Below are 108,208 nucleotides of genomic sequence, written 5' to 3'. Positions count from 1 at the left end.
GTAAACAGAGGACAAATGTACAGGAAGTGATACTCTGATTCAACCGCATTGGTTCTACTTATCTAACATATTCTGTTTCCTCCAACAATGCTGTTTTATGTTCCTGTTTCGATTTCTACTGGATGTGTACTCAGTCTAAGTCTTGACAAAGTAGTTTGAAGATATTTTTATCAATGATTTCATTATAGTGTTCAAATTAAAATTCTTTTTTATTAATTAACTGACTGAACATAAATTTCTTACTTACTCTGTTAATTAACAATATTAACAATGTCAGAACATACTGATCGCAATGCCTTAAATTTAGCATGGGGAAATAGTTGCATTTTTGTGATTTAACAAAATATTACTAAAACCTAGCCAATCAAATAGATTTTAAAAGCTTTGTTTAGTTCTTTTTAACATTAACGTTAACAAAGGAGCTCTGACAAGTATAAGTTGTTGCTTCACCAAACACATATATACCAAAACAATAAAACAAATACATCAAACCACGAAGCAACGGCAGCAAGAGTGCCAGAACGTTTTGTAATAGCATTAAGTACAAACTCTGAAAGATACCTTATAATCCGATTGTTAGAACTAAACATAATGGATACAATTTTGTGCATTGTATTAAAAGATCGATTTAGGTCATATGTTATCTTACAACAGCGGTGTTAATACTGATCGGATTCCGATGAAATCTCGTGTATTAAATTAGTACATGTAGTTCTGCGTTATACTCACTGCATTTTTATTTATCTTACATTTTGCGAACGCCAAAGTAATAGTCTATGTATTTTTTGAAAGGCCCTCGTACTTATAGAAAGGTCAGTAAACAGAGGACAAATGTACAGGAAGTGATACTCTGATTCAACCGAATTGGTTTGTTTCCTCCAACAATGCTGTTTTATGTTCCTGTTTCGATTTCTACCGGATATGTACTCAATATGAGTCTTGACAAAGTAGTTTGAAGATATTTTTATCAATGATTTCATTATAGTGTTCAAAAAATCCTTTTATTAATTAACTGACTGAACATAAATTTCTTAATTATGCTATAAATTAACAATATTAACAATGTTTGAACATACTGATCGCAATGCCTTAAATTGAGCATGGGGAAATAGTTGCATTGTTATGATTTAACACGATATCATTAAAACCTAGCCTATCAATATATTTCAAAAGCTTGTTTAGTTTTCTTTAACATTTACGTTTACAACGGAGCTCTCTGTTACAGTATTATCGAATAGAGATGAAATAAAACAGTCCGGGGGATTTGTAACTTTCCGCCAACACGAAAGAAATCTCTCGTTCTCTTTAGATAGAAGAGGTGATGGCAAAAAAACATGTTTACCAAGAACAACCGCATTCGAGATCTGCTGAGAAACACCTTATAAAAAATTTCAAATTTTATAAAGTAACATGTCGTCCTATTTTACACGCTCAATTCCCAGGTCTTCAGATACATAAAAATATGCAGAAATAGGTTCAACTAAAGAGTCAATTGTTAACAGTAACAGTTTTACTGTGCTAGTATATATACGAGAGTGTTAAAACCTTTTAAGGCTTCTTCTTCAAGTGTTTTACAGCATCATTGAAAGTACCATTGTAGTTAAAGTTGATTCCCAAGTGCGTATAACAGTACACTTCCTTCTATTTTATCATCAATCAACGACCATACACACTTTACTCTTATCTTTTTCTTCTGAAAACTTCATTATTATTTTCTATTAGCATCGATGTTTAAACCCCATTTACTTATATAAATGTGTTTTATTACAATTGAGCTTAGATTAAAGCATTTGGGGGATTGTTATCATAAGGGCTTTGTAATCAGCATGAGGTAACATATATGAGTATTATAGTGTTTATAGTGTTGCAAAATCTAAACCATCCATCATATCGTTGATGAAAAAATAAACAAAACCCCGTTTGTTCTTAACATCTGGTTATGCAAAAATGGAAAACATATGTTAGATGCGTTGCAGTTAGCATCTCTATTGGGCACGTTTTACCAACTCCGTTTAGCACGGCTTGAAGATAAGAACGTATACCCACTCCAGTGAGCACCAGTATCAATTTAAGGGCGCAAATTTTCCCACTCCAGCGAGGACATTTACACACTTCAGGGAAGCACGTTTACCCACTCCAGTGAGCACATGTCTCACTCCAGGGAACACGTTTAACCTACCCCAACTAATCAAGTTAACGCAAGTAAATACGTTTACCCATTCGAGAGAGCACGTTTATCCATTCCAGAAAGCACGTTTACCTACTCCAGTGGTTCAGGATTTCCTAAATTAATCTCGTTAATTTCAAAACTTGTGACTACAAAATAAGCCTTTTTTGATAGGGTCCGTCTACAGATATATAAACCATTTGCATGGAGAAGTCGACGGCTAAACAGTAGCATATTATTAATCAACTATCACATATTAGATGCGATATCGGGACTATCGTAGTACTTATACTCGACAATTGACCACAGTATATGCTAAAACTCGCCCAATATCGACCAAAGTCGGCCATTATGTTATTCCGCCGGTTTTTGGTCAGTAAACTCGCCAAATACGGAACTCGAAGCACAGACCACTGTCATTGGTTGTCGAAACTCACCCAAATTCTGTAAATCACTTTAAGAGGCAACATGTCTTAAATTATGTTTTCGTTTTACCAACTGTTTTGAAAATTGAGTGCCTTGTTTGATTTTTTTTTTTGGAATTACTACACTATAAACTACTTCAACCACTTTGTACGGATTGATATTTCAGTTGTATGTAACCTAATGATGGATTTTATGATAATTTTTTTTTTTTTTTGGAACCTGACAAAATGGACGACGAAGGTAAAATCAATTACGAAATCAATTTTGAATTTTTCACAAACTATTTACGAAATAATCACGAAACGATATGCTTCTTAGACTGTACTGTGCAACCGGCTCTATGCATAATTCTGTGCAATGTGACTATACAGAATGCATGTCAAAGGCATCAAACTCCAATCTAGAAAACCATGATTCATGATGAGCGTCAATATTAACTTACGATCAGGAATTAGAATGGTTTTAAGTCGTAGCATACGTAATCGTAGGTAATCAACAAAATATTTATTAATCAGGTGATGAATTAGGTGATTTCATATTGGCCGAATTATTTGCCCTCGGTCAGAAGCACTGGCCTTTGCCCCTCGGGCTCAGACAAAACAAAAGCTTATATCGGACAAATAACTTGGCCAACATAAATTCACTTAATTCACAACATTATAAAATAACATTTGTAACACTTTATCGAACTTGTGCAAATCGAATACATAAACGATGACCCTAAAATACACTTTTAAAACAAAGGCAGTCCAAGGGTCAAGTTGATACAGAAAACAGAAAGAAGCTCTTAAGGTTATTAATTGTTCAATTTGTTACAATGAACACGGAAGAAAACAGATAAAGAAACTACCTCTTTTATATTTTATAACCAGGACACTATCGAGCAGTCAGTACGTTTACTTTGTTGACACCCGATGGCGTTCTTTCGTTGTCATTTTATAGAATCGTGTTGATATATTAATAATATTTTTTTTAATATTATAATAAAAAATCGATGCAAACGAGAGGAATAAATGGATACTACTGAATCCGTTTCAATAAGTGCTAGGCCTGTGTCGTCCTTTTCGAATGAAAAAAATCATACAGAAACGTTTACAGTTACAACTGAAGGTTCTCAGATGTCCTCAACAGAGTACCATTATTACGACGAAGAGTACTATGGATATTACCCGGACGAATATTACAGCTACTCGGACATATATTATACCACTGATAGCTACCATGTTGAGTTATTCGAATTTGAAGAAGTGACACTCGGATATGTTCAACCGATCTTAGTTCTGTGCACCATCCTTGCAAACATTTTTGTAGTTACCTATTTCCTGACAAGGGTCCGGCGAGGAAGGGCTTCAACTCTGCTGTTCGTGAGCATAGCTATATCTGATACGCTGACAGGAGTGGCATTTTTACCTAACTCGTTCAGTGTATATTTGTCTGGCGAACACTACCTTTCAAAGTTTGAGTGTGATACGTTTATGATTCTGAAAATGTACTTCGCCCGAGTGTTCCACACAGTTTCAATCTGGCAGACGGTTTGTCTTGGCGTTCAGAGGTACATTTGTGTGTGTCATCCCTTCATATCCGGACGGATATGTACCTTCTGGAAAACGTTCGTCGGCGTTGTGGTCATGTACGCCCTAGCATTTCTTATGCATATATACCAGCTGATCGACGAAAAGGCGAAAAATGAACAATGTAAATGGGAGACTGACAAACCATGCAAGGATGCTTGTCTGTACATGTGGATATGTATTACCTTCATGCACTTCCTTCCTGGCATTGTGCTGCTAACGTTGACGATCATTACAATCCTTGCACTGAGGAAAGCTCAGAGGCGGGCCTCTACATTTATGTCACACACAAAAAACAAAACCAGGAAATCGAAAGAGAAGATAATTACATTAACGGCGCTCCTAATTATCGTCTGCTTCTTAATACCAGAAATACCACACGGTGCATACAAACTGTACATGATGCTGTCGATCTATAACAAAAGTATCCCAACACCAATTGCGAAACTTAACCACATTATGATGTCCGTGTATGAAATCCTTCTCGTAGTCAGCTTCCATGCCAACTTCTGGATCTATTGCGTTATGATGCACGAGTTCCGACAGGCGCTTGTTGGAGTTATCACTCTCCATACATTTAAGCGTGGCATTGCAAGGCTACGCTCATACTCCGCTTCGTCAATACGCCAGAGCGACAGTTTTAGGTCCATTGCTTCGAGGTCGAGTTCAATTTCTAACCGGAACAGGGTACTCAGTAGGACGACCAGCGTTCAATCAACAACGTCAGATAATATTCACGCTGTGTATCCGAAATTGATGCTTAACTCCTCACCGACAAAAATTGCTCGACCGCCTGATTTTTCAACACGACCGTATAAGATTAATGATAATGATGAACATGATGATGACGTTTTTGTATGACAATAAACATAGGACATACTACTGGGACTAGACTAGTGTTCCTCTTGAGTCAGAGATTCTTAAAAGGAAAATTTTCAAAACGTCATCTATATAATTCCTTTTGGCAAAAAGTGCAGATAATAATTACACAAGTCATATGTAAGATATACAGCAATGTCTATAGTCAAAGCTTAGCTATCTTAGTTAAGAAGAGAATTCAGATTTTCAGTTTTGAGTCTTGACTCTAAGCGAGGGTTTATATGGGCACTGCCCAATATAATCTACATGTGTCTGAATTTTTCAACTATTCCTTAATCTGAAATCAACGATGCTTTGTTTGGATGTAGGTTCTTTGCAGCCTTATGATACAGACGATTGTTCATTTATAAAAGTTGTTTTTCAAAGGTATGAAATCAACGATGCTTTGTTTGGATGTAGGTTCTTTGCAGCCTTATGATACAGACGATTGTTCATTTATAAAAGTTGTTTTTCAAAGGTATGAAATCAACGATGCTTTGTTTGGATGTAGGTTCTTTGCAGCCTTATGATACAGACGATTGTTCATTTATAAAAGTTGTTTTTCAAAGGTATGAAATTAACGATGCTTTGTTTGGATGTAGGTTCTTTGCAGCCTTATGATACAGACGATTGTTCATTTATAAAAGTTGTTTATTATCTTTGAAAGTATGAAATGTAAAACCGTTTTTTAACATTTGTATGAAAGCATTGTTTTGAAACTCAATGTTCTTCTGCTTTTCCTATCTTCTATGAATACATGTTCTTGAAAATAAAAAAAATAAACATTTTGTTTTATTCGATACGTTTCTTTCTTTCATGCTTTTTGACAAAATACGGAGTTTTATCAGTGAAATGACAACAGAGAAATTCGATATTTTCACAACAAAATAAGGAGTGAAAATATCAACTTTTTAAACTACTTTTAAGATCCATTATAGTAACGTCCCCTTGATCAAAACAGAACACTTCACTTTGAACCAGAAAATGTTGGCAAATAAAATATCTAAAATCTAAAGAAATGTTAAGAAATTAACAACTTACCGTTTATCAGAAAAATGGTTATCCCGTTTTTCAAACGTTTTCTTCATCTTCAAGATGAATATTCGAACATTTGCTTCATACCAAACCAAATTACAGACGAAATCAATTGTTCAAACATAATTAGAAAGTTATTTCTCACACCTCAGATAAGTAGATCCAATAATTTAACCATGCTAGATATTCTTATCTTGCCCACGGGCGAAGATAAAATGCCCGTATGGAACTTCTTTTTTACGGTCATTACATTATAATTACCTCCCTTGTTGAAGACTGTCGTCAGTAGCATCAAGGAAATCTTGTCTTATAGTAATATTTAGAACGCTAATTAATTATTTCTCGCTTCAAATGTCACCATAAAACAGTTTTCACGCACCATTCAAGAAATAAAGCTTCATTTATCTTAGAACTATTTAAAAATACCGATTTGACTATTAACATTAACTGGATCAATGCGCGCGTATCCATGACAACCACGTGCTATCGCATATCCATACGCAATTATTTTCACTAAGCACAAAAGAGTTCCAGCAAAAAATACATTTTTAATTAATTTTGTTTTACTGAGGTGGGAGAAAAAGCATCTACCATAGCCGCTCGTGTAAGATAGATTCATCCCGACCCTCGCGCAGGGTGTTTTGCGGAAACTCGGTAAACCTCGTTTCCGCAAAACACCCTACGCTCGGGTCGGAATGAACCTATCTTACACTCTCGGCCATGGGAGATACTTATATTCTCCCACCTCAGATAAGTAGATCCCATAATTTTAACCATGCTAGATATTCTTATCTTGCCCACGGGCGAAGATAAAATGCCCGTATGGAACTTCTTTTACCACATTGTAATTACCTCCCTTGTTGAAGTTTTCGTCTGTAGCATTAAGGAAAGTTTGTCTTATGGTAATATTTAGAACGCTAATTAATTATTTCTCGCTTCAAATGTCACCATAAAACAGTTTTCACGCACCATTCAAGAAATAATGCTTCATTCTCCTTAGAACTATTTAAAAATACCGATTTGACTATTAACATTAACTGGATCACTGCGCGCATATCCATGACAACCACGTGCTATCGCATATCCATACGCAATTATTTTCACTAAGCAAAAAAGAGTTCCATCAAAAAATACATTTTTACTTAATTTTGTTTAACTGAGGTGGGAGAAAAAGCATCTACCATAGCCGCTCGTATAAGATAGGTTCATCCCGACCCTCGCGCAGGGTGTTTTGCGGAAACTCGGTAAACCTCGTTTCCGCAAAACACCCTACGCTCGGGTCAGAATGAACCTATCTTACACTCTCGGCCAACGAAGATACTTATAATCATCGTTAAATGTATTTTGAACAGTTTGTCGTTGTAATACGTATTAAGAACTTCCAAGAAAATTCACACGACAATTAAAAGATTAAAATATTTCTACCCCCCCCCCACCAACACCTCAAAATTTGTCAACAAACTAACGTGGTCCTCATCATTACCTTGAAATCAACCTGTCTTCAAGCAAAACAGACCGGTCTCTGAATGTCAAATGGCTGATAATTCATGTATCATTAAACACACTCTAAAACTAAAAAATAATGTTTAATATCCAACGATTATCCGCAATTGCTTTGCTAACACATTCGACCTTTCAAATTTTCATTCAATAAATGGCGGCGTAGTAGTTTGTTTATTTCAGTGTAAGATGGAATTTTATTTCACTCGTGATCATAGAAAAACTATATTTTCATGAGTGAAATAAAATACGATCTTACACTGAAATAAACAAATATCATCTATATATTATATTTGAATGGTGTGTTATGGCATAAACACTTGCGGTTAAACTGTGCATGCCATGAGAGGGAGGTACTAGCGTAAAGCTTGCGACACTTTTTAAAATTATGTCAAATTGATTTTTCCGGGTGTATTTCAGATCTGGTATATTTTTGCATGCACCGTCTCTTATTTCTCTAGTAAATACGCGTGCCGCCCAGCGTAAAACAATTATTGGTTGTATTTGCCATACATGTATATGATATTGGTGTAATTGAACTAAAGAAATTAAAGTTAGATTGTTTATCGGTATTCACAACGTCTAGCTGTCGTTAGTTGTCGTAAGATGTCGTTAGTTGTCGTTTTTTGTCGTTAGTTGTCGTTAGTTGTCGTTTTTTTGTCGTTAGTTGTCGTTAGTCGTCGTTAGCTGTCGTTAATTGTCGTTAGCTGGCGTAAGTTGTCGTTAGCTGCCGTTAGCTGTCGTTTGTTGTCGTTAGCTGTCGTTAATTGTCGTTAGCTGTCGTTAGTTGTCGTAAGCTGTCGTTAGCAGTCATTAATTGTCGTTAGCTGCCGTTAGCTGCCGTTAGCTGTCGTTAGTTGTCGTTAATTGTCGTTAGCTGTCGTTAATTGTCGTTAGCTGTCGTTAGCTGCCGTTAGCTGTCGTTAGTTGTCGTTAGCTGTCGTTAATTGTCGTTAGCTGTCGTCAGTTGTCGTTAGCTGCCGTTAGCTGTCGTTTGTTGTCGTTAGCTGTCGTTAATTGTCGTTAGCTGTCGTTAGTTGTCGTAAGCTGTCGTTAGCAGTCATTAATTGTCGTTAGCTGCCGTTAGCTGCCGTTAGCTGTCGTTAGTTGTCGTTAATTGTCGTTAGCTGTCGTTAATTGTCGTTAGCTGTCGTTAGCTGCCGTTAGCTGTCGTTAGTTGTCGTTAGCTGTCGTTAATTGTCGTTAGCTGTCGTCAGTTGTCGTTAGTTGTCGTTATCTGTCGTTAGTTCTGTGACGTTGCATATTGCGTTTGATATTTCGTTGGCCTGATTTCATATCGAATCTGTCACAGACTTTAATCCCTGTAAAACAATAACGCCCCATGGACCTGTACGCTGTAATAAAAGATATGATCATTCGAGTACTCAATCAGATCACAAGTTATTTGTAAGGATATTTACGTGTCGTTATTTATTCTATAATCAAACTATTCTAAAATCCCTTGCTAAATTTTGACAAAATAATGCAAAAACAGATGAGTGTTATAATTTGAATCTGAAATAAAAACAAACTAAAACTTCATTGGTAATAATTTGTCAGAAAACAACCTCGCGAGAATACATGTATAAATGCAAAATCTATGTTAATGCATAAAACTAAAAATAAATCAATGCATTATGATGTGTAACTTATTTGACAGACAATGCATATAAACTGTGTTCATATAAAAAAAGTACCAAGAAAACACAAGATTTAATTTATCGCAATTTATTTGTGGATATTTGGACTTAACTACTGAATAGGTACTACATAACGTTTGATAGATATAAGACCGTCCATCATATATAAAACAATGAAATCAGTCATCTAAGACATGCAGCATATTTAAGACTTGCGCAATTTGTATAGCCAACTTTCAAGCGCACTTAAGTAATTGAGGGCTAACATCCGAACACTTACGGAACACTTCTTTACAATTATATTGAAGAGTTTTTGTCGTAGCCAGGTTAAATTTCGTATGAAACATCTTTGGTTAATGTTTCGAAGATCTATCAAAGTACAGGTTCACATTTTTTGTCAAATATTGTTAATTTTATCGACAGTAAATAACCCGTCAAAGTAACGTCGTTTTATTTTTATAATCATACACCTTTTTAAAGCGCTTTGCTAAATTTTGACAAAAGCATGCAGAAACAGATGAGTGTTTTAGTTTAAACTGCAATATAAGATAAACTAAAACTTGATTGGTAATAACCTGCTAAAAGTCGACCTCGCGAGAATACATGGATATAAATGCACAACATAGGATGATGAATTATATATATTATTTTTTTAAATGTATAAATATGGACAGTATGTCTACATGTACTTTTGAATAAACTAAAACTAAACATAATACGTTATGATCATAACTAAAATTGCAAAATAATATTCGAAACATTGTTTTCGACCATCCGTTTTAAAACAAGCCCATCCTGGGACTTTTAACCAAATTCCGATATGGAATGGCCTCAAAGCCAATAATGGCGAATAGGTCGTCATTGCCGTGTATCTGTACGGTAAACTTAACTTATCTAAACATGAAAACTTCGTGCTTAAGCAAAACTAAGCTACGTTTTGTTTGCGGTAACTACATATATGGTATTTGCATTGTATTTTATTCTTTAAATTGAAGAACAAGAACCAAACCACCTTGGTTTTTGTTCACGTGGTTTAAGTCGGAGAGACACCCTCGCTACGCTCGAGTATGTATTTCATTAAAGGAATGAATTGCGGGCTTGATGTCATTATCGGGGTATGAACGTAATTGGGCTGGTCAAAGTGTGTGGAGTCCCGATAATGACATCAACCCCGAAATTCGTTACTTATATTTACGACAATAGTTCATTATTTCATTCAATAATTGTTTAAAAAATACTTTATTTCATTTTAAAAACCTTTCAGTAACCCTTTCCTACCCATTCTGTAAATAGAACGACCCGACTTAAACCGGAAGCATTTTTTTCAAATGGCGTCACAATATCGCGGGAAGAGATCAACCACTTGAAAACACTTTTAAACGTAAATTTCCAACAGTTATGGCAAATATACATTTAAAATTTAATAAATTAACACTTTCTAAAATGTTGATTTATATTTTAACGGACTTCTAACACAATACAAACAATAACAAGATAAATATTTTTCATGTATATTGTTATGCAATGAATTCCGATCCGAACATATCCGAAGATGTTGCGTTCATCGATTGATGAACGCAATTGCCGAAAGGTAGTTCATTTAAGGAATGGAATTTGAGGTGTAAATATAGATACGTTTACTCGTTCTATCCTACACATATGCAAATGAAAAAAACAACAGAACACAGCAACCGTACGACAAATACCATATTTATACCTCCTCACTCTTGATTTCCATACATCAAGGGGCTGTATTCAATAAGCAACTTAGATTGAACTTAAATTAAGATTAAAATTTATTTAGTTGACCAATAGGCTGAATGGAATCACTGAGGCTTGTCTGTGAATTAGGATAATATCAATATTGAATACTGGCCAAGGGTATTCAGTGTAAATCTTATTCTTATAATAGTTCATGCCTTAGTGATTCCATTCAGCCTATTGGTCAGCTATTTAAAAAGGCCAATCAAAATACTTAGATTCTAATCTTAAACTTAATTTCAATCGAAGTTGTTTATTGAATACAGCCCTAAATAATTGATTCTGTTTAGGAAGGTTTGAAAGTGACAAGCCATTTAGTCGACCAAGTAGATAGTTTCTGCAGATAAGCATTGATTACAGCAGCTGAAGCTTCAGGTGTCTCGACCACAATGTAGAGGCTAGTATCATCTGCAAATAAACGAACGTTAGCTTCAATATCGTATTTCACTTTGTTTTCATTAATTGTATTGGTCATACAATCTGTGGTTTTATTTTGTTAAAAAACGCGCATTCTTTTTTTTAAAATGGAATATGACAAATTTATAAATTTGACTTAAGATAAGAAAAAACTTAAGTTGCTTTTATTAAAACCAGTATATAGCGACAGATATATTGAGCGTGATATTAGAAATTAACGTGTAATGCAAAAAGTTCAAATTAGGTTCGCTTGTAAAAATTTGTTTTTAAAAAATCACCCTAATCTTTAGTCGCCTAAGCGTCAGAGAGTGTAATTATATGTTTCAAATATCAACTTGCTAAACACTGAAGTGAATAATTGCCTAAAATAACATTTTAGCGCCGTAACTCAAAACAAAGTCAGTAAATAAATTATGTCCACCACATCGGTGGCTCACGGGACAAAACTATCGATATTTCCTCATCATTGTCGGCGAAACAGCGCGTCACGCACGTTGCATAATAACTCATGTTTTTCCCCTCAAATCGTTATTTCATTGATTTCCGTTACTGGCAATGCACTAGTGACGAGCTATGTTCGCTCAGGCCTGCTACGCTGTTCAAGCCTATTCAGTCCTGTTTTACTCTCTGTTACACAAAAGGAATATACATTGATGTTGTCCTTCTCAGGTATGTTGGAGTATATTATATATGTGTGATATTGCAATAGGAAGCGTATATCGAACGTTGTTTCCTGATTGTGTTCTCTTTATTGTAATGATGACATGCATTCAGAGATGAGTTTGGTTGACTTTCAGTTATGGGTATCCTACTAAAAGGTAAAAATTACTTCGGCTTTTGCCATTAGCCTATTTTTCCATCATTCTGATGATGCGACGCAGTCTAGTGGTAAAATATGCCGTTGAAGAAATAATAGGTGTCAGAACTATTAAGTATATTGCCAGTATGATAAAAATCTACGGAATCACAGAAACTTTGCACATATAATAATATTGTAATTTTGCTGTTAGTAAGTGTCGGAGCCATTAAGCAGTGATGAATCTCTACGTAATTACACTAGTATTGCACATACAATAGGTTCCTTATGCGATTATTTGCATAACAATGTGTGCAGCAACAGTTAGAAAAAAAAACGTTTACAAGATAAGCAGCTACTAATGATTGAAGTTTGGGGTTGAATTCTGTTGTTGGCTACATTTTGGACACCAACGATTTTATAAATCAGTTTATAGTAAGAAGACCAAATGGTGCTTGCTCTTTATGCAATACCTGTTTTAAATAACCACATTTCGAAAATGGTACATTTTAATCTGTCTTCTACATAAAAATATATGTTTCTTGTTGTTATTCGGTGGTGGCGTTGGCGGTACTCTAATGTGCTGTGTATTTATCTCAAGCATAATATTGAATAGATGGGTCTTGTTTTCTAGCTTAATTAGCTAATATAAAGCATTATTTATTTACGTTTGCGTGGGTTTTGATACCGACAGCAGTTCGAAAACTTGGTAGCACAAGGTATCCGACGTACATCATTTTATTTAACGATTGGTTGTACATTTACATTTTGATGCTTGATGTTAAACAGATGTCAGAAGTTCAGTTAGTTCTTAAGTATTTTTTTTTGTTTTATTCTAAATATAACCGGACATAACATTACCTATTTGGCAATTGTTAACGGCCATTGTTTTAGTTTTTTTGGGTTTTTATACATTCTTGGTATAAACATAAAGCCATTGTATATAGAGGATAGTTTGATTTGACGCTTTTCTGATGACCTGTATCACGTCGAGTTCGGTGTGTAAACACGTATCCGTCGATACCGCAGGTCGAGAAGGATACATGCTTACTCATCGAACGAAACGTGATGCAGGTCACCAGAAAAGTGTGTTATCGTAATATTCCATTTATTATATACCTGCAGATTTAATTATTCCTTTTTATTTTCGGTTTCAATTTGATCTTAATTTACCGCCATCTGTCAAATGCGAGTATGAATTCAAATGTGTTACGTTGTTTTGTGTAATGAAGTCAAGAGAGGCTACTACAGCGATACGAAGTCAGAAATCACTTTTTTGAGCAAAAAATAAGAACAAAATATTTTATGTTTTAGCAAAATTGCTAATACGAAAACAATAATAAAATGTCACAGCACAAAAAAAAAACAATTAAATAACGGTACTTATTCAACGAGTATACACTAACTGTCATTTCCTGTATACGTAACGCGGCCATTTTTAACAAAGTAAACATTCGTGGGATTTTTTGACGATCATAATATGCAGAATTGAGGGAAGTTCGTGAGTCAATCGCTATCTCTATCGATGACGCGAATTTGCCTTTTTCTTTGTATTGGCGAGCTGCTTATGTTTATGATAATAAACATGGATAATGCAACAATTTATGAACTTCGAAATGGCAAACGGCTAGTTGACTGAAGTAGCTGTCTAGATAGATTGGAAGTGTTCTCTGCTTCGTGCTTATCCTCATGGTTCTTCTCAAGAACATGAGAACCGTGATCCTGAATATTTACATGCTCCTGGAGTGTGAGTAAAGTTAGATAATTTAATGCATCTAAAAGATGACAGGTTTTACTAGTTGTTTTTGTCACGCTATTATTATCAACACGAAAGTATTTCCGAGATAACACACGGTACTCACATGATACGGAATCAGAAAACGACAATATCATGATACGGAGTTTTCAATACGGCGTGATGTATTTTCACGGTTGGATATTGAAAAGGAATTTGATAGGCTTATAATAAATAATAAATGATGCCAAAATGATTTTGGGTCAACACGCATCCAACTTCACATACTGTATATTAAAGTTTGATGGTTGTTTCAAGTGTATACTTTCCATAAAAATATTTTCTTATTTGTTTCGTTAAAACACTTTTTATAAAAAAAAGATCTTAAAGTGACACTCTTATTCAAAATCAATACATACACATCTATAACAAACATCAATTTTGACTGATAAACCTTTAACTACTTACTAAATAATGCATTTATGGAAAATATTAATCACTGATAACAAGATTGTAACCGTGTATTTAATAGCAGTGTTTTATGCTCATTGCTTTCAAATTTAACACGGTTTTCTTCATGCCAACATTGTATTCAGAATACAGATTCCCCTATATTTTCTCTTGACGTGTAACACTTAACAAACTTAACAATATTAAACTACATTAAAGGGTATAAAATAAATTGCCTCATTGCCGTATAGACAACAAGTGAATTACGAATGGATCTAGTATAGCATACGCATTATGAATACTTCCCTATGTATTATTTTCCTTGAGTATTTAATCTTCCTTCATTTTATTTCCATTCAATTTCCAAGGGTCTACTGAGTACTTCTTCTTCCTTTTAAATCAATGTTTAGCATCAATGGTCGGTCCGTTGAGTTTTATCCGACATATAATTGTATTGCAAGTGGTTTATGACGCATTATTCAAATTCAATTGCCATTGAATCGGTTGATATGGGAGGTAATTCATAGATGCAAGTATGAAAATATATGTTACTCACACCGACCTCGGGTTACGTTCAATGACTGTTTAAAGGACAGTTAGCACAAACGTTGCATTACCAATACGTCAAACAATGCAAACAATCAGTGGCTGGTATCAATAATGATGCTTATGTTATGTTCAATGACTGCTTAAAGGACAGTTAGCACAAACGATTCATTACAAATACGTCAAACAATGCAAACAATCAGTGGCTGGTATCAATAATGATGCTTATTTGTTAAGACCAATAGTTTTAACGTGAGAGGTATAAAAATAATTGCACTAATGCCATTACGATTATCGATGTTCGCAGAGTCCCGATCGACATGTTATGAGCCATGAAATGCCGCTTTAAGATAATACCATCCATGAATGCATTGCGTAAATTTTTAACGTAAACCAAACACGGGATTTTGAATGACGACGTCGAAGTAAAGTTAGAGTACACTTTCTTTCAATCTTTTCGATGTAAAATAGGTTTTTAACAGTGAAATAACAACAGCGAAATATCACTTCACTTTAACCAGTAAATGTTGGCACAAAATGTTTAAAAGTTAAAGAAATGTTTTATAAATTTAAATAAATATATTTTGGAAATTAACAACTTACCGTTTATTACCGGTTATCCCGTTTTTCAAACATTTTCTTGATCTTGGAGTTGAATGTTCGAACATTTGCTTTATACCAAACAAATTACAGACAAAAACAACTGTTCGAACATAAATAGAATTTTATATCATCGTTCAAATGTATTTTTTGAACTGTTTGCCGTTGTTATACGTAAAATGAGCTTCCCGGAAAATTCACACAACAATTTACAGATAATCCGATATTTTTAACCCCACCCACGCCTCAAAATTTGTCAACAAACTAGCGTGGCATTCACTCTTTACCTGGAAAACAAACATGTTTTCAAGCGAAACAGACTGGTCTCTGACAGTAAGATAACTGAATATTAATTTACACTAAAACACATGCAGTCTTAAACTAAAAGGAATGTTTAAAATCCAATGAGAATCCGCATTTGTTTTGCCAAATTTTCATTCATAAAATAGCGGCGTGGTAATTTGGTTATGTATTCATGCCCCACTTAAAATAAAAGTTTTTTCGTTGTTTTTTGGAACATGTGTGCACTTATAAACCTTCATTGATTACTGTTCATAAAAGCTTTGCACTAAAAAACGAGCGAATAATAACTTATAAGAATGAATAGCAGAGAACTATTTCTCAACAAACCGGAAATAGAAAAGTTGACAGCTATAATTTTGCGTGAGGGGCGTAAGTAGCGGCGTAAATACCACCCGCTTCGCCACTCGTGAAAATATGTTTTTCTATGACACTCGTGAAATAAAATACGATCTTACACTGAAATAAACAAATATCCTCTATATCATTGAGTTTACTACACAAAACATGTCTACCATCTGAATACGCGTTACATTAGAAATATAATTTTTTGACTTAGCCAGAGTTGGAACCCCCTGCATAAGTTGGTCGATTTTGATTAGAAAAAACATTTCATAGTTTTCTTTGATAATGGTAAATTGATAGTTCGAATACTTAGAACTACCAGTTAATTCTATATCGGGATAAATGAGTATTCTTAGTTTCCAACTGATTAAATAATCCTCTAGACCCCATATGTTCCAACAACCTTCACAATATGTTCATGATACAGTGGGCTGAAGCTCTGGTTTGGTCTTACTGGTTTGATGTGTATATCAGCTGATCTAAAGAGTCTCGTTACGAAATTCCACCTCTTTAAATATTCATCCATACGGGGTAAACTCATCCTTAATAGCATAGATACATGCATGATCTCATCGACAAAAAATGCGTTGCCTGTACACAAATGTATGTGATATCAACGGATACGGTTGGTCGCTTTGATTATGATTTAGTAACTATGTATGAGAAATTGTTTGTCAAACTATCATTGGCTAAACAACGTTGGATGCTTATAGGTAAAAACTCAAATGTATATTTCCATAACAGTCCATACTCTTTAAGATTTAGTCTTACATATGCTGAGAAAATGGAACCTTTAAGTTCTCTACGAATTCATATTGTTCAAGAATATGCTCTTCTATTTAAATGAAATCCAGTCTCGTGATTGGACAATAACAACGAGGAAATATCTTAGAAGTTTTCACTAGTGTGCTTTTTCGTGTTTTTGGCTTCTGCCATTACGTCTGTATAAATTAATATCGGACGATGTTTCAACGTCTGCTGGTAATGCAGGTTTTTAATAAAGATGACTTTGCTGTGTGTTGTATTGCATTATTGAAGTTTTAAGGCAGAAGCTGCTTCTTTTTTAAAAATATTATAGCGTCCTTTTCATATTTTTCTTGAAGTTGTTGGTGTCTTGTAAGAAGGTTGTTCTACTGATTATTGTTTGAATCAGTGACAGTATGCATATTGAATAGTCCTCCTGACAGCCTTTTTTAATACCCTTGTGGTTTCACTGATTGTACTCAGGCAGTAACCATATTGGATAATTATACAAATTCACTCTGGTTGTATTGATTTTGGGGTGATAAGATGCTCTGTATCAGTTGTATTTTTATTTCAAACCAGGTTGGAACTGAACGCGTTTTTGCCTTGCGGATGGTCTCTGAAGTACTGATTTACGATAAAAGAATCAGAATTTATTATGTGCAACCTTAATTCATCAGTGCTATTAAAATAGCGTCAGTAAACATGTGACCGAGAAATAGCTTAGATGTTATTTATCAATTGAAGGTTTTCACGCGCGTATAATTGCTGTCAAGAATCCTTATTTAAGTTAGTATTTGATAACTTGAGACATTAGCTCAATGAGCTATTTTCCGACATGAAAGACAAACATATATAACATAACAAAACATAACTATGAACTGGTGACCTGGAAATAAAAGCATACAGTTTTAAATTGCTTTCTAATTATAACATTCAAGCACACAATTGCAACAAAAAAGATGGATTAGAGCAATGAATACAATGATAACATCAACTTGTATTCCCGGCTGTATGGCCAATTCACACACACAAGGGTCCTCTAAATGACATACCACTATAATAAAATGGTTAGTTCTTACAACAGTATAAATTAAGGACTACAATAGCATACATTTTAAACAGCAAGTTGTAAGTAGCATTATGAACATGCGAAATACAGCATTATATAGTGATGTGTAGTTTGTAAAATAGGTTATATATAAAAAATACTTAGCTTGCTTGAAAAATTCTTTGGAAATAATGCTAAGATGGGGTACCTAATTTATCTTGTAATTAAAATACTTTTTAATTTTGCTATCTATCTTTCTATATATCTTCTTTGTTTCCTTCATTACTGAAGATATACAAGTTATGTACAAATTATTACAATAAACATATTATAAATGGAAGGGTTACATAATGATTAAATAAAAAACATGGTGCTGCACAATGCAGCATACATGTAGTTAACACAATATATATACAGCTTTTGCGTGTCGGTCAGGTACATGCATATATGTATATATATATATATATATATATATATATATATATATATATATATATAAACGTCAGCAGCACGTCCTGCGTGCCCTACGCATTACCTTCCCTAAAGGGGCACTTGAACACAGTCGTAGATGAACTTAAATGATCGTTTGAGGAAAACAAGGTTTTCCTCTTCATTTAACAGTGGTAAGATAGGAGCACCGAGGAGTCTTTGTAAAAAGAAAGTTCCATCTAGGTGCAACAATTCTGCAAGGAATTGCGTCCCAAAAACATGAATATCACTTATAAATGACGTGCGTAATGTCGATGTCGCAACGCATACATGTACACTATGTACTAGCACATCTGTCATTGGAATAGAACATTGATCGCAAATATTATGCTGGAGTTTGACACTTCGGCACCAATGTCTTGCAATAGTGTTCATTATATATCTGTATCCGCTGTGAAAACACACTTTGTATACTATACATGGACGGATGTTTGGGCGAAGAACCCTAAAATATTGAAAACTGTTATCACAAAGCACACGCGACTGTAATGTGGGTGTTAGCCATCCTACTAAAAATAAAACTCTCTTTTCCTTCAAGATTAAGGATCAAAGATATTCCGTGAAACACGTTATAATTTTCTTATTTTTTAAGTTATATAATATGATTTTCTCATTGAGGATTTACAAGATGGACCTGTCCAGTCCAGTTCCGGTTCAGCCTTCTAAATTCCAGATTGTTTTGAGAGCACTTTATTTCCTATGGGAGGCTGTTCCATACCTGACTGGCCTCAAAGCGGAAAAAGATATTCCCAAATTTAGATATTCTTACTGATGGCACATCTACACATTTGTCACACTAAAATGACATGTCTAAAAAGCTAGAGGGGTTTTAACGTATTCTGGTGAGAAACCGTATAGACATTTGTTAAGTTTCAAAATCGATTCATCTTACCCTGCTAAGATGTAATGTTGGCAATATATATAGCCCGGAATTAACTTAACTGGGTTTTTCCATGCCGGTACAAATAAAAGGTGAATATCGAGCTATTGAAATTCATGTAACAGTCCAATGACTCTATTGTCTCCGAAGTAACGTGTGTATATAACAACGGTTTAATTTGTACCGGAGGATTAGGCTGGGAAAACCCGAATAACTATAATTCCGGGCTTAAACTATTGAGATCTAAGAATGAGATTTGCATATGTTGAGGTTTTATCATTAAAAAATCCAAACTCTGTATTGAATATTTTCTAATTTGTCTGTGTTAGACTTGCTACACAAAAGCCAAGCATCAGGACAGTAGCTGAATTTTGATCTGATATTTAAAGATAATAAAGAAAGTGTTGATTTTCAAAACTTTGCTTAGTCTTTGAAGGAAAGTCAGTTGCCTAGCTGCATTTTTGCACGTTTTAGAAATATGTGTATCATTTTTTTTAAAAGAACTATCTACCTTAACGCCTTAAAGTTTAGTTTGCTCTTTTCAAACAATAATGTGATTAAGTATATTAAATTTATTTATATCTTAAACAGACTTGGAGCTAACTGAAATGGCTTGAAATTTGTCAAGTTTAGCCTGCATTTGATTGGACATCTACTTTATCGAAATGTTTTTTTTCTTCTTTAAGGGTGGTTTTAACAATATTAAGATTTGAATCACACACAGAATAAGTATTGTCATCTGGCCCTAATTTCTCGAAATTTTTTAAGCTTAACAGGCTTAAGTAGCTTATTTCAATTAGCCTAAATATATTATTGAATGTTGATAAATTAAAAAAAATGTTTTTTTTGTGATTATCATAAAGATAATTTCTATCTAAAGTATAAAAAGTTAACAGTACACAATTTATTGAAAACAAACACTACTGAGATTAGCTTAATTCTGTTATAAGGGACTTAAATGCCTAGTTTAAGCCTTCTTTAAGAGACCCCCCCCACACACTAAACTGTGTATAATACACAAGTTCTGTGTATTGATCTTAATATTTATTGCCTTTTGCTGTCTATCAGATCTCGGATCTGAGAATCCAGCTGGGCAGTTCAAGTTTAATTATAGAAATGTTCAACCCTTTATGGCCCTGAGCCAATAAACAAATGCACTGGAAATTGGCCCCTACTGTGACACCAGTGCATTTAACAGGGCATGCACAGCAGGGGATCATCATGTCAAACATTCCTTAAACTAGGCCTTTAAGAAGTTTCAAAAAACTGGGACCAGCATAATTGTACAGGTGTACGTTATTGATAAGGTAGATGTCATTGCAAAAAACTATGATGGAAAATGTTGAAGAGTAGAGTACAATTTATCTTTTATAATTTGTATAAGCATTGACAAACTGTCCAACGTATTACGATTTACTAAACTTTATTATCCGAAAATCGATATTAAACATCTGTACTTCTCAGATAACTGTGTCACTCTGTGTCACTGATCGCTGTTTTATTATTAAACCAATAATAGATATTGTAATGCTTGTTCCTGAAGTATTAATGGTATTTTAATACATACATCCTCCCTCTTAAGCATTGCGAACAATGTTGAAGACTAGAATATAATTTATCTGCTATAATTTTAATAATCATGGACATGGTGTTCAATGTATAATGAAATAAACTACACTATTTTATGCGAAAATCGCTATTAAACATCTGCACTTCTCAGATAACTGTGTCACTCTGTGTCACTGATCGCTGTTTTATTATTTAACCAATAATTGATATTGTAACGCCTGTTCTTGAAGTATTATATAAATGGTATCTTAATACACACATCCTCCCTCTTACGGATACATTTTGTTATTTGTCTTTATTAGTCACACTTCACACTTCAAAATTCCCTATTCAAACAAAATATGCGTTTTGACATTGCTAATTGGGTAGCCGGGAAAACGTTATCTTGGAATTTGGGGAATCTTGTGCTCATTTATACTTCATAGAGGAATGTGGAATTTATTCGCAATATAAATTCATTGTTAACTCTTAATACTGTATAAATTATTATGTTAATGGAAGAATCTGCATAAGATTTTATACACTGAAAGCATGTTATATTTTGTTTGATGCAACACTCGGAGTAAAGCAGGGTGAATCCTTATGGTTGTAATTATTCTGCTAATATTTGTTTCAAAATCAAGTTAATGCACGTTTTTCGAATTGATACTTTTATTATCTGTACTATTTTCCAAGAAAAACATAAATCTATGAGAAGGAAAAGACGTTTTCATTTAAATTTGTTTGTAAAAGTAAAAATATTTGATATCTGCCATTATATAGTTACAGTATACAAGTTCATTATATTGTTAAAATTAAAAAAAAATGCATTAAATTATCAAATATCTATTCTATAACAATAGTAATCCATTTCCAGTCGTGAAAATAGATGTAAAACCACTATTTAACTATTAAATTAACTAGTTTTTTTTTTAATTTTGAGAATCTGAAATTTGTTGAAAATATTGACCTAATGAAACGCAAAAAAATGCAATACAAATTTTGTGAATGATTATATACATGCTATTCAGAAAAGCTATTATTACCACAATATACTATACTGATGTACATGGCAAATTTCGAATATTACGGTAAATCAATTATTTGATACTTTCAAAGAAATATTGCCCAAAGGAGGTTGAACTATATACTTATATTTTTGATTTGTGTCACTTATCTTTTCGATTCATTGAAAGTCAATGCTAATTATCATTTTCGATTTTTCCCTATTTGTGTCAGTTTTATGAATGTGTAATCGATATCGAAATTATACTAAAAACCCTTTTCCGGTGCGAACGAACGATCGAGCAAAAATATTGTTATCAGACTGATAGACCACGTTTTCGAGCACAAAGAGATGACTATTTTGTTTTTCAATATGAAATTTTCTTCTTTTTTGTTTTCAAAATTAGATAAAGATAGGAGCGACCGGTCCGAATAACAAAAGAGTGTATGTATCGTATGTTAGGGAGGCTGGGGGTGGAAATATGAAACCATTTTTGCATTACTAAAAAGTATTTTTTTGTCTCTTAAGATTTGTCTTGTTAAATTTGATTTAAACTGTTACTTTTCCTCTTTGCGACCGGTCTGAGTAACAAAATATTGTACGAATCGTATGTTAGGGGGGGGGGGGGGGGGGGGGGCTGGGGTGACACTATGAAACCTTTTTTGCATTTCTAAACAGTATTGTTTTTGTTGTTTTGTCTCTTTAGATTTGTCTTGTTCGTGTTTAATTTGATTTTAACTGTTACTTTTACTCTTTGCTAGGTTGATGATCGAGAGAATCAATCGACTGCCCTGAGAGGACCAGAACATAAACAACTAAGATCGATGTCTCGTGAGGTTTTACCATCTATGCACTTAGGACCGCCACGTTCTTAATCACAAATAGTGCGAGAAACGAATTGCAGCAAATTACGGAAACTGCTATTTGAGATGCTTATTTCTGCTATTTTACTTTCCTCAAAATAGAAACTGGATTTATGTTCTTAAAGCTTTCCCAATCGCGTGTATAGGCGATATCAGCGATCGAAATTAATTTACAGAGACAAAAAAATATTCACAGATTGAAACCAACGAGAGGAGGAATTTTACTTAATTTAAGTTTCATGGAAGCACATTCAATGAAATTGATTTGCGTTATGTGTGTTTTTATATCCTGTATTTCACTTTAAATAATTACATAAGCTAAATTAATACATCCTGCACTTCACTCTACGTAATTGCATAAGCTAAATTAAGACATAAGAGCTAAGGAACCAGGTCAATGTAACATCCGAAATCCTAGGTTGGTGTAAGAATGTTTCCTTAATTGGAAGCGACATTTAAGAGCAAATATAAGACGGCAAGGAAGTGCGCGAGGAAGTGTACAAGTATATACACCACATGTAAGAGGTCGCCACGTTAAATGATAACTCAGCAAGTTTTCCTAATTTCTGCAAAAAATGCGTGCACAAATAGCTATGCTTTCTTTCAAAGCTGATAACAAGTGATAGGATCATCTGTCTTACTCGATAAACATCTAATAATGTGTTTATTAACAGTCTTTAAAACAGAGTTTTGTGGTAATTAGTTTATTGGAAAAAATAGTTGAAAATCCATGATTTTCTCATGATTTATGCATCATTTGCAGATAATTTTTGTGTTCATGTTTCCTACAAAACCTGGCATGTTTTTGGAAGCGATGGGCTTTGCGTGCAGTAAGAAATGAGAACGTTGTTTAATCGATAGAATTACTGGAAAACTGTATTCCCTCAAAGTGTTGACAGAGCGATTGCCAGCCACCGTTTCTGGATGAGATTGGGACATTGCAAAACACCGCTTCAAAATTGTTGTATTACAAATGGTGATCTTGGAGTGCTCTGGGGACTTACTGGACAAACAAGGATGTTTCATTGGGTAACCTTTTATGGATAACCCGCCGAGACATTGCCTTTCTGCGTTCTTAAACAAAGTATTCAACTGAAGATCATCGGCAATATTCTATCTGAAAAGAAACAACAATTTTAGCTAAAGTAATATACAAATAAAGTGTTTATTACTGGACTAGCCGCTTTGAGCAGCAATATAATGTTAAGGAAAATAAAGTGATCCCTTGACGCGCATACTGGAAAATAAACGAACATGTGCAACAACATAAGGAATCTTAACCGTTTTAGCAAATTATGCTCTTAAGAAGCATTTAAAGAAGACAAATGAACTTGTACAAGAAGAGCATTTTGCTACAATGCGATGTTATATATCATTCTCTATAAACTGTGATAAAAGAGTAATATAAATGGTGATATATGGTGCTACACAATGAGAGGAAATAATTTGCTCAAGTGGATTAAATGTGCTTTCCTGGCGTTAATGCTCTGTCTGCGGAATTCCTTCAGTCTTGATAACATGGTAAGTTGCATCATTTTCTACTCACGTACCCGTAGTGTTTTCTTTAGAAATGTTATAGTCTGTCTTTGCTTCATACCTGTTTGTTTAGTGTAATTATTTTGTCTAGCAAGTGAAGCATTTATTATGCAGACGATGTTTCGAATCATGTTGGTTTCTTTGGTACGTATAGATATAAAGGGTGTATGACGTATCTGTATATTCTAAATAGACCTAATTGAACTCTATATAATAGCTTAGATGATAACAATACAATACAATTTATTTAATACGACTGTAAACTAATCAAATAACGTTTATTAAGACATGCAAGCAACTATACGTTCAGATGTAGATACAACAGAGTTATAAGTACTACAATTTCATATCAGAGATTAAATTCTACTGGAGTATATTTATGCTGATTCGGATTTCAACAATCTACTAAATTTCCAAGGGTCAAATATTATCTCCTGGATTAACATTTAGCACCGAAAGCCCTATTTCTTTATACATTCCTTAGCAGGATGATGTTAAAGACACGTTATTGACATTTAAGAGTACATACTAATGGTGCATTCTTCTTGTTGTGACGTCATTTTAATAGCATCAAAGGGCAGCTAGCCCTGGCTATCCTATTGCGTAATGATACTTGTTATGATGTGACCTCAGCAGAGTGAATTAAACTAGGTAGAATACGGACTTATGTGTTTTGTGATTTATATTGCTTGCATAGCTATGATGCTTATATAATGTTATTATCGTATAGAATATATTAAGCTTGATATTCAGGAATGGAAACCCCGTCGCAGTTGATAACATTAACGACCATTTTCATTATATGTTCCTACGGGCAAAGGTAGAACAGCTCAATATTAAATGTAAGGAGCATTGAAGAATGATAATTCAGTTAATAGAAAACATACACAGCAATGTGTGCACAGAACGACTTGACCGTAGAATGATTGCATGCCAGGAGGGTTTCATTTCCTTGCTTCTAAGTATAGTTAGTGTATAATTAGCAGCATCAAACGCTCTGATTAAAAGTTTAAAATTATTTTCATATTTTATATAATAATCAAACTCGGTTTTCATTTGCACAGTTTTCCATACATTTAGCCTACCCCGATTGTGTTAGGCTAACAGTCACGTGTGCAGTTTGGTTCCCTTCTTACAATGATCGCTACGATATTACAGCAAAACAGTAAAGTTTATTAACGTGAGCGACTGTGAACCGTAATTGAACGCAGGGCTGATTGTTTAAAGCAATCCTATAATTGCGAGGTTTAAATTGATTATCATTATGAAATCCATCAAGCGTGAAGTATATCAAAAACGGATTCTTTGTATTTCCTTACTCAACAAGTGTATGAAACTAAAAATCCGTCTGTTGTCGCTTTTTTTAGATAAAAAGTGTTGTTTTTTTAAATCATTCAAAAAGGATATATTGAGTATTGCTACACATCAGACACCATTTTGCAGAAATGGTATAAGACTTAAAATGAACGATATGTACATGTGGTATAAGACATACACTGAATGATATGTACAAGTGGTATAAGACATACACTGAATGATATGTACAAGTGGTATAAGACATACACTGAATGATATGTACAAGTGGTATAAGACATACACTTAATGATATGTACAAGTGGTATAAGACATACACTGAATGATATGTACAAGTGGTATAAGACATACACGGTACGATATGTACAAGTGGTATAAGACATACACGGTACGATATGTACAAGTGGTATAAGACATACACGGTACGATATGTACAAGTGGTATAAGACATACACGGTACGATATGTACAAGTGGTATAAGACATACACGGAATGATATGTACAAGTGGTATAAGACATACACGGAATGATATGTACAAGTGGTATAAGACATACACTGAATGATATGTACAAGTGGTATAAGACATACACTTAATGATATGTACAAGTGGTATAAGACATACACTGAATGATATGTACAAGTGGTATAAGACATACACGGTACGATATGTACAAGTGGTATAAGACATACACGGTACGATATGTACAAGTGGTATAAGACATACACGGTACGATATGTACAAGTGGTATAAGACATACACGGTACGATATGTACAAGTGGTATAAGACATACACGGTACGATATGTACAAGTGGTATAAGACATACACGGAATGATATGTACAAGTGGTATAAGACATACACGGAATGATATGTACAAGTGGTATAAGACATACACGGAATGATATGTACAAGTGGTATAAGACATACACGGAATGATATGTACAAGTGGTATAAGACATACACGGAATGATATGTACAAGTGGTATAAGACATACACGGAACGATATGTACAAGCGGTATAAGACATACACGGAACGATATGTACAAGCGGTATAAGACATACACGGTACGATATGTACAAGTGGTATAAGACATACACGGTACGATATGTACAAGTGGTATAAGACATACACGGTACGATATGTACAAGTGGTATAAGACATACACGGAATGATATGTACAAGTGGTATAAGACATACACTGAACGATATGTACAAGTGGTATAAGACATACACGGAATGATATGTACAAGTGGTATAAGACATACACTGAATGATATGTACAAGTGGTATAAGACATACACGGAACGATATGTACAAGTGGTATAAGACATATACGGAACGATATGTACAAGTGGTATAAGACATACACGGAACGATATGTACAAGTGGTATAAGACATACACGGAATGATATGTACAAGTGGTATAAGACATACACGGAATGATATGTACAAGTGGTATAAGACATACACGGAACGATATGTACAAGTGGTATAAGACATACACGGAACGATATGTACAAGTGGTATAAGACATACACGGAATGATATGTACAAGTGGTATAAGACATACACGGAACGATATGTACAAGTGGTATAAGACATACACGGAATGATATGTACAAAACGGAACGATGCGTACAAGTGGTTTAAGACATACATAAACAATATATACAACAGGTATAGGACATACACGGAACGGTATGTACAACTGGTATAATACATACACCGATCGATATGCACAAGTGGTATAAGACATACATAAACAATATATACAACAGGTATAGGACATACACGGAACGGTATGTACAACTGGTATAATACATACACCGATCGATATGCACAAGTGGTATAAGACATACATGAACGATATATACAAGTGGTAAAAGACATACATTTAATGATATTAACAAGTTGTATAAGACATACATGGAATGATATTAACAAGTGGTATAAGACATACCTGGAATGATATTTGCAAGCGGTATAAGACATACATGGATAGATATGTACAAGTGGTATAAGACATACACGGAATGATATGAATAAGTGGTATAAGACATACACGAAACGAAATGTACAAGAGGTATAAGACATACACGGAACGATATATACAAGTGGTAAAAGACATACATGGAATGGTATCTACAAGCGGTATAAGACATACATGGAACTATATTTACAAGTGGTTTAAGACATACATGAACGATATTTACAAGCGGTATAAGACATTCACGGAACGATATAAACAAGTGGTATAAGACATACATGAAACGATATGTACAAGTGGTATAAGACATACACTGAATGATATGTACAAGTGGTATAAGACATACACGGTACGATATGTACAAGTGGTATAAGACATATGTACAAGTGGTATAAGACATACAGGGAACGATAGTACAAGTGGTATAGGACACACACAAATACTAATTACCTATATAAGCTTCTTTGTTAGGACGCTTTCGTTTCTTCATAGTAGAAATATTCATGGTAGGCACTTTACTCTCTGGTGATTTATTTCAGAAATATTATATGTGTTTTAAAGTTGTGTGTGTGTGTGTGTGTTTGGTTTTATTTGAATACTTGTGATTTAAAGTGTCTGTTCCTGCTAATAAGTGGTCTAATACATTGTTTATTTAAATGTGTCTACCCCATAACATTAAGAACCTCAATTTTACATATATAAGACATAAAACCACTCATACAATAATTTACCGTATGGTATTGGTAGATGTAGAACGTTGTAAGACATAACATTATCTAGCACTTGCACATCAACACGAGATGCGCATATTTAGTTTTCCGTATCGTTTGTATTAAGATAAACAGGCCATAAACAATATCATTGACCAGGAAAACATACAAAACTAAACACAAATATGTATCAATGCAATAAAATATACCTCTCTCTCTCGCTCTCTCTCTCTCTCTCTCTCTCTCTCTCTCTCTTTATATTTATATACACAAACACACATAAAGATGTAAACATGTGCGGTTGGAAATGTCATTGGTGACACTCACTTTAGAAACTGATTGTAGTAAATACACAAACAAAACGTATTTAGTAGCGCAACTAAAATTACCGCTAATTGGTCCTTATACTGAAGAGAAATGTGATCGAATGATTAAATCAAGTAGCGAAAGTACGTAGTTGCTGTTTGAGTGCATCAATATAATACTCATATGGTCGCAAGAAACAAACAAACAACACACGTAACAGACAACTTCGTTTAAAACATTGTATTCTTATATTTCATAGTCTTGGCACGTTCAAAATATTTACAAATCATATATTTGATAGCAAAGTAAGTTATTTGCTCTCGTAGCATATAAATTGTATTTGTATAATATGCAAATCCTAAGAATAGCGAGATCCAATTAAGCACTTTGATATGTCTAGTAAATAAAGTCTTATTGCACATAGATACGAGATGCAGACGACTTTTTACTTTCATTATTCTATGCCTTAAGCCTGATGTCCATAAGGAATTCCCATTAATCAAGCGATGCTATACTTGCGAAATATCAAATGGATATTATTATGTTAGGAATCAACTATGCGTAAAGAAAAACTCATATATACTTTATTTACGTAAAAGTTGTAAAACGATATATGTATTTTTGTTGTCAATTGAGCTGCTGAACCTTTTAAAGCTGCACTCTCACAGATTGATCGTTTTGACGACTTTTTTCTACTGGAACGAGCCAATTTATGCGAAAGTCCATGAAAACCAGTGATACAAGACTGCTGACGAAAAATTAGATCGCAGATTTTATATTTAAGTTCAAAAATTGATGTTTTATGCATTTTTTCTTAAACCGTTAGTAATGGTTTAAGCCATAAAACATTCATATACGGAAATAGGAAAATCTACGACCTGATTTAAGGTCAACAATCTTATATTATCGGTTTGCGGATATTTACGCAAACATTTGCTCTTTCCAAGACAAAAGTAAAAACGTTGTAAAAATGGTATATCTGTGATATGCAGTTTTAATCTACAAAGTCGCTTCAGAATCTTTCAGAAACTATATATGCAGTATGGCTGCTTATCAGTCACCGTTTAATATGTAAAATCAGAAAATATGTGGAACAATATGTATAAAAAGAATAAACGGTTTGGTACAGAGATTATACAATTGCTTATTATGTTCATTATATGTTCATTCAGGCAATTTGATGTTTTGATGTACGATCATTTGAAGGCTGATCATTCGATTAATTTATATAAAAAAGAAAACATTCAAAACACATCATGGTTCAGAACAAACTGACCTTGGCCGGCAGCTATGCCAGGAAATTTTCATTTCAATCATCTTTCAAGTGTGTGTATTTTCATGGTAGGCGTTTAATGTTTCAGAGATAGTTATGTTTGTTTCAACTCCATTCCAACGTATAAGTGGTCTAACTCACTTTAATTTAAACGTGTCTGCCCTATTACAGTTAGAATCTAAATTCAATAGAAAAATACAAAGACCTTGAACCACTCAAACATCCATTTAACGTATTGTACACGGATGCGAAACAGTGGCTCCATGGCATTTGGCTCCAGCTCAACCTAGAAAAAGGTATTATGCTTAACATGCTTATTCCGGAAAACAGGCGGTCATTTTTTTCCCGACAAAATAAAAACACTCGATAATACTGGTTTAATTTTAAATGTAAGCTTCTTGAGTGAAATTCAGCTGAAAATTGGTGAAAATGTTCTACTACCGTTTGTAAACATGCATGTATTTGATGGGTGAATCGGTCTTAAAACTCCATAAACAATATGTTTACAGAATAACCGAAATACGTGTGAAGATAAAACATATTTATATGGCACTGCTTTCCCCGATTTCTCAAATAAGCTCTGATAATTGTGATATTAGATAAAATAACGAGTCACGCTTACGTTTTATGATGATATCCGTTCTTTTGCTCTAGTTCGAAATGGTCATTGGCTCTTTTTGATATACAGCTCCTAAAAGAGCTGGAGCCACTGTTTCGCATCCGTGTTGTAGTGTTAGACGAAGCAGAATGGAAGTCAGGACATTGCCCAGAAATTGCACATCAACACGAGATGCGTCCATAATGATTTCTCTTTCATTTCGTATAAGCTTTATATCCATATAGACACGACACATAAATCAAGCGCTGATATACTTGAGTAAACCTTTATATTGTATATGATTTGTGCGAATAAAACATATAATGGGGTATTTTAAAAAAATCATCTGATCAATATTTCCGGTTGATCTGTAGTTTTGCTGAAAATTATTTTCTTAAAATGTTGTGTGTTTTTTTTTTCAAATTAGTAAAGAATAAATTAGAATTATAATATGATGTTTGCTGTCTGGGAAGTATTCTGAATAAAGTTCAATGTTATATAGGTTGGTCTGGTAATTTGGTAAACTTCTGATACTGAAAATGATTGGTCTTTTTCCCCGGAGTATATCACACCGATTCTTTATGACATGTATATGCATCGCAGCATTTAATTGCGTATGACTGACATTGTAGGTCAATAATGTTGTCTTGAGAGACAATCCTGTGCTACGTTCATTGTAATGCATGGGACCCGTGGGTGGCAATATGTGTTCACGATAGCCATGATTACTTCAAATTGAGAAAGACGTCATATCAAACAGCCATTCTGAAATTGTTTTTCATTGGTTTACCTTTTAATTGAACAAAAAGTTTCACATACTTAGTAAAAGATTATTTAAAAAAAAAAAAAACATTGTATGGTGAATTGAATACAGCAGGACAAAGTTTATTTTCATCGTTCCAAGAACATCGTAAATGGCGGTCACTTCCTAATGCACCAGTCATTTGTAACCACGGCCCCCAGGGCCGGGGAATAGCCGGGACTTTGATTTTCGGTCCAGCCAACCCGGGGACGAACTGATGGTTAAACCCCGGCCAAATGCCCCCGCACCCCAGAGACACTATATAAGGCCCAATCTCGGCTTAATTTGGCGCTATGACAAAACAGCCGCGGTCACCCGGCCATGCGGGGCCACATGGAAAGTAAAAACACAGCCCTTTTCCCCGGCTATCCCCGGTATACCCCCGGACCTGGGGGGGGGGGGCGTGGTTACAAGTGACTGGTGCATAATGAAACACACATAAACGTATCCAAGTCAAGCGACTAATGCTAATGCTTATTAACTGCATATCATTGAAAAAAAATTGTGTCTTCATGAATTGTGACTCTTATGCTCCTATGACATATTATATATGTATGAAAATATATTTAATAGTGACAATAACATTGTTCGAGGATTAACGTTCGCCTGTAATGTTTTGTACATTTGTTTGAACATTCAGCTTCAAGAGAACGTTTGGGACATAGGATTGACAGTTTTTTAAGAAACGGAAGCTTTGTTTATTATAAAAAAATATCTTTATATTTTGTTTTTCAAGTTTAGAGGAAGTAACATGTATTTAGCAAAAGCAGAATGCAAAATGAAAGATATATGCTTCCTTAGAATTTACAGTGCTGCTTTATCTATAATTACATGTATGTGCTTTGTCACTATTATGTACGTATGTCTGTCAAAACCAGCTCCCAGTGCAATTCAGAATCCAAGAATGAAAAAGCGAAATAAGTTTTAATAATCAGGTATGGTATATTTAAGAATGATTTTAGTAAGATGTTGTAACAATAGATACACACGAAATTTGTTTCCGCACACACAAAATCATATCAATATCAGTTTCAACCCGAAGTTCACAAAATAGTTGCATATCTGGCCAGAGCGAGCATGACCAAGTTATCATTCACTGATATTTTCCACTTATTCACCAACATGCTTGAAACAATGCGTTTTACTGCTGTTATATCACTGATAAAACTCAATATTTCACTGAAAAGCACAAAAGAAACACATCGAGAAGCAAAAATACCTAGGTTATATTCTATGGCAGCAAATCAATGCTTGTATAGTCGCAAGAAAAGAACAATATAAACGGTCATGTTTACAGAATGGATAGATTCGCATCAAACATCAATATGTTTTACATGTCTTGGTGAACTGATAACAGCCCAATGTCATTCATCCGAGGTTTGATAATGATAAATCAAGTTCAATATATATTTGGTAAAGGCCACCAGCCCAAGACAACAAATATGTATATAACAATTATGCAAAAGCAATGGTAATATCGGTTGAACATATACTAAATGATACAAGCACAATTACCCCCCCCCCCCCCACACACACACACCACCCTCCCACCCCCGACAAAAAAAAACAAAAAAAAAAAACACAAAAAAAAACCACACAAAGAAACGAAAACTAAAGAGTAAATAAATTAGGAAGTGCAAGTCGGAATACAAGTTTGAATGTGTAACATGCATTAAATACCTTTTAGAAACGAAATAGAAGGGAGTATACATTGTAATAAAATACTGTACACGATACTATAGCACATATAAGGTCGGAAAGACCCCTGCAATATCTTGCATTCCATCTAACCCCAAAAAAATGGAAAAATAATTTAAAAAAAAATAAAAATGCAAGTATATCAGACAGACAGACAGAGTAGTTTATTGTCGTTAACATGGAAATAACAGTTTCTTGACAAAACATATATGTCAAATAATAATCATTATGGTCACAATGATACATGGCAATATAAGAAGGAAAATAGAAAAAATAATAACAAACACAGATAAAACATAATATTGCTTATTATTTTATACAAATGGTAAATATCTGAGCTAAATGTAAATGCTTAATATATGCAATACCAGGATAATAGGGATTTGGGAGGCTAATGTCATATATTTTTATATAGGCTAGATCATATTATTGATCACAGAATTTCTTAAAAGAAATATCATATATCATAGCTCTAAATGTGCACAAGAACGACACCAGCCTTTTCCCTGTAGTTTTCATTTTCTCCATTGTATTACTTGCACGGTATAATGATATAATTGATGGCGAAGTAAGTAAATGGCACTGGTAACATATTAATTTTATTCGTATATTGCGCAACTCCTAAGCCAAACGAATTCCAATAAACGAATTAGTGTTCACAGTAGGCTGAAACCTTATTGCCCGGTTTTTGCTCGTCAACATCCCTCATTACGGACCAAAAACATATATTTTATGCATCGTTACTCGCCGTGCAGACATTTTTCTTTCACTTTTCAATACATTATTGATAAAACGAAAACTACAGTGATAAGCACAGAAGTCGAAAATTCCAAAACTAAAACCTTTTGAAAGTCACAAGGCACTGACCCATACGACAATCAACTGGATACACAAACATATAAACACATAAGCGTACATACACAAATGCAAACACTACAATCAGACCACACGCTAATCAAAATAGTTATACCGTTAAATGGTGGGATATCCTGAGGGAATACTAAAAAATCAAGCAAATGTTTGCGAAAAATAAATATTAAGTATTTAAATGCTATGAATCCACCAGGCAAAGTATATTACAGAACAACATTTTCTGTATTATTTCTCACTAAAAGTTGTATGGAAATATATAAAACACACACAAAAAAGTCCATGGGCCGTAGTTACGAACAGTCTGAAGTCAGAGTTCTGACGAAAGTCATTTTAATGTAACTTGCCTTCTAGTAAGCTTTGATGATACATTTTGGCTAAATTTAATGACTTTTTCAAATGAACAGTTATTTACATTCATTTCTGTTAAACGAATCTAATAAAGATGATTCTTTGTAATTTACTAAACTTGCTTTTATGAGTTAGAGTCTCGACATGCCCCCTCGGACAATTTTGAAAGCCATGGTGCAATCTGGTGTATTCTGGACGTTCTTAGGTGCTTATTAAGTACTGGAAAATGGACAGTATATTAGGATCATGGATTAAAGTACGGAGACATCAAATTTAACTGATTGTTTTTTTCTTGTCAGAATCATGTGGATTCAGGCGCGTACTCGGGTATAGACAGCTACGCTCCTGGTAGTGATAGATGAAGCAGATTACAAGCTATTGCCAATCAACACGAGATGTGCTCATCATGTTTTTTCTATCGTTTCTCTTAGTTTTATATCTACAAAGAATACCAATAAATCAGGCGCTGGTATGATTGGGAAGTACGCATATATTTGTTTTAAACTTATTTATTTACACCGATTGTGAAATAAGTTACTATGTAGTATATTAATCATTCTCGTTGGCACGATATGACGCGAGATTGTGGTTTTGTGTTGTGGGTGAAACAAACCAAACTCACATGCGTAGATTATAAGTATCTTCCATGGCCTAGAGTGTAAGATAGGTTCATTCCGACCCGAGCGTAGGGTGTTTCGCGGAAACGAGATTTACCCTGCGCGAGGGTCGGTATGAACCGATCTTACACGAGCGGCTATGGTAGATGCTTTTTCTCCCACCTCAGTTAAACAAAACTAAGTAAAAATGTATTTTTTGCTGGAACTCTTTTGTTCTTAGTGAAAATAATTGCGTATGGATATGCGATAATTCGTGGTTGTCATGGATATGCGCGCAGTGATTTTGATTATGTGAATAGTCAAATCGGTCTTAAAATAGTTCTAAGGAGTGTGAAACATTATTTCTTGAAAGTTGCGTGAGAAGTGTTTTATTGTGACATTTGAAGCGAGAAATAATTATTTAGCGTTGCCACAAGACAAGGTTTCCATGATGCTACAGACGACAGTCTTTAACAAGGGAAGTAATTAATATGTGATGACCATAAAAAAGGAGTTCCATATGGGCATTTTATCTTCGCCCGTGGGCAAGATAAGAATTTCTAGCACGGTTAAATTATTGGATTATAAGTATCTTCAATGGCCGAGAGTGTAAGATAGGTTCATCCCGACTCGAGCGAAGGGTGTTTTGCGGAAACGATGTTTACCGAGTCTCCGCAAAACACCCTGCGCGAGGGTCGGGATGAACCTATCTTACACGAGCGGCTATGGTAGATGCTTTTTCTCCCACCTCAGTTAAACAAAATTGTGTTAAAATGTCTTCATATAGTTCGGAGGAGAGTGGAGAATTATTTCTTGAAATATGCGTGAAATACTTTTTTTATGGTTACATTTGAAGCGAGAAGTAGTTAATTAGCATTCTAAATATTGCCACAAGACCAGGTTTCTATGATTCTACAGACGACAGTCTTCAACAAGGGAGGTAATTACAATGTGGCGACAATTAAAAAGGAGTTCGATACGGGCATTTTAACTTCGCCCGTGGGCAAGATAAGAATTTCTAGCATGGATAAATTATTGGATCTACTTATCTGAGGTGGGAGAAATACTTATCTGAGGTGGGAGAAATAGAATGTCTATACAATTTTATTTTAGCTCGATTGTGACGAAAACTGACCCTATGGAATCACTCTCGAGTCTGTTTCCTGGGCAGAAGCCAGTACTGTGTCCTTATTAAGAGGCCATTAGAATTAAAGTACCCCTGGTAGGGATCAAACCTACAACCTCTTGGGTGAGATTTGGACACCTGTACTACTAGACCACTCTCATCCACTTAATGTGCGTTTGAAACTGATAACGTGGTATTTGAAATTCATCAGAAAAACTTACTGTATATAAAGTGATGCTTGACTAATTTTTCATACGTTCTTTCAAATTCTAAAAGTATGAACTATATATATAGCATTTTTTAGTGTTTTGTTATAATTATTTTGAATTATATCAAATGTTAAAATATTTGGTCTGGTCATTAGATTGAATTCTTATAACATCAACGAGTGCCCCTTTTTCCCCAAGGGTGACTCACAGATTCTTTGACTAGATGTATACATACATAATTTCTGTATGTATTATTACTAGACTGAATATTTACACACAGTGTTCAATGATTCTTTGAAGTATCTTACATTAACAGTTATTAACTAATCTTACCTGATTGAGATCAGACTATTTCAAAAGTGAAATTTAAAGATCTAGTGATTTCCTATAGTTTCGTTTTGTATAGGTTTTCCGATATAGGCAGTTATAGATATTTGCAAACATAACTCTCATCATAGCACAACTATTGTATATATATACATGTATTCCCTTTATGTCCACTTATCTGTGATTAAACATATGACGTTATTGATATGTTAATTTAATTAATAGATTGCATTATAAAATATTTTGATAAACTGAACTTATGAAGTTGATGTATTTGCCTATTTGATATTTATGTTATTTTGGGTTGTAATTTGTATGCATGCAATCACCTGAAAACACTATATTGTATATATATTTGCCCACATGGGCTATGGCCTTCTGGATATTCTGTAAATAAATCTTGAATCTTTATGCATATCAGTATTGAATTGCGTATAACTCACATCGCAGTCAATAAAATACTGCCTTGAGTGACACTCCTACGCTTAGTTCGCTCAATATAACGGATGCCATCCATGGCTGTCAATATTTTTTATGAGATAGCATGATGACAGCTTTATCTAATACATATAAATAAATGTTGCACAAGGCACGTCAAAGAAGCATTTCGGAATTGTTAATGATTGGTTTACCGTTTCATGGAACAAAATAGTTTGATAGTTTAAAGATGCACTCTTACTCCCACATGTTTTTTTTTATTTCCTGAAAAGGATAAATACAAATCGAAAACAATGGTTCTTATGAAGGAAACGTCTTTAATTTGAAAGAAATGTGCAGATTACTCGGTATCTCTTCCTTATGAGACACTAGTTGATCACTTTAAATCATTTAGCACTCACCAATCATTTAACATTTCTGCGTTTTTAGCTATCAAATACACGGTAACAATTTAGTTATCAGTAATTGAAGTTTGACATAAATGCATTCTTTAGTAGGTAGTTAAAGGATTATCGCTCAAAAGTTATGTTTGTAGTACATATGTATGTTCTGATTATGAATAAGAGTGTCACTTTAAGTTTTATAAATTCAACTTGTATGTATTTAATACAGCGGAACAGCTTCCATATTCATTGATCTAAATAGTTCTTTGATGAAGATTTTCCCCGATAAAATAGTGCTTAACTCATCCCCAGTCGAGCGACTAATGTTAATGCTTAACTGCTTATAATTGAACGATTAGTTTTGTCTTCATGATTTATGATTTTTATGTTCCGATGGAATGTTGTATTATGTAATGAATTTAAAAGAAAACTAAAGCGACAACCAGAGTATCACAAATACTACAAATGTCTGGTCTAACGGTACTATTACAACACGGAGATACCCAAGGGGCATATGCAGCACTGCACACACATATATTTACATTCACCTAGTCAGTTGTATAGATAAAGATTGACATTTATATTGTATAACACGCACGGAGTAATGACGTCATTGTGTATTCCAATGTTGTGCTCTTATTGGATTAGCGCGACGTCATTAATTAAACCAATGATATAAGACGTTACAAATATCAGCTATTCTTTTATGCAAACGTATGTTGTCGGTTACATTTCTTTATGAACAAATACTAAATTACAGAAGACAATAAATTACTGAAGATACTTCTTATTTTCAAATTGTTATGCGCGCTTCATGGAATTTGCTCGCGTGCCCTTCTGCGTTCATACACTAAACGCAAGACAAAATGCGATCAATCCTTAATAGATGCTTTCGTGCAATAAAATATATGTACATATACAAAATATGTATAAGGATTCTGGTTTTGGTACAGTCAGTGGTGAAGGTTTAGAAATTATCTGTGGGTAATACTCTACCTCACATTTTAATAATAGTTTAATTAACACACATAGAAGTACAGTCATTTCTTTTGGAACCAAAACAATACTCATATGGTTGCAAAAGCTCACAAAACAAATGATCATGTTTACAGAAAAGATAAGTTTGCACCAAACATCAATATATTTTACATATTCTGGTAAACTGATAACATTCTTGGCAGATTCATTTAGATATTGATGAATAATATATATTTTATAGGAAAGTAAGTAAGTTTTAATAAATATGTTGAACTGGTATATTATGCAAATCGTAAGCCAAGCAAATTCCAATGGAGCAAATTAATGTGCACCGTAGATTAAGCCTGGTTGCGCATAAAAACGAGATGCAGACATTATAGTTTCTGTATTCTATACCTTAAGCCTAATATCCATGCGGAATACCCATAAATCAAGCCATGCCTTTCTTGCGAAATATAAATTGAGCATTAATATTCTAGGAATACACCATTCGCAAAGAATTTTCAAGAAGAGCATATTTGTCTATTCTTAATAGTTGTTGGGAATGCTGTACTTTTATAAGAAACAATGTCGTTCCGAAATCTTCCATAACGATGTTTTTAATGTGCTGCATTTGAGTCAAATACGGAGATAAACAGGCATTTTGTTGCAGAACATTCAGGACGATTGCTATATTACGGCTCTTTTTAGCAAGAGTTCCATCGGGCAAAGGTGGAGTAATTCGATGTTTAGTTGTACGAACTTTAAAAGTCTGATAATTAAGCTGAACTCTCACAAATTGGCCGTTTTGACAAATTATTTTTTTTGTCTTGGAATGAACCAATATTAAAGTAGATATCTGAAAAACAGTGATAAATGAATGGTGATATAATATCAGATTGCAGTATTTAATATTTACGTTCAAAAATTCCTTTTTGTGGCTTCAAGCGTTACTAACGCTTTAGACGAAATGATTCCATTGGCATAAAACATTAATTTTCGAACGTAAATATGAAAAACTGCAGTCTGATCGTTTGTCAGTAGTTTTATATCACTGAATCTCAGACATTTACGAAATAAATGGCTCATTGTAAAAAAAGTTGTCACAACGGTCCATCTGTTAGAGTGCAGATTTAAGACTTAAGACAACATAGAAAACACACATAATTACACTGACCTTGGCATGTGATGTTCATTTCCAATCTACTTTCAAGCGTTTGTATTCGAATGATAAGGAAATATTTCAAAACTATTTGATGTGTTGAAACTGTTTATGTTTAACATACAGTCAAACCTCGTTGGCTCGAACTCCCAGGAACCGGCGAAAATACTTCGAGCGTCGGAAAATTCGAGCCAAGCGGGATTATTTACCACCAGTTTAAAGAAATCGGACCTCTAAATCAAGTTCGAGCCTACGAGGAATTCGAGCCAAGCGAATTCGAGCCAACGGGTTTCGACTGTATTATAACATAATTGCACACAATTTGGTTTCATTTAAACCCTGGCAATTTATGAATTGTCTGTTGTTATTTGTGTTGCTTACTTAAACGTTTCTGCCACATAAGGGACCTTGAAGTGCTTTACCGAATAAATTGCATGAAGGGCTTTGCAAAGAATGGCCATCTAACACGAGATGTGAACATTATGGTTTACTTAGTCTGTATAACCATTAAGAAGACCCATAAATGAAGCCCTGCTATAAGAGCGCATTATACGGTTATTGGGAATATTATTTTCAATATACTAGCATCATAAATCAGCAAGCAATACATAGCGCAATATATATATATATATATTTATTATATAACCATCATTAATCCACACGCAATATATATCGCAAAATAAGGTAGTCCGTATTCCACTCAAGTGCAATACTGCCGTTTTCCACTCTTGTGACGTCACGTCATAACGAGTATCGTTGCGCGATGTAAAAAAGAAGTCATGAAACAAAGTAATGCGTCGTTGAAATGACATTTATTATGAAAACATGAGGCTTTTAAGTGATCTAACCAGAAATGTATATAATAAAAGTGTTATAACTACTGCGTTTTGATCCGGGATGTCGTATTCGACTCGTGAAATCCGAATCTTCAAAATCCACTCCAGTCGAATACAACCTCCCGGATCAAAACGCAATACTAATAACCCTATTATATTCCCCGTATCCCATCTTGTGCACGATGTAATAAGTAGTATGTTCTGAAATGATGTCCGAAAAAACAATGTTAGCGTGTCAACAATCGCAAACGTTAAGTTATTTTTTTTAGTTTAAACTTATTTATTTAACAACGATTGTGAAACAAGCTTTTGCTTTTTATTAATTTATGTAAATCACTCTCGTTGGCACGATGTTGCGCGAGATTGTGGTCTTGTGTTGTGGGGAAAACCGGAGTTCCCGGAGGAAACCGACTTGGTGAGTTCCCGGAGGAAACCGACTTGGTGACCACACACAAAAATGCGCCCAGGCCGGGAGTCGAACCAGGATCGCCTAGGTGCGAAGCCAGTGCACTAACCACTGCGCTAACCGGTCAATGTGATTTAAAGCATTGTATATAATGACGGAGTACATAGAAATGTAATTTAAGCGGGAGATCGTTAACAACTCCCGTGTTTTTTGCAGATTTTGATTTTCACTCGGCTACCGCCTGCCAAATTCCACTCGAGTCAAATACAAAACGCAGAGCTTATTATTCCTATTGTATGTGTATTAAAGTTTAGTATGTGCCAATTGAATATATCGGATTATATTCAAAATTCATTTGAGAAATATAGAGAGGATATTTGCTCATTTCAGCATTAGATTGAATTTGATTTCACCGGTATGATATTAGAAAAACAAATGTTCACGAGTGGCTAAGCCACGAGTGAAAATATGCAGCTTTTGTCGAACTGTATTCTGAATGTCTATCATGCATCCTTGGTTAAATATTGACATCCTTGGAAGATACGTCTGTTCTTCAGACAATATTTAATTGCCTGCACTGACAGTTACATATAATTAAATGCCGCGATGCTCATACAAGTAGTCAAGGCAATCTTTCTGGTTTCGGAATTTGACCAGATGTTCAGCGAGTGTTCAATATATATATCATTCTTCAAAATACTAACATAGCGTTATAACGAACCACTTTTATAGACTTCTAGAATTTGAATACACGATTGATAAATTTTCCGCAAAACGTCAAATTATTTCATTTATTTTATGCTTTTCGATAAAACATTAAGTTTCATCAGTGAAATAACAACAGTGAAAATATCAATCTAAATTGTCACTGCAAACTTAGGAGTAAAATTATTTACTTTAAGAACTACTTTTAAGATCGTTTGTAGTTACTTCCCCTTGGTTAAAACTAAACACATCACCTAATTTTAACCAGAAAATATTGGAAAGACGACCGTCTTCAAGCTAAAAAAATGGTCTCTGACAGTGAGAGACTGAAAATCAATTAATATCATAAAAAAACTCGTAAAATAAGAAACATGTTTTTAATCTACTGATAATCCGTAATTCTTTTGCTTGCACGGTCGAACTTTCAAAATTCCATTCAATAAATGGCGTCATAGTAATTTTGTCATGTATTCATGCCTTGTTCAATTTTAAAATACAACCGTGCATCAACTGTTATATTTTGGGACATAGATGCATTAATAAAAGTTCCTTAATGAATGTCATTAAAGTTTTGAACTGAAGAATATTAAACAATAGACTATAAAAAAACCTCTTACGAGAACTATGTATCCACAAACCGGAAATAGAAAATGACAGCGACATCTTCAACTATCAATTTTAATGAGGGGCCCCAGAGGTAGTGTCAAAAAGGGAAGACCTTAGAAAAATAAATAAAAATACCAATAAAACTCCGAAAATAAGCGTAAAAGAAACAGAACAGTTGTTGATTTCAGTGTTTGATCATATTTTATTTCCATCGTGGTCATAGAAAAATCACTACAATAGCAGGTCAGACCGCCATTTCGGGAGTGTTTATCACTCAACTAGTGTATTTTGTACTGCAGGAAAACAAACTTGTCCATTGTAATGTTCATGTTTGTTGTTTTCAAGTACTTTTTGATTGCGAACTTTTCCATATTAAAATAATAACAATAAAAATCACATCCGAAGTGAACAGTTATGAACCCTGATAATATCTAATTGCAAGCACCATGCTTATGCTTAATTGCACATAATTGAAAGGTTATGTAATTTTGCCTGCATCATTGTAGCGCAAATCTTTCCAGTTTCTGGTCTAATGCTATTATGGACATAGGACCATTACACTCGTTAAACCGCACACAAATAACAGTATGCTTGAATGTCCCGTAAATTCAGTAGAATACAATTAAGGTCCTATCTTATGATGTCTGTATCATACTTTTTCAAAAAACGAATATCAGAAACACAACTAAACTCAGCTTACCACATAACTCAACTCATTTCATTGCACAAAACATATTAACATGCTTATAGAAAATACAAGGTTGTAAATGCGTGTATTTAAACTGTACAGTGTCAAATATATGTGACAATAGAACAAAACACTATGATTTAAGATTAAAGGAAAATTAACTACGAGTTTCTTAAGATGTTTGCATAGCAGGTCAACCTTGACACTTTATTTTACATTTCTTTCAAGATGCCCTCGGCTGAGGGGAAAACAAGATGGATACGCAACTGGACAAAGTTCAGCGCACATTCGCATCGAACATTAATAGCTTTAAATGAATTGGTAACTTTGATTACAGCCATTCATCACCCATTGCTCCTTTAAGCTAATTATGAATCATATAATTATTCGATAGCAATGTTATGAAATTTGTTTGATAACATTTTGTTCGTAAAATATGCAAATCCTTAGCCCAGCCGATGCGAATGAAGCGCATTGATGTGTTCAGTACATTTCGCCTTGATTAAGCAGGTATCATTTGGACGGGAGAAAGCAATCTGTTTATTGCACACACACTCGAGATGCAAACATTATGCTAACTTTCTGTTGTACATAACGCCTGCTGTCCATATGGAATAGCCATAAATCAAGCCATGTAATAACTTGCGAATATAAATTGGATATTAATATTCTAGAACTCCTTTAAGTATTATAAAGAGGGTTTCTTTACCTAATGGTTTTGCAATGAACATAAACATACCTGTGTTAATATGCAAAACTATTCAAAATCATTCTTAAACAATTTATTTAATAAGGCAGTTATACATGTCTTGACATACAGGGAACGGTAGAATGTTCACCTTTTACATCAGAAGCTGGTGCATAACAAGACAAATTGTTTCCATTTAAGAGACGTTTGAATTACTCTTCAACATAGCTCATAAATGCATGAAAATCAGACATGTTTCGAAATTCCGAAACAGAAAATCCAAAAATCCATGCATTTATTTTAAATAAATCAAATTTGTTACAAAGTTCTTTTTTTGTTCGTCTATAAGAATAGCGCAAATACATAAACACATTTCTGGAATCAAAACTGATTATTTCTGTGAAAACGGAAACAAAATAAATATCACGAAAATGTTACTCAATAATTATATCATGAATAAAGCGTTCGTGTACAGAAAGTGGCATTTAAGGCAAAATACAGCTACTACTAAATACTACGAATAACGTTGACATATTCGAGAAATATGTTCGGAGATGTGTGGGTATTACTAAGTTTGAAATCGTGTTGTATGAAACCACTCAATTTGAATGTTTACACCCTCAGTCACTTCACGAATGCGAATCACTGGCTCCAGCTCTTTTATAGCTGTATATAAAAGAGCAGATTACACTTCATCATTAAAAGTAAGCATGACTCGACATCTTACCTTATATCGTGATTATGAGGAATTATTTGAGAAATCGAGGGAAGCAGTGCCATATTAATACGTTTAATCCCCACAAGCATTCGGATAGTCTGTAAGCATACTGATTATGGAGTAATAAGAAAGATTTCCCTATCAAAAACTTGCATTATTACAAGCGAAAGTAGAAAATGTTCATCAATGTTCAGCTTAAGTTCAATAAAGAAGCTGACATTCAAAAACCAGTATTATGGAGTTTTTTTATCGGGAATGGATGAGACCGTTTGTTTACGGGATTTAGCATGTTAACACAAGTAACGAATCATACTTACTTTTTTATAATGATGTCCTTTCTTTTGGTCTAGCTTGGAACTGTCATTGAATCTTTTTAATATACAGCTCCTAAAAGAGCTAGAGCCAGTGTTTCGCAGTTATGTACTGACAGTGTATTTTAAACTAACAGTACCGGTATAACGAGATACAAGTTTAATAACCAATCATTTTCATTAATAGCTCCTTCAGGCAAAGGTGTAATTTTTTGGAAACCATTCAAGTCCGATGATTTCAATTATGGCAAATATATAAAACAGACATATGACCAGAGAAAACTGACCTTGGCAGAGATTTTGCCAGGAGTTTTTGCTTTGTTTTGTATTTAGATATTAATATGTTTTGCATGTAAAACACAAACCACGCTTGTTAGGTGATTCTAAAAATGTATACCTTCAATTTTTATCTAATCGAGGTATTTTAAACCATTTTATTTCATTTGCACATTTGCGATTTTAGCTTGTTTGTCGTTATTCCGAGATGTTTTAATTTGTTTGCTTTAATTGTTTTGGTCCAGTCTGAAAAAATGATCGATACACACGTAAAACTTGGAACTAATTGCTGCACATCATGAACGAAGTGATTGATGGAACCGATTGAGAGGCAGAATATTTACAAGAAATTGCACATCAACATAAAAAGCACACATCTTTTAATATGTTTTTTGGTGTTTTATTTTAGTTTTGATTGTTTGCTCAGTGCCCACGACCATCGGCTGTGATGTGGGTGGATCCCAACACATCTCCATGAAGTGTTAAAGAATAATTTAGAATCCATTTACACGTTTAATTTGATTAGAATAAAGCCTAAACGAAATGTTTAGCGCCAAAACTTAAATGTTATGTAACAAAGATGTATGACATCTAAAACTTTTCACAGCCGAGAAGAGTAATAAAAAGGGGTCAGTACCTATAAAAGAGTGGCCGACTGGGAGCTCTCTGCGCTTCTACTTATAGCGGATTCTATGATGCAAAAATTCACCCACAAAGGAGGCTCAGAGCCTCAATTTTATTTATCGTCCTATTGTCCTTTCCGATAACTTGGTTACTTCCCCTGATTTCTAAGGGAGGCTACTCCATTTCCTACTTCCGGGGAATACATTTTGCAAGATGGCCGACGTAGACAATGAGATCACTGGGGCGTGTATGAATAACAATGAGTTGACACCATTTAAGGTCGTCGATTTGAAAAGATACCTTGCGAACCGGAAATTGAATGTATCAGGTCTTAAATGCGAATTGATTGAGAGGATAAAAGGCGCATATAGACTTTCTATAACTGACAAACGCGTGCTGGAGGAGAGAGATCGGGAAGAAAGAGAGAGAAGAGCAACCGAACGCTTTATCCTCCCATGTGGCGAGGGTCTTCCACCGCCATCAACACTGAAGGCATGGAAGTCCACTATTGATCTGTTTCCTGCTGTAGAGGAAAAGGATATATACAACTACATTGTACTGAAAAGAGACTCGAAACGTCAATTGAAGGCGAGGACTTATTATGTGGACGGACATGTACAGAAAGTTGAGGTATGTCAAATAGTGAGTTTATAATAAGTCTGAGGCTGTTTTTTCTGCCATGTTTACTTCATCTAGTTATATAATTAGCTCAAGGGGACTATTTTGACTTGGACATAAAAATAATTTGGTGTGAAAAATGTACTCAACATTTTTATGTAGGCGGGGCTAGCCACAATTAAGGGGGGTGTGGTGGATGCAAGCACATGTATGTGTCGAACCACACTGACTATATACTTATCTTAATTTTAAAAAAAATAATGTATTTTGTACAATTTTCATATGTTCTATGATGTATGTTGTTTATTTATTGTCATTTAAATTAAAATATTATTTATAATTTATTCTTCAGGTCCATCTCATAAGCGAAGAGTGCAGCCACTGTTATGTTCAAGCTTCCGTGCTGCCATCATTTCCAACTGCAGACAAAAGAAAGTCACCAGAGTACCAACCCTGGATCCTTCTGTCGAAAGTGACTGGCTGCATACACTCCGCGTTCTGCAACTGTCCAGCTGGGTAAGTTGAATTAATTTGTGATAAATCAAAGTCTCTGATCTGCATTGATGAAAGGTGTCAAACCCACACACGCTAGGCTATTTTGTCAGTATTATCAAATACTTAAACTTGGGGCATTCTTCAAACTATTTCATATCTTCTTATCAAACTTGGTACACTTGTTACAAGAGACAAAAAAGCACATGTTATAACTGTCATAATTTTGGCTTTCATGGTTAGCTGAGTTTTGCTATTTTTTTCTGAATGAAAGAACAGGCGAGCTTATGTATTGATTCAATGAACTCCCTTCACCGTGTTGGTGTTTACTTATGGCACTGTTTGTGTTTTGTATGTTCATGGCCTACCAGGAAATACTAAGTGTAAAATACTGTGTATTCACCTCCATTTTCAAACTTTAATGTTTTGGAATATACATGTAAGTATAACAAGTAAAAAGGCACACATGTAAATGAATTTTTTTATTTTCATCTAGTGAAGGTGAATGCTGCAACCATATTGGTGCCCTGCTGTATGGACTTGAAGACCTGACGCGTAAAAAAACCCTTGCTCCAACATCCAAACCCTGTGCCTGGAACAACTTCAGCATGCTGTCTGCACCACGGAAACGTAAGCTGTCGCCTAGGAAATCTGAAGATCTTATGTTCTCAAAGAAGAAACTGTACAACGTGTCAGTACGTAAAGTTTCTGTAAACAAAAACCATGAACTGAACTCTATCAATGGATGCACTGTTAACATTGACAGATTTAGGCAGAAACTGGTTGGTTCGAAGTTGAATGTAGGCTGGTTAAAAAACTTTGAAATTGAAACAACTGAAAATGAACCAGATCTCCCTGTGTTACATTCTGTGCCATTCAACTACCATGATAGTGTAAACTTGAGGGACAGTTCTAGTAAGACAGTGTTTTTGGATCATTTTGACTCTTTGAAGCAAAGCGCTGAAGAAATTCAATTAACTGAAATCTTAACAAGGGGCCAAAAAAGTGGGAAATGGCAAGAGGCCAGAAAAGAACGCCTAACAGCTTCAAACTTTGGCAGCATCTGTCGTAGGAAAGAATCAACTGAACCTGACGGACTCCTGCGGCAGATGTTGTATTCCAATTTCACAAGCAAGTACACAGAATATGGAATTAAACATGAGAAGGCTGCAAAGAGAATGTATGCGAAAGCAATGCAAACTGACCACAAAGGACTAGCAGTTAAAGACAGTGGTCTAGTTGTATGTGCCGACAGACCCTACCTTGGTGCCAGTCCAGATGGGCTTGTGTTCTGTTCACATTGTACAGAAAGTGTTGGTCTGGTTGAGATTAAGTGTCCTGCCTCTAAGAAATGGAGGATGCAAACGCCTGAGGAATGCTGTGAAGACAATGATTTTTTTTGTCAGTTAGAGAATGGCAAGGTGTTACTCAAGGAAACACACAAATATTACTACCAGGTCCAAGGGCAGATGGGAATCACCGGGAGGAAATGGTGTGATTTTGTAGTTTGGACATGTGTAGGTCTTTCTATACAGAGAATTGCATTTTGTGAATCATTTTGGCTGAAAATGTTGTGTCAACTTGACAGATTTTGCCTTGAATCATACATTCCTGAACTGTACGCACAACGTGTTAAAAGGGGAATGAGTCTGTTCAATTGATTTGTACATCGTCTAGTTATGTGTTGTTTATACATGTACATTTGAATGATCAATAATGGCAATTTATGTGAATATCTTGTTTGCTTTCAGTTATTTTCATAACTATATTCAAAATGAAACTCCAAAATGACTGTATTGTTACTATAATTTGAAACCATGAATAAAAAAGTTGTAAATCTAAATTTTGGGCAGTATTTTGAAAGTATGTGTACTTTTGTCAACATATTGTGATTATGCGATGCTGTAAATCTACTTTAATTATTTCCTTGTTTTATGTTTGACCTTTTCTACTTTTCCTTTCCATTTATCTAGTTTTCAGTGATGTATTTCTGAGCTTAATAAATGGACATATGTTTAACCTTTCAAGTGTGTTATTATTGCATTTTGTGTGCAGGATAGTGATAGCGTTTATATTGCCATTGTTTAAAGAAGTAGCTGAGTTTTACTCTAAAACAATTGAAGATGTTCAATTGAATATTGGTTTGCATGTAGCTACTGCACGGCCCATAACTCAAGACTGTCGAGTTGTTCTCCTTTTCTGACTTGCTAATTAAAAACAACAAATGAGTGTTACTTTCTTATGTTTGCAGGGTGCAAAACTTAAAGGGGCTATACACCGTGTGATGAAATATCGAAAAAAAAAAGAAACTTGTCAAAAACTGACATAAACTTGGTATCAATGTGTACAATGCATTGAAACTAACTAACTGAAGTACCACATACCGTAGTATACAATTAATTTATTTTCGCATTATTTTTTCCATATTTCTCCATTAATTTTTTTTTACTGGGTATGTATACCTAGTAGAATTCATTCTTATGCGTGATTTGCTAGTTGATGATATCATGGGATATAACCAAGTAAGGTATATTAGCTTAAGCATTCATATGGTTTCGGATAAGCCTTCGTAGCAAAGTGGATACAACACTGGACAGCTATTTTGGTGACACTAGTTCAATCCATAGCTCAATTTTCTTTTACATTTTGGTATTTCTTTACCATTATCATATCAGAAGAGTAAAACATTTTATTAAATAATTTGTCCTGAGATTTGTTACAGAAAAAAACTTTATTGGTGCCAATCTGGTGTACAGTCCCTTTAAACATTGGGACATATTTAGCATGGGGCTAGTTTTTTTAATCTAATGTATCTTAAAGTTAACATTTGTCGGGCATTTCAGTTTGATCTATGGCACTCTTGCCTATTCTTATTTCCACTTAGTTCAATTATGAAACTGATATGAAAATGGTTCATACTGAAAAATCCTTTAAGCAATTCAATACTAATGATTTGAAGTACGTGGTAGATCAATTACACATGGCAAATAAAAAAAAACTCATTTCAGAGCCAAACTTAATAAGTGATCTTTGACTTTTATTCTTAGAAATGTTACAAATAATAAAACCACAAAATACAAAGCAGATGTTTCACAAACAAAAAATTATATCAATAAATTGATCAGTTAATGCATACATGTTTCAAATCAAATCTTGAAATCCATTCACATGAGCATATTTCCTTATCCATTTTTGTCAAACCTGAATCAAATGTGTAATCTCATATGTTATCATATAACTTGCTCGAAAAAATGATTTTAAAACAAAATTGTAATTTCATTGTTCTAGTTAGAAGTGTACAAGTTTTTATCCCTAAATCTAATGCTTGATATATACAAACGCTTTCATTGACACATGAGTTATTATTGAACAAGTGGTGGCCATAGATTTGTCAAATATGTGCATATTTTGAACACTTTAGAAATTCTCCTTGACTGTGTTATAGGAATATTGCCATGCAATATTCGAAAGTTCTTGATTCTCTCCATTTGCCTTTCAACATGTATTCGTAAACTTGCAATATCTTTTGTAAGGAGAACCTCACGTTTAGAGAATTGTTTTCCTTTCTGTTTAAATGGTGGAATAATGAGATGAATGCCTCTTGGAGTAGTAAGGTCTGTAATAGTGAAACCCTTATCAACCCTTATCAAGCACTTCAGCTTCATCCTTGATTTCATCAAACAAAGCTTCAAACACAACTCGATTAGGGATTCCGGTGTAAAAACTGACCAAATCGTCATTGTATTTTACGTCATCATATGTGAGCATAGGTAGCTGACATTGTACACCAAAGTCTCTAGTAGAATGTTCTGTTTGTGAACTGAAGTCTGCTGTTTTTCCCAGGAAACTTTCTTCAGTTTGTACTTCCATCACTGCACAGTTGTTCTCAGTCTGTGTGTCACAACATCTGAAACATATACAAATTGATCATGTACCCATTTACCACATCTTACATGTACAGTCTGGTAACCCTAACCAAATGTTTGTTTTTTTGGCCTTAAACATTTACAAACACTTAAATTTTCCTATTTTTGTTAAAGAATGAAGAAAAATGATCAGAAGTAATTAACTTATCAGATCGATTTCATAGCACAAGAAGCAATATATATATATATTGAACAATACCTAAAGGACTGATTCTGTGGCTGTAGTACTGGTCCCATGCAGTAATCATGCAGGTGGACAGAGGTATCAATGGCATGCCCGGAAGGGGATACAAATGACAGTTGTGGCTGTATACTATCATCATTTGACAGTTCTAGGTCTAAATCGTCATTGACCGTATCACCATCATCATCATCACCTACGTCTTCATCAAGGAGCTGAAATTGCAAATGAAACTGTATAAGATAAATGTTTTAGTACAAAATCTGCCAGGCTATATGGTACACATTTTTCCAGGCTGTATTTGAAAACAATTCTTTAATCATTTCTTAAATTACAAAATTTACAAATAAGTGCTGTGACATTGTTTTTAAGCACCGTTGATATAACATAATTCATTTTGAGGTGCATGTAAGGAAGAACTTAAACTAATATAAGAAATAAAAAATACCGTTGGCTGGAAGGTTTTGGTAGCACCAGTCTCAGTTGGAAACATAGATGGAAGTGTATGCTGGAATGAAGGTCCTCTGAAGCCAACAAAATGCTCACTACACAATCGTCTGTGTTCATTCCACTGGAACGATCTCATGACCGTTTTACATCGCTGCACCCACACACGTTTTAAACGTTTGTTCTGAGGAAAACGGTGCAATGACACTTTTCTCCCATCAATAACCTTTCCTCTGTAAATTCCTTTACAAATACAACAGTACTTAGGGGTTTTCCTGCCCGTTTTCTTTATTAGTTTTGAATCTTTACTTTCCATTTTCACTTGTTGCTGTTTACTTCCTGGTTTGTGTAGTCCCCGGAAGTAAATTTCCGCTTTTTGCGCATGCCCACTTGAAGAGTATTCAGGGAAAGATAATCGAGTTATCGGAAAGGACAATACAATGATAATCAGAGCAGTGATGTACTTTATCTGTTGTTTCTCGCACCTTCATATCTGTCATATCCGTAACAAATTCCCATAAATATAGCACTGCTTTAATTAAAATATGCGCGTTTATGTTTGAGATTAATTATAATATTCAAACATAAAGTGGTACTTTAAAATTCATTAAACTGAGAATGTGTGGAATTATAAAACATGTTTTATGATGTGCGGGAACTTAAAATATTTAACACTATTCAATTCCTACACAAATAAGCGAAACAAGATGTCTTTGCCACGTGTGTTTTCGGTTTCCGAGGTTGTAAATTAAAAGGCTTTGAACGCTCTTAACATCATCAATACACTTTCCAAATGTATTTAAGAGTCAAATATATCATTGATTCTCATTGTTTCGAACGTTTGAATGCACTTCAAACAAAGCAAAAGTCTTGAATGTCATATTAAACTGTTTGGCTACTTTACAGATACAAACTCTGTTCTTGTTCTTGTATAAGACCTTGAACCACCTTGTTTACCTCATGGCTGTAGTGTTTAATGAAGCCCTTGCAGGACATGACATTGCCCAGTAATTGCGCATCGCCAAGAGATGCTCATGCTATGATTAACCATGAATCAACATTTAACTGATAACAGCTAATAATAGAGAGGCTATCGTTATAATAATAGGGTTGTATTGAGATTGTCGTCTGCATAATAACCAAGTATTAGTTCACCTTTTCTCAATGCGATTGGATGATCTTTTATTACCTGCTTATTTTAAACGTAGCGTGCATGCTATAGCATTTCACGCGAGCAAGACGCCTTAGAAAAATAAGCAGTTGAAGAAGAAGTAGAAGAAGTAGAAGAAAGAGAAGAAGAGCAACAATAACAGCATCAACAGCAACAACAACAAAACCCCAGGAAATATAACTTACATTACATATTTTAAATAGGCCAAAATGATCAAAGATCAAATTACAGTATAGTAGTATTTATTGACAGTTCGGGTTGGGTTTACTTGATTGAATGCTGTTTAAAAAGCTTAAATTGTAAATAAACATTGTTTTATTGTTTGTACAGTATCTTGTAGTGTAATGAACGTTGACCCATGTCTGGACATCTGGTAAATTTCTGATACCAAAAAGGGATTGGTCTTTTTTCTCAATGTATCATACCGTTTCAATACCTACATGCATCGCAGCCTTTAATTTAATTTAATATTGAAGTCAATAAAATATTATCATGGCATCAGACACTTCTGCGTTACAGTTGTTATAAAAGAAACAAAACAGTTTGAACATGAACATAATCATTCAAGTTAACCATGTTTTTAACGTCATCGGTGTTAAATTCTAAATCGTTATTGCTGTGGAATTTTAATGAATACCATTGTGATCTGCTGTTTTAACAACATTTCAGACAGTTGTTTCAGCTGTATTTGTTGATATATAAATATATGAGTACAGCCTCAAATGATTCACCTTTAAAATCAACAATGATGTCGCTAAAAACGTCGCTAACATTAACATAAATTAACTCATATATTGTAAAAGATAATTTCACAAATAAAACAAAACTAATGCAATCAAACCTTTAGAAAGCTCACAAACCGAAAATAATCGTCACATGCAGAGTAATTGTTGAACGGCACCGTGGCAACGTGGTCACCAACACATGCCACACACACGGTACAGATACAGAACAAATACATGGCATATAAACGAAACAGATACAAAATAAATACATGCCATACAAAGAAAACCGATAAAGGATATTCATATTCACATTAAACATCATTATTTTTTATATGTATTTGTGTTTGGCTCACAGCCTTGTAACGGTTTTAAATATATTAATAAATCATATACATTTGATAGCGCAATAATACAAATATATCGCTGAATGATATGCTTCACTCGTCTGAGAAACAACTCCTGAGGTCAGCTATGCCAATAAAGCACAAAACAGTATATAGTAGATGTAGCCAAGATCAAGCAGATACTAGTAAGTCGAGAAAAAAACTGGCATTTATTGCATATTAACACGGGATCCAGACATTACCGTACACCCTTCCTTTCCGCAAGCCTTTAATCCATGAGGAATTCCCATAAATTAAGCGATGTTGTAACTGCATGATATATTGGCACTTAAGTTCCTCATTTGATAAAAGCTTTAGGGTTTTCATGGGCCATCTTAAGATATTATTGCTCACTTAACTTAGATTAATTGTCTGAAGTCGAGCTACCAACTATACATTAAAGTTCTTGGTGCAAAAATGTATACAATGTTTTGTAGCATTTACATATCCTATCAGTATTATAGAATGAAGCTTACGGTAAGTGCTTGTGATATATTGTCAAGTACTGCTTAACATTTAATAAAATGTATAACAAATTGGATATCAAGTGTTTCTTAACCTTCATAAACATAGATCGATCAATCACTAAAATCAGGAATCCATCATGCAAAATTACAAATGATGTTCATTACTTCAGTTAATACCGGAAAATACAAAGTAATACGACTGCATCTTCTGTAGATTCTTATATCGACGAAAAAACATCATTTCGACATTGCCACCGTTTTAAAGGCCTGTGAGTTTTATGTTACCTTTATGATACTTGCTAGGATACTGTGAGGTTGAATATTCGATCACCGGTTTAACCTCGCCCCACCGGTCACGTGCTGAGGTTGAATATTCGATCACCGGTTTAACCTTGGCCCACCGGTCACGTGCTGAGGTTGTATATTCGATCAGCGGTTTAACCTCGCCCCACCGGTCACGTGCTGAGGTTGAATATTTGATCACCGGTTTAACCTCGGCCCACCGGTCACGTGCTGAGGTTGAATATTTGATCACCGGTTAAACCTCGGCCCACCGGTCACGTGCTGAGGTTGAATATTCGATCACCGGTTTAACCTCGGCCCACCGGTCACGTGCTGAGGTTGAATATTCGATCACCGGTTTAACCTCGGCCCACCGGTCACGTGCTGAGGTTGAATATTCGATCACCGGTTTAACCTCGGCCCACCGGTCACGTGCTGAGGTTGAATATTCGACAACCGGTTTAACCTCGGCCCACCGGTCACGTGCTGTGGTTGAATATTCGACAACCGGTTTAACCTCGGCCCACCGGTCACGTGCTGTGGTTGAATATTCGATCACCGGTTTAACCTTCGCCCACCGGTCACGTGCTGTGGTTGAATATTTGATCACCGGTTTAACCTCGCCTCACTGGTCACGTGCTGTGGTTGAATATTCGATCACCGGTTTAACCTCGCCCCACCGGTCACGTGCTGTGGTTGAATATTCGATCACCGGTTTAACCTCGCCCCACCGGTCACGTGCTGTGGTTGAATATTCGATCACCGGTTTAATCTCGGCCCACCGGTCACGTGCTGTGGTTGAATATTCGATCACCGGTTTAACCTCGGCCCACCGGTCACGTGCTGTGGTTGTATATTCGATCACCGGTTTAACCTCGGCCCACCGGTCACGTGCTGAGGTTGTATGTTCGATCACCGGTTTAACCTCGGCCCACCGGTCACATGCTGAGGTTGAATGTTCGATCACCGGTTTAACCTCGGCCCACCGGTCACATGCTGAGGTTGAATATTCGATCACCGGTTTAACCTCGGCCCACCGGTCACATGCTGAGGTTGAATATTCGATCACCGGTTTAACCATGGCCCACCGGTCACATGCTGAGGTTGAATATTCGATCACCGGTTTAACCATGGCCCACCGGTCACATGCTGAGGTTGAATATTCGATCACCGGTTTAACCATGGCCCACCGGTCACGTGCTGAGGTTGAATATTCGATCACCGGTTTAACCTTGGCCCACCGGTCACGTGCTGAGGTTGAATATTCGATCACCGGTTTAACCTTGGCCCAACGGTCACGTGCTGAGGTTGAATATTCGATCACCGGTTTAACCTTGGCCCACCGGTCACGTGCTGAGGTTGTATATTCGATCACCGGTTTAACCTTGGCCCACCGGTCACGTGCTGAGGTTGTATATTCGATCACCGGTTTTACCTCGGCCCACCGGTCACGTGCTGAGGTTGTATATTCGATCACCGGTTTTACCTCGGCCCACCGGTCACGTGCTGAGGTTGTATATTCGATCACCGGTTTAACCTCGGCCCACCGGTCACGTGCTGAGGTTGTATATTCGATCACCGGTTTAACCTCGGCCCACCGGTCACGTGCTGTGGTTGAATATTCGATCACCGGTTTAACCTCGGCCCACCGGTCACGTGCTGTGGTTGAATATTTGATCACCGGTTTAACCTCGGCCCACCGGTCACGTGCTGTGGTTGAATATTTGATCACCGGTTTAACCTCGGCCCACCGGTCACGTGCTGTGGTTGAATATTTGATCACCGGTTTAACCTCGGCCCACCGGTCACGTGCTGTGGTTGAATATTTGATCACCGGTTTAACCTCGGCCCACCGGTCACGTGCTGAGGTTGAATATTCGATCACCGGTTTAACCTCGGCCCACCGGTCACGTGCTGAGGTTGAATATTCGACAACGGTCACGTGCTGTGGTTGAATATTCGACAACCGGTTTAACCTCGGCCCACCGGTCACGTGCTGTGGTTGAATATTCGATCACCGGTTTAACCTCGCCCCACCGGTCACGTGCTGTGGTTGAATATTCGATCACCGGTTTAACCTCGCCCCACCGGTCACGTGCTGTGGTTGAATATTTGATCACCGGTTTAACCTCGCCCCACCGGTCACGTGCTGTGGTTGAATATTTGATCACCGGTTTAACCTCGCCCCACCGGTCACGTGCTGTGGTTGAATATTCGATCACCGGTTTAACCTCGCCCCACCGGTCACGTGCTGTGGTTGAATATTCGATCACCGGTTTAACCTCGCCCCACCGGTCACGTGCTGTGGTTGAATATTCGATCACCGGTTTAACCTCGGCCCACCGGTCACGTGCTGTGGTTGAATATTCGATCACCGGTTTAACCTCGGCCCACCGGTCACGTGCTGAGGTTGAATATTCGATCACCGGTTTAACCTCGGCCCACCGGTCACGTGCTGAGGTTGTATATTCGATCACCGGTTTAACCTCGGCCCACCGGTCACGTGCTGAGGTTGTATATTCGATCACCGGTTTAACCTCGGCCCACCGGTCACATGCTGAGGTTGAATATTCGATCACCGGTTTAACCATGGCCCACCGGTCACATGCTGAGGTTCAATATTCGATCACCGGTTTAACCTCGGCCCACCGGTCACATGCTGAGGTTGAATATTCGATCACCGGTTTAACCTCGGCCCACCGGTCACATGCTGAGGTTGAATATTCGATCACCGGTTTAACCTTGGCCCACCGGTCACATGCTGAGGTTGAATATTCGATCACCGGTTTAACCTTGGCCCACCGGTCACGTGCTGAGGTTGAATATTCGATCACCGGTTTAACCTTGGCCCACCGGTCACGTGCTGAGGTTGAATATTCGATCACCGGTTTAACCTTGGCCCACCGGTCACGTGCTGAGGTTGAATATTCGATCACCGGTTTAACCTTGGCCCACCGGTCACGTGCTGAGGTTGAATATTCGATCACCGGTTTAACCTCGGCCCACCGGTCACGTGCTGAGGTTGTATATTCGATCACCGGTTTAACCTCGGCCCACCGGTCACGTGCTGTGGTTGTATATTCGATCACCGGTTTAACCTCGGCCCACCGGTCACGTGCTGAAGTTGTATATTCGATCACCGGTTTAACCTCGGCCCACCGGTCACGTGCTGAAGTTGAATATTCGATCACCGGTTTAACCTCGGCCCACCGGTCACGTGCTGTGGTTGAATATTCGATCACCGGTTTAACCTCGGCCCACCGGTCACGTGCTGAGGTTGTATATTTGATCACCGGTTTAACCTCGGCCCACCGGTCACGTGCTGAGGTTGTATATTCGATCACCGGTTTAACCTCGGCCCACCGGTCACATGCTGAGGTTGTATATTCGATCACCGGTTTAACCTCGGCCCACCGGTCACGTGCTGAGGTTGTATATTCGATCACCGGTTTAACCTCGGCCCACCGGTCACGTGCTGAGGTTGTATATTCGATCACCGGTTTAACCTCGGCCCACCGGTCACGTGCTGAGGTTGTATATTCGATCACCGGTTTAACCTCGGCCCACCGGTCACGTGCTGAGGTTGTATATTCGATCACCGGTTTAACCTCGGCCCACCGGTCACGTGCTGAGGTTGTATATTCGATCACCGGTTTAACCTCGGCCCACCGGTCACGTGCTGTGGTTGAATATTCGATCACCGGTTTAATCTCGGCCCACCGGTCACGTGCTGTGGTTGAATATTCGATCACCGGTTTAACCTCGGCCCACCGGTCACGTGCTGTGGTTGAATATTCGATCACCGGTTTAACCTTGGCCCACCGGTCACGTGCTGAGGTTGTATATTCGATCCCCGGTTTAACCTCGCCCCACCGGTCACATGCTGAAGTTGAATATTCGATCCCCGGTTTAACCTCGCCCCACCGGTCACATGCTGTGGTTGAATATTCGATCCCCGGTTTAACCTCGCCCCACCGGTCACATGCTGTGGTTGAATATTCGATCCCCGGTTTAACCTCGCCCCACCGGTCACGTGCTGAGGTTGAATATTCGATCACCGGTTTAACCTTGGCCCACCGGTCACGTGCTGAGGTTGAATATTCGATCACCGGTTTAACCTTGGCTCACCTGTTTAACCTTGGCCCACCGGTCACATGCTGAGGTTGTATATTCGATCACCTGTTTAACCTTGGCCCACCGGTCACATGCTGTGGTTGTATATTCGATCACCGGTTTAACCTCGCCCCACCGGTCACGTGCTGTGGTTGTATATTCGATCACCGGTTTAACCTCGGCCCACCGGTCACATGCTGAGGTTGTATATTCGATCACCGGTTTAACCTCGGCCCACCGGTCACATGCTGAGGTTGAATATTCGATCACCGGTTTAACCTCGGCCCACCGGTCACATGCTGAGGTTGGATATTCGAACACCGGTTTAACCTTGGCCCACCGGTCACATGCTGAGGTTGAATATTTGATCACCGGTTTAACCTCGCCCCACCGGTCACATGCTGTGGTTGAATATTCGATCACCGGTTTAACCTTGGCCCCACCGGTCACATGCTGAACTTGAATATTCGATCACCGGTTTAACCATGGCCTACCGGTCACATGCTGAAGTTGAATATTCGATCACCGGTTTAACCTTGGCCCACCTGTCACGTGCCAATGACCGTTCCTGGGGTATAGCCCCAATATTTAAGGATAAACCACTCATTGTTATAGCTGTGTGTATGTATGTTTGTAGACTTTAATATCTATACCATGATGATACAAGATGATAGTATATTTAAGGCTACTGGTCTTTTCCATATCGCCTTATTTGCGTTGTTAACTCAATGATGTTTTTCTGAAGTATCAGTGTTTTGTTTATGTATATTAATGGTCATCTTGTAATCGTACACAAGTAAACCTTTAACTCATGTCGTCGCGTCAGTGTTGTATTGTTCTAGCCCATGTCTTGGTAATCCCAAGATGCCACTACCACTTTCAACAGTTTGGTTCTCTGAATTGTAGTAGTCAATGAAATTTATAACACATGAAGGATATAGAGAAGGCATACAATGTAGGATATTCTAGAAGCTATATGACCCATATTGCATTTCTTTTGAAGATATCTTAATTAATTTTTTGAGTTAAATACATTTTCCAAATGAAAATATCAAAACATCTCAAGAATCTTTTAACATAATTGGCACTCTTAAATACTGTAATAATGAGGGATATTGTTGTTATCATTATTTTATAAAATCTTACATCTTCTTGTTTCATATAAAGTGTTTGTCTTATACACCATATGAACATTTACATGCGATTTTGTCAACTGTTAAAAAGTAAATCGTCAGATCATAACTAATTTTGTAAAAGAGCATATAATTATGTTTGGAATATTCTTCAAGTTTCGCATGATCTTAATCCCACTGAAGTTAATCTGTTAGTCGATGAATATATGTGTTTCGTTAAACCGTTGGGTTGTATTATTGCATGCTTTTCGGTGACCTGTCAAGTTTTATAAGTGAAATAGCAGCACTGAAAATACCGATTTGTTATTTTCACTAATTTTTATATGAATTGTAGTGTTTTTTTTCCATTTGATAATTAATGAGTGTCAAATTAAAAAGAAATATAATGTATATGTGAAAACATATTTCTTTGTGTAGAAGTAAACAAGCCGTAGAATTTATTAATGAAATGGTAAAAAAAGTCTTGAAGCTAAATGCTGGAACATTTGCTTCCTTCTGAATAAAGTGAAAGTATATTTGAAACGAAAACCAAATGCTCAAAAATAATTGCGATGAAATATAATAGATCATATGTAGTTCAAACGTGATGTGTAATAGGAATTCCGCGGAATATTCACACAATGAACAGTAACTAAAAACAACACCCCAACCGTTGTCTTGAACGCGTCAAATGTCAACAACTTAGCGTGGTTTTCAAAACAATTCATCGTATGAAACGCAGGGTCTTGTTCTGACGTTATACATCAAATAAAAAAACGGACTTGAAAATAATTTAATCAGAGAAATATTTTTGCGACAACTGCAAGACATGTGGAGTTTAACTGGTTTGATGTGCATTCGAAGAAAAGTATAACTGTTGGAGAAATTTCATGAACATAGTAATTCAGACTTTCTTTTCAATATGGAGAAAATCATATTTTAATCAAAACAGTTCTTTTCAAGTTATTGTACTATTTCGAAAGATGCTTTCGGTGCGGTCTGAAGGGAAATATGTTAAGCAATAAAGTGTAAGAACGTATGCGAACTTTAAGTAGAAAAGTAATTAAAAAATCGCGCTAACTCATAGAATGGCATGGCAACGCTAATACTGGTTTGGGAAAACCACACAAAAGAGAATCACTGATTGGTTGATTGAGATAGAACACTTGAGCAGAAAATATTACTGGCGTTAAGTCGTAATGCTGTTTTGTTTCCTAGTATATTTTGTAAACTATGATGACGGTACGAATTGACTGGCCATCCCGGTAAATTGCTTTTCGCACGCTATTCGTGGATTTCATTCCCCAGATCCAATGTTATATGACATATTTACGAGCAATACTAAATGATTAATGCTCAGGAAAACTGTTATTTTTTACTTAATAAATAATCTGGGGGGTTTCTATCATTCGATGACAACACTCCTGTACAACCTATGTTTGAAATCAGCTTATATTAAATTTAACTTATCTATGAAACATAATATATAGCCGAATCAACGTAATAAGCTAAGTTTAAGGTACATACAAAGATACAATGGACGTGGGTACTAGACTGCAATTAGACGGAGACCCTTTCTGGCAGCACAGTGTAAAGGTCTTACACACTCTAAACGATGGACACATAACGTGGCTATATGGTGACGTAATAATCATGGAAGACCCTGTGTAGTGGCACAATGTAAAGGTCTTACCCACTCTAAACGAGGGACACATAACGTGGCTATATGGTGATGAAATAATCTTGGAAGACACTTTCTGGTGATACAATGTAAATGCCGAACACACTCTAAAGTGGCCATATGGCGATGTAATAATCATGGAAGTCCCTGTCTGGAGGCACACTGTAAAGGCCGAACACACTCTAAACGAAAGACACATAACGTTGTTATATGGTGATGTAATTATCATGGAAGACACTTTCTGGTGATACAATGTAAATGCCGAACACACTCTAAACGAGAGAGAGATAAAGTGGCTATATGGCGATGTAATAATCATGGAAGTCCCTGTCTGGAGGCACACTGTAAAGGCTGAACACACTCTAAACGAAAGACACATAACGTTGTTATATGGTGATGTAATTATCATGGAAGACACTTTCTGGTGATACAATGTAAATGCCGAACACACTCTAAACGAGAGAGATATAAAGTGGCTATATGGCGATGTAATAATGATGGAAGTCCCTGTCTGGCGGCACAATGTAAAGGCTGAACAAACTCTAAACGAAGTATACATTACTTGGCTAAGGGTGATGTTATAATCATGATATTTACAAGATCTTTCGGGTCAAAACTATTCACGTGTTCAACATCCATGCTGAAGCAGATTGAAAGAGAAATGTATAAGTAAGTTATTGATCATTATCACGAGACGAAGACGTTGTTTTTCTATCCCACTGTTCATAAAACTAATGAGACACGACGGGTTCAAGTTCTGTTCAGGAATCATTCCCATGTAACTTGTTTAGAATTATATACTGCATTTAATGCCATTAAATTCGCTTATCGGCTTTTAATAAGTACAAATTTACAGCCATGACGTCAAAAGTTGGTTCTCGTCTGCTGGAATCACGTTACAATCTCGCGTTGCTATTAACTCCGCACTTCTTCATCATTAAGGTTATTCATTATATGTATATTATGCATTACTTCACTATTACATATTACCTCCGGGTGTATGGCTGGGCCTTGACTGTAATAGAAAGTACAGATTCAGCAATCTGCGGATGACTTTATTGGACCTTTTCGACATTTTATTGCACTTTAAAATATACATGATATATCTCTTCGTTCAGTATATTGGTTAGGCGAATATCATACTTCAAATGATATTACCTCTAAAACAAAGTTTGGGGACAGTTATCGGGTGGATCATTAGCCACTAAAAAACCATGGTGCTATTAATTTCGTTGCCGTAGTTTTCATCTCCATTTTGTAAATTGGATTTACAGAGTGACATCCGAGCTCCTGTCAACGTTTCACGGCGCTATGCGTAGAATTTATGCACGTCATATCATTAGAGATAATCCGCTTGTCTTCCTCACGAAGAGGTTATGCTTCTCTCTTTAAAGTATTGGTTAGGCATTATCCCTGTGCTTTTAAACAGAGTTATTTTCGGGTTTCGAGTTTTGGCTACCGTACTTTCATTGTACTATCGATTGAGCAACATAACTGTCTTTTCAGGTCTTTATCGCACAGTTCAAACGAAACAATATTTGTTTAACGTTTTAATCGCCTATCTGCCATTTTGCGCAGTCCATTTCATAATGTGCACGCTTACATTCATATCGTACTTTGCTATTGGCGAGCCTTTTAAATGAATTGCATCTACTTGTTTTTATATAAATACCATGTCACATAAAACGACACTAAGGAACTTTACGTGTGTTGATTCTTTTTAAAATAGAATATTATACACTGACGAACAATAATTTATTACTTTTAACTAAAATGAGTTTGAAATAGTATTATCACTTTTACAGCATAACATAGGAGCTATGTCTTTATATCACTATACTATTTTAAGCCAAAAAGTAAGAACATATCTTCGCAAAACCCAGGTCATTCTCACATATAGCTTTTGTTCATGCCGCTATGATTTTTTTTTTCTTATAGGCGATGCAAATACAGAACATTTAAAACTAGGGTTTGTGACTCGAAACTGACAGCTGTCTCTTCCTGCCTTAACATATTGCATAAGTCTATAGCAATCATACATTAGTAGATTATGCACACAAATAAACAGTTCCTATAACTTATTTTTCTTAGATAGGTTCTATGGGAACATTATCTTTTATTGGTCAACATTGGCAGTTATGAATAATTTCTCGATCTCTTCACCACTGTCACTCACACATGGAGGAGAAATCTTGTCTTATTTTGTATACATAATTGAAATAACAATGTAATACAGTATTTATATCACTCAATATAATTATGTTTAAATATTCTGCTGCTCGACAATGTTTGCTTGTAGACTTCAAACTCCTTTTAGATTGTTTTCTTAAACTAAAAGCGACAAAAAGTCTGCCTTCTCTACGGAAGAGACCAGTAACTTTGCTGAATATGACTGCGTGGTCATTTCAATATGATTTTCTGTAAACTCCTTTTAAAAACCACTTGTATTTATTTTATTTATTTACTCCAGATCATAAATTACAAAACAATACTGTATGGGCATTTTTCGGATATTTGTATATATTTTTGTTTGCAAACAGTTAACGTCATCCTCAATAACGTCTTTTTTCATTGTGCTAAAGTTCAAGTCAAATCTGACAGATGGCGCGTAAACAAACAGGTACTCGCAATGATGCTGTGACGTCATTTCGTAGACTGCGTATCGCAAATTATCGATAGAGGAAAAAGTCGCAAGCTCTATTTTGCGACGCGATTAATGAAACGCAAATTGCGCTGTGTCGCAAACTCGGTCGCATTTCTTGCGACTTGCGACTTTGCTGGATTTGCGATGCGACCATTAATGAAACGGGGCCCTGGTTCTTGTACTTTTCCAAGGGAGTCTTGACTTGCGCCTTGCTAATGTCATCACCGTTTCACAATGTAAAGGACTTCTTTGAAGTGTTACCTTTTCGACACCTACAATTGTATTAAAATATAAAAAAGCATGCATGATCCTACCTCACAAGAGAAAAGAAATTTATAACTACTTGGTGTCGCAAATCAAATTAAATATTGATGCATACAACTGAGGATTGTTTCTCATGTTCCTTTTATTGTCGTTCCATTTTCTTTCTCGTTGCAACGCTTACCTTCCTTACATATTTCAAATATTTTATTTGGCTACACCTGGCATTAGTCTCTATTTTATTAGGGGTGGGTGGTGGGGGTGGAAACATGACAAGTTGTATTTATTTCCAAAAACTGCTTCTGTAATACAGTAATGGCCAAGCCTCTTACACTTTTCAACATAGAGTGCATTCATAACTCTAATGCTAGGATATTGTGTGAAGTAGTTTCTGTTTGTGACTTTTCGGGTGTAGTGAGACTCTACAGTTGAAAAGGTTTTTTCTGACAAATGTTTTTTTCTTTCCTATGTCAAATTTGCTGGTAGTGTTCTCCCATAAATCCAGCAAACATCCAAATTTCTTTTGTTATATTGCGGTTTAAACTGTCTTTTTGCCGAATACCAGTGTTTTCTACAAACCCTCAATTTTCTCTCCCAAATTGGAACGTAAATAAAAGAGCTCCTGTCATATTTTATGGCTCTTTTAAAAATGATTGTTTCTTGTTCACTTAATTTTCTTTCGTAGTATGTTTGAAAATAAAACTGAACATTTAAATAATAAAATCAGTCTGCGTATTTTCACTGCATTCACTTATTAACTAGTGTATCCAAGCCCTTTGGATCAGATTGATTACATGGCATTCGATTTTCCTGCTTGTTTATTCACAACTCATTTTTTACTCAAACGTTTACGTCTGGTGTTGGCAGCCGCATCTTTATTTTGTGTAAATTTAAATGTGGACTGTAGGCTGTGATTTGTTCCTAACCCAAACAATTATCAGAGAAGTAGAGTATTACTTAACCGTAATGATCTCCTTTCCAGATGCATGTATCTGTACGTGTAGACAGTATGAGTCCACCATCTTTTCTTTATTTTTGTCCACCTCTCAATCCTGAGTTGCCTGCTTTTCGCCCCCATACATTGCATATTCACACGAGATGCAGACATCATCACAGCGTCTGGTTGTACTTCGGAAGGTCACTTGACTGTTGGGGTACTACAGGGTTGCAAACTAGAATGTCCTAGCACAACACGGGTCTGGTTCTCCTTATAAAAGATTAAAGCACTTCTCCGGTAGTTTATTACTTTGTAGGTTCTCCCCTGGTTCAGCTATTCCCAAGCTTCTGTTTTCATTCGCCTGTTTGACGGGGCGTCAAGCCTAATAATATTTTAAATTGCCAAACTATTGATATTCTTGCCCTTCAGAAGTGTCCCATTTTTCTATCCAAAGCCGTTTTGTCCGTGTCACAAGTCAGCAGTGAGTCATTTTCGGCTACTCCGCAGGCAGTTTTTTTGTAGGTTCTCCCCTGGTTCAGCTATTCCCAGGGTACTGTTTTTATTCGCCTGTTTGACGAGGCGTCAATCCTCGTAGTATTTTAAATTGCCGTACTGTTAGTATCTTGGCCCTTCAGAAGTGTCCAATTTTTCTATCCAAAGCCTTTCTGGCCATGTCACAAGTCAGTAGTGAGTCATTTTCGGCTACTCCGCAGGCAGTTTCTGAGTTGAGAGGTAGCTTTTACTATTCCGGTGAGGTGGGAAATACCAGATGTATTTCACAAACTTGCAAGGGCAGTTCCGGGTTTGAATCCAGATCCTCTCGCATGCTAGTCGAGCGTCTTACCACTAGACCAACTAACTACCCTCTTGATAAACTTCTGCTCAAAAGCTATTTCCATATCTAGCGTCCCAAGATTGTACGCAAAATGTCAAATATACGAGCACCTTCAAGTCAAAACGAAAACATAGTTGCTATTGTTACAAAATTATTATCTTTGTTTGTCTATTGTACATTGCACATCATACAAGCTCCATTGGATACACTATCTGAAATGAATGTTTACCTTATTTAGCGAATGCACACATTACAGAATAATTTGTTTACCTAATAATCAAAAACCTTTCAGACAATGCCTTCTCTCGTACACAAGGTTGTTTACCTAGCAGAATGGACGTGAACTATACCGGGCACATTATTGCATACAGACATGAAGATATATCGCGTTTTTCCTGTCCTCGATGTACTTGAAGTAATTAATTTAAACGTACATATCGTGCCGAAGAATACTAAATAGTTAAATTACTTGTGTCGGTGGTGATGAATGTGATAGAAATCCAGATATATCAACCTGATATGCAATGATATACGGCCATGATACTACCGCAGCCGTTTATAGTCCTGCATATATACATGCCACTCCTTTACGTTGCATTAGGAAGGCAAAAATAAATATCAGTCAGTGAGATAGGTCAGCTTTTAAGCAAATATAATTCTGCCCATGATATCATTTATATGAAGGTATTGTCGAAAAGTATTCCTTCGTCCGGTTACGCCGATCTAGAGAAGTTAGAGACTTTCAAATAAACAGTAGCCTGTGTCTAGTATGCGATAACTTAAGGAACTGCCAAATCTCAAACAACAGATGAATCAAATAATGCGTGTCATTAACGATGAATTTAGTAACGAGCTGAAACAGAAAATTGCCATCTTTAAGCTGCACTCTATGGGATTGAAAGTTTTGACTTTGATTTTATTCATTTTTGTCTCAGAATCAACTGATTCTGGCACCAATACATTCAACAATCATATAAGATAACTAACAAAATAAAAATTGTCGAATAACTCATTTTTCTAAAAGCGTTGTCCAGACATTAACGCAAACGTTGGCTCATTCCAAGACAAAAATAATGGTTAAAACGGTCAGTCTGTGAGAGTGCAGCTTAAATGCAAGAACTCAACAACTGCATTTCTTTCTAAATGCAGTAATGTAGTCTTTGCTCTATGGTGACAAAATGTCTTTGATCAAACCGAACACCACATGCGTATAGATAATGTAGGCAGCGAGAATTTGATGACAACGTAATACATTCTGCTTTCCTTCACAACAGAAAATCGAATGTGATTACCCGGCAGATCATTACCAACAAGCCAACCTTCTATCATATAAAATGTCAACCGGGTCTCGTGCTGGAGATGAAATTGAAACGTTCTTGTCACCAGTTTGATCAGATCTAATCAGGCAGAAGGGTCGATATTCCGGGGAATTATTATCACTGATGAGAAAAATAACACGCCTGGTGACGTATAACAGTCAATCTGACCGGATATAGTTTAAAGATCAAAAACCAAATTAGCTGTATTATCGATGAATCTCTGACGAATACAATAGGCAACCCTTGTATCAATTTGTTCCAGGTTTAGAATGGAATCATGTGGTCACCTCAAATGGTCAGAACAATCAATACAAACTACGCTACCTTGCTCTCATATTCTTGTTGTACGGTATAAAACCACGACACATAAAAAAAACAATAAAAACATTGTACACGAAGCATATATGACTACACAAGCATGGTACAAAAACATATATGACAATACAAACATAGTACAAGAAACATATATGACATTTCAAACATAGTACAAGAAACATATATGACAGTACAAACATAGAACAAGAAACATATATGACATTTCAAACATAGTACAAGAAACATATATGACAATACAAACATGGTATACTAAACATATATGACAGTACAAACATAGTACAAGAAACATATATGACAGTACAAACATAGTACAAGAAACATATATGACAGTACAAACATAGTTCAATAAACATATATAACAGTACAAACATAGTACAAGAAACATATATGACAGTACAAACATAGTACAAGAAACATATATGACATTTCAAACATAGTACAAGAAACATATATGACATTTCAAACATAGTACAAGAAACATATATGACAGTACAAACATAGTACAAGAAACATATATGACAGTACAAACATAGTACAAGAAACATATATGACATTTCAAACATAGTAAAAGATTGTACACCAAACAAATATGGCATTTCAAACACAGTACACACAAAACATATGAGATTCCCTGTGCTTTAAACAGGCTCTTCATTCTTCGGTCTTCGAGTTTTGGCTACCGTACTTTCATTGTACTATCGATTGAACAACATTTCTGTCAACTCAGGTCTTCGTCGCACAGTTGAAACGAACCAATGACTGGCGAGCATTTTTAAATAATTGAATGTATTTTCTTCTATCAATACCATGTCACATATAACGACACTAAGGATACTTTACGGGGGTGAGTCTTTTTAAAATAGGATATTATACACTGACGAACGTTAACTTATTACTTTTTACTTAAATTAGTTTCAAATTATCACTTTTACGCATAACATAAGGGCTTTGTTTTTATTTACATATTCTCTTTTAAGCAGTTTTTTAACACGTTCTAGCCGTGTGGCAAGTCAGTAGTGAGCTTTTTTCGGCTATTACGCAGGCAGTTTTTGAGTTGAGTGGTAGCTTTTACTATTCCAGTGAGGTGGGAAATACTAGAGGGTATTTCAGAAATATGAATGTCCAGCCCCGGGTTTGAACCCAGGTCCTCTCGCATGCTAGTCGTGCGTCTTACCACTCGACGAACTATCAACCATCTTGGTAAACTACTGTTCACACGCTATCTCTATCTCTAGCGTCCCTGATTGTATGCAAAATGTTAAATTTACGAGCATCTTAATGTTTATACCAAAAAAAAAAGTTTTTTATTGATACAAAACTATTACCTTGTGTGTCTATTGTACATCATACAAGCCCTCCTTGTAAACAGACCTGAAATGAATGTAAACGTTATTCAGAAAGTGGACACATAGCAGAATAAATTGTTTATCTATTAATCAAAACTTTTCAGACAATACCTTGCCTATTGCAAAATGTTGTTTATCTTGCAGAATGAACATGAACTATTCCGGGCACTTTATTGCATACAGACGCGAAAATATATCGCGTTTTTCCTGCCCTCGTTGTACTTGAAGTAATTAATTTAAACGTACACATCGTGCTCAAAAATTCTAAATAGTTGAATTACTTGTGTCGGTGATGAATATGTTAAAAATAAATCCAGATATACCAACCCGTGTTTACGGCTATGATACTACAGCAGCCGTTTATAGTCCTGCATATATACATGCCACTCCTGACGTTGCAATAGGAAGGAAAAGGTAAATGTCAGTCAGTAAGTTAGGTCAGTAAGCAAAAATAATTCCGTCCATGATATCATATATATGAAGGTTTTGTCGAAAAGTATTCCTTCGTCCGGTGGCGCCTATCTTGAGCGGTTAGAGACTTTCAAATAAACAGCATGCTGTGTCTAGTATGCTATAACTTAATGAACTGCCAAATCTCAAACAACAGATTAATCAAATAATGTAATAATCATTTACGATAGATTAAGTAAGAAGCTAAAACTGTAAATTGCCATCTAAAAGCATCACTCTTATCAGATTGAAAGTTTTGACTTTTATTTTATTCATTTTTGTCTCAGAATCAACTGATTCTGGCACCAATACATTCAACAATCATATCAGATAACTAACAAAATAAAAATTGTCGAATAACTCATTTTTCTAATAGCGTTGTCCAGACATTAACGCAAACGTTGGCTCATTCCAAGTAAAAAATAATGGTCTAAACGGTCAATCTGTGAGAATGCAGCTCTAATGCAAGAACTCAACCACTGTTTTTATCATTCGGAACACCTTGGTCATTTTAATCGAAAACAACCTCGGATGTATGCCGGTGCATCAGTTGAAGTAGTTCGTATTTTTTTGAATTATATCATTCATTAATTGAAGTGTTTTAGAGTTGTATTTATTGATCTAAGTTTACATTGATTGCCAGTGAAGAGTCTTATTGCAAACATAATTAAGATTCCCAAGAGTTAGGTCATAAAATTTAACTGGGAAATAAAATTACTACGCGATCTACTTGCAGCGGACTTAAACGTACCGCTTTTTGAGTATGTAAACCGTCCAAATACATTGAGGGTTGTTTTCGATAAGAATAGTCGAGGAGTTCCGAATGTGCTTTTATTTCTATATGCAGTAATGTATTCTTTGCTCTATGGTGACGAAATGTCTTTGATCAAACCGAACACCACATGCGTATAGATAATGTAGGCAGCGAGAATTTGATGACAACGTAATACATTCTGCTTTCCTTCACAACAGAAAATCGAATGTGATTACCCGGCAGATCATTACCAACAAGTCAACCTTCTATCATATAAAATGTCAACCGGGTCTCGTGCTGGAGATGAAATTGAAACGTTCTTGTCACCAGGTTGATAAGATCTAATCAGGCTGAAGGGTCGATATTCCGGGAAATTATTATCACTGATGAGAAAAATAACACGCCTGGCGACGTATAGCAGTCAATCTATCTGGATATAGTTAAAAGATCAGAAACCAACTTAGCTATATCATAGATGAATCTGACGAATACAATAGGCAACTATTGTATCAATTTGTTCCAGGTTTAGAATAACAACATGTGGTCACATTAAAAGATCTGAGAAATCATTAGAAACTACGCACAAAAAAACATAATATAATATTCTTGTTGTACGGATTTAAACCAGGACACTTAAATACCAACTATACAAACATTGTACAAGAAACATATAACAGTTCAAACCTTAAATACGTAACACATATGACAATACAAAAAATATATGACTATACAAACCTAAGATACGAAACATATATGACAATACAAATCTTAGATACGAAACATGTATGACGATACAAACATATATGACAGTTCAAACTTTAGGTACGAAACATGTATGACAATACAAACATATAGGACAATACAAACATAAGATACGAAACATGTATGACGATACAAACATAAATGACAATACAAACATAAAGGACAATACAAACATCATGCGCATAACATACAGTCGAAAGTCGTTGGCTCGATATCTCATGGCTCGATATCCTCGTTGGCTCGAACCAAATTAAAAGGACCGATTTTTATTTACTCTTTGTTCATATAAATTTCGATCGGATGGCTCGATATCTTGAGGGTCGATATTTCTCCACGCTCGAAGTCGTTTTCGCGGTCCCAAACAAGAATTTCACACTTTGACTTGGTTGCTTGGGTCGATGTCATTTTCGCGGGTTCAGTCAAGAATCTCACGCCTTGATTTGTTTGATTGGCTTCATTTAGCACAAGGTGCTAATCGAATAAAATTGCTTGACTGATATTATAATTATTATCGAATTTAAATGGTTTAACAGTTTGAATAAGCATGCCATCACTTTAAGTTATGTCTCTAATTGTTATCCATAAATTATTATGCATTTTGATATAACTTTTAAGCTATGTTTATGTTACCCACTGTTTACAATTGCTTGTTTTCGCATAAATGTATTTTCATTATAAATAAAATGATATTTTCTAATAATCGAATAAGTCATATTACGAAATTTAGGGTGCGTAACTATGCCCAATAAATACTCTTCCTTCTCTTGCGGAGATAGCGTAGCGAATAACAAACGAGGTAAATAAGACTTTATGTAACAAATGAAAAATATAACATTCTGTAAGCAATCCCGCTTGGCTCGATATTTTCGAGGCTCGAAGTACTTTGGCCGGTCCCTAGAATATCGAGCCATCGAAAATACAAACATTTTTCACAGAAGATATATGAAAATACAAACCTTAGATAAGAAACATGTATGACAATACTAACACTGTGCACAGAACATGACAATACAAATATTGAACAAGAAACACATATGACAATACAATCATTGCAAAGGAAACAAAAGTGTCAATTCAAACATTGCAACGAACTTTCAACGACAATAGGAGTATTTTACAATTTGATAAGTCCATGTAAAAAGCGGAATGACTGTACTTTTATCGTACGAGAACATTCACCTTTAATTCCCCAAGCTGATAATATATTGCTAACTCAATTCTACGACTTCTTTACACTTACAAAATAAGAACAAATTTGGATTGATAAAAAGGCTCAATGAGCTTCTGTTTTTCATTTCGAAACATATAATATAAAATCGAATGTGATTACGCAGCAGATCATTACCAAGCAGCCTTTTCTCAGAAACCATGATAACCAGATTCAGAACTTTTCTCCTGAAAAATGTTCTGTCATTGCCCTGCCACATTTTTGCCGCGTACAGGCGAAAAACACGAAATTGCGGTAAAAAGAGATTTTACCGTTTGAAAGTCCTTACGGAAAATATGCATTATTATGTACAACATTTCAACGATAAGGTATGCCTAGAGACTGCCTTAGTAGAGTCGGTAAAAACACGATATGGCATATTGAGTCGGTAAAACACACCATGTGGCATATTGAGTCGGTAAAACACACCATGTGGCATATTGAGTCGGTAAGAACACGATGTGGCATATTGAGTCGGTAAGAACACGATGTGGCATATTGAGTCGGTAAAACACACGATGTGGCATATTGAGTCGGTAAAACACACGATGTGGCATATTGAGTCGGTAAAACACACCATGTGGCATATTGAGTCGGTAAAACACACGATGTGGCATATTGAGTCGGTAAAACACACCATGTGGAATATTGACTCGGTAAAAAACACGATGTGGCATATTGAATTGGTAAAACACACGATGTGGCATATTTAGTCGGTAGAACACACGATGTGGCATAAAGATATAAGTACGCATGCGTAGTCTGTCTGTATGCTTTGTGAAGTTGTATGCATTGTATTATTAGTAGTGTCGTAGTCAGATAACCATGCCCGAACTCGAACATTAAAGACAGCAATAATGAACATTTATTGAACAAAAAAATGACAGAAATTTCGTTGTAACATTTCTTTGTCTACCTTGTTGATAATACCCTGGACATCGATTTTTTTAAAAATACTTCTTCGCCGTAAGTCGTACACATGAGACAGTATGGCAGTGCTTAATACCCGTGTCACCACGTCACGACTTTTGAGTCAAGTAACTGCGAGTTAACTGCATGTTAAGTTCTTTTGAAGGATACCGAGTCTGATTTCAAAGAAATGAGCATAAAACACGCTAGTTCTACCTTATGAGACTATAGTAGAACACAGTAAATCTTTTAGCATTCACCAATCATTTAATATTTTTGCGCTCTCTGCTATTAAATATACGGTTACAATCTTGTTATCAGTAATTAATATTTTCCATTAATGCATTATTTAGTAAGAAGTTAAATGTATATCAGTCAAAATTGATGTTTGTTCTACATGTGTATGTATTGATTTTGAATAAGAGTGTCACTTAACTATACTATGCTGTAATTCAAATGTATGGAATGCCACTTAAACCGTTGCTGTATAAAATGTATACTATTATCATCCTTAATTTATATTCTTGAATGAACTAACCATTATAAATATCGGAACATTATACAGCCGGGAAAACTTATTGATGCCATAATCGCTCAAGTGCTCTAATCCATCTTACTTTTTGTAATTGTATGCATAAATACAAACGCTGTTGATAAATACTTTTCCCCATGTGTAACCTATTTAAAAATGCTTTCATTTCCAGTGCACCAATTCATTGTTATGTTTTGTTCTGTTATGTGTGTTTGATATTCATGTCGGAAAATAGTTTATTGAGCTTATGTTTCTTGTTATCATATACCCGACGTTAAATGGAGATTCTTGTATATTGTAACATGTATGTTGTGTGATCTTATTTTAAGATCAGCGTTTGGTTTATACTCTATCAGGTGGCTTCGGCGTGTTCGATGAACCCTTTCTTTGTCATTATTATAATGATTTATACGTTATCGTAGAAATATCTTACTATCTTGTGAAATTTCGCAAACATTTAGAAAAACTATGGAAAGAGTCTCGTACTACTGTCTACGAAACTCTTTGAAATCGATTCAGCATCGTATCATTAGGCGTAACAAATGTCTTGCTTGTTTCATGTTTCATGCCCCAAAACATAGGGTGGGTTGGTCGGAAGTTTGTAATCGTTATTATATTATGGCAAATTAATTTTTGAGATTTTTCTGTTACCAAAAGCTATTAATTATATGCTTAAAAACATCTATACTATTAGTTTTAGCATCACTGGTACTGTTAAAAGCCAAAAATACTTCATCTTTAACTTTTAAAAGAAAGAAAAAAAACAGTAAGCAAAAACAAAACAATAGAGAAGTTCGGTAATCCTGAAACAAACATTTTTTACGCCTAAGCACCTAAAATATTAACATGATTGCGTGGAACTTGCATACAAAAGAGTTAAGGACGAGTTTTGACTCGTCATATATCGCGAGATGAAGCCAGATATGTCATGACAGAGTGATTGGAGTCTTAGCCACGATTAAACATTGTTCGACCATAGCTATCGACGTGTCATTACGACCTATACCACCATATCCTGTTTCTTTTCTATCTTCAGGACTACCTGAGGAAGTACGGCTACCTAGAGTCCTCAGACGGGCGATCGGGCAGCCTTATCTCCGAGGACTACTTCCGGCAGGCGGTATCAAAGTTCCAGAAGCTGGCCGGACTTCCTGTTACTGGTAGGTCACATATATAACTTTATTTTAATGGTTATTAAAGCCTGTACAGAAGTTATTTTAGTGATTGCATGCTAACACTTTGTGGTTTAGATAACGTTAACTTTACGGCAGATGGCATTTTCGTGTGACATAATGTTATTTTCCCCTCTAGGATAAGTAATTCATCTTTGACATTCTGTTCCATGCCAATGCCTTTTAAGCTGTGACTTATTTTAGATATTTCGATAGGCGTTGGTCTGCTTAGTGTTGTTTTTTTGTCCTTTACATATAGTGCACCAGGCAATTGTAACCACGCCCCCCCCCCCCCCCAAGGTCCGGGGGTATACCGGGGATAGCCGGGGAAATGGGCCGTATTTTTACCTTTCATGTGGCCCCACAGTGCCGGGTGAATGCAGTGGTTTTGTCTTAGCTTTAAATATAGCGGAGAATGGGCCTTACCTAGGGTCCCTGTGGTGCGGGGGTATTTGGTGGGGATTTTACCACCTGTTCGTTCCCGCAGGGCGGGGATTTTAACCGGGGTTGGCTGGACCGAAAGTCAAAATCCCCGCTATTCCCCGGACCTGGGGGCCGTGGTTACAATTGACTGGTGCATAGTGTTCATCGTTTGTGTCAATGTTTAAAGGATTATATGAATAACATAGTTTTCGTAATTTTTCGTCAGGTGAGCTTGACGTCGAAACTCGGTGGACGATGCAACTGCCTCGGTGTGGGGTCAAGGACGCTCAAGGCACCGGAAACAGGGCTAGACGGAAACGTTACGCCCTGCATGGTAAGATGGTTTTGAATATAATGTGGCAGTATGAATGATTGATGAAACTTCAAGGAGACAGTAATGTGTTTCTTAACTAATATACTGCAAGTATGTCAATAATTGAATACGATACTTGAACAAACCATTATTTTGAATATATTGATACAATCGAAACCCGTTGGCTCGAACTCTTAGGGACCCGCGAAAATACCTCGAGCCTCGGAAAATCAGAGCCAAGCGGGATTGATTACCCTCAGTTTTAAGAAATCGGCCCTTTATATCTAGTTCGAGCCAACGAAGAATTCGAGCCAAACGAGTTCGAGCCAACGAGGAATTCGAGCCAAACGAGTTCGAGCCAACGGGGTTTGACTGTATTTCATGACCTTTCCTACGAAAAAACAACAAACCTTAACCTTCTTATTCCAGGCAGCAAGTGGCGGAAGCGTGAGATCGCGTACCGGATATCGCAGTACTCCCGCAAAGTGCCCGTGGACGCTGTACAGGTGGAGCTGCAGAGGGCGTTCGATGTAAGTGCCAAAACAATATTTAGGGCGTTTAATCTAAGGCCTTCACCAATAAATACTTACATTGCAAAACCATTTTCTGTACACGCTCTGTAATTATTTTTGCCTTGAATGACACTGATGTAGTAATCTTCTGTTAGTTGAACGGAACTACTTTTAAAACTGAGCATATACTGTTATACAGTTGATAAATGGAAAATGGCTAAATAAGTTAATGTTTAGTACTTAGGTGTTTCCATTTGTTTTGGTTGGTTCCCGACCCGAATGTATTAAATTCCACCGCACAAACTATTTCTTATTTGTTTTCCCCTGTTAAGGATACATTTTCGTTAGTGTCTAGCAGGGAAAAAACCTGTCACTACGTGAAAGAAAGAATGTAGCTCCAAAAGACGTCCAAGCTCCACGTGACATAATCAATACTAAGCCTGCGGGATGTTAAAAAACTACATTCGTGGGTTCTTCTGAATTCACAACATCACTAATTGCAGTCAATTCCACTCCCAATAACAAGTTGTTGTTGTTTGTTGTGTTTTTGTTAAATATGTCACAATGACATACTACTGAGCGAGGCTTATGCATCGGTCAATTGTACAATTCCCCCCCCCACACACACACACACCAGGTCCGGGGTTATACCGGGAATAGCCGTGGATGGGCCGTGGTTTTACCTTCCAGGTGGCCCCGCAGAACTGGGTAAATGCGGTGGTTTTGTTTTCGCGCAAATCATAGCGGGGAATGGGCCTTACCTAGTGTCCCTGTGATGCGGGAGAATTCGGGGTATTTTACTTTCAGTTCGTCCCTGCAGGGCGGGGATTTTACCCGGGCTTGGCTTGACTGAAAATCAAACTCTCCGCTTTTCCGCGGACCTGGGGTGAGCATTGTAACAATTGACTGGTGCATTACCATAGAATAGTCATGTGTGTAAAATGTGTCGTTGGAGTAGAAAAAAGAATTGTATCTCTAAATGTTGCCGTTATTGTGTACAATATGGAAAGTTTACCATTTGAGTGCATAGAGATTTGCATATAGAGAATATGCACACGATAATAAACAAAGACTCAATATGCACACGATAATAAACAAAGAATATAACATCAACGTCCAATCTTCCAAATTGTATATTGTCAGCGATCTTACTCGTTTCCTTTGATCATAATATTTGCAAAAGTATTAACGTGTGCACTTGGGGCAGGAGTGCTCCGACATTTGGGCGCCAGTCGACCGTTTGAGCACAATTTCACTGACAGGGCTGTGCGTAACAGGTTTCACAATTGGACATTTTATTTGAATTATGCTTCACGTGCCCTGCACATGGGTTTACGTAAATGGTGAAATAATTTAATCAGATATATGGGACGAGTTAAATGTCATAACTTCCGTTTGGCAAGGGAATATTTCATACAATATGGAAATACATATATCACATTTAAATGAGTAGTTAACTCTCTGTTCTAGGATCCAAGGCTTTTTTTCCGATTAGACATCGGAAACCATCAGAATCATAAGTTATCCAATCTTTATTTTTTGCTGTTTCTTGGTTCTTTATTTCCATTCTATTTCATGGTGCCTATAATAAATAACGCCTCAGCCGATATTCGGTAAATGCATTGGATATGTGTGTATAGTTAGTTCACCGCTCAACGATCGAACATCACTTATGCACCAGTCATTTGTAACCACGGCTCCCCCAGGTCCGGGGAATAGCCGGGACTTTGACTTTCGGTCCAGCCAACCCCGGGTAAAATCCACGCCCTGCGGGGACGAACTGATGGTTAAACCCCGGTCAAATGCCCCCGCACCCCAGAGACTCTATATAAGGCCCAATCTCGGCTTAATTTGGCGCTATGACAAAACCACCGCGGTCATCCGGCCCTGCGGGGCCACCTGGAAAGTAAAAACTCGGTCCTATTCCCCGGCTATCCCCCGGACCTGGGGGGCCGTGGTTACAATTGACTGGTGCATTTATTCTGATGCGAGCTACGGCATATTTAATAATATTTGAATTCTTTTTCAGTTATGGTCAGAGGTAATTCCTATCAAATTTATCAGGAAGGACTACGGGCCGGTTGACATCGAGATCAAGTTTGTAAATGGTCACCATGGCGACAACACGCCGTTTGACGGAAGTGGCCAAACGCTCGCGCATGCATACTTTCCGCAATACGGAAGTGACGCTCATTTTGACGACGACGAAAAATGGACTATTAACATTGCTGATGGTAACCTTATATTTTGAAAGTTGTATACGTTGTTACAATAGGCAATGATTAGGCCAAATAAAAAATAGGTGCGTTTCAGATATTTTTTTATATTTTTTTTTTTTTGATATATTTATTTCAGTAACTGTTGACTCAGAAAGTAACAAAAATAAAAGTCATCAATTTTCAGGTTTATCAGTAGTTTTCAAACATGTTCCATGCTTCAAAGGAAACATTCTTTATTTGTCTGGTTAGATACTTTGACAATGATGGTTAGATTTCAACTAAGTTATGGTACACCACTCTGCTATTATTTCAGACTTTCTAGGAACGGTTTTACTTTTCTTTATGCACCCTTTGCTTTCAATCACCCTCTGTAGAATGCTAACCTCCCTGTAACATAATTACATGAAGAGTGGGACAGCAAATTTACCATATAAGCCATCAGCCAAGGAAACCTCAATGCTGTCAAGAGGACCTGGGGGTTCAGGTTTGAAGAACAAGTAACATGCAGGTTTTATTGCCAAAATTTCACACTTAATTCTGACATATCAATCCGAAAGTCAGTATCTGACACATTTGTATCTGACAAGAAAATATAGTTCAAGAATTGAAATATACCTGCCACACAAGCACAAACTACCCGTAATTCACCTTAGAGTTCGGACAATCTAAATATTCGGACATCCATTATTATTTTCAAAAATTACTTATTTTAGGTACCTAATTTTCGGACTCCCAAAGGACATCGATTGTAACTTTTACAGTTACTAAGTCTCACAGACCAAAATTATTGATCTTTATCGTTACAATGCCTGGCTAGATTACCTAACCGTATACATCACTGTGATAAATTAGTTAGTTACTACCCATCCTAAACGATTTATTGCCTGTTGAAAAGGATGTGTGATATATTTAATGGAGGATTAAAGAAACAACAAGGGCAATCAAGAGATTAAGAAAACACAGACATGACATGTTTGTAAAACGATCCGCCAATAAACTTTGAAACTTGTACCACACTTATAATATAGACTTTATGAAGCAATAATCGTACAGTAATACAGTACTCATTGTAACATCAATAGAACAATAAAAGTCAACACATTCAATGGTACAGGTAACTATTTAATGTGATGAAGAGTAAGAAATGCAATACTTAAGTTACAATCAAAAACACCACCCAGACACATTAATCCTGCATAGCAATATCCATGCTCTCCATGAGGTCCTCGTGGGTATAACTGAGAGTTATGTGACGTCACACAATGTGACTGTTTGATCTGAAGCCGATAAAAGGTGTTTATTCATTTCAATGCATATATAAAATGGTGTTGAATGGGATTTTAATAAACTTAATGAAAGAGTTACACGTTACACTTATAGGCGTAATAACCATTGGTAACTACGGATATATTAATAAGTGGTTAAATGCAGACATGAAGAAAAAAAGCAGGTTTATCATACATGTAGATAAAATGTAAAAATGGTTATTTTCTATGAATTCGGAGAGCGAAAAATTAATTATTTTAAGGTGTCCGAACTCTAAGGTGAAGTACGGTGAATACATTCAGAAATCCAACTCTAATATTGTCAACTTTACGTACATACATTTCGTAACAAATGCTTTTCGTACCCAAATCACATTTTTTTCAGGGAAAAATATATTAGGGTCGGCGGGAAAAAATAAGGTTGGTCGGGTAACCTGAAACAGACCTATTTTTTTTATTTGGCCTTAGTACTCCTTTTGTCAGTTAAGAAATATGCATACGAACAAAGGACGAATGAGGGAAGAAAAGCGAGTGTTAGTAACATATTTAAGATTCAGTAGGTTAAAAACTAGTGTATGTATACCACGTGATAAATTGCGTCTTAATTACTACGTCGGAAGGCAATATTTTGTGTCGAATGAAGACATAAAACAAAGATAACTTCACTATTTCTTCACCATTTTAACTGAAACATAGCGCAGTCTACGCCGCTTACGGAGCCCCGCCTTCGGTATTTTACCAGAGTATGATTGAGAGTTAAGTTTCTTAAAACCCTTCGACAAACCTTTTCACAATATGGCCTGTCTGGCGGAGAACTGTCAAAACATTAATTTGGAAACAAGTTTGTCGAAGTGTTTGATGAAACTAATCACCTTATCAAACTTCGGTAATAAAACGAAGGCGGGGCTCTTTAAACGGCATAGACTGCCCTTTGTTTTTTGAAATTGGCCACTACTGTGACATCAGTGCAATTAGCAGGAGATGCACAGCAGGGGATTGTCATGCCAAACATTCCTTAAACTAGGCCTTTAAGGGTGATTGTGGTGAAAATTTCGTGACGATGGTGATTGTGTTGATGATAAGGTTAAGATGTTAATTGTACCGACCTCGAAATCAACTATTATTCAGCCGCAATATATCACACACCATGTTTGACATACTCCCTTCAGGCGTCAACCTTTACCAGGTAGCGGCGCACGAGTTCGGCCACTCGCTGGGACTAGCGCACTCGGATGTCCGGAGCGCCCTAATGGCGCCTTTTTACCGCGGCTATGACCTCCACTTCCGCCTCGACCAGGATGACATTATGGCTGTACAGGAACTGTATGGTAGGTGCAATATGTTTATCTACGTAATTCAAGGCGGTGACCCAACTATGTATTAATGAAGATAGTTTGATGCATTTGCTGTGTGATACTGTGTACATCGTGTGTCTCGGTGAGTGTATGTTAGGTCATAGCCGTGTGTCTCGGTGAGTGTGTGTTATGTCATAGCCGTGTGTCTCGGTGAGTGTATGTTAGGTCACAGCCGTGTGTCTCGGTGAGTGTGTGTTAGGTCACAGCCGTGTGTCTCGGTGAGTGTGTGTTAGGTCGTAGCCGTGTGTCTCGGTGAGTGTATGTTAGGTCATAGCCGTGTGTCTCGGTGAGTGTGTGTTAGGTCACAGCCGTGTGTCTCGGTGAGTGTGTGTTAGGTCACAGCCGTGTGTCTCGGTGAGTGTGTGTTAGGTCATAGCCGTGTGTCTCGGTGAGTGTGTGTTAGGTCACAGCCGTGTGTCTCGGTGAGTGTGTGTTAGGTCACAGCCGTGTGTCTCGGTGAGTGTGTGTTAGGTCACAGCCGTGTGTCTCGGTGAGTGTATGTTAGGTCACAGCCGTGTGTCTCGGTGAGTGTGTGTTACGTCATAGCCGTGTGTCTCGGTGAGTGTATGTTAGGTCACAGCCGTGTGTCTCGGTGAGTGTGTGTTAGGTCACAGCCGTGTGTCTCGGTGAGTGTGTGTTAGATCACAGCCGTGTGTCTCGGTGAGTGTGTGTTAGGTCACAACCGTGTGTCTCGGTGAGTGTATGTTAGGTCACAGCCGTGTGTCTCGGTGAGTGTGTGTTACGTCATAGCCGTGTGTCTCGGTGAGTGTGTGTTAGGTCATAGCCGTGTGTCTCGGTGAGTGTATGTTAGGTCATAGCCGTGTGTCTCGGTGAGTGTGTGTTAGGTCATAGCCGTGTGTCTCGGTGAGTGTGTGTTAGATCACAGCCGTGTGTCTCGGTGAGTGTGTGTTAGGTCACAGCCGTGTGTCTCGGTGAGTGTATGTTAGGTCACAGCCGTGTGTCTCGGTGAGTGTATGTTAGGTCACAGCCGTGTGTCTCGGTGAGTGTATGTTAGATCACAGCCGTGTGTCTCGGTGAGTGTATGTTAGGTCATAGCCGTGTGTCTCGGTGAGTGTATGTTAGGTCACAGCCGTGTGTCTCGGTGAGTGTGTGTTAGGTCACAGCCGTGTGTCTCGGTGAGTGTGTGTTAGGTCACAGCCGTGTGTCTCGGTGAGTGTGTGTTAGGTCACAGCCGTGTGTCTCGGTGAGTGTGTGTTAGGTCATAGCCGTGTGTCTCGGTGAGTGTGTGTTAGGTCACAGCCGTGTGTCTCGGTGAGTGTGTGTTAGGTCACAGCCGTGTGTCTCGGTGAGTGTGTGTTAGGTCACAGCCGTGTGTCTCGGTGAGTGTGTGTTAGGTCACAGCCGTGTGTCTCGGTGAGTGTGTGTTAGGTCACAGCCGTGTGTCTCGGTGAGTGTGTGTTAGGTCACAGCCGTGTGTCTCGGTGAGTGTGTGTTAGGTCACAGCCGTGTGTCTCGGTGAGTGTGTGTTAGGTCACAGCCGTGTGTCTCGGTGAGTGTGTGTTAGGTCACAGCCGTGTGTCTCGGTGAGTGTGTGTTAGGTCACAGCCGTGTGTCTCGGTGAGTGTGTGTTAGGTCACAGCCGTGTGTCTCGGTGAGTGTGTGTTAGGTCACAGCCGTGTGTCTCGGTGAGTGTGTGTTAGGTCATAGCCGTGTGTCTCGGTGAGTGTATGTTAGGTCACAGCCGTGTGTCTCGGTGAGTGTGTGTTAGGTCACAGCCGTGTGTCTCGGTGAGTGTATGTTAGGTCATAGCCGTGTGTCTCGGTGAGTGTGTGTTAGGTCATAGCCGTGTGTCTCGGTGAGTGTGTGTTAGGTCACAGCCGTGTGTCTCGGTGAGTGTGTGTTAGGTCACAGCCGTGTGTCTCGGTGAGTGTGTGTTAGATCACAGCCGTGTGTCTCGGTGAGTGTGTGTTAGGTCACAGCCGTGTGTCTCGGTGAGTGTGTGTTAGATCACAGCCGTGTGTCTCGGTGAGTGTATGTTAGATCACAGCCGTGTGTCTCGGTGAGTGTATGTTAGGTCATAGCCGTGTGTCTCGGTGAGTGTGTGTTAGGTCACAGCCGTGTGTCTCGGTGAGTGTATGTTAGGTCACAGCCGTGTGTCTCGGTGAGTGTGTGTTAGGTCATAGCCGTGTGTCTCGGTGAGTGTGTGTTAGGTCATAGCCGTGTGTCTCGGTGAGTGTGTGTTAGATCACAGCCGTGTGTCTCGGTGAGTGTGTGTTAGGTCACAGCCGTGTGTCTCGGTGAGTGTGTGTTAGGTCACAGCCGTGTGTCTCGGTGAGTGTATGTTAGGTCACAGCCGTGTGTCTCGGTGAGTGTATGTTAGGTCATAGCCGTGTGTCTCGGTGAGTGTATGTTAGGTCATAGCCGTGTGTCTCGGTGAGTGTATTTTAGGTCACAGCCGTGTGTCTCGGTGAGTGTATGTTAGGTCACAGCCGTGTGTCTCGGTGAGTGTGTGTTAGGTCATAGCCGTGTGTCTCGGTGAGTGTGTGTTAGGTCATAGCCGTGTGTCTCGGTGAGTGTGTGTTAGGTCATAGCCGTGTGTCTCGGTGAGTGTATGTTAGGTCATAGCCGTGTGTCTCGGTGAGTGTGTGTTAGGTCACAGCCGTGTGTCTCGGTGAGTGTATGTTAGGTCATAGCCGTGTGTCTCGGTGAGTGTGTGTTAGGTCACAGCCGTGTGTCTCGGTGAGTGTGTGTTAGATCACAGCCGTGTGTCTCGGTGAGTGTGTGTTAGGTCACAGCCGTGTGTCTCGGTGAGTGTGTGTTAGGTCACAGCCGTGTGTCTCGGTGAGTGTATGTTAGATCACAGCCGTGTGTCTCGGTGAGTGTCTGTTAGATCACAGCCGTGTGTCTCGGTGAGTGTGTGTTAGGTCACAGCCGTGTTTCTCGGTGAGTGTGTGTTAGGTCACAGCCGTGTGTCTCGGTGAGTGTGTGTTAGGTCACAGCCGTGTGTCTCGGTGAGTGTGTGTTAGGTCACAGCCGTGTGTCTCGGTGAGTGTGTGTTAGGTCACAGCCGTGTGTCTCGGTGAGTGTATGTTAGGTCATAGCCGTGTGTCTCGGTGAGTGTGTGTTAGGTCATAGCCGTGTGTCTCGGTGAGTGTGTGTTAGGTCATAGCCGTGTGTCTCGGTGAGTGTGTGTTAGGTCATAGCCGTGTGTCTCGGTGAGTGTGTGTTAGGTCATAGCCGTGTGTCTCGGTGAGTGTGTGTTAGATCACAGCCGTGTGTCTCGGTGAGTGTGTGTTAGGTCACAGCCGTGTGTCTCGGTGAGTGTGTGTTAGGTCACAGCCGTGTGTCTCGGTGAGTGTGTGTTAGGTCATAGCCGTGTGTCTCGGTGATTGTGTGTTAGGTCACAGCCGTGTGTCTCGGTGAGTGTGTGTTAGGTCACAGCCGTGTGTCTCGGTGAGTGTGTGTTAGGTCACAGCCGTGTGTCTCGGTGAGTGTATGTTAGATCACAGCCGTGTGTCTCGGTGAGTGTATGTTAGGTCACAGCCGTGTGTCTCGGTGAGTGTATGTTAGGTCACAGCCGTGTGTCTCGGTGAGTGTGTGTTAGGTCACAGCCGTGTGTCTCGGTGAGTGTGTGTTAGGTCACAGCCGTGTGTCTCGGTGAGTGTGTGTTAGGTCACAGCCGTGTGTCTCGGTGAGTGTGTGTTAGGTCACAGCCGTGTGTCTCGGTGAGTGTGTGTTAGGTCATAGCCGTGTGTCTCGGTGAGTGTGTGTTAGGTCACAGCCGTGTGTCTCGGTGAGTGTGTGTTAGATCACAGCCGTGTGTCTCGGTGAGTGTGTGTTAGATCACAGCCGTGTGTCTCGGTGAGTGTGTGTTAGATCACAGCCGTGTGTCTCGGTGAGTGTATGTTAGGTCATAGCCGTGTGTCTCGGTGAGTGTGTGTTAGGTCACAGCCGTGTGTCTTGGTGAGTGTGTGTTAGGTCATAGCCGTGTGTCTCGGTGAGTGTGTGTTAGGTCACAGCCGTGTGTCTCGGTGAGTGTGTGTCTCGGTGAGTGTATGTTAGGTCACAGCCGTGTGTCTCGGTGAGTGTGTGTTAGGTCATAGCCGTGTGTCTCGGTGAGTGTGTGTTAGGTCATAGCCGTGTGTCTCGGTGAGTGTATGTTAGGTCATAGCCGTGTGTCTCGGTGAGTGTGTGTTAGGTCATAGCCGTGTGTCTCGGTGAGTGTATGTTAGGTCATAGCCGTGTGTCTCGGTGAGTGTGTGTTAGGTCATAGCCGTGTGTCTCGGTGAGTGTATGTTAGATCACAGCCGTGTGTCTCGGTGAGTGTGTGTTAGGTCACAGCCGTGTGTCTCGGTGAGTGTGTGTTAGGTCATAGCCGTGTGTCTCGGTGAGTGTGTGTTAGGTCATAGCCGTGTGTCTCGGTGAGTGTGTGTTAGGTCATAGCCGTGTGTCTCGGTGAGTGTATGTTAGGTCACAGCCGTGTGTCTCGGTGAGTGTGTGTTAGGTCACAGCCGTGTGTCTCGGTGAGTTTATGTTAGGTCACAGCCGTGTGTCTCGGTGAGTGTGTGTTAGGTCATAGCCGTGTGTCTCGGTGAGTGTATGTTAGGTCACAGCCGTGTGTCTCGGTGAGTGTGTGTTAGGTCATAGCCGTGTGTCTCGGTGAGTGTGTGTTAGGTCATAGCCGTGTGTCTCGGTGAGTGTGTGTTAGGTCATAGCCGTGTGTCTCGGTGAGTGTGTGTTAGATCACAGCCGTGTGTCTCGGTGAGTGTGTGTTAGATCACAGCCGTGTGTCTCGGTGAGTGTATGTTAGATCACAGCCGTGTGTCTCGGTGAGTGTGTGTTAGGTCACAGCCGTGTGTCTCGGTGAGTGTATGTTATGACCTAACACACACTCACCGAGACACACGGCTATGACCTAACACACACTCACCGAGACACACGGCTATGAGTGTGTGTTAGGTCATAGCCGTGTGTCTCGGTGAGTGTATGTTAGATCACAGCCGTGTGTCTCGGTGAGTGTATGTTAGATCACAGCCGTGTGTCTCGGTGAGTGTGTGTTAGGTCACAGCCGTGTGTCTCGGTGAGTGTGTGTTAGGTCATAGCCGTGTGTCTCGGTGAGTGTGTGTTAGGTCATAGCCGTGTGTCTCGGTGAGTGTATGTTAGGTCATAGCCGTGAGTCTCGGTGAGTGTATGTTAGGTCATAGCCGTGAGTCTCGGTGAGTGTATGTTAGGTCACAGCCGTGTGTCTCGGTGAGTGTGTGTTAGGTCACAGCCGTGTGTCTCGGTGAGTGTGTGTTAGGTCATAGCCGTGTGTCTCGGTGAGTGTATGTTAGATCATAGCCGTGTGTCTCGGTGAGTGTGTGTTAGGTCATAGCCGTGTGTCTCGGTGAGTGTATGTTAGGTCACAGCCGTGTGTCTCGGTGAGTGTATGTTAGGTCATAGCCGTGTGTCTCGGTGAGTGTGTGTTAGGTCATAGCCGTGTGTCTCGGTGAGTGTATGTTAGGTCACAGCCGTGTGTCTCGGTGAGTGTATGTTAGGTCACAGCCGTGTGTCTCGGTGAGTGTATGTTAGGTCACAGCCGTGTGTCTCGGTGAGTGTATGTTAGATCACAGCCGTGTGTCTCGGTGAGTGTGTGTTAGATCACAGCCGTGTGTCTCGGTGAGTGTATGTTAGGTCACAGCCGTGTGTCTCGGTGAGTGTGTGTTAGGTCACAGCCGTGTGTCTCGGTGAGTGTATGTTAGGTCACAGCCGTGTGTCTCGGTGAGTGTATGTTAGGTCACAGCCGTGTGTCTCGGTGAGTGTGTGTTAGGTCATAGCCGTGTGTCTCGGTGAGTGTGTGTTAGGTCACAGCCGTGTGTCTCGGTGAGTGTATGTTAGGTCATAGCCGTGTGTCTCGGTGAGTGTGTGTTAGGTCATAGCCGTGTGTCTCGGTGAGTGTGTGTTAGGTCACAGCCGTGTGTCTCGGTGAGTGTATGTTAGGTCATAGCCGTGTGTCTCGGTGAGTGTATGTTAGGTCATAGCCGTGTGTCTCGGTGAGTGTATGTTAGATCACAGCCGTGTGTCTCGGTGAGTGTATGTTAGGTCATAGCCGTGTGTCTCGGTGAGTGTATGTTAGGTCATAGCCGTGTGTCTCGGTGAGTGTATGTTAGGTCATAGCCGTGTGTCTCGGTGAGTGTATGTTAGGTCATAGCCGTGTGTCTCGGTGAGTATATGTTAGATCACAGCCGTGTGTCTCGGTGAGTGTATGTTAGGTCACAGCCGTGTGTCTCGGTGAGTGTATGTTAGGTAATAGCCGTGTGTCTCGGTGAGTGTATGTTAGGTCATAGCCGTGTGTCTCGGTGAGTGTATGTTAGGTCACAGCCGTGTGCCTTTCAAAGGCGTAGTTGTTAAAATGTTTGGCTACTTGGTTAGTCCTCCTAAATGGTCGTCAACGAGTCTTTTGACGATTTTTTTACTATGGCAGACTCATAAGAAATGTTAAAATAATAAAAAAAAGTATCCCTGATCGCTCATTATTGTAGCTAGCTACTTGGTCTGTTTCAATTGTATTTTTGTATTTGGGTAAATTGGTAATGCATAAAATATTGAGTTTGTGAGCTTATGTATTTGTATATAAATTACGACCCTTATTGTTCTTGTTTGGTTGGTTACTAATGGTGGCTTATGTTTACTCGTGTTTCCATATTTGTAACATTATACTAGTCGTGGGTAGATTTTTATTCAAGGCCTCATTAACAGGCGAGGTCTGTATCTGGTCGTTGAATACTCTTAAGTTAATAAATAATTGATGGTTTATTATTTTGTTTATGATTGTGTTTACCCTTCATTGCTTAAAGATAATTATAGCTCCGACGATGCATACATATTTAATTTTGCAGCACTTATTGATATATGTTTAGGCAGTAAGAGGTTGTGCGCCAGAAAAATGGTTAAAACCTCATTGGTAGTTGAGTTATGTATGTTTTATTGAAGTTTTGTGTTTGTTGTTTGGCAACTGTTTGGCCTGGTGTGCATTGAAACGGTGTTATCGTTAAGTTTCAATCCGAGGGGTGAAAACGAAAAGGTTCTATCTTTTCCTATATTTAATATCACTTAGAACCTTTCGGCATTCATCCCTCTAATTGTTTTATTATATGCCTAAAATATACCAATTTATAACACACTGTATGTTGATAGTTTAATATATACAAACGAATCCCTTGGTCAAACTAACAATAACATAAGACCGAATTGATAGTTATGTTTGTAAATGTTCAGGTACCAAAGAAAGTATTCATACCACTACTACACGTGCCCCAGTGTTTTGGACCACAAAAGCAGCTGACGTCACTATTCTCGATATATGCAGGAACGCGACAATTGACGCGATAACAAGAACTGATGACGGCATCACATATGTGTTCAAAGGTACAGCGATTAGGATCGATACCATATCAATATTTACATTGTATTTTAGAATTGTATATTCGATACCAATACTTATGTTATAAAGATCGATTTTTCAAATCAGAGAAACAAAATTTACTGTTTGTTATGCTTAAGTCAATCAATATTTATTTATGTTTCATTGAAAAAAACGATAATTTGAATATATTTGCTAGCGTTGCATTGGTTAAACGTAATCACTAACAAACCAAAGAATAACTCCAATTGTCCTTCAATTCATCCATATGCTTGGTCGCCACTGCAGGAGAGTATTATTACCGGTTGAGTAACCAGGGGATCGACACGGGGTATCCACGAAAGATTGAGTGGGATTGGGGCGCCATACAGGGACCAATAGACTCCGCCCTCACCTGGCCTAATGGATGGACATTCATTTTTAAAGTAAGAGTATGACAAGTACAATTTCGATGTAAGTCACGTTATCTGGACGTGTGATTTCACAAACAAGCTTGTCCGCGCTATGACAGCACGACCTTTGAGTCTGTAGATCGTACTCAGGGTAAAATGACTCAACATTTCAAACGCAGTTCACAATGTAAGTAAAATATTGGTTTAACAAGTTTGAGTTTGAGTACTAGCCTCAGGTAAATAACTGTTTTGAGGCCGTTCTAAGGTGGTGGTGATGGTGTGTAAGCTTATGTATACTCGCACTCGGGCCTTGCCCATTCGGCGAGTGCTCCGTTAAGATTGTTAGTCATTTTAGGTTTTTGGAGCATAGTGCACAGACAGAATGTAACCCTGGTTAGAGCTTCCCTGGTTCTTTAACGTGCACCAGTGTATAGCACCGTCACACGGGACCCCCATTTAACGTCCCTCCCGGAAGACGATTAGTTTTTTTAGTGATACGACGGGGAATCGAACCTGCGACCCCTGGAATGATAGTCAAGTGTGTACCCACTAGACCAAGGATCCGCCACTCTCTCTCTCTCTCTAAGGCGTTAGCCCCAACGTTTACTTATAAAGATTTTTTTTAATGTATGCGTAATGGGCCTTTGTTGTTTGATGTCCCGTATAGGATTTGTTAGACAGTGTGCCTTTACTCGAATTCTTTGTTAAAAGTTTAGCTTCTCTGGAATTGGTCCTCAAGATACTATTGGATGTATAAACAGAAATGAGGGTTTGTTCGAAATACTCGTATACCAGTCTGCTGATTGTGCCTAGTGCAAACAAATTTGTGGTCGTAATAAAGAAGAAATAATCCAGTTTATATTTCTTTTTTATTACGACCACACATTCATTTGCACTAATCTGGGAATTGAATTGCATGGCATAGCTGTTTTCCACTTCTGGGCTAGAGTACATTTTTAATGACATACTAAACGAATTACCTAAACGTACTTTTCGTAATCACTTTGGGACGAGAAAACTATACTTAGCTTTTATTATTAGTACTGAATAGACATTGCCATTGCACATGCACAGTTATTATCATTAAGTGCAAAATAACTATTGCCTTTACGTCACGTATGCTATTTAGGTACATAATCATTTCTCTTAGGTGCAACATATAATCCGGCCATTTTATCCCACTTAATTCAGCCAATTACCATTACATACATAGCCATTACATTCAATGCTATATAAGTTAACAACTGTTATTTAGTATTAAATTTGCATACAGATTTTCTGCCATTTCATTTTGTACTTCAGAATTTATCATTGCTCTTTGATAATAGTTTTAGATAACAATTTCTAGTGTTGCCACACATTGTCCGCCCTACATAACACACGTGTTCATTCCCGAACGTTTGTTCCATTCTAAAAAAGAAATCTTGTTCATGGCGTCTTAAAATGGACATCAGTACTGGTTTGTACCATAGAACATGACTCGAGTGTGTTAATAGGATATTAAGTTTTTAACTTACTAGTACTAAAATAACAAATCAGAGAGCTTCGACGTTATGTCTAGAGCTGTCTACCCATTCCAATATGTATTCATGCATAACTCTTTCCATTTTACCAAAAGGGATCGTACTACTGGAAATTCCACAACCTGAGCCTCAAGTACGGCCCCAAGAACATCTCGGAGGGCTTCGACGGTATCCCCGCCCATATCGACACTGCCTTTGTTTGGAGCGGCAACGGGAAGACATATTTCGTCAAGGGTATGCCATGTCTCTACACTGCTTTATATATGTATATGCATCTATGTTTTCGGTAGCGTCTATCTCTAGTTGATGAGTTGTTTGACCTAAGATCCGAGGGTCGCTTGTTTAGAGCTTTCTTAAAGTTATCAACGCTGTAAAAGGGACTCGCTCATGTAAAACGCCCTCTATCATTACGAGGCTAGGAAACCATATGGAGTGTTAAAACTAAGTTACCGACAGCTGGAACACTTTAGCAAAAGTTGTATTTGCTCTTGAAATACAGTTTTCAAAAGCATTACTCACAGCTTATAGCGATTTCCTTATAGCGGTTTATGTTGACGTGGATTTGCTACCCATCAAAACCGAAATATTTCTTTATACTTCTAGAAAGAAATACTGCAGATCACAGGTATATCCATTATACTTTTAGGGCAGTTAAGGTTGGAAAATATAAGTAAAAGTTCATCGATATTAATTCACGAAAAAGGTTTCTGTAACCGCTGTTGTTTTCGGGTTTGTGTTTACTTTCTCCAACGGACAAGAAGCGAAAACTTTATAAACCTTCTTCTCCAACAACGTTCTCTGTTCTCTCAATAATTGAAATCAGCCAAATTAGTTAGCCTTTGAAAAAGGAAGACTATTTTTGGAGTTTATTTCAAACAAACGGTCATCATTAAATCCAATATGAAAACATCTTGTCATGAAATTAAACATTGTTTCGCTCTTAAAGAAAAGATTTGACGGGCACGAAGACTGATTTAGACGCTTCTAATTGATTTTGGTATTTCAGACAATCCTTGAAATAATACGTTTGGCCCTGGGATAATGATATCTGCCTTTTTGCAATTGAGACATTAAACGTTAACGAATCATTTATAAGACCGTTTGCAAAAAGCAAAGAAACTAAGCGGAATGTGCTCGTCAATCGGTTCTCTCGAGTTTTATTAATGGCGTCGATGCAAAATGAACATATAGGATGTGTTAAAGACTCAATTATTTGATGCCTCGAAACCTTGAAACGCTCTGTTACAAACAGTTATATGGTGAGGATACTGTATCTCAGAATTCAGTATCACATCCAACCATTCTGACAAATTGTTGATAAAATAGTGCGTCAAAAACGACCACTTACGAACGAACGAATGTTCTCAACTCAATATATTAACTGTTCATAAATACATTTCACGAAATCGTTGACTCAGAGTATGAACAAGTTTATCTTGCAATACGTCCTCTGATTCAGTGATGTCTATCACGATCACATCATCACATCCTCTTAGCAATACCGAACGAATTTTCTCCTAGAACAAAAATTGCCTAATATCCCCGAGGACCAAACTGTTCTTCTCCATTTAACGTTATTTTCAATTAGGAAAACGGTCTTAAACCTTACATGGGCATTTAAAGCGTAAACGCCAGTTTACTTACAGAATTGGGCTTTATTTCAGGCAATAAATACTGGCGTTACTATGGCAACAAAATAGATTACGGCTACCCGAGGGACCTGCAAATTTGGCGCGGTTTGCCGAGTAATATAGACGCAGCTTTCCAGTGGAAGAAAGGCCGGACGTATTTTTTCTCCGGGGACAAATATTACCGATATAACGATCAAATATTCAATGTAAGTACACATTTATTCCTCATATATTACGGCACAAATGAACTCAAATTAGAAACAGTACTTAAAGTGACACTCTTATTCAAAATCAATACAAACACATGTTTAACAAACATAAATTTTGAGTGATATACCTTTAACTACTTACTAAATAATGCATTTATGGAAAATATTAAATACTAATAACAAGAATGTAACCGAACCGTGTATTTAATAGCTGCAAACGCAAAAAATATTTAATGATTGGTGAATGCTAAAAGATGTACTGTGATCTACTATAGTCTCATAAGGTAAATATACCATGTTTTCTGCACCTTTCTTTCAAATTGAACTTCGTATCCTTCATAAAAACCATTGTTGTCGACATCCTTCTTGGGATATCAAAATATTTGTATTAATTGTGGTAAATTGTTTTTGGGAGTAAGGGTGCATCTTTAAATCCGATAGCATCCTGAGAATAAAGTGTTTATTTTCTGCCCTACTTTATCGATGAGTTAGTAGATGTTTATTTGAGAAAAGACTTTTCGATAATATGACCAATAAATAAACAGCTTCTCATTTGTCTAGACGTTGGTAGGCGGCGCCAAATAGATATCAATTCATTTTTTCCCCCTATTTAATATCACTAGGGGTGCTTTCGTATGACTTTCTGATTGGTCGAAATTTTCCCTTCATATTTTTTTTTTCAAAACATGCGAATTGTTTCAATAACATTATAATTCAGTTGTATGCCATTAAAATAGACACAACTTTTTCAATAATTTGTCATTATTTTCACCTTGGTTTGTTTTTATTGACACATGTATACAGCCTTACTTTTAAATATACACTTTGGAAGAAATGAGAACAATGCTGATATAAGAGATAAGTCAAAGTATTGTATTTCTGTTTTGGCGAGATGAAACATAACACTATACGTCCCATTTTATAAACCCGGTGCATTAATTATTTCAACATTTCATGTCAAAAAGTAGATCTGACGATACTTTAATTCGATTTGCAGAACTTAAGTCTGTAGACTTGCAGTCTGCGGCATACAAGCTAAATATGACTCGCATGGGCCACTTCAAACAAACAGCGGTGTTGTACTACAGACGGCCAAATGCTCGTAACTTGGGCTCAAAAATAGTTGTGGCAATCCAAATTCATTTGGCTAATGGAACCCTTATCTAATTAATGGTGCACACATCTGCAATGGAGCTCACAGTATTTCATTATACTGCAAAACTAATCAAATCTAAATTTGTTCAATTTGTTAGAACTGTTAAATTTGATGAAATATTTTTTGCAGAAGGATCATCTGAGTTTTGCAACATCAAGAACTCGCTAGTTTGAACATATTAACCAGGCTAAAATGTGTCTGCCCTAACCCTAACCTCGAGGTTTAAATTGGAATCTTGTATAGATAGGCACCAACATTCATTTTAACATTATTTTAAACGTTTCCTTTTTGCTTTTCGAATGATGTTGAAATTGCCACAACAAATCCAACTTAATAGTAATTCTAGCTATCCTAATGAGATCTGATTGGGAAACCCTTTTAATCTTTTATTGTATACTTTTATTAGATTTTAAGATTTGCCCGCGCACATTGACTACATTATTGCTTCGAACGACTGTGAAGATATCACGACTTAGTTTTTTTAAATGGCATAAACGACATGATATAGAAGTGAGATCAGGTTACCCCAGCTCTTTTTCTAAGAGACATCTAGGTGTACGTATGTTTTTGTTCTATACCACTGATACACGGGGGACAACTTTCCTATGTGTAACCCTGTTTTTAACGTATTTCGTTATGACGCGGTCCGGGATTCAAACCTGTACCTTCTGCACCCTCCGCGGACGTTCTGAACCTGAACCATAAAGGCTGTTTGGAAACACATTTTGTATAGAGCGCAATATTACGACAAGTATACATCAGTAAATATTATTGGAAAAGACAAAATGTACCGACATTTGTTAAACTTATTGCCAGTGGTAGAAAAGCTACATGTAGAAAATTATCGATTATGTACATAAAGTTTTTGAAATAAGAAATACGTTTGTTTATATTTAACATATCTAATAAGTTTATATCTATATAGCAACCACTGTCTCCTCACTGTGATAATTTTATAGTATTATATATATTATAGTTTGTATTAAATAGTAATATAGTGTTATTTATTGTAAAATTTTGTTTTTGTAAGACTATGAAATTGTATTTGACCATTAATCTATGAATTGTCATGATATATGTGTATATATGCATAATTCGTGTATGCATATGGGCCAATGGCCTTTATGCATTTGAAATAAACTATGAAACTATAAGGAGTAGTAATTTCTTATTATACATACACATTTCAAGCTAGAGTGTCTTTCAGTATATGGAATTTCTCGTTGATTAGAAAACAGCAATTTGCTTTCCAGTGTTCCAGTAATATAATAAGCTGAAACGCACTACTAAGGCCTAAAAAAAAATTGTTTGGTTAGGGTTACATCCTTTTCAAAAATAGGTAGGGTAGGTAGGCTTTTTTTTTTTTTTTTTTTTTTTTTTTTTTTTTTTTTATATTAGGCTTAACATAAGAATGTCATTTTCATCATTGGAAAATGGTGTTAAAGTTATCTTCTAGATAAGCAATTAAGGTTTTAAACTACATATTAAAAGCAAAAAAAAAAGAACAACTTGAAGTATGATGTTAACTGTATATCAACCTTGTAAAGTTAAAGTCTGGCTCAAAAGAATTATGATTAACTTTGGACTTTTGCGATTTTTACTTCATTAAACCTAAACACGTACTAATTCTGTGATTTTCATTGGACAATATTGATTATCAAAATAGTTGAAACATTGAAAGCCTTAATATTTAAATATGTGAAAGCACAGAATATATTCAATACAAGAGTATGTATAGACTTTCCCATGTATTCCAGGTGGATGCGGGCGGGTATCCCAGAGATATTTCCACCTGGTGGCTTGGTTGCCCGGACAAATCTCAAATAGTAGCCTACGATCGTCAAAAATCTATGCAAGGTTTGACAAATCTCAAATAGTAGCCTACGATCGACAAAAATCTTTGCAAGGTTTGACAAATCTCAAATAGTAGCCTACGATCGGCAAAAGTCTTTGCAAGGTTTGACAAATCTCAAATAGTAGCCTACGATCGACAAAAATCTATGCAAGGTTTGACAAATCTCAAATAGTAGCCTACGATCGGCAAAAATCTTTGCAAGGTTTGACAAATCTCAAATAGTAGCCTACGATCGACAAAAATCTATGCAAGGTTTGACAAATCACTAGTAGCCTACGATCGACAAAAATCTATAGTCACTAGTAGCCAAGATCGACATAATCTATGCAAGGTTTGACAAATCACTAGTAGCCTATGATCGACAAAAATCTATGCAAGGTTTGACAAATCACTAGTAGCCTATGATCGACAAAAATCTATGCAAGGTTTGACAAATTACTAGTAGCCTACGATCGACAAAAATCTATGCAAGGTTTGACAAATCACTAGTAGCCTATGATCGACAAAAATCTATGCAAGGTTTGACAAATCACTAGTAGCCTACGATCGACAAAAATCTATGAAAGGTTTGACAAATCACTAGTAGCATACGATCGACAAAAATCTATGCAAGGTTTGACAAATTACTAGTAGCCTACGATTGCCATAATCAATGCAGTGTTTTCCTACGACCGTAAAATCCAATGTTCGACAAAATTGTATTGCAAGGTTTGACAAATTACTGGTAGCCTACGATTGCCATAATCAATGCAGTGTTTTCCTACGACCGTAAAATCCAATGTTCGACAAAATTGTATTGCAATCGCAGGCTTACCAAACATTAGCAATGCGGTGTGTTACCAATCACAAATAGAGGCAAGGGATATACAGAATATTAACGTCATCTTTAGCCAATCAAATCTAGTACGCAAATGTTGTCCTATTACAAATAGTAGCCTATGTCATAAGTGATACGACTATTTATAAATCGTAGCCTACCACTAAGAGTAATACGCCAAATTTACAGATAGTAGCCTACCACTATGAGTAATACCCAAATTTACAGATAGTAGCCTACCACTAAGAGTAATACCCAAATTTACAGATAGTAGCCTACCACTAAGAGTAATACCCAAATTTACAGATAGTAGCCTACCACTAAGAGTAATACCCAAATTTACAGATATTCGCCTACCACTAAGAGTAGTACGCCAATTTACAGATAGTAGCCTACCGTCAAGACTAATGCTCCAATTAACATAAAGTCGACTACCACTAAGAGAAATACTCAATTTTTCAGATAGTAGCCTACCACTAAGAGTAATACGCCAATTTACAGATAGTAGCATACAGCTAAGATTCATAAGGCAATTTACATATATTCGTCTACCACTAAGAGTGATACGCCAATTTACAGATAGTAGCCTAACACTAAGAGTAATACGCAAATTTACAGATAGTAGCATACAGCTAAGATTAATAACGCAAATTTACAGATAGTAGCCTACCACTAAGAGTAATACGCCAATTTACAGATAGTAGCCTAACACTAAGAGTAATACGCTAATTTACAGATAGTAGCCTACCACTAAGAGTGATACGCAAATTTACAGATAGTAGCATACAGTTAAGATTAATACGGCAATTTACAGATAGTAGCCTAACACTAAGAGTAATACGCCAATTTACAGATAGTAGCCTAACACTAAGAGTAATACGCTAATTTACAGATAGTAGCATACAGCTAAGATAAATAAGGCAATTTACATATATTCGCCTACCACTAAGAGTGATACGCTAATTTACAGATATTCGCCTACCACTAAGAGTAATACGCCAATTTACAGATATTCGCCTACCACTAAGAGTGATACGCCAATTTACAGATAGTAGCATACAGCTAAGATAAATAAGGCAATTTACATATATTCGCCTACCACTAAGAGTGATACGGCAATTTACAGATAGTAGCCTACCACTAAGAGTGATACGCCAATTTACAGATAGTAGCATTCCACTAAGAGTAATACGCCAATTTACAGATATTCGCCTACCACTAAGAGTAATACCCAAATTTACAGATATTCGCCCACCACTAAGAGTAATACGCCAATTTACAGATAGTAGCCTACCACTAAGAGTAGTACGCCAATTTACAGATAGTAGCCTACCACTAAGAGTGATACGCCAATATACAGATAGTAGCCTACCACTAAGAGTAATACCCAAATTTACAGATATTAGCCTACCACTAAGAGTAGTACGCCAATTTACAGATAGTAGCCTACCACTAAGAGTAATACTCAAATTTACAGATATTCGCCTACCACTAAGAGTAATACGCCAATTTACAGATAGTAGCATACCACTAAGAGTAAAACGCCAATTTACAGATATTCGCCTACCATTAAGAGTAATACGCCAATTTACAGATAGTAGCCTACCACTAAGAGTGATACGTCAATTTACAGATAGTAGCATACAGCTAAGATTAATACGGCAATTTACAGATATTCGCCTACCACTAAGAATAATACGCCAATTTACAGATATTCGTCTACTACTAAGAGTAATACCCAAATTTACAGATAGTAGCCTACCACTAAGAGTAATACGCAAATTTACAGATATTAGCCTACCACTAAGAGTAGTACGCCAATTTACAGATAGTAGCCTACCACTAAGAATAATACCCAAATTTACAGATAGTAGCCTATCACTAAGAGTAATACGCCAATTTACAGATAGTAGCCTACCACTAAGAGTAATACGCCAATTCACAGATAGTAGCCTACCACTTAGAGTGATACCCAAATTTACAGATAGTAGCCTACCACTAAGAGTAATACCCAGATTTACAGATATTAGCCTACCACTTAGAGTAGTACGCCAATTTACAGATATTCGCCTACCACTAAGATTAATACGGCAATTTACAGATATTCGCCTACCACTAAGAGTAATACGCCAATTTACAGATATTCGCCTACCACTAAGAGTAATACGCCAATTTACAGATAGTAGCCTACCACTAAGAGTGATACGCCAATTCACAGATAGTAGCATACAGCTAAGATTAATACGGCAATTTACAGATATTCGCCTACCACTAAGAGTAATACGGCAATTTACAGATATTCGCCTACCACTAAGAGTAATACGCCAATTTACAGATATTCGCCTACCACTAAGAGTAATACGCCAATTTACAGATAGTAGCCTACCACTAAGAGTAATACCCAAATTTACAGATAGTAGCCTACCGCCAAGAGTAATACCCAAATTTACCGATAGTAGCCTACCACTAAGAGTAATACGCCAATTTACAGATAGTAGCCTACCACTTAGAGTAATACCCAAATTTACAGATAGTAGCCTACCGCCAAGAGTAATACCCAAATTTACCGATAGTAGCCTACGCTCTTGAAAAATATATTCAACATTTGGCAAAAATACTTTTTTTACTTGCTGATTTAGTGTGAAATTTCACTTTGTATCTTCGATAAATTATATATAAAAAGCTTTATGTACAATTGATAACCCGCTAACAAGGTTTGAACAATTAGAAAGAGTAATCAAGGACCTAAACATATTTATGACATGATTGACAACCCCAAACCAACAGCCAACAATATACAAAGGTTTGACATGTAACTTTTGACGTCTTTTAGACGTTAGTAGATCTTTCTCAGACTTTCGTTTAACATAAATGCATTTTGCGGGAGTACGTGTTCTACCGAAGTATTAGAATGATAAAAGATACTTATAAGAAACTTTCTTACTTATATTAATTTAATGAATATTTGTGATTTTCCTTTCCTTGATTTACAAAATATATCGATCTCGGTTGAAAACGTGAGTAAAACGGCCTTGGCATTTGTTTCGTTTGTTGTTGATATGAAAATTATTCTAAAATAAATTGTCTGGCAGTGCTGCTTTCTTAAATTATTTAATATGTCTGCGCTTGATTGTTTTCCAGCTAATAACAGAAGACATGGTCTCACATATAACAGTGAAAGTGCTGATTCAGAAGAGCAGTGGATAACTGTAGACTCGGGAGTAACATTACACAGTGGGGCCAGGGGCGACGGTGATATTCAAGTCGACCAGGACGTTCATAGTGGTGCAAACAACCATTTTGTGTGCGAGAACGTTGTAGTATTTGTTAATGTATATTTAGTTTTTCGTTTGTGTATATCTTAGAGTGATAGTTTATTCATTTTCACGTGTGTATTTATGCATTCTTGTGACTACTTTGGTCACCCATAGTAAACGAGGGGGCGTAATCAATTAACATCCTAGACGGATGTTAATCTAAGAAAATACTGAAGGCGTTATTTCACTAATGTAAGGCCCCAATTTCTCGAAACTTCTTAAGCTTTATAGGCTTAAGTCGCTTATTTCAATTAGCCAAAATGCATACTGAAAATGGATTTTGATAAATGAAAAATGGTTTATTCTGAAAATCATACAGATAATTCCTACACAATTTCTAAAAAATATTGAAGAAGTAAATATAACACATTTTATAGAACAACAAAAATAGTGAGAAAAGCTTAATCCTGTTATAAGGGGCTTAAGAAGTTTCGAGAAATCGGGGCCAATAATGATATCAATTGATCAATACTCGTAATGGGCTCCCTACGGTGGGTCTATGAATAAGGGTAAGCAATTAAAAGTTAATCGAGTTATTTAGTGGTTGCAGTGTGTTCAAAATCCATATTCAAGTTACATTGCGGTGATGACTGTATTGCTAAGGCTTTAAGTTGGAGAATGTAAACAAGTGGTTCCCATAGCGACTATAACACTATTTTTATTCAATCAGAATAGTAAATGGTTATATCGGGGAGCAGTAACTTTACATTCTTCTAGTTTTAAAGCACGAGCGGCACTTACATCCAACCAATACAGATTAGGATACAACCTACATGTTTAGCCAAATAAATTGCTGATAGGCAGTCATTGAGTAGTAGACGTAATCATTAAGAATTTCAACTTCCGCGCGTGTTTAAAGATCAGCCTACTGCCACTCATCAGATACACGCTCTCTGTGTCAGATTTTGCGTTGACAATGTGTCAGCCAATGAGGTTGTATTCTAAGTCAGGTAGATCACATAAAGTGCATTCTTAATGATTAAGAAGGATTCGTTTGCTACGCTCACTCTGCCCATTCTTAATCATTAAGAATTCACTTCATGTCATCTACCTAATACTTAAAATAACTTGGAATAAATTTGAGATCTAGCTTGACTTTCATTTCATGTTGATATCGTATTTAAAGTTACGAAACCAAGGTGGATATCAGAATGTTAGATCTACAATCGTTGGAGGAGAAATACATTTCATAATGCGTTCATGTATCTTAAATGAGAACCATTTAATCAAATCATATTCTTTGTTGCGTGAGAGATGGACCCCAAATGTAATATTTAAGATGCAATGTTGGTAGATGCCATAAAAGCATGTTTTTATACCATAACGGATATAAGTATATCAATTTTAATGCCGTTTGTGTAAAAACATAGTGAGAATTTTTGTGAGCGCAAATATCTAGTTGTTTTTTTCGCTGTCCATTTTCTGGCAAATGCCGAGAAGTTGCGATTGCCACTATGTATGTAAATGTATGTACACATGACGTGTCAGAATAATACCATTACCAAAGGTTGACCAATGTTATGTGTTCGTCAATGTATCGTCTAAACGCACGCTATAGAGTATAGTATTCTGATGAGTTTACATAATAAAGTTACAGTGGAACCCCATTGGCTCGAATTCGCTTGGCTCGAATTCCTCGTTGGCTCGAAATGGATATAAAGGACCAATCTCTATATACTGAAGGTAACCATTTCCGCTTGGCTCGAATTTTTCGAGGCTCGAGGTATTTTCGCCGGTCCTTGGGAGTTCGAGCCAACGAGGTTTAACTGTATACGTCATGAATTTCCTGGGAAACGGGGATTCTAATAGGTGTGTCTTCGTCTATATAGAAGGGACATTGCACTTCATAAAAGAAATTCATTTATACATGTACGTATATATGCCGACACAATTTTACTCGTATCTGTATTGGAAATGACCTTGGGTATTTTTCTCATAAGTACATGGTATTTAATCTCTGATAGAGCATCTTTTAGCTTATGTTAAGCTGACATGACTGAAAAAGATTGGCATATAATTTTAGCGTTATAAAGACTATGACTGTATATGAAACACTGTACAATATTTTTTATGTAATTCTTAATTTCCAGTATACGTTCAAATCAATGCAGAATCATATTACGATTAATGTATTAATCGTGATGGGAATTATGACATGATTCCAACGCACCTGCGTACTGTTCATTGTATCTGTTCCTACATGATCGACATTATTCAATGTGTGATGTATTTCACAGGTGACAATGTAAGGTACAAACTATATCTCATATAACAATGCAATACTCATAACGTGTGTTCTTTTAAGAATAAAGTATAACATACCTACATTGTTCTTATGTGTTAATGTCTGCATTTCCCCCAACTGAACCATTTTTTTCAATAGACATTTGAATTTTCTTATGAGCAATGATTTAGAATGCAAACATTGCAATTTAATAAGTACAACATGAAACATTGATTGATAAAAAGTATTACACAACAATCAATATATGATGCACAAAACTCACAAATATTTGTCTATAAAACAATCAATTACTTTTAAACGTTGAATTTGAAAAACGAAGTATTTGGAAAAGACAAAGTTCATTGATATGACTTTGGTAGATCTACCGAATGCACAACACCTAAGTTTGAACCCGTTTGTTGTGAAATGATAATGAAATTATTTTGAGGGCAGAAACTATAAATATAAATGCCTTGTTATGCTATGATTTGTATCACTTAATATTTTGGGCAGTTTTTTTGTTCCCAAAAAGAGATGAATAACAGGCACAGACCAAATAGGGCATGATTATACGAAGGAAACTACAGGGAGAACCCCAGTAGTCAAACATTAAAAAAGAGCCTGTTAAGAGGTAAGAGCAGAGAGTGAGAGGATGAGAGAGAGAAAGAGAGAACGTGAAAGCGAGAGAGAGTTGAAGAGGGAGGGAGTGGAAAGAGAGAGAGAGAGAGAGAGAGGGAGAGAAAGAGAGACCGTGAAAGCGAGAGAGAGTTGAAGGGGGAGGGAGTGGAGAGAGAGAGAGAGAGAGAGAGAGAGAGAGAGAGAGAGAGAGGGGAGTGAGAGAGTTGGATAGAGAGGGGGTAGAGAGAGAGAGAGAGAGAGAGAGAGAGAGAGAGAGAGAGAGAGAGAGAGAGAGAGAGAGAGAGAGAGAGAGAGAGAGAGAGGGTGGGGCAGGTGACATGTCTAAACAACAAAGACAGACCTCATATATATATATATATATATATATATATATATATATATATATATATATATTAATAATTGTCTGGGTTACCGAACGGTCATCAAGACATGAATACTCGTGTGTCAACTTTTATCAATTTAGCTTAATCTGAATCCGTGCGCGTATATCCATGACAACCACTAATTATCACATATCCATACGCATTTATTTGCACTACGCACAAAAGAGTTCCAGCAAAAAATAGATTATAACTTTATTTCGTTTAACTAAGATGCGAGAAAAAGCATCTACCATAGCCGCTTGTGTAAGGTAGGTTCATCCCAACCCTCGCGCAGAGTGTTCCACGGAAACTCAGTTTCGGGAACGTTCGGGTTGGGATGAACCTCTCGGCAATTGAAGATACTTTTAATCATTGAGTTAACAGGTCCTAATTGACAATACAGTTAGACGCAGATAGGACCTATCAACTCTTTATGTATTTTTTTTTACTCCTTAAAAGTAAAACGTTTCTATACTAGATACTAAATATAATCATTCCATACAAAAAATAACACAGTCCAGATTTACAAAACACTATTCTTGGGGATAAACATGAACAGCTTTATTTACAGGTTATACAACATTTTATGAAAAATAAAATACTTAGGTAAATATTGTAAGAGCGATATTTTCAGTAAACTAGTTTATGTATTTAGTGACACAATTTAGATTGAAAGTGTTACTGGCAAATAGAAGTTTATAGTACAGTACGCTCTCTGATTAAACAGGACCTGGTTATGTGTGATGTTCGTTCGTGTATGAACTGATTCAAGTCAAAGATATGCACACATGCATAAGTCACTATTACATGTTCCATAAGTCACTATTACATGTTCCATAAGTCACTATTACATGTTCCACCGTTTGGACAATTGGATGTCTTTTGTGATCACATAATATTGTGTAGCTCTGCATTGGCTATGCGGTCCCGTCTGGGGAAAAAATGAGAAACAAAGGTTAACATTCAACAGATGCAATCCTTTATTAATATATTTAAGTAAATCAAGTTATTTAGTGACTGCAGTGTTCAAAAATCCATATTAAAGTTATACTGCGGTGATGACTTTCTTGCTAAGGCTTTAAGTCGGAAAATGTAAAAAAGTAGTTCCCATAGTGACTATAACATGATTTCTAATTTAATCAGAACTATAAATAATAATATCGTGAGGAAGCAACTCTACATTTTTCTAGATTAAAGGCACTAGCGGCACTTACACCCCACTAACAAAGATTAAACCTAAATTTAAAATCTAGCATGACTTTCATTTAGCGTTGTTATCATACATTTAATTATGAAACCAAGGTGGATATCAGTATTTTAGATCTACAATTGTTGGGGAGATGTACATTTCATAATGTGTATCTTAAAGGAGAAACATTTAATCAAATTACATTATTTTTTGCTTGAGAGATGTGTTTTCCATGAAACAGCTCATAAAGTATACATGGAACACCATTATTGACGATACAAATTCTAGTGGTGGGGTGGTATTTATTATGAGCCTTAAGTCAATCTTATGGTCGTACATCAGTGACTGCATTCACTCGTATGGTCAGTTATTAATAGCAAGTAATCCGATCAGCTACATCGTTCTTAAATACAATTAAGAGTAATATTGAATACTAGTCCAGTACGTTTATGAATCACTGGATGAATACCTACATTTACAGTAGCGGCCGGCGAGCAGATATGTCACGAGTAAAGCAGCAAAGGTCACGGCCACACAGCTTATCACTATACCCGCAACTTCGTACTTGCTAAGCGTCGTTCGACTGAGAATAAAACATGATAAACAGCAGTTAAGGGATAATTTGAATCATCATGAACTCCCACAACAACACATTCGCCAATACGTCAACTTTCCGGGTTTTTTTATTTGCTCTGGGTCCTTGAAATACTGCAGGACGTCAGGCAATCTCCTACGCTGTGATCACCGATGACAAGCAGAATAGATCTCTGCCTCCGCTGGATTTCTGCTATCTATGGCCACTCTTTTAAAATGTGTTTTTCTTCTTCATTTTTTTTGATGGTTTTATAAAAGTGCAATTTTCATTTGCATTGAGGTAAAGTTACCAAAAAAAAAAAATGAATTTAAGATAATTTCCTATTTTACCGATATGATATTTTAAGTTTTTATGGTCACGTTATTTGCATGATGGCAGGGATTACTGTATTGTAAGGGAGGTAACACTAAAATCAATCTAACATAAGAAAGCAAGAGTTACATGGCACTTTATTATTGGATATATATATATACTACGAGTGACAGAATACTGGAGAATATTAGGTAAGCGTTGTATATGGTTTATTATGCAAACCTTTGCGAGCCAGTATAGAACAAATATTATGGACATTTATTATATCAACAATGTGAAACAGTTTATTTTTATTATTATTTTGCAAACATTCAACCGTGAAATAAAACAGATTTAACTTAAATGTTCCCTCGTGGATTTCGTGCCACCCATGATTCAATATTTTGAAACTATTTCTGGCCAATCGTGGTCAGTTTTAAAGTAGGAATATTTTATTGTGAGCGTGGAATTTGAATGTTGCAGTGTTGATTGAACTGAGTTTGCGGAGTAACTACTTTGACATTTTGAGACGAATGAAAGTTGGCATGATTTCAAAGCAGAGACTGAGACAAGGGGCTGTTGATAATGCTATGGAGCCAGGCAATGCTTGCTCAGAAGAGGAAAAGAGCAGCATTACTAAAACTTAAACCTGTTTTACTGTTTTTATTTCAGGAATAGACGAATAAATTGTGACGGATTTGACATTTGAATGCATGTGTTTTTTTTAATACCTGTCTTTTTCTATTGTTTGAATTGACATATAAAAATATTAAAAGTCGTCTTGCTTTTGTTACTTTTTTAATTGAATGGTTAACACTGCTGATCTAGAATGCAATGGCTCGTGAATGACAACAATACATTTAACAAATCTAATATTAGTACATTATTATTTCATTATTACATCAAACATATTGTTTTCTTTTTACAACATACGCAACTATTACAACCTTGAACTACATTGCCTTGAATTGAATTTTGGTGAAATGTTGTTTACACGTTTGCTTCTATAAAATGACAGATAGGGAGAGAGGTATAAATATAACCTCAAAGCTATCTCCTCAATCCTAATTATCATGTACGTAATGTATGTACATGTATTTGCTTAATGTACTTACCCAGAATAAATAAAATTGTTTAAACCAAATCTAATAATGACACTTTTCGATATGTCGATTAAAGGTTTCGTCGCCTGGTGACACAATACAAACAATAACAAAATAAACAATTTAAAATCATATTAATATTACACGCGATGACTCACGACCCGAACATTGATTTTTAAGTTTATCGGAAAATATTCGAAAATGCCGAAGGGCCGTTCATTTAAAGTGACACTCTTATTCAAAATCAATACATACACATGTATAACAAACATACATTTTGACTGATAAACCTTTAACTACTTACTAAATTATGCATTTATGGAAACTATTAATTACTGATAACAAGATTGTAACCGTGTATTTAATAGCAGAAAGCGCCAAAATAATGGTCTACTATTGTTTTATAAGGTTGAAATACCGTGTTTCAACACGGTATCATTATAAGAACCATTTTTCATCTTTTTGGGAATATTAAAACAATATTATTATTGGTGATACATCTTATTTGGGAGTAAGAGTGCATCTTCAAAGAATGGAGTTTGAAATGTATATATTATTTCATAAAAGCGACGTTATTCCTACAATTACCTTGTGCAGCAAGCCGGACACCCATCTATTGAACAACAGTCATGGTCCGTACTGCAGTAAAGGTAGTAGGCGTCACCGTCGTCGGAACAGGCTGCCCGATCACTGAAATGCAAGTAAATTAAAAAAAAAAGTGCGAACATCAAATTTGAAATCCTATTTTAAAACACAAAAGAAAATAATTGATTTTGATATGGAAGTCATGACTCAAGCTTTGAACGTCTATACATCTAACGCTTTATCGTACTGCGTACCGTACCGCCATCAACCAACCATAACAATGGGGTAATCAGAGTCGAATGCGCTGTATTTATAAGCGTTCATAATTAAACCGAATATTTAAAGCTGCACTCTTTAAGATTTAACGTGTTGACAACTTACTTATTTTTTTTTCTTGGATCGAGCCAATTTATGCTGACAAAAATCAGTCACATATTTTTATATTTAAGTTTAAAATTTGATATTTTATGCATATTTCTTAAACCGTGAGTAGCACTTTAAGCCATAAAATATTAGTTTTAAAACTGAAATATGAAAATCTGCGATGTAATGTTTTGTCAGCAATCTTTTATCACTGGTTTGCAGATATTTTTGTAAAAAATTTACTCATTCCATGATAAAAAATAAAAGTGTTGTAAAAATGGTAAATCTGTGAGACTGCAGCTTTAAGTGCTATATTTAGCAAACCAAGGCAGTTCTTACCTTGTGCTCCACCCTTGGTTACAGATCTTGCTCATCCCGTCCACCGTTTCGTATAGGGACGCGGACACGTAACACGCGGGAATGTTCGGCTGCGTAAACGCACCGGAGCCAAGCGTTAACGTAATCCATGTGGCGTTTAGAATATACAAGAATAAACATTTCACAACAAATGGCACATACATGATTCGGATCACGGGTAAAGAACTTCCTTCTTCATAAATATTCTTTGCTAAACAAATACGTATTTATATTGGTAGTTTATTGTGGGTATTTGAAGAGCTGATCGTTCATCGATTTAAACCTAAGTATCACAAAGACTCAGATATCAGGTTTCACGAATCATGTGAATGAGGGGATATTATCGTATTATTTCTGTTCTGTTAGTTTTTGGTTTATCTTTCTTCTTTGTGATGATCGGTCGCTGTTTTGTCAATATGGATGTAAATTAACAATCAATGATTAAATACCAATTCCTAACATAAGTATGCATTATCATAATACTATCACTGGATAATTCAAACTTAAACTTCATTACTTATGAAATAAACACATGTTTTATTCTTCCATACTGCAACTAAGGCTACAATGAACTAAATTATGTGATTACGAAGTTTGTAATATCAAAGTTAACGTAATATATTTGCCATCATTTAATATAACTTGATTATTCCTTGTTTCTTGAGAAAGGCATACCGATACTTCTTAAGGGTGCTCGGTTTGACTGTAATGCACTAAGATATATTGTTAAAGTGACACTCTTATTCAAAATCAATGCATACACATGTATAACAAACATATATTTTGAGTAATAAACCTTTAACTTCTTACTACATAATGCATTTATGGAAAACAACAAGATTGTAACCGTGTATTTAATAGCCGAAACCCCGAAAATATTAAATGATTGGTGAGTGCTAAAAGATTTGCTGTGATCTACTTTAGTATAATAAGGTAGAAATGCCATTTTTTGCACCTCTCTTTCAAATTAAACTCATAAGAACCATTGTTTTCGACATTTTGTTCATCCAATTTGGTATATCAAAACAATGGGGGACTTTGGTCGGTTATCTGCCTTGTCAAAGGGGTGCTCGTTCGGTGGGGCTGTTGTCGAATAGGTCCTAAGTTTACATCCGTATCCCAGATCGATATCAGTGGTGATAAAAAATTAAATATTCAATTGATATCGCAACAAGGCTTCAAATAAAATTTGTTGAAAATCTTAGTTGAGAGTAACAGTGCATCTTTAATGAACAGTTTCGAACTAACCGAGACATATGATAAATTTGGATGTGTTTCGCAATAACATAGCATTTGTTTTTGCCAATGAATTTTACATCTTTCAAAATAGAACAAGCATCTACTCACGTAAATTGAAAGATAGAACTTTTATTTCCTCCATATGACTCCATAACATGAATACTAGATAATGAGCAATTTCAGCGATAATATAGAGAAACAAATAAAGACTTACATTATTTTTAGTTACAGATAAACAAAGCATGAACATTATAGATATAATTATATGGTATTGCAGGACTAAATAATCAAATAACATTTATATATAAAACAATATAATTACGATAAATATTGGCTCAGGGCGTGTTTTATGTGCTGTTTTTTCACTGATAATAATTTGGTCATAATTATGTTTATTTCCTGATATTATTCAGATTTGTCATAAGACAAATTATTTGAAGTATATCAGGCCTTAAGTGTGTTGAAATCGAGCGTTAAACTATGTATATTATATAGTGTGTATGTTTAAATACGTGACCGACTCGGTGCAATTGAATGTTTTAAATGTTCGTGAAATGTTTCACCGTATTCAACACACGGTATCGTGTTGCAGTTTGTGTTATTCAACTTGTTCAA

General features: G+C 36.8%; 4 protein-coding genes across 4 annotated transcripts; 2 read left to right on the top strand and 2 right to left on the bottom strand.

Moving 5' to 3' along the window:
• Nucleotides 1-3,422: 3,422 nt before the first annotated feature.
• LOC128219054 (sex peptide receptor-like) lies at nt 3,423-5,822 on the top strand. The gene has a single exon (XM_052926865.1). The coding sequence runs from the start codon at nt 3,607-3,609 to the stop codon at nt 5,023-5,025; it is 1,419 nt and encodes a 472-aa protein (XP_052782825.1). The 5' UTR covers nt 3,423-3,606; the 3' UTR covers nt 5,026-5,822.
• Nucleotides 5,823-11,934: 6,112 nt separating this feature from the next.
• LOC128220403 (matrix metalloproteinase-2-like) lies at nt 11,935-101,095 on the top strand. Its single transcript, XM_052928779.1, has 13 exons — nt 11,935-12,044; nt 22,627-24,249; nt 74,161-74,284; nt 74,946-75,053; nt 75,462-75,562; nt 77,574-77,778; nt 80,198-80,356; nt 87,602-87,751; nt 88,035-88,171; nt 89,757-89,895; nt 91,326-91,498; nt 94,415-94,514; nt 98,471-101,095. The coding sequence occupies exons 2-13, from the start codon at nt 24,160-24,162 to the stop codon at nt 98,692-98,694; spliced, it is 1,710 nt and encodes a 569-aa protein (XP_052784739.1). The 5' UTR covers nt 11,935-12,044; nt 22,627-24,159; the 3' UTR covers nt 98,695-101,095.
• On the bottom strand, nt 49,727-50,521 carry LOC128220404 (uncharacterized). The gene is made up of 2 exons (XM_052928780.1): nt 50,470-50,521; nt 49,727-50,251 (listed from the first exon to the last, which is right to left on the bottom strand). Exons 1-2 carry the CDS (start codon nt 50,505-50,507, stop codon nt 49,981-49,983), a joined length of 309 nt encoding a protein of 102 aa, XP_052784740.1. The 5' UTR covers nt 50,508-50,521; the 3' UTR covers nt 49,727-49,980.
• Nucleotides 101,096-102,389: 1,294 nt separating the features above from the next.
• On the bottom strand, nt 102,390-106,646 carry LOC128220539 (uncharacterized). The gene is made up of 4 exons (XM_052928971.1): nt 106,337-106,646; nt 105,638-105,739; nt 103,534-103,643; nt 102,390-102,802 (listed from the first exon to the last, which is right to left on the bottom strand). The coding sequence occupies exons 1-4, from the start codon at nt 106,516-106,518 to the stop codon at nt 102,789-102,791; spliced, it is 408 nt and encodes a 135-aa protein (XP_052784931.1). The 5' UTR covers nt 106,519-106,646; the 3' UTR covers nt 102,390-102,788.
• Nucleotides 106,647-108,208: the final 1,562 nt, after the last annotated feature.

This window comes from Mya arenaria, chromosome 15 (assembly GCF_026914265.1).
Source record: "Mya arenaria isolate MELC-2E11 chromosome 15, ASM2691426v1".
Taxonomy (NCBI): Eukaryota; Metazoa; Mollusca; class Bivalvia; order Myida; family Myidae; genus Mya; species Mya arenaria.
This window is presented reverse-complemented; position numbering and strand designations above follow the sequence as displayed.

What these genes read in the sequence shown, in the direction of transcription:
- LOC128219054 (XM_052926865.1), top strand. Translation starts at nt 3,607, where the DNA reads ATGGATACTACTGAATCCGTTTCAATAAGTGCTAGGCCTGTGTCGTCC.
- LOC128220403 (XM_052928779.1), top strand. Translation starts at nt 24,160, where the DNA reads ATGAGAGGAAATAATTTGCTCAAGTGGATTAAATGTGCTTTCCTGGCG. An exon ending in CCTTCAGTCTTGATAACATG is followed by an intron (nt 24,250 to 74,160) that starts GTAAGTTGCATC and finishes TTCTATCTTCAG; the next exon opens with GACTACCTGAGGAAGTACGG. An exon ending in AGCTGCAGAGGGCGTTCGAT is followed by an intron (nt 75,563 to 77,573) that starts GTAAGTGCCAAA and finishes ATTCTTTTTCAG; the next exon opens with TTATGGTCAGAGGTAATTCC.
- LOC128220404 (XM_052928780.1), bottom strand. Translation starts at nt 50,507, where the DNA reads ATGGGACCAGTACTACAGCCACAGAATCAGTCCTTTAG. An exon ending in CCACAGAATCAGTCCTTTAG is followed by an intron (nt 50,252 to 50,469) that starts GTATTGTTCAAT and finishes TATATGTTTCAG; the next exon opens with ATGTTGTGACACACAGACTG.
- LOC128220539 (XM_052928971.1), bottom strand. Translation starts at nt 106,518, where the DNA reads ATGTATGTGCCATTTGTTGTGAAATGTTTATTCTTGTATATTCTAAAC. An exon ending in AACCAAGGGTGGAGCACAAG is followed by an intron (nt 105,740 to 106,336) that starts GTAAGAACTGCC and finishes CTTGCATTTCAG; the next exon opens with TGATCGGGCAGCCTGTTCCG. An exon ending in TGTCCGGCTTGCTGCACAAG is followed by an intron (nt 103,644 to 105,637) that starts GTAATTGTAGGA and finishes TTTTATTCTCAG; the next exon opens with TCGAACGACGCTTAGCAAGT.